At 43.3% G+C, this 144,179-nt stretch overlaps 1 long non-coding RNA gene and 1 other non-coding gene across 3 annotated transcripts; one reads left to right on the forward strand and one right to left on the reverse strand.

Moving 5' to 3' along the window:
* Positions 1-20,170: 20,170 nt before the first annotated feature.
* Positions 20,171-70,669, forward strand: LOC140484542 (uncharacterized). 2 transcript variants are annotated; one of them, XR_011962266.1, is made up of 6 exons: positions 20,171-20,253; positions 20,893-20,999; positions 33,352-33,460; positions 38,487-38,593; positions 64,117-64,186; positions 66,390-70,669. It is a non-coding gene; the product is annotated as an uncharacterized lncRNA (long non-coding RNA). The 2 variants fall into 2 exon arrangements; XR_011962267.1 differs by having other exon boundaries at positions 33,352-33,407.
* A 57,396-nt stretch (positions 70,670-128,065) lies between these two features.
* Positions 128,066-128,157, reverse strand: trnar-ucu (transfer RNA arginine (anticodon UCU)). Its single transcript is given in 2 exon segments — positions 128,066-128,101; positions 128,121-128,157. It is a non-coding gene; the product is annotated as a tRNA-Arg (tRNA).
* Positions 128,158-144,179: the final 16,022 nt, after the last annotated feature.

Here is a 144,179-nt window from a genome sequence, read left to right on the forward strand (position 1 = left end):
TAGCAATACAATTCCGTCATCCTCTTTCTGTATCAATACATCTCCGACCCCTATATCCCAAGCATCAAACACAATTTTCAAAGGGTTTCAGAATATTTGGTGTAGCTAAAACTGATGTGGTGATTAATCCTGCTTTAAAATTCTCAAATGCCTCCTGGAATTGTTCTATCCACCACAATTCAATGTTCTTCTTTAATAAGTCCATTAGAGGTGCCAATACGCTGCTGAAGTTTGGGACAAACTTCCGATAGAATCCATTCAGTTCCAAAAATCGAAGCACCTCTTTCTTCGAGGATGGTCATGGAATTTCCTCAAAGCCCTTCGTATTTGTGTTCCATGGGGTCAACCTTCCATGTCCAATGCAATATCCCAAGAATGTTACCACTGCTTTCGTGAATTCTGTTTTCTTTAAGTTTATTACTGAGTTTGCTTCTTGTAATCATTCAACATTATCGGTCAACTGTAACATGTGAGCTTTCAATCACTTGCTAAAGATCACTACATCATAAAGATAAGCTGCAAAATTTGTTCATATGGCCACAACTCTGTTTCTGAGTCTTAAATGTGGCTTGTGCATTATTCATCCATATGAAATATTCGATAAAGGTTATTTTGTCATCTCTGGTATCTTTACTGGGTAGTTAAACTGACTCCACATTTTTTTTTATTTGAAAGGGGCCACTAAACCTGGCTTTGAAGGGATTTCTTACCACTGGTGACAATACTAATACGTCATCCCCACGGGAAATCTTCAAAGTTTCAGAGTTTGTATCTGCCACCTCCTTCACTCTATGCTGTGCTCTTCAGATACTGTTTAGCAAACTCACCTACTCCATCTACTCTCTCCTTCACCTCACACACAGAATCCAGGTGTGAGATTTCCGACTTCGGTCCTGTCAATTTATATTTAATTAATTTCAGAGGAGCTCTCACTTCATGTACGAATATTAACTCAAAGGAAGTAAAGTGAGTATATTTATTTGGGACATCACTAATGGCAAACACTTCAATGGGACACCTTTATCACAATCATTTGGCCAACCCTGACAGTAGCTGTTAACATAGTCTTCAGAATCTGATGCTAACTTTACAAGGCTCCCTGGGATTCAGGATGGGACGCACTTGATTTGAAGTGTTGTATGCCTAAGCCATCCATGACTTCCTTAAACAGCTGAGCGGTAAAATGAGACCCTTGGTCTGACTGAATCTCTCTGGGCAGCCCACAGCGTGTAAAGAAAGCTACCAACTCCGCCACCTCGCTTTTTGCCTTGGCACTCCAATAATGGAATTGCCTCTGGAAATCTGGTAGACACATCCAAGAAAGTAAGCAAATATTGGTTTCCACTTTTACTTTAGAAAGGGGAGCAACACAATTTATCATAACACACGTGCAAGTTCTTCGAATGCAGGAATTGGCAAGAAAAGTGCTGGTTTTGTTACTGCCTGTTACTTACCTACCATTTGGGATGTATGTCACGTACAACAAAAATTAACAGCGTCTTTGTGCATTCCAGGACAGTGGAAATGCTTCTGTACCTTAGCCTGAGTCTTCTATACACCTAAGTGACCGCCTGCAGTTAGTTTATGAGCTACCCATAACACTGTACGTTAGTGCTAACACAATCTGGTGCACGTCGGACCATTTCCCTTCTGCAGGAACCTATCGGGGTCTCCATTTTAATTTTATGATTCTATCTTTAAGTTAATAACGTTCAACAATATATTCTGATTCCTTTTCTGTGTGTGTGCATGTGTATGTGTGTGTGAATGTGTGTGTATATATCTGTTGTAAATCCATTAGCCTTTCTGGACTAAACCCCCCTGCCTGACCCTCTGCCTGTTCAGGTTTTTCCTGCACCGTTACATCAAACAGGGGGTCAGTTCACTGAGCATCAACTCATTTGTCTTTTTCGTTCGGTTTTACTTCCTGCTGTAACTTATGACAGTGGGATCTTGTTACTACACAGTCTGGAAAAATTCCTGGGTAATTTTCTTTTAACTCACCAATTCCCTAGTCTTCCTTTGGCTTCTCCACCACAAGGGGTGCCTATCCCTCCTCACCTCCTGCTAAATCGTTCCCAAGAACAAACTGTATTCCTGGACCTGACACTCTGTTACTCACTGTCACTGTTACTTCCCTAATCTTGATTTGGCATTCCATCCTGATGTTACACAAGGGAATGCTTAATTTATGTCCCCATTCCACAAATTAACACACTCTTGATGAACATGCCAGAAAGAGTGAAAAAACCTTTCATCTCTTCCTATTAGAGGGTGAGAGAAAGTGAGGGCTGCAGATGCTGGAGATGAGAGTTGAAAAGTGTGGGGCTGGAAAAGCACAGCACGTCGGCAGCATCCGAGGGGCAGGGGCGTTGACGTTTCAGGCATAAATCCTTCATCAGGAAAATGGGAGGTAAGGGAGGGGGAAGGAGGTTGAGAAATAAATGGGAAGGTGGGGATGGAGCTGGGTGGAAGGGAGCTTGGAAGGCGATAGGTAGATGCAAGTGGGGTGTGATGGTGATAGGTCGGTGAGGAGGGTGATAGGACTCCTATCAGTGGTAGGACAGCTGGAACCCTCAAACTGTTCCGCATCAATGTTGACTTCACCAAATTTCAAATCTCCCCTCCACCAACCTCTCCCAGATCCAACCGTACAACCTAGCACTGCCCTCTTGGACTGCCCTAACTAGACCTCTTCCTTTCCACCTATCGACTTCACCCTATCCTCCGACATATCACTATCACTCCCACCTATATCATCTTATTGCCTTCCCAGTGACCCTCCCACCAGCTCAGCTACTACCCTCGTATTTATCTTTCAGCCCCATTGTCCCCCCACCATGTTCCTGACGATGGGTTTCTGCCTGATATTCGATTGTCCTGCTGTCTGGATGCTGCCTGATCTGTTGTGCTTTTCTGGCGCCTCACTTCTCAACTATTAGAGACTGAGCAGATCCCGTATCTCACAAAATTATAACTTCTTGTCCTTCTCCTCCTGTTCTTTCTGAGTAAACTTTATCCACAGAGGTGAATTCTTTTGAGAGATCAGGCACTGCCTCCATACCCAGCCCTTGCCTAGACTGTGCAATTTCCTGCAGCTCCTCGGCTCCACTTGGGGTCTCCTTTACCAGTTTCACTACTGCCACTGGGCTTAGCCTCTTTGACCGCATCTTTCCCTAAAGTGTCTTCCTTTAACGCCCAGCACGGTGTGTCCCAGTTTACTGCAGTGAAAACAACTTTTCCACTGTGCCCTTCCTAAACCACCAGCACTGTAATTTTATGTGTTCCACTCCCTTATAGTGAGAGCACCTGAGGCCTTTCACCACCTTTCAACCCCCTTGGGCTTCTTTCTTCACCTGTGGTAAAATATTGTGAACTACTGTTCGCTTTGTAATGTGTGATCGTCCCTTCTCCCAATTACTATCCCTCACGGGATGAAATTCCTGCCAGAAGCTAAATTTCATCACATTGCACAATGCATATTTACCTGCCATTTCTGCCGCGCTGCTCACTTCTTGAACTTTCTATTCATTCACATGAATTTTTACTATCTCTGGAAGTGAGTCTTTTAACTTCTCCAGCAGATTAATCTCCCTTCAGGCCTCACAGGTCTTATCCATTTTTAAGGCCAGCACCCACTTGTCAAAATGACTGTTGTTAATTCTTTCAAACTCAATATAAGTCTGACCTGGTTCCGTCTCTATTTTTCTGAACTTCTGTCTATATGCTTCTAGTACCAATTCATAGCCAATCAAAATAACCAATTTAACATCTTGATAATCTCTTGATCCCTCATCTGACAGCGCTGCACATACCTCACCAGCTGTGCCCACCAGCTTAGTCTGAACTAGCATTACCCACAAGTTCACTGGACACGTCATCTGCCTAGCCATTGTTTCAAATGAAATGAAAAAGGGTTTGACAATTTTCTCAACGAAATATGGCAAGTTACTAACCTAGTTGTATACATCCCTACGTTCTCCCTTCATCTCCATCCTGTTAATTTAAATTTCTTGTCTAATTCCCAACTTCTGAATTTCAAATCCCCTCTCTCTTTCTTTTTCCTCTCTTTCTCTTTCGTCTCTCTCTGTTTCCATCCCTTTATTTATCTTCTAACTCCAGTTGCCACATTTGCAATTTAAGTTTTTATAACTCTACTGCAGTTGCCTGTTTCTCTGATACATCAAAGTGCTTAACCAACTCCATTACAATTTCAGCTTCCCTTTTCTCCCTGGTTGAACCCAATTCCAACCTATTTGCTAATTCTAACAAATGTCCTCCTTCTGTCTTTCTAAACTTCCTTGGAAAATTTGGGAACCTCTTTAGTAATGTGAACAGCCATTTCCCTCACTTTTCATTTAACCAACCACAAGTAACAAAATTAAACGAATTTTCCCACTGGTTTTATTTGAAGATCAAAGTCACTAATTGCAATGAGTTGGAATTTGCTGCGACCTGTTGTATCTCAAATCTGTTCAGATCGGTCCAAGTGCCACACGGCAAGGCCCCAAACTGTTATGACATCAATGTCGAACCCCTCTGTTAATTAAAATCACACACCTAGAAATGCTCACCTCACATCATAATCTGTCAAAACGTGAGCGATAGAGAACTCCTAAATACCACTAATAAACAACAAACAACAATTTATATCTGTGCAAGTAAGCTCGCTGAGCTTGAAGGTATGTTTTCAGAAGTTTCGTCACCATGACGAGGTGACATCATGTAGGGGGTAGTGTAATTTTTAAACGGTTAGCTGCCTTTTAGTCTTTTCTACCTCATAGTAAACACAAGCAGACACTCGAAACTGTTGCCGGACCTCCCCCACGTTTATATGAATGAAACAGTTGTAACAGCTTTCCTCGATAGTTGAGAGGCCGCCCTTAACCACAGTTGTACAACATCATCCATATAAGGGAAGAACGGGAAGCTCAAACACTGATTGGCCAAGTGAATGATAAAAGAATCCCAGGCACCAGAACCCAAAAAAGGAAAACAGTGCGGAATCCGAGCACTCGTTGGTCAAGGCAGCAGTAGTAAACCCAGCCCACATATACATGTATATAATGTGTGGAGATTACTATGCTTGTGTGTGTGTACCTTTGGGAACAGCACCCGACTTTGCAAAGTTGAATGAAAAGTTTTGGACTGACTCCTCCGTGTCTTTGTTCCTGGGAAGGGAAATGAAAAGTGCCGTAGATGGGGCTGGATAGCTACCTATCTCGCACAATTGGGGGCTCCTCCGGGATGAAATAATTATTGCCGGGGGGCGCAGTCTCTTCGGCTCACGGATAAAGCCTGATTACAACAAAGACGCGTCTAGTATATATTTATACTTCTCACTGATCGGCTTGGTCCGTTGGCCGTCGGCCAAGGGACGATGTGACCCGGCTCATTTAAAAATAATTTTGAATCCTGGAAAAGGAACACACGGACGAGTGCTGGGACGACCGGTTAGTGACTATACACGGGGGTACACACATTTAAAAAGGCCAGACAACTCCGTGCACGGATCAAGGTAAGAGATTCTTTTGTTCTTCCTTGTTGGCCACGTGGTTTTGACGGTCATCTGTGAAAACGCTTTGGGCGTTTAAGACCAGGACTGAAGATAAACCACGGGAAATTGTGGTTTTGACGGTCATCTGTGAAAACGCTTTGGGCGTTTAAGACCAGGACTGAAGATAAACCACGGGAAATTGTGGTTTTGACGGTCATCTGTGAAAACGCTTTGGGCGTTTAAGACCAGGACCGAAGATAAACCATGGGAAATCAGACTTCTAGATTTACTAAGGAAAAGTCAGGGAAGACTGCAAATGGGAAAGAAATACCCCCCGATAGTCCATTAGGTCGGAAGTTAAGTCTATGGACGGACAGTAGTAGAACGAAGGACTTAAAGAAAGAGACCATGATAAAATATTGTTGTTTTATATGGACCAAAGAACCTATCCGCGCCCCCTCGGTAGTTTGGCCCGAGTATGGGTCTGATGAAGAGTGGGTGTGTCAAATCCTAAATGTATATGTTAACAGAAAACAACCGTTTGACCCAGAGGAGAGCAAATATGCCGCCGCCTGGTTGGCGGGAGACGGCGAGAGTCCCACGCGTCTCTATCCTCTGACTCCCCAAACAGACCCGAGGAAGCCCCAGAAGTCTTGGGACATCCTCACCGACGGTTTGCCACCGTCTTCCCCGCCCCCATATATACCACCCGCGCACGACCAGGCGTCCAGCGCGGACCTCCCTCCTGCGATGGATAATTCCGAGTCCCAGCAGGCTACGACCAGTGAGGAAGGGACTGCTGGGGGGTGTACAGGAGGGGGCACAGAACTCACCCCAGGCACTAGGAAATCAGTCCGACTCGAGATGCGGAGAGGTCGAGAAGAGGGATTGAGAGCTGGGAGGAGTGACAATATTGAACAGCTGAACCCCTTACGAGAGGTGCCGTTTGGGAACGAACGGACCGGGTTCGTAGTGCAACCTTTAAATTTTGGGGATATCCGGTAACTCCGTAATGAACTACCCCGTCTACTGGACGACCCCGTCAGTGTGGGAATACAACTGGACCAATTTCTGGGGCCCAGTATATACACATGGGCTGAACTGCAGGCCATGATGAGAATACTATTTAATTCCGATGAAATTGTTATGATCCGGAATAGTGCAATGGCCATTTGGGATAGGGAGCATCAGGACGGCCCTCAGCGTGGAGAGCAGAAGTACCCCTTAGAGGACCCCCGGTGGGATCATAACGACGCGGGGGGAAGGGCCAATATGACAGATCTCAGAAGCCTTATAATCAGGGGGATCCAAACCTGCGTGCCCAAACAGCGGAATTTAGCAAAAGCATTTGAAGTTGGACAGAAAAAGGATGAATCCCCGAGTGAGTTTTTAGACCGTTTGCGGGAGTCCATGCGAAAGTATTCAGGTTTAGACCCCGATGGGGAAATAGGCAAGAGCATGCTTAAGGTGCACTTTGTGACTAAGTCATGGCCTGACATTCAGAAGAAATTACAGAAAGTGGAGGATTGGGCTGAAAAGGATGTTGCAGAATTATTACGGGAAGCACAGAAGGTGTACGTTCAGAGGGATGTAATAAGGGAGTAACATAAGACAAAAATGATGGTGGCAGCCGTACGGGAAGCTTGTAAGTCCACCGGAATGGGGGAGGGAGATTATGGGGTGGAAAGAGGAACGTCGAAGAAAAGTTGGAGAGGGAGAGAAGCGAGACGGGGCAGAAGTGAGAGAGGAGGATCTTATGGAATTGAGCGGCCTCAGAAGGCCGGATGTTACCATTGCGGGAAACTGGGACACTTCAAAAGGGATTGTCCCGAGTTTAAAAGGGAAAGAGAAGGGATGTATGAAATGGAGTGTGAACAAATGGATTAGGGAAGTCAGGGGAGGATCGGAACACGGGCCTACCAAGAACCCCTGGTAAATTTACGGGTGGGCCCATTTAGACAAGATGTTACCTTCTTAGTTGACACAGGCGCTGGCAGGTCCTCAATTCCCCTCCATCCGAGGGGGGTTGGCTTCCAAGCTAAAACATTAAACATTTCAGGAGTTAAGGGTGGGGTTTTTAGTGCGAGAATATTCGAACCACAACCCTTGCGGCTGGAGGAGGAGGAACTCCAGGTTGAACTCCTTCACCTCCCCCATCTTCCCTATGGGTTGTTGGGACGGGATTTGATAGTCCGTTTCGGATTGCGAATAGAAGTGGGAGAAGAGGAAGAATTAGCCGTTACCATGTCATACCTTAGTGAGTCCCGATTGACAGAGATAGACCCTAGGGTTTGGGTCGCCAAAGGGAACCGGGGGGGACTCGCAATTCGACCTGTGGAGGTAAAATTAAAGCCCCAGAGCCCCGACGTCAGAGTGCGCCAATACCCCATCTCTTGGGAAGGGAGGCAGGGCCTGAAGACAGTTATGGAAGACCTAATAAAAGATGGATTGGTAGAGCCCTGTATGTCACGATACAATTCCCCAATCCTGCCGGTCCGGAAGTCGGATGGGAGCTACCGAATGGTCCAAGACCTAAGGGAGGTAAATAAAATTGTCCAAGTACGGCACCCTGTGGTACCGAACCCATACACTATTCTGGGGCGAATTCCCCCGGACCATGGCTGGTTTAGTGTTATCGACTTAAAGGATGCCTTCTGGGCGTGTCCCCTGGACAAGGACAGTAGGGATCTTTTTGCTTTTGAATGGGAGGATCCTGATACTGGCAGAAAACAACAGTACAGGTGGACCGTACTCCCCCAAGGATTCACTGAGTCCCCGACTCTGTTCGGGCAGATTCTGGAACAATTATTGGAGGGACTAACCTTGTCCCCGTCCCTTAAGCTTATACAATATGTGGACGATCTCCTTTTATCCGGACCGGCGGAGGAGGACGTCCTACTTGGGACTAATGCCCTGTTAAATTACCTAGCTGAGAAGGGGTTAAGAGTGAGTCAGAAGAAGCTCCAATATGTTGAGAAAGAGGTTAAGTACCTGGGACACTTGATAAGCCAGGGACAGAAACGAATAAGTCCGGAAAGAGTGCGGGCAATAATCGAACTCGGCCTCCCAACGACCAAGAGGGAGTTGCGGAAGTTCTTGGGACTCTTAGGCTATTGTCGGTTATAGATAGACGACTATGCCCCCCTTACTAAAGACTTGTACCTAAAACTCATTGAGGAGGCACCCAACAGAATAAAATGGGAGGAGGAGGAGAAAAAGTTAATTGAAATCCTAAAAGGAAAATTGATGGCCGCACCTGTTTTAAGCTTGCCGGATTTTAGTAAGACATTTCGCCTCTTTGTGAACTCCAGAAAGGGAACCGCTCTTGGAGTATTGACCCAGGACTGGGGGGGTAAAAGGAAGCCCGTGGTTTTCCTGTTAAAAATTCTGGATCCAGTCTCCCGAGGGTGGCCGGAGTGTGTCCAAGCGGTGGCAGCCACGGCAAAGCTGGTAGAGGAAAGCAGGAAGTTGACTTTTGGGGCCCCCTTGACAGTCACTACTCCCCACCAGGTTCGAACTATCCTGAATCAGAAGGCCGGGAGGTGGCTGACTGACTCGAGAATTCTGAAATATGAAGCCATATTGTTAGACCGAGAAGACCTCCGAATAGAAGTCGGGGGCTGCCAGAACCCGGCGGACTTCCTTTGGAAAGGGGAGGGCGAGGAGGAACTGGAACACTGCTGTTCAGACATAATAGAGTACCAGAGTAAAGTGAGGGAAGATCTGAGGGATACCCCCTTACATGCAGGAAGGCGGTGGTACATTGATGGGTCCTCTCGAGTGATAGATGGGAAGAGACACAACAGTTATGCAGTCATTAGTGAGACTGGTTGGGAATTAGTGGAAAGTGGACGGCTACCGAATGCCTGGTCCGCACAAACGTGCGAATTGTACGCCTTGCACCGAGCTCTGAGGAATTTAAAGGGAATAGCCGGGACAATCTACACTGACTCTAAGTATGCCTTTGGGGTAGTACACACCTTTGGGAAGATCTGGAAAGAAAGGGGAATGATAAATAGTAGAGGAAAGGAGTTGGTCCACGAGGAACTAGTAGCCATGATCTTGGAGGATTTGTTGCTGCCACAAGAGATTGCTGTAGTACATGTGAAAGGACACCAGAAAGACGATAAAATAGAGACCCTGGGGAATCAATTGGCAGATGAACAGGCAAAATTGGCTGGGATGGGGAAGGAAGTAATAAACTGCCTGGTAAGGATTCCACAGATATCCGAAATTACCGAAGTGCCCACGTTTACTGACAAAGAAGAAACTCTTCTCGCGTCTCTGGGGGGTACAAAGGATAGGGAAGGCAAGTGGACCTTACCCGATGGCCGCCAGCTACTAAATCGACCGTTGACGCGGGACATTATTGCCCGTTTACACCAAGGGAGTCACTGGGGCGCCCAGGCACTGTGTGATGCCTTCCTGCGCCGATATGCTCACCCTGGTCTGTACACGGTAGCCAAGCAGGTCACAGGAGATTGCATAACGTGTCGAAAGATTAACAAAAGGGGGCTGCGGCAGCATGCAAGACAAGGGGGTAGGAGTCCGGCCTATAGGCCGTTTGAGTATATCCAGGTAGATTACACTGAGCTCCCCCCTATAGGTCGCCTGAAGTATCTATTAGTAGTGGTAGATAACCTGACAGGATGGGTGGAAGCTTTCCCCACTACCACGGCAACGGCAACTCAGGTTAGCAAGATTCTACTCGAGCAAATCATCCCACGATTTGGGCTACCCCGCGCTATTGACTCTGACCAGGGGAGCCACTTCACCTCGACCGTCCTCCAGAATGTAGTGCAAGCAATGGGGATTGACTGGGATTTGCACACCCCCTGGCATCCCTCCTCCTCGGGCAAGGTCGAAAGAATGAACCAGACCATCAAAAAGCAGCTAACCAAGCTCACTAGTGAAATCGGCCTGCCTTGGACCAAATGCCTACCCCTTGCCCTGTTGCTAATTCGCACCCAGCCAAGGCGGGATTTGGGCGTCTCCCCTTTCGAAATGTTATTTGGCCTCCCGTTCCATGGGCCGAAGGGGGAACCTCCTGTATTTGAGTCTCGGGATATGTTTGTGCAAAAATATGTGGTGGCTCTGGGGTCTGCTCTATCTCGTTTACGCCAACAGGGACTTTTGGCACAGACACCGCCCCTCGAGTTTGCGGTGCACACCGTCAAGCCGGGTCAGTGGGTCCTGATTAAAAGCTGGAAGCAACGTACCCTCGAACCAACTTGGAACGGTCCCTTCCTGGTACTTTTGACGACCGAAACGGCTGTCCATACGGCTGAAAAGGGCTGGACACATTACACTCGAGTCAAGGGACCAGTGCCACAACCGACGGAGGACGAACGAACCTCTCTGACAAAGGCATCTAAGGAACAGAGACTCTGAGAACGAACTAATCGGACTTTGGCGAGTCTAAAGGAACTGTGCCCTCGGGCTACGGGTGTCGCGACAAAATGCGGTCAATCGTATTGTTAACTTGCTATGCCATTATCCTTGGGCTGGGTCATAGTGTGCGTGTTACCCAATTTGGCCTCTGGTTAAAACAAGCAGAGGACCGTCAGTGGTTCACTATCTCCGTGCTTGCCAACCAATCAACACAGACATTTAGCTTAGACCTATGTGAGTTGGTGCCCTGTAGGACTAAAAGTCAACTGAATCAAACTAAGCAGAATCTAGAGAGAGAAAGGGGATTCCAGGGTCAGACGTTAGTATTACAATTGTATGGTAGGGAAGGCCTAAGTAGGCCTCCAGCCCCCGGGGTCCAGGCGATGGTGTCAGTTGTCCGTGATCCCATCACCCCTGGACGGGATTGTGGACAGAATCAGTGCAATCCGCTTTATCTGACCATAAAGAACTTGGAAAAGAACGAGGCGTGACTTAATAGAACAATACTGGGTATTAGAGTTGGGGGCCAGGCAGGATGGGGGGGGATGCAGCTGTGCTGCACGTATATCACGGTCATTGAAGCTGAGTCTCGGGGCTCATCCACCACTGATAAGCAGGAAAAGATTAGATTAATTGAGACGACGGATTTGGAAAAGACCTTTGAAATAGAAACGGGATACGGGGAGGCGAATGCCTGGATGGAATGGGTCAAATATACTGTGAGGAGCATGAAAAAGAGTGATTGCTACGCATGCACGAGTGCCCGCCCTAACCCTCAGGTGGTCCCATTCCCGCTGGGATGGGAGAAACACCCACGAGCCATGGACTGCATGATAAGGCTGTACCAGGACCGAGAGGCCTGGAACGACCCCACTTGTCGACCCTTGAGTTTGAAGTTTCCCCCCGTCAGGTCTGAGGGGGCGCCCCGCCCGCCATCATTCTCAGGGGTAACGGGTACGCACCAGGCCTGCGTCTCTCGGACGGGACTACAGTGGGACGACGATGTGGGGACATTTGACAAGTGCAGCGGATCAATCCGGCTGGTCAATGAAACTACCGGGGGCGGGAATTACTCCCACATTCATGTACCTAGGGCAGACCTCTGGTGGTACTGTGGTGGGAGGGTTCTGCGACCGACCCTGCCCCAAAAATGGACGGGCACTTGTGCGATCGTTCAATTGGCCATCCCATTCACCCTGGCATTCGAAAAACAAGAGCAACCCCGTTCTAGTGGAAGAACTGAGAGAGCTTTGGAGACCTCTTTCGATGATAACATATATTTAGATGCCATAGGGGTCCCCAGGGGTGTTCCTGACGAATACAAGGCAAGAAACCAGATAGCGGCGGGTTTTGAGTCGTCACTGTTCTGGTGGGTGACCATCAATAAGAACGTGGATTGGATTAATTATATTTACTACAATCAGCAGAGGTTCATTAATTATACCCGGGATGCAGTGAAAGGAATAGCAGAACAACTGGACGCCACTAGTAGGATGGCGTGGGAAAATAGGTTGGCCTTAGACATGATGTTGGCAGAGAAGGGGGGTGTTTGTGTCATGATAGGCACTCAGTGCTGCACTTTCATCCCCATCAACACCGCCCCTGATGGGTCCATCACCCGCGCCCTGGATGGACTCACCACATTGGCGGACGAACTGGCCGAAAACTCGGGCATCGACTCTGGCCTCACGGACTGGTTGGAAGCTTGGTTTGGTAAATGGACGGGGGTGGTCGTTCCCTTTCTTGTCTCATGTATAGTGGTGGCAGGAGTACTCACTGCCCTTGGGTGTTGCGTTATTCCCTGTGTCCGGGGATTAACTCAACGACTGATCGAAACCGCCCTTACTAAGAAGGATGTTCCCTATGGGCAGGTTGAACGAATAAATCTCGAGATGGAACAACGTGAATCCCTCTTGGGCGGGGGTAGTATTAGAGAAGGGCAGTTTGATGAACAAGCTCGGGAGTTATTAAATGCCCTGGAGAAGAATCTTACGGTTGAAAAATTACAGGCCGTAAGAAAAGACACGGGGAATTTGTAGGGGGTAGTGTAATTTTTAAACGGTTAGCTGCCTTTTAGTCTTTTCTACCTCATAGTGAACACAAGCATGTAGGGGGTAGACGGTTAGCTGCCTTTTAGTCTTTTCTCCCTCATAGTAAACACAAGCAGACACTCGAAACTGTTGCCGGACCTCCCCCACGTTTATATGAATGAAACAGTTGTAACAGCTTTCCTCGATAGTTGAGAGGCCGCCCTTAACCACAGTTGTACAACATCATCCATATAAGAGAAGAACGGGAAGCTCAAACACTGATTGGCCAAGTGAATAATAAAATAGTCGCAGGCACCAGAACCCAAATAAGGAAAACAGTGGGGAATCCTAGCACTCGTTGGTCAAGGCAGCAGTAGTAGACCCAGCCCACATATACATGTATATAATGCGTGGAGATTACTATGCTTGTGTGTGTGTACCTTTGGGAACAGCACCCGACTTTGCAAAGTTGAATGAAAAAGTTTTGGACAGACTCCTCCGTGTCTTTGTTCCTGGGAAGGGAAATGAAAAGTGCCGTAGATGGGGCTGGACAGCCACTTATCTCGCACAGAATTCCAGACTGTGTTGCCTTGGAATCTGTAGAAACAGTCAAACAGCTGAACTCAAAAATAAACACATCATTGGGAGTCTAAACTAAAATGAGTTATTGAGATATGAAAGGGTGTGTGGTGCAGGAAGATAGGAATGATTACAGCCAGGAATTAAACCAAGGGTGTGAAAGTAAATTGCTGTTGCTTATAAATGGGAGCATTTTGATGGATCAGCAAGTTCTGGTACAAGTGAGCACTTGGGCGGTAGAGATTTTAATATTCTGGATATTATAGGGAGGGTGATTGTGGGATGCTGGCCAGTAGTGGGTTTAGAGAATGAAATCTAGAGTTAACAAAAGGAATGAATGAGTGTTTCAGTAAATGAGCTGAGACTGTGGTGAGGTCAGGTGATATCACTGAAGTCAAAATAGTGGTCATGGAGTGGGACTGCGCTGTCACCCTCAGCTGTGGGATTCAGCTGTTTGTCAGTTTGTGAATTAAGTCTGTTACAAGCTCAGGAGCTGATTGGCCCTGGCAGAACCCAAACTGGGCGTCACTGAGCAGGATATTATGAGCATGTGCTTGACAGCACAGTTGATGACAACTTCTATCACTTCACTGCAGAGCGAGTGGGGACTGATGGAGGGAAATTGGCTGGGTTGGATGTGTCCTGCGTTTTTGTATTGAACAACACTGGAAAACATTTCCCAATGTCGGTAGGTGCCCGTGCTGGAGCAGTACTTGTCTTGGTGGGCAGCAGGTTCTGGAGCACAGCCATTAGTACTATTGCCACAATGCTGGTAGGGCCCATAGCCTTTACACTACTTGTCCATTTCTTGATCTGATTTGAAATGAGTTTTCAACCAATTCGATTCCTATCTGTGATGTCATTGACAAATGTAAAGGCTCATCCACATGGCACTGGTGGCTGAAGATTGCTGTAAATGTTGTCGTCTTATCTGTTGCATGAATGTGTGAGGCCCCTCCATCAGTAAGGGTGGGGATATCTGTGATGCTGCCTCCAGTGAGTTGTTTAATTGCCCATCAACATTCGTGACTAGGTGTGGCAGAACTGCAGAGCTCAGATCTGATCCATTGGCTGTTGGATCACATAGTTCTATTGGTGTTGCTTGCACTGTATGCCTGGTATTGCTCCTGGCATGCCCTGCGGAATTCTTCATTGAACTAGGGTTGATTCCCCTGGCTTGATGTTAATGGTTGAGTGGGGGATACACCAGGCCATGAGATTTCAGATTGGGCTGGAGTACAGTTCTGTTGCTGCTGTTGGCCCACAGTGAGACAGAAGTTGCAGGGTCAAGAGGGCCGATTGTGTTGTTGTATTTTCCAGTGCATTGGTAGATGTAATGTGGGCCATCCAGTTTCATTCCTTTGTTGAGACTGTGCAGTGATTAATACAATGAGTGATTTGGTGGGCCACTGTCAGGAATGCAACTTCAAAAAAAAGGCTGTGTGATTTTCACATGAAAGAAGTGAAACGATCATGGTATTCGAACAAATGAAAGACTCAACAGACAATCAAGGTATTTTTCAATGGATAATTTCAGTTACATCACACTATAAATTTTTGCTATAAATTCTGTGTCTTAGATTTGTGCCCTCCACAATCACCTGATGAAGCAGCAGCGCAGCGCTCCGAAAGCTAGTGTGCTTCCAAATAAACCTGATGGACTATAACCTGGTATTGTGTGATTCTTAACTTAGAATATTACAGCACTACTAACAGGGCTGCATGTAAACCGGCTCAGTCCAGTTAATCAACATATTCGGAAGAAGTTTGATGACATAATATTAGTCAAAACCGTCAACTTCAACTCGCAATGTTGCTCTAAACAAAAACTTCAGGCTGACACAAATCTCCCCACCCCAGTGCAGTGTGCTAACCGGACCCAGCCCAGGAATTGGAACTGGGACATTGGTGGACTGTGATCTCAAAAGAAGGGAGCAAACACAATTCTGACAGATTACTCCTCAAAGCTGAGTAGCAAGTTTGAGACAAGGCAGGTGGTATGCAGCCTTGCACTTAGCTTAATTGCATTTCTTATTGACAGTCGTGTTTTGCAAAGAATAAAGAACCAGTTTGTTTTCCGTGGGTGGGGAGTTTTATCCTCGTTGATCACAGTTGCTGCCTCTCACTCCCCAAGTCAAATCATAGGATCGATAACAAAACAATAAACCGCAGGTGCTGGAGAAAAAAATGTTAAATTTCAAGTTCACTGACTCTTTGTCTGTACGGACAAAAGGTCATAAGACTTGGAACTTCCAATGTTTTATTCCCCTCAGAGATGCTGCTGGACCTGCGGTTCTCCAGCACTGTGCTTTCGAATGTGAGCTGTAGCATTTTTCCGATCTGTTTTGTAAATAATCTCCAAAAGTGAAAGGTTCATTGCAAACATGAGCATAGTTTCCACACTTGAGTTACACAAGCACGTCTCAGTTTTAAAACAAGATTTAACTCAAAGTAACATTCCATCTCAAAATTAGCCAAGTTACACCAGTAATAAAGCTCATCCACCCAATGAGGCACTTCAGCCCAACATCCTGCAGTGTTACACACAGCCACCTTTACCAAAGAATGATCACATGTCACAAAATTGAAGGCCGAGAGCATGTCTCTTTCAAGGAACTGAAGTCAAACTCAATTTTTGGGAGGATTTTTATTTAACCTGATTGAACGTTGAAATCTCAGAGCATAATCTTCGCTTTTTTAAACAAAGTGTGTGGGAAACATCCCACATCTTGCTAAAGGTTCAGTTCGGTCGGATACATAGAGCTAAAGGTCAAGCAAACATCACACTTTCCATTCACTTCTACAAAGGGCTGATATCACATTTCTTCAGGATTTAAAGAATTTTATAAATTGTTTGTAAAATCATTTGTCACGTTAAAGAACTGGACAATAAATGTCATTGTATGCAATAAGAGTGAAGTCCGTGACAGCAGATTTAGCATTGGAGGGCAGTGCGTGCACTTTCTAAATTCTGGGAGCACTTTGGGAGATTGCTCCCAGATGGTGATAGTGAGCATATCTGGAATGCACTGTTTAGATTTGGGAATCCATGGGAGACAATCTGTGGTTTCAATAGTGCTTGGCTTGTGTTGTTGGTGTACAGTAAGCAATTCATAAAGTTACTTATGTATTATTGTTGACTACCTGAATGGTATTCAAATCTGCCAGGTTGCCTTCAATAGTGTAAATGCATCTATTGTAAATATTTGGAATATTCCAGAACTGCCCAGTGCTTGGCAAATTCAGGGGGGACAAAAAATCACATTGAGTAATTTGAAATTAAGAATCCAAGAAGACGTAACCACTGAAGTATTCAATTCAAATAGTTAAATGGAGTGCTCACATTTAAAATACCTCTTATCCATAGGAATGGATGGACGGACAGAATTGGGACCAAATTCCTAGCTGGGGCATGTGAAATGTGCTTTGATCAAGTCACCTGCATTTACCAACAATAATTTGGTAAGCTCAGAAATTTAAGAAACAATACATACTTCATTGCTACTCCAGTTGGGTCCCAAGCTCTGTGAAAAAATAACAATGTGTTTCTTCTACAGATCTTGCAAGTTTCCCCAATGAGCATAGTCCATCCAAATGATGTTGCTAACTTTGGCCAACTCATTTCTTTCCGAGCCTCTATAGCCTGAAGAGAGATCAGAAGCAATTACTCCATTACCGACGAGGATTCTTTCCTTCAGAATTGACTTCCATATATTCAGTGTCCAGAAAAGATAAAAAGCTTGTTATCTTTTATAGAGCAATGATTCAGTGGGAGTAAACTGCTAACCTTTTCTTGCTTAACAATCAAGCTGTCTAAATTTTAAAAAATGAACACATCTTAATAGTTCACTAGATCCTAACGAAATATTTTGTGCGAAACAAATCACATGATACATAGTTATTCAGATAATAAAACAAGTTTGTTCATTGAAGAACCCAGAGGAAAAGGCCATGAAATAATGTGAGTTTGATAAACCTCAATCATCATTTCACGTGCATTCTCTGAATAAATTCTCCTTTTCTATCTCGAAGTATTCAACTTCTTGAATAATTGAGGGAATTAAGTCACAATTGTACAACACAAAATCAGACCCTTCAGTCCAACTTGCCCATGCTGACCAGATATCAAAAGTTAATCTAATCCCATTTGCCAGCATTTGTTCCATATCAATCTTAAACCTTTTCTACTGATTATCAGTTTATTTTACTTTCTCAGCACTTGAAATACTGACTTTTTTTTTCTCCCAACACTGGTTAAAGAAATCATAAGTTCATTCATCTAAGTTAATTTTGTAATCTTGCACAAAGAAACAAGTGAGAACAACATATAGCTGAGTGCAAAACAAAATACCGCAGCTGCGCGATATCTGGGAACACTCTAAAGGTGAGGCACTAATACTGCACAAGTTTGTCAGCATGGTTTCGATTACTGACAATAATTTAGTAATGTCTTAGCCTTCACATAGTTAAGGTAAATGTGAGATATCTGAATTTCATGAATTGGTTCCTATTGCACTTTGATCAACAACAATTATTCTTGGTTAAATCTAGTCAAAGGAGAAAGTGACGACCAAAGAAGCTGGACATCAGAGTCGAAAAGTGTCATGCTGGAAAAGCACAGCATGTCAGGCAGCATCCGAGAAGCAGGAGAGTTGATGGTTCGGGCATAAGCCCTTCATCAGCAATCACAGGCTTCAGAAAAATAACTGGCATAGACTTATGCCAGTACATGCGGAGAAGGGTCAAAGCACGTTACTATCAGATCAGAGACTAATTTCAGATTTGGTACCATTCAGTGCAACATTTCAGTATGATATTTACATATGTACCTAAAAGAGAAGTTGTCAAAAATTACAATCTCTAGAATGATTATAGAATTAAATCTGGAAATAAAGCTGGTGAACAAGAAGGGCAAAGTGAAGTCCCATCAGTATCGCCTTGGGCAGTGTCAAGTAAGAATTTGAGACCAGCGTTGCCACTTTGGTGTAACCTGCAGTCTGGCCAAATTGCAGCAATTTTATCTGCAAACTATTGAATAAAAAATCCTCCTTGCACAATAATGAGGCAGCATTTTGGGATGTTATTTTTAAAATATATTATTTTCAAAGTTACTCACAATTAAGAGTGAGCACTTGGTGCTGTCTGCATAACAGTATGAAAAGGAATTAACAGAAAGAAACATTATAACCCAAATGCAGAGTCACTAATTTTTTGATATTGCATGGGTCCATCATTGATAAGTAATCAATTTTTAAAAATAAATACAGATACATTTACTAACTATATTGGAGTACAGTCAAGTTTTTAACTGAACAGTGATAGGATTGGACAGAGTCCGCATGGATTTAAGAGAGGGGAATCATACTTAGCAAATCTACTGAAAGAATCTACAGAGTCGAATGTTAAAGTAAGAAATTGCAGGACATTTAGAAAAGCTTATCATTAAACATGGTAGACTGGGTTTTGTGAAAGAGAAACTATATTTGACAGATTTGCGACAGTTCATTGAGGAGATAACAAGCAGGGTGATAAAGGGCAATCCAATGATGTTCTGTATTTGGATTTTAAAAATGCAAATGATAAGGTGCTACATAAAAGTTAATTGCACAATTTAGGAGCTCATGGTATCGGGGTAATGTATTAGAATGGACTGAGGATTGGTTAACCACACTGGCTGTTGCTGAGTCCTCACTTGCAGTGCTGTATACAATGTTAGCTCCCATATTTAATAAAGGATAAACCAACATCGGAGACCATTCAAAAAAGATTTACTTAGGTGCTTTGAGGCCGAAAGGGTTGACCTGTCAAGAATAGATAAGCAGGGGTGATTTTATGGAAACAAGATTCTGAGGAACTTGACAGAGTAGATGTTGACTAGATCTTCTAGCACCAGTGAAGTCTCAAACCAGGGGACATGACATAAGGGAACATTCATTTTAGAAAAAGTAAAGATTTTTTTCTCTCAGTGAATGGCTAGAATTTTCTCACACAAACAATTGTGAAAGTTAAATGTGGGAGTGTAATGCCTGGGTTACTCTTCGGAGGGTTGTTCTGGCTTGTTGGGCTGAAGGGCCTGTTTCCACATAGTAGGGAATCTATAATTCTATCTCAAATTATTTTAAAAGAGGGCAGATAGATTTTTGAAATATTGAGCAGTTGAGGGCTATGCGGATGAAGCGTAAAAGAGTTGTTGAGGTCTGGGTTGGCCCAGCCATGCTCTGATAGAATGGGGGAACAAGCTGAAGGTGATGAATGGCCGACTCCTGCTCCGATTCCTTGAGGCTCCGTTTCATGTTTTTTTTGTTTCCAAAGAAGACCGTGATACAATGTGCTAAAGATCTCAGATGTTGTGAAAAGGAATGAAAATGGGGTGTTTATGTACTGATTCAGATGGCATTGATTCATCAATCACAGCGATACAGTCATGAGTAGGAAGGCAATTCCCTCCATGAATAAAGGAAATCTACTGCAGAGCTCACACAAAGGGAATTCTTCCCCTCAGCAAACTCTCCTATCACATTACCCAACATAGCAGCTCAAGCAGGACACACTGCGCATGCTTTAGTCATCAAAGGCGACCCTGGGTGATTGATGTCAGCACCGGACCAATGAAAGGTCGGTGGGCGGAACTGGAGGACCGAGCGGGAGGTTGATCCTCCAACCAATCAAAATCAAACTAAACCATGTGATCACCCTCGCGCGCGGTGCAGAGTCGCTGTAATGAATGCTCGGGAAGTTATGGAGAGAAAGGATACGGTAAGGAAAGAAATAAACTGGGAAACGGGAGAAAAACTGTGTTGCTATGAGCGGAGAGGTTTTACAAACAAATTGTGCACGTTGGAAAACACAAATTTGAACGTCCCAGTCCCGTGTTTGCAGTAAATGGGGAATAGCCTCAGTGCGGCTGCAGGTCTGAGTGAGCGCCGCCATCTTTATTCAGGACAACGACTCACTGGACACGTTCGGAGCCGCCATCTTTGTAGGGGGCAAGGTGCAGCCAGGCGCATGTGCAGCCTTTCTCTAGTATAGCGTCATTGGGATCATAGCAGCCAATCCTGCTCTGATTCACCTCTGGGCTCCCTCATAACCACTTTGTCAATATCAAGCTTCCTCAGTCTCGAACCATGGGTGTATTTTTGGTCTGTTTACTACTGTATTATTACTTTTATAGACCCTTTGTAAATGAGTTTTTCACTGCGGCCCAGCCCCTGACCATGTGCTGCTCTATTATCAGATTACTTTTTTCTTGAATATTTTTGACAGTCAAGAATTCTTTTTTTCCAACAAGCAAGTGTATTTTCCTTCCATTTCTGTTTATCAAATTCTGCACCATTTTCATTCCCTGTAATCCGTTTTGCACTCCCTGAAACATCAACTGTGTTTCTCCTTCCACAGATACCAGTGATTAATGCCAAAGCCCTGTTGCCTGTGGAGAGGGTGATGTTTGACTTTCATGTACAGCTGCAGTTTGTGTGGTGAAGGTGCGCCCACAATGTGGTTGGGTAAGAGACATTTCAGATTATTCATTACAGCAACAGTGATGATTTGAAAATAATGTCTAAATCAACAACACTTTGTATTTTTATTGTCATGCTTATAATTTCACAAAAATAATGTTGAGAACTTTAGACATAAGGCCAGAGATGGAGATATTAGGTCAGGTGACCAAAAGCATTGCCAAAAAGCAGGTTTTGAGGAATGTCTTAAAGGTGGAAAGCAGACCTGTGAGGTTTTGGCTGCAAAGTTCAGACCAAGCTGCTTCAGCAACTGTAGAAACAGCCACACAGGTGAAGTAATGAATTAACAAATGGTTGGGAGTCTCGATGAAAATGGGTTTTCGAGGTCTCAAAGTGTGTGTGGTGCAGGGAGCTAGGGATTATCACAGCCAGGAATTAAATCAAGTGTGAGAATTTTAAATTGAGGGATATTGGCCAGGTGCTGGCAGGTGAGACTAGATTGGGTTGGGGTATGTGGTCGGCATGGATGGGTTGGACCGAAGGGTCTATTTCCTTGCTGTACATCTCTATGGCTGTTATGCTGTTGATTATAATTAGGAGCCTTTTGATGAATCAACAAGCAGAGATTTAGACTTTCATGAGATTACAGGGAGGTTGAATGTGGGAAGCTGGCCCTGAGTGTGTTTAGAAAATGAAGTCTGGAGATAACATAAAGTGGATGAGATGACATGAGCTGAAACAAGGGTGGAATCAGCTAGAAATAGTGATCTTGTAGTGGGACTGGGCTGTCACCCTCACCTCACCTCTGGGATTCAGTTAGGTGTCAGGTTGTGAATCAGGGCGGTAACACAATCGGGAGCTGAGTGGCCCTGGTGGAGCCTAAAATTAGTGTCACTGAGCTGACTGTTGCTGAGCAGCTGCTGCTTGGTAGCCCTGTTGATGACATCTTCCATCACTTTACTGCGGATCGAATGTGGACTGATAGATGGAACTTGCCTGGGTTGGATTATCCTGTGTTTTTGTGTTGAACATCCCTGGGCAATGTTCCACATTGTCGGTAGATGCCAGTGCTGGAGCGGTACTTGGCTTGGTGGGTGGCAAGTTCTGGAGCACAAGCTATCAGTGTTATTGCCAGAATATTTGCCGGGCCCGTAGCCTTTGCACTACTTAACCATTTCTTGATGTTATTCAAACTGAATCGAACTGGCTAAAAACTCACATCTGTGATGTTGGAAACCACTGGAGAAGGCTGAGATGGATCATCCACTTGACACGTGTGGCTGCAGATTGCTGCAAATGCTGTCATCTTATCTGGTGCATGGATGTGTGAGACCCCTCCATCAGTAAGGGTGGGGATATCTGTGATGCTTCCTGCAGTGAGTTGTTTAACTGTCCATCACCGTTCACAACTTGGTGTGGCAGAACTGCAGAGCTCTGATCTGTTCCACTGGATATGGGATCACTTAACTCTGTTGCTTGCTGCTGATGCTGTTTGAAATGCAGATAGTCCTGTTTGGTAGCTTCACCAGGTTGGCACTTCATTTTTAGTTATGCCTGGTGCTGCTCTTGGCATGCCCTCCTTTACTGTACATTGTGATGGTTGAGAGTGGAATTTACAATCCCATGAGATTATAGATTGCGCTGGAGTACAGTTCTGCTGCTGTTGATGTCCCACAGTGCCTCAGAGATACCCAGTTTGAGATCCTACATCTCTTCAAAGTCTATCCCATTTAGAACGGTGATAGTGTCACTCAACACAATGGCGGTTTTTCTCAACTTTAAGGCAAGACTTTGTCTCCAAAAGGAATTTGTGATGGTCGCTCTTACCGATACTGTCATGGAGAGATATATCTGCAGCTAGTCAATTCATAACAATGAGATCAAGTATGTTTTTCCCTCTTGTTCGTTCCCTCACCACCCACTGCAGACTCAGTTGAGCAGCTATGTCCTTTAGGACCTGACCAGCTCAGTCAGTAATTCTGTTGCAGAGCTCGTCTCGATTGTGGATATCGAAATCCTGGACCCAGAGTATGTTTGATACCATTTTACTTCCTCAGTGCTTCCTCCATATATTGTTCAACATGAAGGAGAACTGATTCATCAGCCGAGGGAGGATGGTACGTGGTTACCAGCAGGAGCCGTGAGACTTCCTGGTGTCCGGAGTCAATGCTGAGTACTCCCAGGGCAAATCCTCCCTGTCTGTACACCACTGGGCCACCACCTCTGCCTGGTCTGTCCTGCCGGTGGGACAGGACATATCCAGAGATTTTAGGAGAAAGTGAAGACTGCAGATGCTGGAGATCAGAGTCGAGAGTGTGGTGCTGGAAAAGCACAGCAGGTCAGGGTGATGAAGGGCTTAGGCTCGAAACGTTGATTCTCCTGCTCCTCGGACGCTGCCTGACCTGTTGTGCTTTTCCTGCACCACACTCTCTATCTAGGGATGGTGATGATGGTGTCTGGTCATTGTCTGTAAGGGTTGATTTTGTGAGTATGACTATGTCAGGCTCTTCCTTGATTGGTCGGTGAGACAGCTCTGCACATTTTGGCCCCAAAATCCAGATGTTAGTCTGGAGGACGTTGCACCATCGAGAGGGCTGATTCTGTGGTTGTATTTTCTGGTGCCTTGATAGATACCAAGCGGTCTATCCAGTTTCATTCCTTTGTTGAGACTTTGCAGTGATTAATACAGAGAGTAGCTGGCTGGGTCACTGTCAGGTTGGCGGGATGTTTTCCGCCATTGACAATGATTCCATGGAGATCAGGAGATTCCTAATTCCAGTTTTTTTTTCTTGAATTCAGACTCCACCATCTGTCAAGATGGGATTCGAACCAGGACTTCAGTCGTTTGTTTTAATATTTTGGATAAACGTTAAATACATTAGGTTTGTTCACTCACTTTAAATATCACTAACCCTGGTTTTGTTTCTTTGTGAAACACTGTTCATCATCCTGTCTCCTCCAACATTCTCTCCAACAACAAGAGTTTGGAGCACATGGAGTTTCTCTGTCACTCAGACTGAGATAATCCGATCTGCTGTTTCCCTCCCTCCCACTAGCCCACGGAGCCAAACTGCGTCACGTAGTGTTCCTGGTTTTTGTCCTTAACTGACATCTTTCTCCAATCTCATGTCAAGCCTTATCAGAGCTCATCTTGACCCTTTACCCTAATCTCACTAAACTACAGACTTTCCAACTCTCTTTCCTCCTCCTCTTCATCAGTCCCCCTCACCGATTCACAGATATTGTACCTTGTTCTGTCTTTTCTGGTTATGGTCCTTCTCTCCCAAAATCCTGCTCCACCTCCACTCTCACTTTCCTTTCTGAATTTCTTGCATTTGGTGTCCTTGGTCCCTCCTGTATCTCACATACAATGCCAGGAGGTGACATCGTGCAAAAGCACCATGTTGGGTTTCACATGTGCACTGACGATGCCCAACTCTTCCTCCCCATCATCCCTCTCCATTACTCCAATGTTACTCAGTTATCAACTGCTAACCACATTCCCACTACTCGATTAGGTGCAGTTTCCTCTAATGAAACATTGTAATGGTTAAACCCATTGCCTTACAAATTCCTTTCCCTTACTGCTGAGTCCCTCCCTCCCACTGGGAACTGTCTGAGGCAGAACTACACTCTTCACAATATTGCTGTCATATCTGACCCCAAGCTGACCTTCTGATCAGACACCTACACAATCACAACACCAGGAATTCCAATCTCTTAAACGTTGTTTGTCTCCTCCTTACCCCAGCTCCATTGCTACTGAAACCCCTTACCCGCGTCTGTGTCGCCTTAAACTTGATGAATCTGAAATGGAACCCTTTATTGCGTGACTGACACAGAATCTGGTTTCGGACTCCCCCGTGATGGGAAACATCCTCTCACTATTTATCCTGTCAAACCCCTTAGGAATCTGGTGGTGGGGTATGATTGTAGGTGGTGGAAATGGCAGAGGATGATGTGTTGTATCTGGATGGATGGTAAGGACTTGGGGAGGGTTCTATCCTTGCAGTTGGAGGTGTGGATTTCAAAGACAGAGGTGCGGGAAGTGGAGGAGACACATTCGATGGTATTGACTATGTGGGAGGGGAAATTGCAGTCCTTGGAAAAACTGGCTTTACTGGAACACTGCAGTAAGCGTGAGACAGAGATGTTGGCCAGGGAACAGGCTCGTGTGTTAAAGTGGCAGGCAGCTGGAAGCTCGGGGTCTGTTTTTGCAGCAGAACGTAGATCATCAGTCGCCATTTCCGCCACTTCCACTGAGATGCTGCCAGACACAGCTTCCTGTCCCCTCCATTAACAGCTATGCACCCCCCCCAGCAAGATCATAATCCACTCCTTTGTCTTTCCAAATGTTCCAGTCTCTCTTTGGGTTCTGTCCCTGCCTATTATTTACTCTTTAACCCCTATCTCCTGCAATACAAAGATCTGCAAGTTAGTTGAATTGGCCAAGCTAAATTTCCCATAATGTTCTGGGATGTGTAGGTTAGGTGTATTAGTCAGGAGAAATGTAGAGTAATAGGGTTGGGGAATGGGTCTGGGTGGGATACTCTTCGGAGGAACGCTGTGGAACCTTTGGGCCGAATGGCCTGTTTCCACAGTGTCAGAATTCTAATTTTCCCAGCTCCCATCGGTTCTGAGGAAGGGCCACTGGACAGATTTCTGTTCCCAGATGCTGCCAGACCTGCTGAGCTTTCCCAGCACCTTCTGCTTGTTGTTCCTGATTGACACCATCCATACACCTTCTGGGTTTGATTCAGACAGGGGGAGGATCCCACCACTGACCTCACAATGGGGTCCAGCTGATTGATGGAAGCTTCGGACCAATAGGAAAGATTGGTGGGACCGGTGGACGAAGTGGAACCAGCTGGTCATCCAAACAATGGGAGTGAATGAGGGGCGTGGCCAGTGGGATGACACATCACCAGTAACTCTGCCTGTGCAGCGCCACGTGACACGGCCGTCGGTGAACGTGGGAGACGCAAACAGGGAAGGGGAGAGTGGCCTCGGAGACGGAGATGATGAATCACTTTTTTTTTCTAGTATGGCCATATGCAATCTCATGTTTATATCTTTTTTTCTTTTTTTTATTATCACCCAATCTCCTGTTATTTTTTTTTTAAACTGCGGTAGTACTTATTTTTTCCCCAGCACCCATGGTGTGTGTGTGCAGGTGTGAGACACAGTGAGAGACACAAAGTGCACGAATCTTTATTCAATTTCCACCACCAGGAAGATAGGAAAACGCCCCAGTGGCCAGTGACAAGCACTGCCCTTCACATCAAAGGGCAATGCTGTGTGATCAAAACAGTGAAGGGGAGGGTAGGGACTAAATCAAAATAGAGTTGGACGGGGAAATAATGCACTCCACTCCCTGTGGCGCCCACCTCTCCCTGAACAACTCCAGGGTGTTGGTGGACACCGCGTGCTGCTTCTTCAAGGACACCCGGGCTCTAACGTAACCCTGGAAGAGGGGCAGGCAGTCGGCCCTAACGACCCCCTCCACGGCCCGCTGCCTGGACCTGTTGATGGCCAGTTTGGCCAGGCCCAGGACCAGACCCACGAGGAGGTCTTCAGATCTGCCCTCCCTCCTCTGTACCGGGTGCCCAAAGATCAGGAGCGTGGGACTGAAGTGCAACCAAAAGCAGAGGAGGAGGTTTTTAAGAAAATCAAAAATGGAGGGCAAATGCCCACACCCAATATATACATGGTCCATGGACTCCACAGCGCCACAGAACAAGCAGTTGGGCTGGGAGTCCGTGAACCACCGCAATCTGCGGTTGCAGGAGACTGCTGCGTGCAACACCCTCCACCCCAGATCCCCGAGAGAAAGGGGGAGGACTCCCGCGTAGAGAGCCCTCCACTGGGGATCCCCACCGGCCGGTGGCAAGTGGGCATGCCAAGGCGTGTCCGGACGGTGGATGAGGGAGAAGAGGTGGACGGTGTGCAGCAGCAGTCTACACAGGGCCCTTCTTTTCACATCTTTGAAAGAAACAAAATTAAAATTCCGGAGGCGGCTCAGGTTGTGGGGCACAGGCTCCCGCGGGAAGTATGGGACCTTGGGGCCAAATGAATCACTTTAGACTGGGAAGTTTCAATTACACTCTGTGCGGGTCGTTAGTCTGAATTAGAAACTCTCGGTCCCGCGTTTGCAGCAGATGGGAAAATGGCTGCGGCCCTTAGGCGGTGATAGGTCATGGGATATGGTCGCCATCTTTATTAGGGGTAAGGTACAGGTGAGGCGCATGTGCATGTCCCCTTCCGAGGGTGGGGGGTGCGATTTGAAGAGAGGCATTTACACATCAAGCACATACCAAGCGAAAAGTATGTCTTTATATTCTTCCTGCACTGACTGAGAGTTTTGTTTTGTAAATTCATTTCATAGGATATTAAATCAGAATAATTGAGGCTAGGATCTCAAAAGCAAGTTTTTACAGTCAATGGAGTCATCAGGATCTGAATATCATTGGCTTTTAACTGTGGAAGGAGAAAGGTTTGTCTGATCTGTTTGTGGGAAAATATCCCCAATATTTTTGTTAAGCAGAAAGATGTACAAATTCATGGTTGGGTCACACTTTGGGTTTGTGCTCTGTTCTGGGCCCTGCAGCAGAGGAAAGAGATATTAGCCTGAAAGGGAGCACAGATTTATCCAGATTACACCTCGTCTCTTTGTAAGAACTGTCAGATTTAGACCCAATCACCCACTTCATGATGTTAACCTGTAAACTTCATATTTTCAATTACCTGTAAACTTCCCATTAAAAGTCCTTTTGGACACAAATTCCAGTACCTTTCATTTGGAATGTTCCAGCTTCTGACAACTGTCTGTTCATTCCGAAACTGCTGAGGTCCATGTTGACTCTGGGGTTACAAAGGGCTGAATTGAAAGATGAGGTGCTGTCCCTGAGCTCCCATTGAGATGCATTGGAACAGGACAGGAGGCTGAGGGCAGTGTAGGTGTGAGCAGACAATGAAAATGACAGGGCTGCACTGTGAGGGCTGCTTGGCTCAATGAGAGTGTTTTGGAGTTGGGTGTAAACAGAGTGGGGTGAGACAGGGAGAAGGTGAAGCTGAAACTCAGTTTTAGTTCAGGCCCTTCAGAAATTCACAGTCCCAATGGGAACAGCCAGTTTTTAAGTGATACCTGCAGAGGATTTGTTAACAGTTTTTAAAGTATTTTTCCGGAGGGCTGTTGAGAGTTAACCACATTGCTGTGGGTCTGGAGCCACATGTAGGCCAGACCAGGTGAGGATGACCGTTTCCTTCCCTACAGGACATTAGTGAACCAGATGGGTTTTCTAACAATCAACAATAGTTTCATGGTCGTCATTCGCCTTTCCATTCTAGATTGTCTTGAATTCCGATGCTGCCGTCAGCCATGTTGGGATTCTAAACCTAATCCTCGGAACACTGTACATGTCACTCATCTGGCAGGAATACCATTAAGCCATTGCCTCCCTTTTTAGCAATAGAACATAGAACATAGAACATAGAGCATAGAACAATACAGCACAGAACAGGCCCTTCGGCCCACGATGTTGTGCCGAACTTCTATCCTAGATTAAGCACCCATCCATGTACCTATCCAAATGCCACTTAAAGGTCGCCAATGAATCTGACTCTACCACTCCCTCGGGCAGCGCATTCCAAGCCCCCACCACTCTCTGGGTAAAGAACCCACCCCTGACATCTCCCCTATACCTTCCACCCTTCACCTTAAATTTATGTCCCCTTGTAACACTCTGTTGTACCCGGGGAAAAAGTTTCTGACTGTCTACTCTATCTATTCCTCTGATCATCTTATAAACCTCTATCAAGTCACCCCTCGTCCTTCGCCGTTCCAACGAGAAAAGGCCGAGAACTCTCAACCTATCCTCGTACGACCTACTCTCCATTCCAGGCAACATCCTGGTAAATCTTCTCTGCACCCTCTCCAAAGCTTCCACATCTTTCCTAAAGTGAGGTGACCAGAACTGCACACAGTACTCCAAATGTGGCCTAACCAAAGTCCTGTACAGCTGCAACATCACCTCACGACTCTTGAATTCAATCCCTCTGCTAATGAACGATAATACTCCATAGGCCTTCTTACAAACTCTATCCACCTGAGTGGCAACCTTCAAAGATCTATGTACATAGACCCCAAGATCCCTCTGTTCCTCCACCTGACCAAGAACCCTACCATTAACCCTGTATTCCGCATTCTTATTTGTTCTTCCAAAATGGACAACCTCACACTTGGCAGGGTTGAACTCCATCTGCCACTCCTCAGCCCAGCTCTGCATCATATCTAAGTCCTTCTGCAGCCGACAACAGCCCTCCTCACTGTCCACAACTCCACCTATCTTCGTATCATCTGCAAATTTACTGACCCACCCTTCGACTCCCTCATCTAAGTCATTAATAAAAATTACAAACAGCAGAGGACCCAGAACTGATCCCTGCGGAACTCCACTTGTAACTGGACTCCATGCTGAATATTTACCATCTACCACCACTCTCTGACTTCGACCGGTTAGCCAGTTTTCTATCCAATTGGCCAAATTTCCCTCTATCCCATGCCTCCTGACTTTCCGCATAAGCCTACCATGGGGAACCTTATCAAATGCCTTACTAAAATCCATGTACACTACATCCACTGCTCTACCCTCATCCACATGCTTGGTCACCTCCTCGAAGAATTCAATAAGACTTGTAAGGCAAGACCTACCCTTCACAAATCCGTGCTGGCTGTCCCTAATCAAGCAGTGTCTTTCCAGATACTCGTAAATCCTATCCCTCAGTATCCTTTCCATTACTTTGCCTACCACAGAAGTAAGACTAACTGGCCTGTAATTCCCGGGGTTATCCCTATTCCCTTTTTTGAACAGGGGCACAACATTCGCTACTCTCCAGTCCCCTGGTACCACCCCAGTTGCCAGTGAAGACGAGAAGATCATTGCCAGCGGTACTGCAATTTCCTCGCTTGCTTCCCACATAATCCTAGGATATATCCCGTCAGGCCCGGGGGACTTGTCTATCCTCAAGTTGTTCAAAATGTCCAACACATCTTCCTTCCTAACAGGTATCTCTTCTACCTTATCAGTCCGTTTCACACTCTCCTCTTCAACAATACGGTCCCTCTCGTTCGTAAATACTGAAGAGAAGTACTTGTTCAAGACCTCTCCTATCTCTTCCGACTCAATACACAGTCTCCCACCACTGTCCTTGATCGGACCTACCCTCGTTCTCGTCATTCTCGGGTTTCTCACATACGCATAGAATGCCTTGGGGTTATCCTTGATCCTATCCGCCAAGGATTTTTCATGCCCTCTCTTAGCTCTCCTAATCCCTTTCTTCAGGTCCCTTCTGGCTATCCTGTATCCCTCCACTGCTCTGTCTGAACCTTGTTTCCTCAACCTTATGTAAGCCTCCTTCTTCCTCTTTACTAGACATTCAACCTCCCTTGTCAACCAAGGCTCCCTCACACGACCATTTCTTTCCTGCCTGATCGGTACATACATATCAAGGACACGTCATATCTGCTCCTTGAAAAAGTCCCACATTTCCACCACATCCTTCCCTGACAGCCTATGCTCCCAACATATGCTCCTCAAATCCTGTCTTACAGCATCGTAATTTCCCTTCCCCCAATTGTAAAAACTTCCTTGTTGTGCGCACCTATCTCTCTCCATAACCAAGGTGAAAGTCACAGAATTGTGGTCGCCATCACCAAAATGTTCACCCACTAACAAGCCCACCACTTGTCCCGGTTCGTTACCAAGTACCAAATCCAATATGGCCTCCCCTCTGGTTGGACAATCTACATACTGCGTTAGAAAAGCTTCCTGGACACACTGCACAAACACCGCCCCATCCAATCTACTTGATCTAAAGAGCTTCCAGTCAATATTTGGGAAGTTGAAGTCGCCCATGACTACGACCCTGTGGCTTCTGCACCTTTCCGAAATCTGTTTCCCAATCTGTTTCTCCACATCTCTGCTGCTATTGGGGGGCCTATAATAAACACCCAACAAGGTGACTGCACCTTTTCTATTTCTGACTAAAAGAAAGTTCCATCATTCTACGTGTACAATTTGAGATAAAACACTGCAATGTCCATGTGTCAGGTCAGCCTCTCCAAAAGGTCAATCAACAGAAATTTGTTTGGCGGTGAAATATTTCACTTTTTTGGGCCAGTTTATGAAACACAAATGAATCTAAATAAAAATCTTATGCCACGGTCATGTAATTTCTGAAGCCGGAGGGGGATTACAGAGACAGGGAGGGTTGTGGGGCCAGAGGGGGATTGTTGTCCAAACATCACTGTGGTGTACATGGACGACAGCATTTCAGGGAGGTGGTTAACCACCACTTTCTCCGAGACAAGTAAAGGTGGCCAATAAATACTGGTCTGGGCAGCAAAGGCAACCCCCAGTGAATAAAACCAAGCAGTGACCTCTCTGAGCTGACTTGCTGTGAAGTTAAAAACCTCTCTGGAAATGGAGTGGACAGAGAAGAGAAACAGAGACATTTCACAGCTGTCCTCAGAGAGACCTCACCCTTGGAAGTACTCAGAGCCGGGGATCAGCTCAGTGAGTTTCAGTCTCTTCAAATAACAATCTTAGTCGGTTTTATTTTATTCAATCTACAATAGTGAGTAAGGTAAGGATTTCTTTTTAATGTCTTAGGGTCTCTTGATGAAATGTTTAAGATATGAAATGTAAGCATTAAGTTATTCTCGGGCAGTATTTTTTGAGCAGTAAGACTGTGCCTTTGTCTTGGTCTGTAGATTGTTAAGGTGGAGAGATGCCTGTTGTAGAGTGGCGTGCTGTTCCTGTCGGATGTGGGAGATTAGGGAGAGTTTCAATGATGGATTAGTGGTGCAGGAAGAGCACAGCAGTTCAGGCAGCATCCAAGGAGCAGCGAAATCGACGTTTCGGGCAAAAGCCCTTCATCCTGCTGAAAGGCTTTTGCCCGAAACGTCGATTTCGCTGCTCCTTGGATGCTGCCTGAACTGCTGTGCTCTTCCAGCACCACTAATCCAGTATTTGGTTTTCAGCATCTGCAGTTATTGTTTTTACCTCAGAGTTTCAATGATCCTGATGATTGTCTGCAGGAAGTGTGATTGTAAATCCTATTGGATCACATGGATTGGTGGAGGAGTCATTAAAGGCAGTGAGGAATTGAGAGGAGCTGGGGGTGTGATAGGTGGCAGTCTCAGGAATGCAGGATACTGCAGATACAGTCAGGTAGATGGTTTACCGCTAGGAAAGCGAGGAGGGGTAGGTCGGTACTGCAGGAGTCTCCTGTGGCTATCCCCATCTCAGACAAGTATACTGTTTTGGAAAATGTAGGTGGTAATAGACTTTCAGGGGAATGTAGCACTGACAGCCAAGTTACTGGTACTGAGACTGGCTTCGAACACAATGTAAGATATATCCAGTTCCACACGATCGATGGTGATAGGGGACTCTCTAGTCAGAGGCACAGTCTGCCATTTCTGCAGCTGACAGTGAGACATCAGAATGGGGTGGTGCCGCCCTGGTGCCAGTGTCAAGGATGTCTCACAGAGGGAGCAGAATATTCTCAAAAGGGAAAATAACCAGTGGGAGGATATTATACATTGGTACCAATGGCATAGGAAGGGGAAAGCCTGGGGTCCTGACGAGCAGCGAGATTTGCTCGTGCCACTCGGGAGGCATTAAACAAGTGAGGGAGTCGGGGTAATCCTAAAGAGATAGTGAGAAAAGAGGTGAGTCTGAGGCTGGTCCTGTTCACCAGTCAGACTGTCAAGGCAGGCAAGAGCAAGTCACAGAATGAGGTGCGACACACCAGTTGAACTGCATTTATATCAGTGCAAGAGACCTGACAGGTCAGGCAGATGGGCTCAGGGTATGGTTTTGAATATGGCAGCAATATTACAGCAATTACAGAGGCATCACTCAGGGATGGACAGGTCTAGCAGCTTAATGTTCCAGGGTATAGATGTTATAGCAAGGATAGAAAGGGGCCAACAGAGCAGGGAGAGAGGTGTTTTTGATTAGGGATAACATTATGGCTGGGCTTCGGGAGGATATTCCTGGGAGTACATCCAGGCAAGTTATTTGGTTGGTACTGAGAAATAAGAAAGGGATGACCATCTTACTGGGATTGTATTATAGACTCTCTCTCCCAATAGTCAGCGGGGAATTGAGACACAATTTTACCAGGAGACCTCAGTTATCTGAAAGAATAATATGGCTGCAATGACAAGTGGTTTTAATTTTACCAACATGGCCTCGGAGTGCTGTAGTGTTAAGGGCTTGGATGGAAAGGTATTTGTTCAGTGTGTACGAGAACATTTCAGATTCAGTTTGTAGGATGTACCTACTAGAGAAGGAACAAAACCTAACCTGTTTTCTTTATTCATTCACAGGATGAGGCTGTCACTGGCACGACCAGCATTTATTGCTGCGTTTACCCAGAGGGCAGGTAAGAGTCAACCACGTTGCTATAGGTCTGGAGTCCTATGCAGACCAGACCAGGTAAGGATGGCATTTTCCTTCCCTAAAGGTCGTGAGTGAACCACATTGGTTTTTCCAACAATTGGCAATGGATTCCTTGTCATCACTAGATTATTTTTTCTAGATATTTATTGAATTCACGTTCCAAAATCTGCCATGATGGGATTCAAACCCGGGTCCCCAGAACGTTATCTGGGTCTCTGGATTAACTGTCTAGCGATAATTTCACTCCGTCATCACTGCCACTTAGGAGATGAGGCAGGGTCAGTGACTGAGGTATCAGTGGGGCAGCGCATTAACACCAAAGATCCCACAGTATTGTGGCTCAGTGATGAGCGCTGCTTCCTCAGCACCAGGGGACCTGGGTTTGTTTCCAGTCTCAGGCGACTGTGTTGGAGTTGGCACATTCTCCCCAGTGTCTGTAAGGGTTTCCTTCAGGTGTTCCAGTTTGCTCCCACAGTCCAAAGATGTGTAGGTTAGTTGGATGAATCATGTTAAATTTCCCATAGTGTCTAGATGCAGTATATGAGGCTTTGGGATGTGCAGGCAAATCTCTGCCTGATGTGAAAATATCCTTTTGGGGTTTTGGACAGAGGTCAGAGGGAGGTGTGGCCACATGTTTTACATCTCCCATGGCGGCAAGGGAGGGTCGAGGGTGTGGACCGAACATGGGAGGTGCAGCGGGAATGGTCTCTGTGGAACGCAGGTAGGGTTGGGGAGGGAAATCTGTCTCTGGTGGTGGGGTCTGACTTTAGATAGCAGAAATAACCAAGGTTAATGGGCTGTATCTGGAGATGAGTGGGGTGGAAGGTGAAGAGCGCAGGGTTATATTCTTTATTGTGTCTGGAGGGGTGGGGTAAAGGCGGAGGTGCGGGAAGTGGAGGGTATGTGTTGGAGGGCATTGTTGATCAAGTCAGAGGAAAATTACGGTCCTTGAAGTCGGCCTTTCTGGGATGTCCTGGAATAGGATCCAAAGAGATTAAACAAATATATCACAGACAAAAGATTAACTGGACCAGAGAATAGAACCCCTTAAAGGTCAACAAGGCTGTCTATGGAACCACAGGGGGTGTGAAAGATATACAAATATTTCACTTCATTTTTACTGGAGAAGTATATGGAAGCTCGAGAGTTTGGAGAAATAAACAGTGATGACTTGAAAAGTGTCCATGTTACAGAGGAGGTGGTACTGGATGTCTTAAATCGCATCAAGGTGGATAAAGTCCTGGAACCTGATCAGGTGTATCCTGGAACTTTCTGGAAATCTAGGGATGTGATTGTTGGGCCTCTCCTGAGGTATTTGTATCGTTGATAACGACAGGTGAGGTCCCATTCTTTTTAAAAGGTGGTAAGGAGAGGCCATGGAACAAGAGAACAGTGAGCCTGAAGTCAGTGGCAGGCAAGTTGTTGGAAGGGATTCTGAGGGACAGGATATCCATCTGTTTGGAAAGGTAAGGAATGATCAGGGAGAGTCAATGTGGCTTTGTACGTGCACAATTGGGTCTCACTAACTTGAGTGAGTGTTTTGAAGTGACAGAGAAAATTGATTAAGCCAGGTAGTGAATGTTGTTTATATGGACATTCAACAAGGTTCCACAAAGCAGACTGGTTCGCAGGGTTAGATAACATGGAATGGAGGGAGAGCAAGCCATTACAAAACTGCCTTGAAGGTAGGAGACAGAGGATGATGGAGGGTTGCTTTGCGGACTGGAGGCCTGTGAGCAGCAATGTGCTGCAAGGATGGATATTAAGTCATTAAATAAATGACTTGGATGTGAATATATGAGGTATGGTCAGTAGGTTTACAGAAGACACAAAAATTGGAGATGTAGAATGAAGAAGGTTAGTTCAGAATACAACAGGATCTTGATCAGATGAGCCATTGGAGCAAGGAATGGCAGACGGAGTTCAATTTAGATAAATGTGAGCTGTTGTATTTTGGAAAGGCAAATCAGGGCAGGACTTATACACTTAATGGTAAAGTCCTGGGGAACCTTGCTGAACAAAGGGACCTTGGAGTGCAGGTTCCTAGTTCCTTGAAAGTAGAGTCACAGGTAGGTAGGGGAGTGAATGCAGCATTTGGTACGCTCCCCGTTATTGGTCAATGCACTGAATGCAGCTGTTGTAACGTCATATTGTAGCTGGACAGGGCGCTGATTACAGCTCTTCTGGAATTCTGTTTTCAGTTCCAATTTCGCTGTTCTTGGAATAATGTTGAGAAATTTGAAAGGGGTCAGAAAATATTTGCAAGAATTTTGCCAGGGTTGGATGGTTTGAGCTATTGGGAAAGGCTGAATAAGCTGGGACTATTTTCCCTGGAGAGTTGGAGGCTGAGAGGTGATCTCATAAAATCATGAAGGGCATGGATAAGGTGAGCAGTCAGGGACTTTTTCCCAAGTTTGGTGGGTCCAGAACTAGAGGGTACAGGCTTAAGGTGAGAGGGAAAAGATTTAAAAGGGATCTAAGGGGCATCGTGTTCATGTTGAGGGCATTGCAAGTATGGAGTGAACTGCCAGAGGAACGGGTGGAGGCTAGTACAATTGCAGCATTTAAAAGGCATCTGATTGGGTACTTGAAAAGGAAGGTTTTAGAGGGATAAGTGTGAACCGCTGGCAAATGGGACTCCATTAACGCTCTCTGTTATTGGTCAATGTGTTGAATACAGAAGCTGGGACGCCATATTGTGGCTGGACAGGACATTGATTAAGCCACTTCTGGAAAACTGTTTTCAGTTTGAATTACTCTGTTCTGGGAAGGATGTTGTGAAACTTGCAAAGGTTTGGACAAGATTTACAAAAACGTTGCCAGGATTGGAGGATTTGGGCTACAGGGGGAGGCTTAATAGGCTGGGCTATTTTCTCTGGAGAGTCAAAGACTGAGAGGTGACTTCATGGAGATTTATAAAATCACGAGGGGCGTGAATAAGGTGAGCAGCCGGGGTCCTATTTCCTCAGGTTAGGTGGGTCAAAAACTAGAGCACCTGGGTTTAAGTTGAGAGGGCAAAGATTTAAAAGGGATCTAAATGGCAACGTTTTCAAGCTGAGTGTGGTGTGTGTATGGGAGGGGCTACCAGATGAAGTAGTGGAGGCTGATAAAATCACAACATCTAAAAGGCTTCCAATTGGGTACATGAATAGGAAGGGTTTTGATGGATGCAGGCCAATAGATGGTAAATGGGAATCCATTAGTTTAGGATTCCTCGTTGACATGGACGAATTGGACCGAAGGTCTGTTTCTTTGATCTTAATAAATTAAGATGCATTCCTCTCTTTTGGGGAGAGCTCGCTGAAGCACAGATAATTATCCTTGGAGCTGAGAAGGTGAAGCAGTGATTTCGATCTGGTGCAGATTTGGTTCCAAGGTCTTGAATTTGCAGAGAGAGAGAGGATTGTTCACACTGTCACAATTTTTAGTAACTACTTTCAAGTAACTGGCAAATAATACAAGGTGAAAATGTGAACACTATTTTATTCAGTAAGTTCTGAGCATCTGGAACAGTCTGAACGACAGATTCGGCAGGTATTCTGAAACAGACTTGGAATCTTTTTAAGGAAAGATTTGGGGGGCCGTGGGCACATGGGAGGGGACTTGGGACAGATTTGCAGCATCTCCAAAGGGAGAGAGTACAGCCCCAATGGGCTGAATAGCCCCCAGGCCCTGTGCTCTGTGATACTGCCCCATTCAGTGTGAATGATGAAGCTCATCCCAGGGCAGAGAGAGGGATTAGCCCTCCACTCTCATCACAATGGGGTCCGGCTGATTGACGGCAGCTCCAGACCAATGGGAGGAGAATCTGTGTGGTCCTGCAGGCAATGGGATTGAATGAGGGATGTGGCCAGCAAGACAACACCTGTCCATGAGCTGTGCAGGTGCAGTGTCACTGTTTGGGGTTGGGAGAGACAGCAGAGACTGGGACAGAGGCTGTGGGACCTGAATTACAAACTCCCGGTAAATTAAAACCAAAAGAACTGCAGAAGATGTAAATCAGAAACAACAACCAGGAGGTTCTGGAAAAGCTCAGCAGGTCTGGCAGTATCTGTGAAGAGAAATCAGAGTTAAAGTTTCAGACCCAGTGTCCCTTCCACAGAAGAGATATTACTGAGTAAAAAAGGTCAGTTTATGTGCAGAAGTTAGTGTGGAAGGGGAAGATAAAAGGAGTAAAGGATAGGTGGGGATAGAGTGAGAAGAGTGGTTGGATAAAGGAGTGGATAACGATCTTGCTGGGGGAGGGTGATTAGCTGTTAATGGAGACTGTTAGTGGCTAACCATAGGGAGTGTGTAATGGCAGGCTGTGAGAACGAGGCCTGGTGTGTGGGGTAGGGGGGCTACGACATGAGGTTGTTAACTTATGGTTAGCCACTAACTGTCTCGATTGTAAGCTGTTGCCCACCTACATCACTCCACGATTGGAGCTGCCGAGGACACAAACCTTTGGAATATCTTCCCTAAACCCCCCTGTCCGCCTTAAAGATGTATCTAAAAATCGTTCTCTTTAATCAACGTTTCCATCATTCGTGAAGCATTTTAGGATATTTGTCAATGTGAAAGGCTCGATACAATGCAGGTAGTTGTTGTTATTGTCTGACATCAGGAGAAACAGGGATGAGCCCATCTCTCTGAGACCTGATGAATAGCAAAAGCAGGAAGCACTGAGCATGCTCCAGCCCACAATGTGCCTCGGATTATTGATGTCAGCGCAGGACCAATAAGAGTTGGGGAACGGGGCTAGAGGTGCTAGTTGGTCCTTCAACCAATCGGAGTGAATGAGGGGCGGGGCAATACTCAACCATGTCATAAACTTCATTGGCAGCACATTTTTGTTGTGACCAAGGCATTGGAAATGTGTGAAGGTGAAGGGCAGGGGAAAGGAAAGACATATTGACCAGGAAGAGAAGGAAATTTTCACGGTATGGAATGAGAGGTTTTACAGAACTTAGTGCACATTGTAAAACACAAATTTGAAAATCCCAAATTCTGTACCATTTTCCCTCCCGATAATGCATTTTGCACTCCCTGAAATATCAACTGTGTATTTCTCCCTCCACAGATACTAGTGATCAGTGCCAAAGCCCCATTGCCTGTGGAGAAGGTGATGTTTGACTTCCTTGTACAGCTGCAGTTCGTGTGGTGAAGGTGCTCCCACAATGTGTTTGGGTAAGAGCTGTTATAGATTATTCACTCAGCGACAGTGAAGAGTTGACAATGTATGTGCAAATCAACAACAGTTTGTTTTTTTTTTAACCATGTTTTTAATTCCACAGAAATACCATTGAGAACTTCTGACATAAGGCCACAGCTGTGGATACTAGGTCAGGTGATCAAAAGAATTGCCAAATAAGCAGGTTTTCAGGAATACCTTAAAGGAGGAAAGCAGGTTTGAGAGGGTCAGGGTGCGAATTCCAGACCGCGTTGCCTTGGCAACAGTAGAAACAGTCAGGCAGATGAAGCAATGAATAAACACATCGTTCGGAGTCTGAAAGAAAATAAGATGTTGGGATCTCACAGGTTGTGTGGTGCAGGGAGACAGGGATGTTCACAACCAGGAATTACATCAAGGGTGCGAATATTAAATTGTTGCTTGTTAATAGGAGCCTTTTGATGGATCAACAAGCTTTGGTACAAGTGAGTACGTGGGCAGTAGGGTTTTAGATACTCTTGAGATTACATGTAAGTTGAATGTGGGAGGCTGGCCAGGAGTGTGTTTGGATCATGAAGTCTGGAGATAACACAGGGATGGACGAGTATTTCAGTAAATGAGCTGAGACTAGGGTGGAGTTGGGTGATGTCACTGATGTAGGAATAGTGCTTTTGGAGTTGGGCTGCTCCTCCTCCTCATCACTCCCCCTCCCCAATTCACAGATATTGTTCCTTGTTCTACCTGTCTGTCTTTTCTGGTTATGTCTTCTGTCCCATTCTGCTACAAACTAATATTTGAACCCACCATTGTTTGAAAAACCTACTCCATCCCGACTCTCCCTTTCCTTTCTGAATTCCTTGTGTTTGGTGTCCCTTAAGGATCTCTCCTTGGTCCCTCCTGTTTCTCACCTACACACTGCCAGGAGTTGACATTGTCCAAAAGCACCGTGTTAGGTTTCACATGTACACTGACAATGCCCAGCTCCCCCTCCCCGTCATCCCTCTCCATCACTCAGTTATCAAACTGCTCATCACACTCCCACCAAGCGATTGGCTGCAATTTCCTGCAACGGAACGTTACAATGGTTAAACCCATTGCCTTCAGTTGCTGTTACAAATTACTTTCCCTGACTGCTGAGCCCCTCCCTCTCACTGGGAAGTGTCTGAGGCAGAACCACACTCTTCACAATATTGCTCTCATATCTGACCCCAAGGTGACCTTCTGATCAGACATCTACACAATCACAAACACCAGGAATTCCAATCTCTTAAATGTTGCTTGTCTCCACCTCACCCCAGCTCCATTGCTACTGAAACCCCTGACCCGTGTCGGTGTTGCCTCAAACTTGACGAATCCAAAACAGAACCCGTGATTCCGTGACTATCCCAGAATCTGGTTCCAGACTCCCTCTTGTTGGGAAACAACCTCCCATTGTTTACCCTGTCAAACTCCTTAAGAATCCTACATGTTACAATGAGATCCCCTCTCATTCTTCCCAAATCCGGTGAGTAGAGTCCCAACTTCTTCAGCCTTTTCTTTAAAGATAATCCCTGGAAACCAGGGTTCATCCCAGTCAATCTTCTGTGAAATGCCTCTGATGGAATGATGTATTTCCTTAAATAAAGGGACCAAAACTTCTGTCATTACTCCAGATGTGGTCTCACTCGCACTTTATAAAGTTCCTCTCAGGTATATACTCCAAACAACTCCCTTTAAACTTACACAGATGTTGTTGGAAATGCTCAGCAGGTCATGCAGCATCTGTGAAGAAAAATCAGTTCAAGTTTCGGGTCTGGTCACCCTTCCTCCAATACGTTAACTCTAATTTCTTTTCACAGATGCTGCTAGACCTGCTGAGCTTTTCCAGAAACTTCTATTTCTCTTCCTGGTTTACAGCATCTTCAGTTGGTTTGGTTTTCATATCCTTTAAACTTGCCATCTCTCCTCTAGAATTTGTCATTTCCACCTTGGAAAAAAGATTCACATTTGTTTGGACTCCCCTACTCTGGGGGGAAAAAAAAGAAACGATGGCTAGTCACACTATCATTGCTCCTCACAATTTTATAAAGTTCGATAAAGCCACCTAAAGTGTCCAGTGCTGCAGGGAAATAGCCTCAGCCTATTCAGCCTCTCCCTATGGTTCACATATTCCAATACTGGCAACACCCTGGAAAAACTTTTCTGAACTCTTCCAAGTTTCCCAACATCTTTCCTGGAACAGGGAGACTGGAATTGAAAGCAGTCTGGGGATTCCAAAAGTGGCTGAGCCAATAAGCTGTACAACCGGAACATGATCTCCCGACTCCTATACTCAATGCACTGCCCAATAACAGCTAGCATACCGCACACCACCTTCACCGACCTGTCTATCTTCAACCACACTTTCAATGACCTATCAATCCACACTGCACGGTCTGTTTGTCTGTCAACACTTCCCAGGAACTCTGTCATTAAGAGGTTGAGTCCTATTCTGGTAACATCTTTCTGAAATCAGGGAGACCACAATTGAACACAGTATTCTAAAACTGGCCTCCCCAATGCCCTACTCAGCCACAACGTGCCCTCCTAATCCCTATATTCAGTGACAGAATCCCTACAGTGTGGAAGCAGGCCTTTCGGCCCATGAGACCATCCCAACCATCGGAACAGCATTCCACCCTAACTCTGTAACCTACCATTACCCAAAGCTCATCCAGCTAACCTGCATAGCTTTGGATTTGTGGGAGGAAATTAAGAGCACCCAGAGGAAGCCCACGCAGACACACAGGGAGAATGTACAAACACCACACAGACAGTCGAATCGAATCGAAACAGCACATTCCATTCCATGTTAGTGTCCCAAATGCCACGTCCAGCACCTGATCTCCCTGAAACTCTACTTTCCAAGATCTATGCAGTTATTCTGAGCCCTTTAGAAGGAATTAAGGTGAGGAGGAGAAAACTGGAACAGAATTGAGTTTTAGATCTATAAAATAATTCTCCATCTTCCCTCTCTGTTCCCCCTGTCTCCCCCTGCTCTGTCTGCTCTCCCCACCCCCCCCCGTCTCCCCCTGCTCTGTCTACTCCCCCTGTCTCCCCCCCTCTGTTGGCCTGCTCCCCCCCCCCCCCATTGGCCTGTCCCCCTCCCTCTGTCGGCCTGTTGTCCCCCCTCCCTCTGTCGGCCTTTCCCCACCGGCCTGTCTCTTCACCCCCCCTCCCAATCGGCCTGTTCCCCCGCCCCCCCCCCAGTCTGTTACCCTCACCCTTTCTGTCAGTCGCAACCTCCCCCTCCTCCCCCCGTGTTCCCCTCCTCTCTAGTCCCACTTTCTGTCCCGACCCGTCTCTGTGCCACCCCTCTCTATACCCCGCTCTTTCCGCATCCATTTCGGTCCTACCCTCCCTCCCAGTCCCCTAGTTCTGTACTCTCCCACTGCAGGGCAAATATCTTGTCTATTTACCGTATCCATGCCCAACCTGATTTTAAAAATCTCTTTCAGGTCACCACTCAGCCCCTGACGCTCCAGGAAAAACAACCTCTCCAACCCTGGCACCATGCTATAATTCTTTTCTGATCTCTTTTAAAGTTTAAGAACATCCATCTGATAGGAAGGAGAACAGAATTCTATGGAATATTGATTCGGCAACTTTTGCAATGTCCTGTACAGCTGCAATATGACCTCCCAACCCCTATACTCAATGCTGTGACCAGCAAAGACAAGCAGACCAACTGTGGCCTTCACTATCCTATCTACTTGCTACTCTCCTGTCAAGCAACTATAAACCTGCACTCCCCAGGAACTTACTATTAACTGTCTAAGTTCTGCTAAAGTTTGCTTTTCCAAAATGCAACAGCTCGCATTTTTCTAAACTGAACTCCTCAGCCCATTCACCCATCTGATCCAGATCCTCTTGTACTCTGAGGTAATCTTTTTTCACTGTCTACTACACCTCCCATTTTGGTGTCATCTGCAAACTTACTTACAATACCTCTTATGTTCACATCTAAATCATGGATATAAATGACGAAAAGTAGTGGATCCAGCACCGATCCTTGTGAGACTCCACTGGTCACAGGCCTCCAGCCTGAAAAGCACCCTCTGCCTTCTACCTTTGGGCCAGTTTTGTACTCCATGCGATCTAACCTTGCTGACCAGTCTCCCATGAGGAACCTTGTCAAACACATTACTGAAGTCCATGTAGATCATGTCCATGCTCTGACCTCAGTAATCCTCTTTGTTACTTCTTCAAAAAAACTGAGTCAAATTCATGAGAGATGATTTCCCATGCACAAAGCTCCAGGATTTAACTCTGTACATTGGGGTCTGCGTTGCCCAGTTATAGGTGTGAATATTCTGGATGAAGTTCAAGTACACCAGCATTTTGTCAGTGAGTCTGTATTGAGTCTTGTTAATATTACCAACACAGGTGAGTTCCTTTTGAAAGGCAGTCCCTGTATCCCTTGCCCACCAGGAAATAGTGTAAGTGTCCTTACCTCTGGACCAGGAGGATCAGGCTCAGAGTTGAGTAATAGCATCTTTGAAGAGACTGATTAGTAAACCTGCCCAAGCCACCAGGCCATACTGTCTCCCAGCTGTCCCTGCCTGAGCCTCCAAACAGAACCTCCCTGTAGTTTCTCTCCTGTCAGACTCTCCCATTGCTCAGTTTGTCCAGGATCCCCTCCTGCTGCTGCACTGCTCCTGTCCCTCACTGACCTGTCCATCCCCCAGTGTCCTCCACATTTATTCATTGTTTACAACCCCGTTGTCCCAGTCCTCCAGTCCCGCCCCCTCCACTCTATAGAGATGGCTCAGTGGTTAGCACTGCTGCCTCACAGCACCAGGTACCCGGGTTCGATTCCGGCCACGGGCGACTGTCTGTGTGGGGTTTGCGCATTCTCCCCGTGTCTGAGCGGGTTTCCTACGTGTGGTCTGGTTTCCTCCCACAATCCAAAGATGTGCAGGGCAGGTGAATTGGCCATTCTAAATTGCCCATAGTATTAGTTACATTAGTTCGGGGGAACGGGTCTGTATAAGTTACTGTTTGGAGGGTCAGTAAGGACTTGTTTGGCCGAAGGGCCTGTTTCCATACTGTAGGGATTCTGATATATTGGGCAGCTGCTGCTGTCAATCACCCGGACTCCTGTATGATCGGGAGCACGTGCTGTAAGAGGGGAGACAAGTGCACGGGTGCAGTGCTGACCGACTGTGGGAGTATGCACAGTATAGGTCAGTGCCTGGGAAGGAGGCTGTGGGTGTGAGGGATTAATCTATCATTAGCAGCTTCATCCCTCTAGGAGCAGGACCCTGGGGAATGGCCCTTCTCTTGCTACCCTGACATGTGATCAGACTATCAGTGGGGCAGCGTTTTGCAGAAAGCTATCAGAACTCTTTTGTGAAGATTCAGGGTTGTTATGGAAAGGGACAAGGATGGGCCTGCAATTAGAATTCTAATTTGGCTCATTTTAGTCAGATGGGTCTTGGCCAGAGTGTGCAGGAAGCAGTGTATGCAGGATGGTTCTCATCAGGAGCTAGGAAACTGGATTCGAAGAGAGAGTGTGTGAGAACTGGGTGTGGAGGAAAGGAGTGGGGGGATTGGTTTGGATTTCAGTTCACAGAAGAGAGAAATTGTGAGACTGAGGTTTAAAGCTTTGGGGGAACAAGGAAACTACAGTTTAATACTACAATTGTCTTATGAATTTCCATCCTGTATTAACAGTGGTAACTTGTGTGCTCTGTTGTATGGTACTGAAAGGGTGGATTTGCGGATGAGAAATTCAAATTGAACTTCATGTTCAGATCTGATAGTTACTTGATCCGTGCCGATCTGAATATCATTGGTCTTTTCATCTGGAAGGAAAGGTGTGCATTCTCTCCATGGGCAAATATTCCAAATCTCAGTGTGACTGGGAAAGTCCTGAGACACAGCCAAGTCCATGTCAGCATGGTGAGTGTGGAGAGAGGTTTCATTTGTTTTTGTAATTCTGGAAAATCATGGCACATTTCCCAGGAACAATTAAGCCACAACTTTGCTTTGTAGAAGGACAAGTCTTTAATTAACCATGCAACCAGAAAGACACAAGGATATCTGCACCATGGGAAACACTATGAAAACGGGATTGTTGTAAAGGAGTTCATTCTCGATCATGGATTGTAATCCATTGGCATTGTCCCGTCGGTTCCAGCACCGCGGGGAAACACTGGAAATATGATGAATGTAATGTAGGTTTCAGTTATTAAACTGTAAAAAGTGCAGAACAATTTACAAGGATGTTGACAGGACTCAGGGGTCTGAGTTATAGGGAGAGGTTGGACAAGTTAGGATTTTATGTTTAGGGCAGAGGAAACTGAGGGGGTTCTTTTCTCGAAGTGTATAAGACCATGAGAGGCATGGATAAGGTGAATGCACACAGTCTTTTTCCCAGGAACTCAAGGATTGGACGGCTTGATTGGATCAGTTGAAGGTTAGAGGAGAAAGAATAAAAGGGAAGCTGAGGGGCAACTGTTTTACACAGAGGGTGGTACGTATATGGAATGAGCTGCCAGTGGAAGTGGTTAGAACATAGAACATAGAACAATACAGCACAGAACAGGCCCTTCGGCCCACGATGTTGTGCCGAACTTCTATCCTAGATTAAGCACCCATCCATGTACCTATCCAAATGCCGCTTAAAGGTCGCCAATGAATCTGACTCTACCACTCCCACGGGCAGCGCATTCCATGCCCCCACCACTCTCTGGGTGAAGAACCCACCCCTGACATCTCCCCTATACCTTCCACCCTTCACCTTAAATTTATGTCCCCTTGTAACACTCTGTTGTACCCGGGGAAAAAGTTTCTGACTGTCTACTCTATCTATTCCTCTGATCATCTTATAAACCTCTATCAAGTCACCCCTCATCCTTCGCCGTTCCAACGAGAAAAGGCCGAGAACTCTCAACCTATCCTCGTACGACCTACTCTCCATTCCAGGCAACATCCTGGTAAATCTTCTCTGCACCCTCTCCAAAGCTTCCACATCTTTCCTAAAGTGAGGCGACCAGAACTGCACACAGTACTCCAAATGTGGCCTAACCAAAGTCCTGTACAGCTGCAACATCACCTCACGACTCTTGGTTCAGGCAGGAACACTCACAACAGGTAAAAGACATTTGGACAAATACATGGGTCGAAAGGGTCAAAAGCAAATGGGCCAAATGCAGGGAAATGGGGTTAGTATGGATGGACATTCTGGTCGGCATGGGCCAGTTTGGGCCAAAGGGCCTGTCTCTGCTGTCAGACTCTATGACTCTAAGTGCATTTGCTATTTCTCCCACTAACTCTGTTGGTATCCTGGGATATATTCCATCAGGGCAATGAGACTTGTCTACCTTTAGCTCCATTAGCATATCCAGTTCTAACTCTTTCATGATCCTGGTTATTATCTAGGTCCTCACCTTCCTCAGTCTCCTTCTCAATTACTGCCATGTTCTTTGTATCCTCCACTGTGAAGACTGACTGCTGTGTACTCATATTCCTGAACCCTGCTGGACAGGAATAACTGGGCACAGAACTCTGAGAGGTCTTCTTTGAGTCTTTATTGATGAAACATGGCAGTTACCTGGATAGTGTACAAGCAAAACACCTCCAGGCAGCATCAAGTAACTCCCCACCTGTCCAATGTACAGCTCCCACTCTTATACCTTTGTGGTTTAGGACTTTGAATAGAGACTGTCTCTCAGTATTATCTCCATGGCAACGGCAATTAGAAAGTCTAGTTCAGTTCAGCACTTTGTGGTTAAACCACACACCCCTCCTCCCCCACACCCCCTGTGGCTCCCTCAAGTATCTGACAGGCACTTCAGTTTCCGTGGGGCTCTCTATCAGGATTCTGATGTGCAGGAGCCGGTGGTGGGGTGGACAAAGTTAAAAACCACACATCACCAGGTTATAGTCCAACAGGATTATTTGGAAGTACAAGCTTTTGGAGTGTGCTGTGATTTTTAACTTGCTCAGGATTATGGTAACAGTTAAGTGCTTCAACAATTAGAGGCCATATGTTCCCCAAACAACATGTTCCCCTCTAGCAGTATAAACTGTTATTCCAGCCCTGGGGATAGCTATTAATCACTTTTCTCCCCCAATCCCATCTCGCTTTCTGTTGATCTTTAAAGTTTTTCTAATCTCCATGGTCATTGCCAATTTGTATGCCTTCTATTTCAGTTTGATAGACTCTCTTATTCCCTGAGCCACCCACGGCAGATTATTCCTTTTCCTACAGTCCTTCCTTTTCCCTGATATATACTTTTGCTGAGCACTTCAAAAAATTTCTTTGATATTCCCGCACTGTCCGTCAACTTTCCCACCATAAAGTCTTTGTTTCCAGTCTACATTAGCCAACTCCTGCCTCATCCTATTGTCATCTCCTTTTGTTTAAGCACTGGATCTTGGGATTGGATTTAATCTTCCAACTTTTCATCTTTGTTCTAAGGTCAACCAGACTTATCAGAATTCTTTTATCAGATTACGAGGTGAGGCGATATTTCCTGGGTGTTTTGGTTTTCATTGTCAGTGACCTTGGCTTTGTAATAAAGTACAGGATGGATATTCACACTGCGAATGTACGATGCAATCTAAAACCATAAATCACTGTCTCCCCTCAGTTTAAAATTGCAAAATCATTATCTCCTACATGCTTCCTCACTATCTAAGATTGGAATGCTAATCCACCTGACTATCTGTCATTTTCCGAAAATCTCCTTTGGTGAAGGTGGTGATTTTTGGATTCAGCTTTCCAGTTATTACCGCCTCTCCAAGAACACCCTGCTTTATCCTCAATCATAGAATAGCCTTTATCCACAATCATAGAATAGAATCTCAACAGTGTGGCAGGAGAGCATTGGCCCATCAAACCCCACCAACCATCCAAAGAGCATCCCACCTGGAGCACTCCATCCTTTTAACACTGCATTTCCCATGGCTGATCCACTGAATCTGCACAATCATGGAGACTGTGGACAAGTCCACACGACCCGCCGAAGCGCAACCCACCCATACCCCTACATTTACCCCTTACCTAACACTACGGGCACACACAGAAATACAAAAGGTAGCATGTGTACCTGAGATGAATGAACCTGGACTTAGGAAAATGTGACAACAATCACAACTAGTTAGAATTACAGAATCCCTTAGGCGCACAAAGAGACTATTCGGTCCATCGAGTCTGCAATGACCTGCTGTCCCACCCTACCTCCATAGCCCCACATTTAGCATGGCTAACCCAACCCACCTTACCTACAGGCCATGTTAGCACAGCCAATCCATCAAACCTGCACATCAGTGGGAGGGTCACCTATTATGTCGAAGTGCTCAGGATTGTGGATGAAGGCTCACAAATACTTGAGTCTGACGCAAATCCTCTTTTATTTACAAAATAAAATCTGGGGGAAATTGCAGCCAGACAGATTTCCAATTATCTCATGAGGAAGAGAATTCACAACTTGTGCCCCTGACCCAGGGTGCGCAGTGAAGTCACAGAGGTCTGGGAACCATCAGAAATGTAACAAGTTATGTGCAAGGTGGGGGTGAGACAAGGACAAAAAGACAGTCTGTCACACGGGGGAAGGCAGGAGAAATTAAATTGCAGAAATGGTAGTCCCTCAAGGCCATGGGGAATGGATTTAGGGCTGGGAAAGAAACCAGGAAACAAGGTGAGCAGCTCTGAAAGAAATACATTGAAAAAACAGATTATAACAACATAGAGGGCAGAGTACACAGTCTGAAATTGCTGCTCTCGTTGGTGAGTACATAACGCTGTAAAGCCTGGGTCATTCTATTACAGCCAACACATGCAGGATAGGCCAAGTGGCCTCGATCTGTGCTGAACTTTCTGATAAATTTATTCTGACATTTGGAATTCAGGTCGGATGATGTTCATAAATTCTCAAATTGGACTTGACTTTAATATTCTGGAGAAATGTTAAATAAATCACAATGATCCCATTCTGCAGACTTTAGTCCACAGCCCTGCATGTTCCAGCATCTCCGTTACATCCATGTCCTTTTATTCTAATGTGATGCTGGTTCCTGCCTCTGCCACCCCATCAATGAGTTCCTGCTCCCCACCATCTCCGAGTGAAATGAATTCTCCCCTCCCATTCTTTCTGGGAATTAGTTTCAATCTAAATCCTCCAGTTTCTGACTTCTCAGTTAATGAATAGCTCCTTCCTATCCACTCGATCTGGATTCCTCAGCATTTTATCACTTCAATTAAATCTCAGCTCATCCTCCTCAGAAATCATCCCCAGCCTATCCAATCTTTCCTCAGAGCAGATATTTTCCAATTGTAGAAACATTCTGATCAATCTCCTCTGTACCCTCTCTGGTGTGATCACATCAGCCCTGGAATAAGGGGATCAGAAATGTGGGCAGTACTTTAACCGCAGTCAAACGAGTGTTCCGGACATTTCCCATGTCACCTCCGTGTTCTTGTGGTTGTCGCTCTCACAAGAGTGTCCTGGTTTTCCCACATGGAACTGGATGTGCACTCCATAGGGCTGGGATTCCCTCCCATGTGTTTATTTGTTAACTAATCCTAAATTAACTTCAGATTAAAACAACATTATCAGCTACCCACCAATCAACTTCCTCCATTATACTCAAGTCACCTTACTTTTTAAAATCTCTTTAAAATTGTTACTATCTAAACACAACAGGTTTTAATTTGCTGATCAAGTATTCAGATGTCTCCACTGTTACAATCACTTGAAGATTATCTTTACCTTCAGCGACGTTTGGTGAATTGAACACTGATTGTAAATATATGAATATCAAACGGACTTGAGTTTTATGATAATTAATCCAGTCTGACATTCTTGTTGGTTAATATCTTGAAGAGAACTGTCCTCAGAACTCCAGCTGTGCTCTGACTTCATTCACAACTGGATGTGGCTGGACTGCAGATTTAAGATCTGGTCCGAAGTTTCCCGGATTGCTTCACTCTGTCTATCACTTGCTGGTTATGCTGTTAGGCACACAAGTAGTCCTCCTTGGTAACTTCATCAGGTTAACACCTCATTTTTAGGTATTCATGCTGCTGTTACTGACATGCTCTCCTGAATTCTCTCAGTTGAATGAGGATTGAAACACTGGTTTGATGGTAAGAGGTAAATTGGGGAATATGCTGGGCCGTGATTCTGTAAGTTTTGTTGGAGTACAATTCTACTGCTGTTGTTGGAAGGAAAGAGCTAAACGCTTACACTCTTGGCCCCATATACTACATGCAGTATCATGAACACTGATAGGCCAAGACATGAAATACGAGCAACACTGTACAATGATGCAGGATCACAACTGCAGTAAGGGGAGTTTAAGATCCAACTTGACATAGGAGTAGGGAAAGAAGCAGCTGATCAGATTGTCTCATTCATAATCATAAAGAGACTCTGAGATTATTGTACTGTTGGAGGTGAGGCTGGAGGAGGTTGGGGGGAAGGAGAGTTCTTCTACAAAAACTAATCTGCCTGAGAGTTGTGAGATAGAATTGATTGCTATGCATTTAACAGAAAGCTTATTGAAACTGGTTTTATCCCCAAAAGATAACAAGACTGATGATGCTTCTAATCATCATCAGAAACAAACCCCAGAATACATGGTTCGGAGATGGATGTCAACAGCCAATCAACATCCAACTCCTGCAATCATTGAGCAAACGTATGTGTGATTACCCAGTTCTGATGAACCAGACAATCACTGTTCACTCTGTGCAGATGGACAGCGATGTGGGGAAGTATTGGCCGAGTGGTATTGTCGTGAGACAGTTAATCTAAAAACCCAGATAGTGTTCTGGAGACCTGGGTTTAAAGCCTGCTGCAGCAGAGGGGGGGGGATTTGAATTCAATAAAAAAAAACTTGTGAATTTAGAGTCTAATGATGACCATTAATCGATTGTCAGAAAAACCCATCTGGTTCAGTAATGCCCTTTCAGGAAGGAAGCTGCCATCCTTACCTGGTCTGGCCAACATTGTGACCTCAGACCCACAGCAATGTGGTCGACTCTCACCTGCCCTCTGGGCAATTAGGGATGGGCAGTAAATGCTGCCGGGCCAGCGATACACTCATCCTGTGAATGAATAAAGGAAAATAAAAATCTGTACCCAGTGTGAATCTGTACATGTTCAACAATGTTGTGAACATTTCCAAAGCTAAGATCTCTATGTGCACAACTTTGAGCTGCCAAAACCATTGTTCATTACTTGGCGTGAAAAGGAGAAAAAAATCCTTCAACTGTGACTATCAGTCAATTCACTGGTGTCTCAGCAAGATGGATGCCTGAGTGAATCCCATTCCCCCCCCCACACACGCGCACACACACACACACACACAGCAGGTGAACAGCTCCCCAATCTGACTGGTTTGGCCAATTTGCAGGTGGGATGGGTAAAGAATTCCCTTCTGGCATTCCCCACATTTCCAGAGTCAATCCCCAGTGTGGCTGCACTGGTGTTTTTGCCATTTCCGATAAATGCTAGCAGACTGTTACACACACCATTACCCTGCACCCCCCACCACCCCCCCCAAAGAACCCAGTATAAAGCAGTAAACATTACCTCCTGCTGTGGAGGGACAGCCTGTATTGGTCTGAGTAGGAACACAGATTTACCTAAATGACAACTTAATCGGTGACCAGAGCAAGTTAAGCAAGTCCAAATATAATGCATTATAGCGCAGAAAGAGGCCCATCAAATCCAAGCTGGCTCTCTGTAGCAGAATCCCATATTCTCATTCCCCATACGTACCCCAAACTCTGCAAGTTTATTTCCCTCAGAACTGATCTAATTGTTATTATCAATCATTGATCTTCTCTACTTGCATCACCATAATAGGCAGCATGTTCTGCATATTTCCAGCCAATACAGTCAGCAGAAACACTTGCTCATCTTCCGCTGTCTCAAAACCTTACATCTGACCTTAACTCTTGTGCCATCACCTATCGAATGCCGATATTTTTGTCTAGGTCTGTTATAATCTTATACAGCTCTATCAAAAATATATCCAACTTCTTCACTTCAAAGAAAATCACAATTTCTTCAAATCAATCCAGTGACTGCATTTTCTTCATCAGTGAACCACTCCAGTAAGTCTGTATGCCACAGTCTGAAGATCAGTCATATCCTTCATTGTTGATGCCTATTTTGTTCCACAAATCCAGACGATGCAAGTTTTCTGCACAACAACAGTAGCTTTATTATCAGACAGCCGGCAAGAGTTACAAAGTGTCTCTAAAGTAGCTGAGTGTCTACTTGTAGAGACTCTTCTTCACAAATCTCTGCCTTACCCACAGAGACAGTATATTTAATAGGAATTAGACATAGGCATATCAGTGCAGAACAGGCCCTTCGGCCCTCAATATTGCGCCGACCTGTGGAATTTTCTCAACTCGTCCCCCTGCACTATCCCAAAATCATCCATGAGCTTATCTAAGGATTGTTTAAAACTCCCTAATGTGGCTGAGTTGACTACCTTAGCTGGTAGGGCATTCCACACCCTTACCACTCTCTCTGTGTAAAGAATTTGCCTCTGACATCTGTCTTAAATCTATCACCCCTCAATTTGTAGTTGTGCCCTCTTGTGCAAGCTGTCATCATCATCCTAAGAAAAAGACTATCACTGTCTACCATATCTAATCCTCTGATCATCTTGTATGTCTCTATCAAATTCCACCCCCCCCCCACCCAGCCACCTTCTTTCCAATGAGAATAGATCCAAGTCTCTCAGCCGTTTCTCATAAGACCTTCCCTCCACACCAGACATGACCCTGATAAATCTCCTCTGCACCTTTTCCAATGTTTCCACATCCTTTTTGTAATGGGGCGACCAGAACTGTACACAATATTAAAACTGTGGCCACACCAGCATTTTGTATAGTTGCAGCATGATATAGAACTCAATCCCTCTACCAATGAAACCTAACACGCCGTATGCTGCCTTAACATCACTATCCACCTTGGTGGCAACCTTCAGGGATCTATGTACATGGACTCCAACATCCCTCTGCACACCCACACTACCAAGAATCTTTCCATTGACCCAGTACTCTGCCTTCCTGTTATTCTTCTCAAAGTGCATCACCTCACATTTAGCTGCATTCAACTGCACTTGCACCTCTCAGCCCAATTCTGCGGTTTATCTAAATCCCCCTGCAACCTGTAACATTCTTCCAAACTGTCTACTACTCCACCGACTTTCGTGTCGTCTGCAAATTTACTAATCCATCCACCTATGCCTGCGTCGAAGTCATTTATAAAAATGACAAACAGCAGTGGTCCCAAAACAGATCCGTGTGGAACACCACAAGTAACTGGGCTCCAGACTGAATATTTTCCATCAACCACCACTCGCTGCCTTCTTTCAGAAAGCCAGTTTCTAATCCAAACTGCTAAATCACCCTCAACTCCATGCCTCTGCATTTTCTCCATTGGCCTACCATGTGGAACCTTATCAAAGGCTTTACTGCATTCCATGTATACCACGTCAACTGCCCTAGTCTCATCTAAATGCTTGGTCACCTTCTCAAAAAACTCAATGAGGTTTGTGAGACACGACCTGCCCTTGACGAAACCATGTTGACTATAAGAAATCAAATTGTTGCTTGTTAGATGATTCTAACTTTTATCTCTTATAATCCTTTCCAAAATCTTTCCTACAATGGAAATAAGGCTCACTGTTCTATAATTACCTGGGTCATCTCTGCTGCCCTTCTTGAACAAGGGCACAACATTTGCAATCCTCCTGTCCTCGGGTACTAAACCCATAGACAATGATAACTCAAATATCAAAGCCAAAGGCTCTGCTATCTCCTCCCTAGCTTCCCAGAGAATCCACGGATAAACCCCATCCAGCCTGGGAACTTGTCTACTTTCACTCCTTCTAGAATTGATAAAACCTATGCGTAACTAACCTCAATCCTTTCTAGTCCAATATCTCGTAACTCATTTTTGTCCTCTACAATATTCTCCTTTTCCTGTGTAAACACCGATGAGAAATATTCATTTAGCACTTCTCCAATCTCTGCAGGGTCCACACTCAACTTCCCACTTCTGTCTTTGATTAGCCCTATTCCTACTCTAATCATCCTTTTATTCTTCACATACGTAGAGAAAATTTCAGGGTTACCCTTAATTCTGTTTGCTAAAAACTGCTCGTGTCCTCCCTTTGCTTTTCTTAACTCTCTCTTTAAATCCTTCCTAGCTGATCTGTAACTCTCTATTGCTTCATCTGTACCATTTTGCCTCATCAACACATAAGCCTCTTTCTTCTTTTTAACAAGAGATACAATTTCTGTAGTAAACCATGGTTTACAAACTCTGTGCCAGTTGGGTCACCCCACAGCCATTGACTTTCCAAAGACACAATCCAAGATTTTCTAACCTCTCCCAATCCAGGCAACATCCTGGTAAACCTGTTTCCACCTTCCCAAAAGCCTTCACCTTCTTCCTATAATGTGGTGATCAAAACGGCACACAATACCCCAAAGGTGGCCTGATTATAGTTTTATATTCACTCCCCTGACTGAAGAAGGCAGGCCTGCCATTCACCTCCTTCACCACTTTCAGGGATCTTTCAGCTTGCAACTGAAGATCTCTCTGTATATCAGGGCTGCTCATGGCCCTTCCGTTTATTGTATACATTCCTCTTGCTTTGTGTCTTCCAAAACACATCACCTCACACTTGTCTGAATTAAAACATATCTGCAATTTCTCCACAAAACTTTCTGACTCATCTCTTTCTTGCTGTATCCTTTGACATCATTCTTCACGATTCACAACTTCAACAGTTTGTGCCATCTACAAACTTGCTAATTAAAACGTTTACACTTTTAAACTTTTCATTTATATACATTACAAGCAACAGATGTCCCAGCTCTGACCCTTGTTGAACAGAGGCACTGGTCACAGACTTCCAGCCAGCAACATCCCCCTGCACAACTGTTACTGGGAGAAATATCAAAGAGGAGCCTTGAGTTCTGTGCTGAGCAGCACGACCAATGTTTATTCAGAGCTCCTTACTAATACATGATGGGAGAGGTCCCTCTCTGTCTCCCCCAGATAGGTCCAGCATTTTGATGTGTTTACTTCATACGTTCCAGTAATATTTTCCCCCTGACCTGAACTCCAGGGTTTGGAATGTCAGCTCGGATATTTCCATGTTTCCTTTCCCAGTCTCTGATTCTCTCAGCTCATGCAGCTGCTTTGCCAGTTCTTTAAGAAATGGTTTAACCCTATCCCTGTCATTGCACATCTCCAACCCTCCCACTACCACACATCTCCGGCCCTCCCACTGCCATACCCTGTGGTATCTGCATAGTCCATCCAGTCACTAATTCAAAGGGGAACGGTCCCGTCCCCTTTGCTGGGGTTGTCCTCAGTTTCATTAGGCTGCTAAATAGTACTCTAACCCATCGCTGTCCTGTCTCTGAGAGAGCCTTAGTCAGACTAGCTTTCAGTGTCTGCGTCATTCCTTCTACTGTCCCAGAGCTCTGGGGGTGGTATGGGGGATGGGATTTCTGTTCAGTACCAAACAGGGCACATAGCTAAAGAGCTATGTTCCCTGTAACATTTGTCCCTTGGTCAGAATCTGCAGGGGAATGCTTCCACCCATTGAGTAAACCTATTTACTAAAACCCAGCAGGACTTCCTTCCCTGGGATTGGGTGTGTGTGTAAAATCCATCTGTAATTGTTCCCATGGGCCCCTGGGTCCCTGCTGCTGCCTCCATTTTATTGCTTTCCCTGGCTCACACTGTGAACAGACTACACACCTTCGACAAAACCTTGCTGTATTTCTCCCTGTTCCAGGCAAGGATTGTAGTGGATCATCTGATATTGCATTTTATCCTCCCCAATATGGGCCAGCCCATGATATGTTTTTAATAATGTTTGTCTTATACAGTGGAGTGGCACTGCTGGATCATCCAGACTCTGACGTGTCCTATTACTGCCCCACCCTTTTCCCATTCCTGTTTCTGCTGTTGTGGGACTGTTTCTGGGAATATCTTTAAACCTTCCTCTCTCACTTCTGTAGCTACGGCCATTGCCATCTCCTCAAATGTCTGCCCTGTTTCAGTCAGTATTTCACATCTAAGATTATTAAAGGATTGGACACTCTGGAGGCAGGAAGCATGTTTCCGCTGATGGGTGAGTCCTGAACCAGAGGACACAGTTTAAAAATAAGGGGTAGGCCACTTAGAACAGAGTTGAGGAGAAACTTCTTCACCCAGAGATGGTGGGTGTATGGAATGCTCTGCCCCAGAAGGCTGTGGAGGTCAAGTCTCTGGGTACTTTCAAGAAAGAATTGGATAGAGTGATTAAGGATAGTGGAATCAAGGGTTATGGCGATAAGGCAGGAGCAGGATGCTAATTGAGGATGATCAGCCATCATCATAATGAATGGTGGTGCTGTCTCGAAGGGCAGAAGGGCCTACTCCTGCACCTATTGTCTATTGTCTATTCACCTGCCTTATCCACAAACTTACTGCCCCATTGGTGTGGGGTTTTGACTACCTTGTGAGCTCTAATCCTCATTATTGCTGCTTCACTGGGAAAGTTAGCTGCTTCCACTAACTCTCTGACCTGTCCTTCATGCTCTACGTGCCCACAGACAGGGTGATGTATCCTCACCGAGCACAGGCCATCAAAAGGTCATGAACTATACCAAAGGCATGCTGTCTGTCTGTATATGCTGACTGCCTGACACCTGGCTAATGTCCGCGCTTCTGTCAGGGCTCGTGATGGTTCTGCCATTTCTGGATAATTCTCCAAAAAAGTCTTCCAATAATTAAACAATCCTAAAGTTTGCCTTATCCCCTTCACAGTGTGCGGGTGGATAGTTTTGAAATCATGGTCTTTCGTTTCACTGGGATTGTCCCCCTCCCTTCCTGATTTGATCTTCCTGATGTGATATCCCAGGTACATCTCTCCCTACCTTCCCACGCTCTGTGGGTTAATTTTAAGCCCGGCCTGCCTGACCTGACCCAATACTCTGTGTAATATCCGGATATGTTCTTTCTCTCCAACTGAGGTAATGAGATGTTGGTAAGATTAAATTGACGCACTCCATTAGTCATGTATCGGTGGGATATACTGGAATATTATGAGGTCCCTGAGGTAACTGGATACAGGTCTACTGCTTTCCTCAGACAGTAAATACTAGCTTATTCTGACCGTTCTAGGTCCACAGTAACCCATTCACAATATCAAGGGCTGAGACTGTATCCTGTTGCAATTTTAATCCATTAAATAAAGTGGTGTGGTTCACTACTGTAGGATACTCTTTAGTGGCAGATTTACTGAGGGAGGTATAATCAATAGTGAGGTGGGATGAGCTGTCCGGCTTCTGTGAGTTAGTCTGGGATACTGTTGGTCTGACTATTCCCTGCTTCTCTCAATCTGTTACTGTCACAATTATTGCCTTCTCAGCCCCAGCTTTAATGGGATCCAGTTTGGGTGGGGAGTGAGAGGGCCCTCGATCTTTACAGGATCTACAGATAATAACCCACATTCCTGTTTGAGTTACCCGCTCTGCTGTTTGGGTCCTAGCTATAACTCCCCAGATTCTGTGACTGTTCCAGTCTCCCTGCAAGGTAACTACTCTGGAGATGTCGCCTCTCCTTTGCTTCCTGTCCCGGGCCTGGCCAGATTGTTCCCATATTAGAGTTTGTGCCTCTACATCAATAGTTGCTCTGAACTGTTCTAAAATGGCAACTTCCAGAATGGTCCCTTCCTCAGTTTCACACTCCCATATCTGAATATATTTTGCCATATCGATGATCTGCATTGGGACAGATTTATTTCATCCAGCTTCCTTGATTCCCTCTCCAACTGCTCTCATTTTAGTAATTGAGGGGTGAGGGGCAAATCCGTTTCGGTAACTGATATAGATGCTCCTTTTATTAATATTTGTTCTGCTGGTTCCCAAACACAGCGTCAATGAATATTCATGTGCCTACGTGAACACAGGCACACACACAATGTGAACATCTATCTCCCTCTCTCTGCCTACGTTCCTTGTCTATGTGCCCTTTCCTGCTTCCCTTGTAACATTGTGGGTCTGGTTACCCTCCCTGTACTGCAGTACCCTCCCTGTACTGTACTACCCTCCCTGTGTTTCTGAGTTTGTCTCAGCTCTCATGGCCCAATTCAGAATGTGATTAGAATGATCTCCCACTGGCAGTCCCACGTTTATAATTACAGTTAAATAGGGTCCCATGTCATCTGTTAAATACATCAAACCTATTTCATCATCACAGGTTGGGGTTTGGTAATCCCCCGTGGTTCTTACACACCTCAGGCTTCCTCTCTGTATGAGCCTCGATAATACCCTTGGTTCCCTGAGACACCAAGGTTATTTTAGCCCATTCAGTCTGTCCCCTCCCCAGTGTATCCCTGTAATATCTGTGAATGCCTGGAGGCAGTCATCGGCTGTGCACTGGGGGGGGCTCAAACCCTCACCCACTCATTGCAGAGACAGGTTCTGCTGTACACGTCCGGGCATCTTGGCATAAAGGATTTTGGCCTAACACCATCATCGGTGAGACTGTACCTCAACTAATTCATCCATATTGTCCCAATAAGGCCCGTTATTACCATTTCTCTATCAGGCTGGGTGTTAACACACCAACATCTGTTATTCAGCAGGTGAACGGTTCATGTTTGGTGTCTGTCAGTTCCCTTTGTTGCTCCCTACTGTCTGTCCAAGTTGACCTTTGATGCCCAGTGGTGCCACAGACACGGCCTTCTGGACCTTATAGGGCGGTGGGTCATCCCACCCATTGTCGTCCCTCTGTCCATACGTGGATGCTTTGTCATCTAACCCGTTCCAGTCAGTGTCACCATCCTCACTGCCTTCTGAGGAGAGCGGGGCACTCGGTACCTCCCCCACTGTAACTACCACCTGGCCCTTTGGCTTTAAGGCCTCACGTCAGAGAGCCACCACCTTCACTTGTTCCTGTTTCCCATAATAATTCAACACATCCTGTCATTCCTGGAATAACACAGAGCAAAATGTGAATTTGGTTTTACTTGAAATATTAATAATTTGACATTCACTTTACATATCTTTAAAGGTGAAAATTCTACTCTGATTATTTAAGTGAATTTAACATGATCATACAGTGAAAATAACCCTCATAATCAACGATAATGAATGAACTGAATAATATGTGATTATTTGTACAAGTTCTTGCATTGAAAATTCAATTTTATTTAATGTTTGTCACCCATTACACCATGGGCATTGTTATTAGGGAATAAAGTAATGGAAGGATATCAGAGAAAATAAATAGACTTGAATTTTAGCTTCACTGGAATAATGAACCAAAACAATATTTGGAAATATGGGTAAACTACATAACAAAGTTTCCAGTGTCATTATTGACGTGAAAACTATTTTAGTTTGCTAGTTGTTTTGCACTAAGAATAATTGGAACTGAATTGTGATTATGAATTGACCATTTAAAATATATTTTAAAGAGAATAGTCATATATATTTTTTGGAGGAAATTAGGAAAGTAAATAAATATGTATACATTGGTATTAATAGTTTTAAAATGTTTAGAAGTTGACTGGGATTATTTGATTGAGAGAGGCTGCATGATTATTAAGACTAATTCACCTTTTTCATTGCATTGTTGGTTTCACTAGAATCTGTTGTGGTCTAAGCTCTTGTTGTGTGCAATGGACTGTCACTCATAGCTTAATTAACCTGCGAGTCCCTGATCAGGTTTCCTTTGTCTGTAAGACAGTCTGTAAGTTTGGGGCACACCTGCTTTTCTGAGGGGAAACAGAGATTCTTTTCAAAGGAAATAAGTGGCAGTTCTCACTGAGAATGTTTCCTACCACACACCATAAACAGGGAAGGGTTTTTCTGAAGAATTTCATTGTCTATCTATAAACTGATGGTACCTGTGTTTGTCAGTTTGTGGAGGATTCAGCACATTTGTTCTGAGCTGTTTTTATACAAGCAGTTGGCTCATTCTGTCTTTGCCAAAAATGTTGTTTACTTTCCCCTTTTACTGTGATTCTGCAGGTTAGAATATTCTGAGAGTCAATAATGTCCAATAACTGAACATTGAATGATTTTGACTCTAACAGAGCAGTGGCCTTGTTTTCAGCTCATTATTCGCTTTCCATTTCCTGGTTGTGTTGAATGTTACAGAAACAGGCTCTGAGCAATGTTTCCATTCACTTGTGTTGGAGTCACTGTCAGCCACGTGGTCAGTCAGTTTCAGGCTGATGGATCAGTTTCTCTGTCCTATTAGATGGTGGTCACTTGCTCAGTTTCCGATGGCTCACCTGAGCGTCAGTCCATCAGCTGCTGAAACCCTGCATCCAGCATTTGTTCCCTCTCACAGTGACGACTCCAATACAGTCCCAGCTTGTCTCCCACATTCACCTTCACATCCTCAGGATCACCTCAGATTCTACTGTCTGTGTCCTTTCAGCAAGTTGTGTAAGACACCTACTTCAGTTTTAACCTGATCTATATTATGTTCAGAAAGATCATTTCAAAATGTGGTTCACTGCTTCTTCAGGACCTTCCTGAAGAAGGGCTTATGCCCGAAACGTCAATTCACCTGGTCCTTTGATACTGCCTCACCTGTGCTTTTCCAGCAACACATTTTCAGTTGTAATTGTAGTAACCAGTTAATTACAAGTTACTGACAAAATATTTTAAGAGAAGCTGCTATTGGTGGTGGAAATGCTGCTGGTTGGTATAAAAGAGGGCTTGGGTGAATACTGTACTCGGTTTTGATGAGAAAGTTGAGCAATGTAAGATTCTTTTATCTTTGTTAATAAGAAGAGGCAGAGATTGTAGCTAGGACATCCACAAACATCTACCCTCACCACCACTGATGTTCAGTAGCAGCAGTGCCAATCAAGCGGGCTGCTTTATTCCGATGGTATCAAGTTTCTTGAGTGTGTTAGGGCTGCACTCATCCAGGCAAGTGGGAGTATTCCATCACACTCCTGACTTGTGCCTAGTAGCGTTTGGACAGGATTTCAGGAGCCAGGAGTTGAATTACTCTTGTAGCCACTGTGTTTATGTGGTGAGACCAATTCCGTTCCTGATCAATGATTATTCACAGGATAATGTTGATAGTGGGTGTTCAGTCATGGTAACACCATCGAATGTCAAGGGATGGTGGTTAGGTTATGTCTTATATGTGATAGCCTGCATTTGTGTGGCATGTATGTTACTTGCCTCCTGTAAGCCCAAGCCTGGATATTGTCCAGATCTTGTTGTACTTGGACTTGGACTGCTTCAGTACCTGAGAAGTAAATTATTTATTAACACTAAATAGTCACGAGATTATGCAAATTCCTTTTTCTATCAAATGTCACGGACTGTATCTTATGGTCACTCTCCTATTCACTTTCATTATCTTTTTATTTTCTTCTTAATTCAGACACAAATGTTTGAACATCGATCAGTATAAAATTACATAAATTAAAATCACATAGCATGTTTCGACAAGTAAACTAATTGAATGAAATACATTACTTCTGTATTGTCTGCATTTTGACAAAAAATAATTCTCTTCAATAACTATTGAATGGCTCATTTATTGTCCTCAATCCAGCAATCTAAGTATTATATTTCAGTCTTCAGTTTACCGATCTTAATGTACGTCTAATCAACATCAGAGCAAAGTGATTTTAAAATATTGAGTCAATTTATTTGTTCAGAATACAACATTTATTAGGAATTCACTATCCTTATAATAATTGCAGAATAATTTGTTTGTCTTTCTAATGTGTTTCGTCAGATCCATATATTATTTTAATCCATATTTTAATTTAATCCATTGAAACAATGCGATTGTTTTCAGGTTAACTATCCCACAATGGAACCAATCATTTTGCATGCAAAACGCTTTGTAAACTGACTTTTGCTGTTTTGAATAATCACAGTAATCTCAGCCTTATGAATTCAGAAAACTGGAACGACTTTTCACTGCAATAATTCCTGTTCATGTCTGCACATTGCACAGTCATGTAGCAAAATTAAATTTCTCCTTCTTACAAGTGTACTGATAGATTTTCGAAAATCTAAGTGTTGCTCTATCTAATTATTGTTCAGTTCAGTAGGGGGTATAAATGTGTAATAATGGCTCAGTACATGAAGTAATGTGAAGATATTGCAATGTACAAACTCACAATGATTGTGAATATCAATTTTTATTTTAACCATGGAAACACAGTTGAATTGATTAAATTATATTTCACTTCAATGCTCACATTCATTGTATTTCTAATCACAATAAGAGCAAACTATTTCATGTGACAAAATTATTTAAAATTCATCTCACTTTTATATGGATACAAAATAGAATTAACACCCGTTTGTTCTTTCCTTGACCAATCACAGTGAAGTTTGAATTGTAGAATGCTAGACTGATACAGCACGGAAACAGGCCATTCAGCCTAACTTGGCATTCCGGCCAAGTTTCCTAAACTAAACTAGTCCCATTTCCCTGTGTTTCTCCCATACCCCTTTGGACGTTTTCTATCCAATAAACTGTCCAAAAGTCTTTTAGATGTTGTAATTGTACCAGCCACTGCCCTTCCTCTCACAGCTCATCCCAATATGTGAAAAACAGTGTGGAAAAGTTGCCCCTCAGACCCCTTTTAAATCTTTCCTCCTCACCTTAAAAATTATTTACACCGTAGAATCTTTAAGACTGCAAAGTTATTAAAAGTTGAGAGGTATTTAGAAGCAGCATAATACTTTATTCATACTTTATCGGTGTTCAAACATTTGTGTCTGAATTAAGAAGAAAATAAAAAGATAAAGAAAGTGAATATGAGAGTGACCACAAGATACAGTCCATGACATTTGATAGAAAAAGGAATTTGCATAATCTCGTGACTATTTAGTGTTAATAAATAATTTACTTCTCAGGTACTAAAGCAGTCCAAGCCCAATTCATACTTTAATCAGTGATGTGAAGCAAATAAATTCAAGATGTTGTGATCATTATAATGAACAACAGTTACAAGTTGAGACAATGTTGGTTGAAAAGCAATTCAGTCGACACTTAGATATTTTCTAATCAACTCTGAGGTGTTTTGACACATCTCTGTTGAAGGTGGGAATTGAACCCATGGCTCCTGGTCTACTAGTACACACATTACCATAATATTCCCATGCAGGAAGGGCAGGACTATAATCACATACTTACTGTGTTTATTCACAGGGAAAACTGCTCAGATATTTATTGTTATAATTGGACTAGGATTGTATTAGACAGTTCCATTGTGTAATGGATAAAAAGAATTAGTAATTTCTAATAATGATGGAACGAAGCAACAATGGTCTTAAATAAACATAAATCTCATGATAATCAAGTAAGTCAATTTGTTTGAAGCAGTTATTCATGTGCATAAGTTAAAATTAACCTGCTTTTTAATGCACATGAATTGGAAATAAAGCATTAGTCATTCAATGTGACTACTCAGCGATGGACAACTTCCCTCAATTTCAAAAAAATGTGATTTCTAAGAATTCAAGATTTATTGTAAAAGCATAGAACAAACATTTGTTAATTCTGGTTTATTTACACAAGGAACACGTGTAATTTAAATAATGCTTAACATGAAAAATACTTAGCTCTTATTGTAATAATCAGAACTGTAACAATGTTAGAATTGAAGTGAAATACAATCAATACAAGATTGTAAACAAAACTGTGGATGCTGGAAATCACAAACAAACTCAGTAATTGCTGGAAAATAACTCAGCAGGTCTGGCAGCATCTGTGGAGAGAGTTGGGCCCAGTGACCTTTCTTCAGACTGCACTTTTTCTTACAACCAATTCAATCCAGCTAAGATTCCACACTTAAAATTATTTTTGCTAAGATTAAGAGATTGTAGAGTGCAATATTGTTTGTATCAGTTGATGTACTGAGACATAGTTCCACATATACAGCTGGAGATATTGGATTTCAACAATGATTACCGGTTAGATTTTGGTAATAATTAGTTTTAAAATGGCTGATAACAAATTTAAGAATGATGAGAAAACCCCTATTGCAATGTAATTGTGCAATATGTTGGAAAAAAATTAAATATTTATGTGAAAAATAGTTAGCAATTTCTTAATTGATAAGACTGATTAATGATCCTTCCATTAATACGAGAATTCAAATAAAAGAGAATGAGAGAGTTAAAATGAGTGTTGGGTGAGAGAACTTTGGTTGATTGCAGGTGTGTTGACCTGAAAAGAATGTCAATGTTTCATTATGATACTGGCCTTAATAAATAATGGATTGAACGAAAATGTAAATCTCATGATGGTGTGATAATTGAAATGACAATTAAATAATATTTAATGTGAGAATGCAACACTTAAGATGATACAATATTTTCAAAGCAGTTTGTACTGGATAATGAATTAAAATATTGGGTTAATTTTTTAAAAAATCTCACTTTAGAAGATTATTCATCAGAATTATTCTGTCATTGAAAAAACCTCATTTCTTCAAGAATTCTGCATTTACCTCATTTTCTGTCTTTTATCCACAGGGATCTGTACTGGAACCCTTCTGTTTGCGATGCAATTATATAGAAGTGACATGGATTAAAATCTAATTGGGTGAGTTAATAAGTTTGCAGATGATATCACGTTCAGTGCAGTTGGGGACAGTGTAGAGTGTTGTCAAATAATGCAGCAGGAAAAAGAGAAATTGCAGATATGGGCAGAGTAATTAAAGGTGAAGTTTAATCCATACAAGTGTGAGGTGTTTCACTTTGGAAGCTCAAATGTTAAAAAAAAGTAGATAGTTAATGGCAGGACCCTAACAGCTTTATTATTCAAAGGGATCTTGACGTTCAAGACCATGGCTCCCTGAAAGTGACCATGCAAGTAATTAGGTGGTTAGGAAGGCAAATGGCATGCTTGCCTTTATTGGTCAGGGAACTGGTTACAAGAGTCAGGAAGTCATGTTGTAACATTTTAACACTTTGGTTAAGGCATACTTAAAGTATTGTATTCACTTTTGTTCGCCATGTTCCAGGAAGGGTATGGATGCTTTGGAGAGGGTACAGAGGGCATTTACCAGGATGCTGCCTGGATTTGGAGAGGCGAGAAAAATTCAGATTGCTTTTTTGTGAAGTGGCGGAGACTGGGGGAAGACTTGATGGAAGTCTGTACAATCATTAGATACGTAGATAGGGTTGACGGTCAGAAAGTTTTTCCCAGAGTTGAAGCGTCAAAAACTACGTGACATGTGTTTAAGGTTAGGAGGGAAAGTTCAAGGGGCATGTAAGGGGCAATTTGTTTTGTACACAGGGAGTGATTGCTGTCTGGAATGGACTTCCAGGGTTGGTGGTGGAAGCAGATACATTAAGGCTCTTTAATGTTCATTTCGATAATTTGGAAGGATATGAACCAAGGGTAGGCAGAAGGGATGAGTTTCTTTTGCATTATGTTCAGCACAACATTATGGGCCAAATGGCCCATTCCTGTGCTGTACAGATCTTTGAGAGAAAGCTAATGTCTATCTCATATGACATTTAATCTAATCAATATTTAGCCACTGGTGTCAGAAATAGGAAGGAAATAAGTAGATAACGAACTTGACTATAATCTAAAAATATAGTCAATTAAATTTACAGAGGTAATTTTTTTATATTTGTTCTGAATTATCAGATTAGCAACTTTGATGGAGATGTGTTTAAATTGTTTGCAGTTATTGATGTTCTGACCCAAAATTACCCTTGTTAAACTGAAGATTGGACCAGAAACCTGTTAGAAAACTTGAAAATATTCAGTAAGGTGCGATGCACATCATAATTTCTTACTGCCTATACTACAATAACAAAATCTTTCAGGTCTACACCAAAAAGCATTGATTTGCAGCCAATGCTCATTATAAATATCTGAATGCTACTCGTTTCAACAATCAAAGTCATCTCAGCCTCATTTATAAAGAGATATCTTAGACATTTCACTAATAATTACTGTTTATGTTGACACATTGCTCGTTCAAACATTAATGAGATTTCTCATTAATATTCAGTTCAATGATAGCATATTAATAATTTAGTTATTAATATCTAATAATTGATCAATCCAGTAAGGGATATAACAGTGGAATTATGGCTCAGTACATTAACTGATGGAAAGATATTGTTGTGTTCACTCTCCCAATTATTGTGAATATCGATGTGTATTTTGATTTGATTTGATTTTTCTTCAACATGAAGTTTTATTGTATTTCTGATCACAGTAATAGTTAAATTTTTTAAAGCTAAAAAAATTCAAATTTGTGACTTTTTTGTCAACAAGAAAAAAGAATTTACATGCGTATGTTCTTTTCTTTATCAGAGTAAATTTTGAATTGTTGGAAGTTATACATATGTGTAAGGAAGGGGAGCTGCCTGCAGCTGAATAGTCACATTGAATGATTTTTTATTGCGATTACATCCTGCTGCTAATCATTCTAGTTATCTTTTCATTTCAGGAAAAACTGCTTTAAACATATTCCACAGTTGTATTTTGCATGAATTTACAATAAGCGCATGGTATGTGTATTTATCTTTCTTTCATTTCCATGATTTTAATTTTTAAGTAAGAGCATATGTGCTTAGTACCATATCACAGCAAACCCGTTTGGAAATATTGAATCACTTAATGTGTCAGTGTTCTAAAATAGATTACCAATTCATTGTTAGTCCAACAATCACACAGTAATTTAATTTAGGTTTTGTAACAAATATCGTGAGATTCACATTTCAATTTAAATCATTATTTCATAGTGCCAATTTTACTAAGAAAAAATTATCTTTTATTCCAGGTCAACACAACCACAAACCAAGCAATGATCCCTCATCCAACACTGACAGGAAATATCTGATATCTTCTCATTTGAATGTTCACAGAAATCATTGGATTCATATTCAGCCTTACAAATGAAGATACATCTGATTGTTTTCGACTCCAATTCTACATGTTGCGGATTGTAATATGACATTTCTAATCATTTTAAGTTTACAGTGACTAGTTTTAACACTAATTGTTACTTATATCTAATATGTAATCATTGATCAAATCAGTATAGTCGGCTTTAAGTGTGGAATTAAGTCTCAGTGACGTAAGCATATTGCATGGTACTGTTTCCTAATGGTAGCGAATGTTGATTTTTATTTTAATGCTGAAATCCTTATTGATTTGCTGCTGTAGGGAAGCCCTGAGCAGCCTGCCTTGGAATTAAAACACAAAATGGTGGAGGGGAGATAAATAAGACCAACAGTGTGTTTCAGTCTTAAGTTAAAAAAAGAACATTTTGTACAATCCTACTCCAAGTCCATAAGCATGCAATTCCAGACAGTCATATTCCAGATAGTGATAAGAGAATGCAGGCACACAGAAAAATGACCAACCCTGACTTTCATTAATGAAAGAATAATTGTCCCAGTGAATGAATAAACACCAACTGCAGGATAGAGCCCAGCTAACTTCCACAGCGGCTGTCAGGGAAACAGGCAGGGTTTGATTGTCAGAAATAGTTACTATTTTAAAATTGCTCAGAACATTTAAAACTTTTCTAATTACATATTCTTGAGAATTGTAAATAAGGCAAAGTGAGAGGCCCAAAGGACTGCAGAAATTAATTTTGTAATGTGAGGAAATAAAATGCACAGAGATCCCAAGGCCTGGAGATTATAGCACCTGTAAAACACCATGAACCAATAGGAAATTCGGGCTATCCATATTGATGTTCATCCAAGATTAGGTGTTCTACAGGATTGGGTGTCTGTATCATGATGGAACGACTGTAACCACATTGCATGTGGACATTGTAATACAGAAGGTGTGTAAAAATACTGCTTTTTACTGTACACATTAGTGTGTCATGGACCTCCCTTCCTAGATTGGCCTCGGGGGGATGATCCCTGCATTAACTGATTGCAGCATGAGTAAACATCTTCCACTTGCCTGAGTTCGGCCTATCTCCTCAGTCTTCATTCCCTGTCAGGGGAAATCACTCCTACAGCTATGGTGACATTTAAATTCAATACAAACACTTATTATCTGTGAAATTATTCCTTGCAGAGCGATATCATTTTCATGTTAATTTTTTAAATTTTTGTTTTCAAGAAAACAATGGAGGAACATCCATTTGTTATTTAGTTCAACTTATACTAAATTTTAAATTATTGACAGGACTACACATGGGGGTGGCGGGGGGAAGAACGATTCTTCAGCTCAAATGTCACATTAAGTGACAATTTCCATTTTTCAAATCATGTGACCTCCAAAATGATATTTATTTTAATTTCATTTTGAGGTAGTTTTATTTTCTTCCAACATTAGTTGTCAATGAACAATAATCACACAATTATTAGTTTTTTTTGCTACAAAATGACTCCCTGTACCAAATGTCATTAACTCGATGTTTAGTGCATAATAATGCTCACTTTCCCATCCTCCTTATTTTCTTCCTAGTGCTGACATTTATCTAAACATTTATCATGATAAAAGTTACATTAATAAAATAGACATGAACCAACCAAAAAAAAGTTGAACGATGTTCAATTGTTGCTGAGATTTTTTAATTATTAAAGCCACGTTTTATATTTTAATTTTCAGTTTATTTATCTTAATGAATAGACAATCGACATCAGAGCAAAGTGCATTCAAAATATTAAGTCAATTTATCTATCAGGATTTTAGAAACAATTATCAATTACAATAATTACGCAATACTTTAACTTAGGCTTTATAACAAGTACAATGTGCTTTTAATACCTTCCATATTTCTTAGTGTGAGTGCTACAACATTAAAACTTGTTTGATAAGGCCAATACGCCCACAAAAGACCAATAATTGCCATTGCAACATCATTTGTAAATATCTGACTTTTGCTCATTTGAAAGATCACAGTCTTCTCAGCCATTGAAATTCAGAGAACACCAGTTAATTTACACTGCAATATTTCTCTTCATTTCTGAACATTACTCAGTGGAATAGTAAGAGGAGATACCTCATTATTCTTAAATTCATTAATAAAATATTTCAAATCGATTTGTTGCCAAAACCTAACAATTGTTCAATTCGGTAAGGGGTGTACATGTGGAACTATGTTTTCATATAATAATTAATGCAAGGACATTGCAATGCACAATCATTCAATCATTCTGAATATTGCTTTTCATTTGAAACTTGGAAACACTTTTGAATTGATTTGATTAGAAATCACTTCAATGTTAACATTTATTGTGTTTTTAATCACAATAACAATTGAATATTTTTCACGTGCAAAATCATTGAAATCCCCATGAATTTTTTGAAGCACACAAAAAAGGGTTGGCATCTCTCTTCTTTCATTAAACAACCACAGGAAATGGTGACTTAGAAATCGTGTATTTTAGAAAGAATGAAAGTTGTCTTCAGCTGAATAGGCACATTGATTGACCAATTCATCATTTTGTTCCAATTTATATGTAGATCAAAAGCATTGTAAGTTGCATTTCTGAAAATGTGGAACTTATGAACATATAGAATAATTATATTCATTTTTATTTATAATGCACAGTAATCACACAATTCTGTCAAGTTGTCGTTCCACAAGTGATCATAAAAATCATGTTAAATTAAGACATTTGTTAACTCCCATCATTATTGTAAATTACTACTGAATTTTCAGAAGATTGTACACAGTATCCAACCATTTAATTCCAATCCAATTATCGCAATAAACATCTGATTAGTTTTCAGCCCTGCCCAACCTGGTTGGGAATGTTATGAAGGAATCTTGTGCAACTCTGGTCGTGTATCTGTTACCAGACCAGAGTTGTCTGGTCGTGTCTCTGTTACCAGACCAATTTCAATTCCCACATTGCACAGAGCTGTGCCAGAGCAGCTCTGAATGTTGAGAAGAAAATATCTAAGAATCGAATGAATTGCCTTTCAATTCAACATGAGATATGTTTTCATTTGTTGTTCATTCCAATAATCACAGTATCTGCTATATATATTCTTCAGTCCGCTAATAACAGAATGTATCTAATTACACTCAATCAATATTCTTTGCAAAATATTTGATAATGTTGCATTCACAAAGATGAAATATGCAAAGTAAAGATAGAACTTGATGCTTCAAAGGTATAAATATGAGAAAAAAATTAAGTTATTCCTCAGTTAAATAAACAAATGCCACTTCCTACTATATATCAATTTTTAGTTATTGATCTGTTTATGAGTTGTCTGAAATTTGTTTTTAGTTTTCCATTCATCTATTTATATTGAATGTACGATTGAAATGTTCTGAAAATATCCGAGTGCATTCATTTGAAAATTGAATTTGCACGTTTCTCTCTAATCCAGTTTATTGCATGATGACTTCACAGTGTTTTGTTCAGCAAACCTCCTGAATTCCTAAAAATTGTCTAATCTTAAATAAGATCTTTCACACCCAGTTATCAGTCTGTTCCTAATTCATGTAAATATCTAAATTTATTGAAATCAATGTTCACACAAAACAGTGCACATAAAGCGACACAAAGATATTCATCATCAGCTGATTACTATTCAGTGGAATAACCTGAGTAAGTATCTTATTGTTCCTAGGACAAATGACAACAATAAACATTTATTTACTATTCTATGCAGTTAATGCAATTGAGGTGCTATATTTCAGCTCAGTCGTTAATGTTGATTTATATTGTTTAAACCAATAATTCTACTTTATCACAGATATTGACTATACTACAATAATGTTGTAAAGCAAATCTTTGTCAATCTAACAATCTTTAAGCTCCTTTTTTGTTGTGTGTGTACAAGAGACAATTCAAATTATAACAATTTTTATTACAAATTGAACAAATACTGCATTTTAAATTTGTGAACTTCCCACATTTTTGCAAAAGGGTTAGCCTTCACTGTATATGTCACATTTAAAAACCTGCTATTTCAAATCATGCGTGCTACAAAATGATTATTGTTTTCATTTCATTGTAAGAAAAGATCTGCTTTGACCGTGTTGATTTTTTTGTCATTTCTATTCCAACATTATTCATCATTGTCCAAAAATGACAATATTATTAAAATCGCATATATGCCACATATCATTGACGACATTGTTCAGTTTCAAGCTCACTTTCATGACTTACTAATTCTCTTCCTAATTCTGACACAAGTTTTTAAACATTGATCATAATATTGATCATATAAATTGATGTAACATATCTCTACAAGGAATCCAGTGTATGGAAATTCACAATTCTTGTATTACGTACATTTTTTACTTAAAAAAAGATTCTTGCTCAATAATCACTGAATGGCTCATTTTTCTTCAATCCATAAAGCTAGGTACAATGTTTTATACCTCAGTTTACTGATCTTAATAAATATCTAATCAACATCACAGCAAAGTGCTTTTGAAATATTGATTCATTTTAATTCTTCAAAAGACAGCAATCATTATCAAGGCATTGCCATTACAATAATGGCACAATTATTTATAAAAAATGTCTTTTGAACAAGTATAGTGAGATTCACATTTAGATTTAATTCATTATGTCTTAGTGCTAATAGTACAGTATGAAAATACCTTTATTTTTCAGGTCACCTACCCCTCAAAGGAACCAATGACTTCCCATCCAACTTCATTGCAAATATCTGATGTTTGCTCATTTGAAAGATCACGGTAATCTCGGTCTTAAAATTCAGGAAAATGTAATTACTTTTCACTGAATTAATTCCAGTTCATTTCCAGACATTGCTCAATCACTTGCAAAAAGAGATTTTTCATTATTCATTAATGCATTGACAGACTTTGATAATTCAATTGTTGCTGATTTATAATAAAAATAATACTTATTCAATTTAGTAGGTTGCGCAAATGTGGATTTACGGCACAGTACATGAACCACTGTAAAGATATTGCAGTGCACAATCTCTCAATCATTGTAAGTATCAAATTTTATTTTACCTGTTGAAACATAGTTGAATTCAATTAATTACATTTGCCTTCAATGCTCACATTTATCGTGTTTGTAATCATAATACGACTGACGGATGTTTCATGCAACAAAATCAAATGAAAAAGAATTAGCATCTCTTTATTCTTTCATTCAACAATGGCAATGAATTTTGTTTTTTTAAATTTTGAACATTTTTGGAAAGAAGGGATATTGTCTTCAGTTGAATTCTTGCATTGACTCACTAATTCACTGTGTCCGCTACTTATTCTCTTTGGGTTGCTATGAAAAGGAATTAACTAGTTCTTCTGATTGTAAATTCTTGGAAAATATTTGAGAATGTTGTGGTTTTAAAGGTGACAAGGCGAAGTGATCGTAAGTCATCAGTTATTTTGCTAGAAAGAGCTTGATTCAAACATTTCGAACACACACACATTGTTATTCTGCTGTGTAACAAGGGGGAAAACAAGTCGCTTTCTTCAGCGTTAAGTTAATATATGCCACTTCCAAGTGTTCATTAGTCAGCTAATTACCTACATTTGTTATTAAAAATTGCAATTCGTCTAAATATTGTTATGACCTTTGATCAAATTAAATGTTTAATTACTGTTTATACATGAATTGCCGAGATTTTGTTCTTTTATTGTTTTCCATACACCTATTCGTATTGAATGTAAGATTGACATGCTTTGACAATATCGGAGAGTGTTCATTTGAAACTTATTTTTTAGTATCTTTCACTGATTTTACTTATTGCATCAGATTACATGGTACCTCAGTGGTTAGCAATGCTGCCTCACAGCGCCAGGGACATTGGTTTGATTTCCTCCTCAGATGACTGTGGGGACTTTGCACGTTCTCCCCAAGTCCATGTGACTTTGCTGTGGTGTCCTCAAACATTCCAAACATATGCAGGTTAGGTGCCCTGGCCATGCTAAACCGCACGTTGTGTTCACGGATATGTGAATTAGACAGAAATAAATGTGAAGAAATGTGATCGGGAAAAGTGTTTAGGTGGGTTACTCTTTAGAGGGTCATTTTTTTTCAAACAAATGGCCTGTTAATACACTGAGGTAACAGGGGTGCTTTCATAGCGTCGCTACTATTAAGGTGCGCCCCGAGATCTAAGCCATGTTGGAACTGAAACAGAGGAATCGACAGAGAGGCTACAGAATGATATCGCATCCATTTGGGATTCTTTAAATCACGGACGAGCAGGGAAATATAAACGGGGAGAGCGAGTGGGGAAGTGAGGCGGTTGCAGCTCTGGTGAAAGTCCAAAGGTTCCTCTGAGAGTGTAAATTATTTCATTGCTGTTGCTGATTGAATGAGCCACTAACGTGCGAACTGCCCCAAAATATGATTCAGGAATCTGGTACCAACTCTCGCGCGTTGAATAACGACAGACAGCTTCCAAATGAGGCCTTTCAGAGACGACTTTGGGGTACATTTGACAGACAGACAAGTTCAGGAATCCGTGGTGCGCTGTGACACCAGCGCAGCAGCTTCTTCCCTGCCTTTGAACCGGGCCGCCTGCGCAAGGAATGCAAATGCGGTACTGCTTTTCGTGGAAGGATCAGAACGCGGCAAGGACACTCTCAAACAGAATGGCATATGCATCAGAACCAGGTTGGAGAAAAACTTTATAACGCTTTACACAGTAATTAAATGGAGTTGCCTTACATTTCACTACGAGAGCAGATTCTTTCAAGCAAATTCGAAGGCAGGTTTGCAGATGGGAAAGCAAGCAAGAAAGTTCCGTTCTTGTCCATGTAAAAGGCTGCAGTTGACGAACGAAGCAGTTTCTGCCCAGTTTCGAACTGGGGACTTTTCGCGTGTTAGGCGAACGTGATGACCACTACACTACAGAAACCAGCCGCGGTCGCCGCCCTGCGGCGCAGTGGCATCCAGCACTGAAAGTTGAAGCCATTCCCCGTTTCACCTTTCTGTTTCCAATCGCTCGTTGTTGTCCAGCGTAATTGACATCTTGAAAACGTTAAAAAAGACACGTGAAGTTGATGACAATATATAGACAATGATTTCGTCAATGTTTGGACCGTAGCGCGAGGTGGAATAAGCTGGGACGACTTTCCCTGCAGCGTAACGGCTGCGATATGATCTTATGGAAGGGTTGTAAACTGAGTATTTCTGTGTTTTACCCAAATTGGGGTGAGTTGAAAACTCGAGAGCATAGGTTTAAGGTGAGTGGGCTGAAATTGACAAACGACCTGAGGCACATTTCCCACACAGAAGGTTGTGCGTGTATGGAATGAGCTCCCAGAGGAAGTGGAGGAGGCTATTACACTCAGAAAATTGCAAAGGTAATCGGATGAGTTTCTGGACAGGATGGGTTTAGAGGGATTGGGGCCAAATGCTGGGGAACGGGACTTGTTTAATTTTGGTTATGTGGTGAGCATGGATGAGATACACCTAAATATCTGTTTCCACGCCGTGTACCCCCATAACGTCGTGTTGCTAACACCGGCTTTAAAGGATTACTTTTTAGCGGAGTTTTCCATCGCAGTCTGTGGCACAATCGTTTAGTCTGTTCGACTGCTCACGGGAAAGGTAGTATTGTGAAACACTGCAGATACGAACAACTTCCACAATTTTGCCCCTACTGACCATACTCCGTGAAATTTTCCCAGACCTCAACTGAGGAGTTTTGCTGCTCGAAGTTACCTCAGAAACCCTGTTGCTGAGCGAATCGCAAAACAGAAAGCATTTTTCACGGAACACAAACAAAACTGGCATGACGAATGCATTTTCAGACAGAGAGATGCATGAATGCTAAATGTGTCACAGTCCGAGGGCATGAGTCATAAAGTAATCTCACAACTAACAACAGGGCAATTCCAAACTACTCTTTCAAACATACTGCAGCGTTAGTGCACCACCACTTTCCAGACAATGCTGAAAAGAGAGATAGAAAGAACATCATAAGAACGGGCCATAAAAAGTGAATTTCACCAATCACAGTCTCGATTAGATTACCTTTTCCTTCTGATGACTCCAGGACGGAAATGAAGGAAATGGGAGAAATTCAATAACATATGACACCGAAATTCATTGGAACGATTTTCCCATTGGACAGAAAACCAAATAATGACGAGTCGAGTCACCGCAGGACTTTGTTTCACAACAGCGATGAAATAATAGTCTCCATTCGGTTCCAGTAAAAGCACAAATTGCCTGGAACAGCAGAGCTGTTTGCGATTTTCCGCGCGGGAGGCGAACGCGATCATGACAGCAGAGACACTTGGACACTTCGGTCAAATAACCATGAGCTGCTAGACATTACTACAATTTCGATTCTTGCTTTGCTAAATGATTTCACACATTGCTCGAAACAGGACGACTTTCACGTTTACACGGAACACGAAACACACCTGACTACAGGGAAAATGCGCAAAGCTGAGCAGGCCGTGTTCCACATCAAACCGTGCAGCATTTATTTAGTCACTGTGTCTGTTTTGCAGAAGAAGGGTCCCAAAGAATGTTCTCCACCCTAAAACCGGAGGTCGCATTACAATCCGAGAACGACAGATCACATTGTGAGCATGCTCTGACCTCGGGGCCGGTTCGAGATGCCACTTTCCGTGCCTTTTACTTTAACCGTGCAATTTGCTGCAGAGATGTTCACTCCTGGACATGAGCCACGTGGATACCAACTGAGTCGGAAACCTGTGCGGGAATCGACGAGAAGCGTTTCAATAAATTTTGCTAACTTCCATGGTGCTTATTGGAAATGCAGTTTCTGTTCAAGTCAATCGAAAAGGCAGTTTCTGAACATAGTAACAGAAGTCAAAAGGTAATTACCTCACCCCACCCCCACTCCGGAAGAGGTGCTAACTGCCCTTGAGTGCTTTTCGATCTCGATGTGAAGAGCTCACACGCCTCTGAGTCACCTTCAAGTCTCTGTTTGCGGAGTGAATCACAAAGAAGGACTTTTACCAGAGCTGCAACCGCCTCACTTCCCCACTCGCTCTCCCCGTTTACATTTTCCTGCTCGTCAGTGATTTAAAGAAAACCAAATGGATGCGATGTCATTCTGTAGCCTCTCTGTCGATTCCTCCGTTTCAGTTCCAACATGGCTTAGATCTCGGGGCGCACCTTAATATTAGCGGCGCTATGAAAGCACAAGTTCAAAGGTTCCTCTGAGAGTGTAAATTATTTCATTGCTGTTGCTGATTGAATGAGCCACTAACGTGCGAACTGCCCCAAAATATGATTCAGGAATCTGGTACCAACTCTCGCGCGTTGAATAACAACAGACAGCTTCCAAATGAGGCCTTTCAGAGACGACTTTGGGGTACATTTGACAGACAGACAAGTTCAGGAATCCGTGGTGCGCTGTGACACCAGCGCAGCAGCTTCTTCCCTGCCTTTGAACCGGGCCGCCTGCGCAAGGAATGCTTTTCGTGGAAGGATCAGAACGCGGCAAGGACACTCTCAAACAGAATGGCATATGCATCAGAACCAGGTTGGAGAAAAACTTTATAATGCTTTACACAGTAATTAAATGGAGTTGCCTTACATTTCACTACGAGAGCAGATTCTTTCAAGCAAATTCGAAGGCAGGTTTGCAGATGGGAAAGCAAGCAAGAAAGCTCCGTTCTTGTCCATGTAAAAGGCTGCAGTTGACGAACGAAGCAGTTTCTGCCCAGTGTCGAACTGGGGACCTTTCGCGTGTTAGGCGAACGTGATGACCACTACACTACAGAAACCAGCCGCGGTCGCCGCCCTGCGGCGCAGTGGCATCCAGCACTGAAAGTTGAAGCCATTCCCCGTTTCACCTTTCTGTTTCCAATCGCTCGTTGTTGTCCAGCGTAATTGACATCTTGAAAACGTTAAAAAAGACACGTGAAATTGATGACAATATATAGACAATGATTTCGTCAATGTTTGGACCGTAGGGCGAGGTGGAATAAGCTGGGACGACTTTCCCTGCAGCGTAACGGCTGCGATATGATCTTATGGAAGGGTTGTAAACTGAGTATTTCTGTGTTTTACCCAAATTGGGGTGAGTTGAAAACTCGAGAGCATAGGTTTAAGGTGAGTGGGCTGAAATTGACAAACGACCTGAGGCACATTTCCCACACAGAAGGTTGTGCGTGTATGGAATGAGCTCCCAGAGGAAGTGGAGGAGGCTATTACACTCAGAAAATTGCAAAGGTAATCGGATGAGTTTCTGGACAGGATGGGTTTAGAGGGATTGGGGCCAAATGCTGGGGAACGGGACTTGTTTAATTTTGGTTATGTGGTGAGCATGGATGAGATGCACCTAAATATCTGTTTCCACGCCGTGTACCCCCATAACGTCTTGTTGCTAACACTGGCTTTAAAGGATTACTTTATAGCGGAGTTTTCCATCGCAGTCTGTGGCACAATCGTTTAGTCTGTTCGACTGCTCACGGGAAAGGTAGTATTGTGAAACACTGCAGATACGAACGACTTCCTTAATTTTGCCCCGTCTGACCATACTCCGTGAAATTTTCCCAGACCTCAACTGAGGAGTTTTGCTGCTCGAAGTTACCTCAGAAACCCTGTTAACTCGTAATGTGCTGAGCGAATCGCAAAACAGACAGCATTTTTCACGGAACACAAACAAAACTAGCATGCCAAATGCATTTTCAGACAGAGAGATGCATGAATGCTAAATGTGTCACAGTCCGAGGGCATGAGTCATAAAGTAATCTCACAACTAACAACAGGGCAATTCCAAACTACTCTTTCAAACATACTGCAGCGTTAGTGCACCACCACTTTCCAGACAATGCTGAAAAGAGAGATAGAAAGAACATCATAAGAACGGGCCATAAAAAGTGAATTTCACCAATCACAGTCTCGATTAGATTACCTTTTCCTTCTGATGTCTCCAGGACGGAAATGAAGGAAATGGGAGAAATTCAATAACATATGACACCGAAATTCATTGGAACGATTTTCCCATTGGACAGAAAACCAAATAATGACGAGTCGAGTCACCGCAGGACTTTGTTTCACAACAGCGATGAAATAATAGTCTCCATTCGGTTCCAGTAAAAGCACAAATTGCCTGGAACAGCAGAGCTGTTTGCGATTTTCCGCGCGGGAGGCGAACGCGATCATGACAGCAGAGACACTTGGACACTTCGGTCAAATAACCATGAGCTGCTAGACATTACTACAATTTCGATTCTTGCTTTGCTAAATAATTTCACACATTGCTCGAAACAGGACGACTTTCACGTTTACACGGAACACGAAACACACCTGACTACAGGGAAAATGCGCAAAGCTGAGCAGGCCGTGTTCCACATCAAACCGTGCAGCATTTATTCAGTCACTGTGTCTGTTTTGCAGAAGAAGGGTCCCAAAGAATGTTCTCCACCCTAAAACCGGAGGTCGCATTACAATCCGAGAACGACAGATCACATTGTGAGCATGCTCTGACCTCGGGGCCGGTTCGAGATGCCACTTTCCGTGCCTTTTACTTTAACCGTGCAATTTGCTGCAGAGATGTTCACTCCTGGACATGAGCCACGTGGATGCCAACTGAGTCGGAAACCTGTGCGGGAATCGACGAGAAGCGATTCAATAAATTTTGCTAACTTCCATGGTGCTTATTGGAAATGCAGTTTCTGTTCAAGTCAATCGAAAAGGCAGTTTCTGAACATCGTAACAGAAGTCAAAAGGTAATTACCTCACCCCACCCCCACTCCGGAAGAGGTGCTAACTGCCCTTGAGTGCTTTTCGATCTCGATGTGAAGAGCTCACACGCCTCTGAGTCACCTTCAAGTCTCTGTTTGCGGAGTGAATCACAAAGAAGGACTTTTACCAGAGCTGCAACCGCCTCACTTCCCCACTCGCTCTCCCCGTTTACATTTTCCTGCTCGTCAGTGATTTAAAGAAAACCAAATGGATGCGATGTCATTCTGTAGCCTCTCTTTCGATTCCTCCGTTTCAGTTCCAACATGGCTTAGATCTCGGGGCGCACCTTAATATTAGCGGCGCTATGAAAGCACAAGTTCAAAGGTTCCTCTGAGAGTGTAAATTATTTCATTGCTGTTGCTGATTGAATGAGCCACTAACGTGCGAACTGCCCCAAAATATGATTCAGGAATCTGGTACCAACTCTCGCGCGTTGAATAACGACAGACAGCTTCCAAATGAGGCCTTTCAGAGACGACTTTGGGGTACATTTGACAGACAGACAAGTTCAGGAATCCGTGGTGCGCTGTGACACCAGCGCAGCAGCTTCTTCCCTGCCTTTGAACCGGGCCGCCTGGGCAAGGAATGCAAATGCGGTACTGCTTTTCGTGGAAGGATCAGAACGCGGCAAGGACACTCTCAAACAGAATGGCATATGCATCAGAACCAGGTTGGAGAAAAACTTTATAATGCTTTACACAGTAATTAAATGGAGGTGCCTTACATTTCACTACGAGAGCAGATTCTTTCAAGCAAATTCGAAGGCAGGTTTGCAGATGGGAAAGCAAGCAAGAAAGTTCCGTTCTTGTCCATGTAAAAGGCTGCAGTTGACGAACAAAGCAGTTTCTGCCCAGTTTCGAACTGGGGACTTTTCGCGTGTTAGGCGAACGTGATGACCACTACACTACAGAAACCAGCCGCGGTCGCCGCCCTGCGTCGCAGTGGCATCCAGCACTGAAAGTTGAAGCCATTCTCCGTTTCACCTTTCTGTTTCCAATCGCTCGTTGTTGTCCAGCGTAAATGACATCTTGAAAACGTTAAAAAAGACACGTGAAGTTGATGACAATATATAGACAATGATTTCGTCAATGTTTGGACCGTAGCGCGAGGTGGAATAAGCTGGGACGACTTTCCCTGCAGCGTAACGGCTGCGATATGATCTTATGGAAGGGTTGTAAACTGAGTATTTCTGTGTTTTACCCAAATTGGGGTGAGTTGAAAACTCGAGAGCATAGGTTTAAGGTGAGTGGGCTGAAATTGACAAACGACCTGAGGCACATTTCCCACACAGAAGGTTGTGCGTGTATGGAATGAGCTCCCAGAGGAAGTGGAGGAGGCTATTACACTCAGAAAATTGCAAAGGTAATCGGATGAGTTTCTGGACAGGATGGGTTTAGAGGGATTGGGGCCAAATGCTGGGGAACGGGACTTGTTTAATTTTGGTTATGTGGTGAGCATGGATGAGATGCACCTAAATATCTGTTTCCACGCCGTGTACCCCCATAACGTCTTGTTGCTAACACTGGCTTTAAAGGATTACTTTTTAGCGGAGTTTTCCATCGCAGTCTGTGGCACAATCGTTTAGTCTGTTCGACTGCTCACGGGAAAGGTAGTATTGTGAAACACTGGCATGACGAATGCATTTTCAGACAGAGAGATGCATGAATGCTAAATGTGTCACAGTCCGAGGGCATGAGTCATAAAGTAATCTCACAACTAACAACAGGGCAATTCCAAACTACTCTTTCAAACATACTGCAGCGTTAGTGCACCACCACTTTCCAGACAATGCTGAAAAGAGAGATAGAAAGAACATCATAAGAACGGGCCATAAAAAGTGAATTTCACCAATCACAGTCTCGATTAGATTACCTTTTCCTTCTGATGTCTCCAGGACGGAAATGAAGGAAATGGGAGAAATTCAATAACATATGACACCGAAATTCATTGGAACGATTTTCCCATTGGACAGAAAACCAAATAACGACGAGTCGAGTCACCGCAGGACTTTGTTTCACAACAGCGATGAAATAATAGTCTCCATTCGGTTCCAGTAAAAGCACAAATTGCCTGGAACAGCAGAGCTGTTTGCGATTTTCCGCGCGGGAGGCGAACGCGATCATGACAGCAGAGACACTTGGACACTTCGGTCAAATAACCATGAGCTGTTACACATTACTACAATTTCGATTCTTGCTTTGCTAAATGATTTCACACATTGCTCGAAACAGGACGACTTTCACGTTTACACGGAACACGAAACACACCTGACTACAGGGAAAATGCACAAAGCTGAGCAGGCCGTGTTCCACATCAAACCGTGCAGCATTTATTCAGTCACTGTGTCTGTTTTGCAGAAGAAGGGTCCCAAAGAATGTTCTCTACCCTAAAACCGGTGGTCGCATTACAATCCGAGAACGACAGATCACATTGTGAGCATGCTCTGACCTCGGGGCCGGTTCGAGATGCCACTTTCCGTGCCTTTTACTTTAACCGTGCAATTTGCTGCAGAGATGTTCACTCCTGGACATGAGCCACGTGGATACCAACTGAGTCGGAAACCTGTGCGGGAATCGACGAGAAGCGATTCAATAAATTTTGCTAACTTCCATGGTGCTTATTGGAAATGCCGCAGCGCCAGCAGTGAGGAGAAAATTGACCATTCTTGACAGGCAGTTGTGGAAGGAACATGAGGTTAAGATGACAGGGCTTATGTTACAGCGTATTACCTAACAGAATGGTTCGTGGTTCTTTATAGACACAATATCAGATAAACAGCAGTGAGTTAAAGACTGGAATCTAATCAAGATGTTCGAAGTGTATTTTGAAGTACACAAACAAATACCCAGAAGTGAGTTAGAGAGTCGTATATATCATGTTTTTGTTTTCAGCGGAAAGACCACAGGAGATTCATGCACTGACTGTTTCCCGCCCTTCGAACAGTTACCCAGCTTTCTTCGTGGCTGTGGGAACGTTGGCTGTAGGAAGCAGTGCAAAGTAAACTATGGGTGTTGGTTTCAGTTGCATCGAACATTATGTGACAAACCTCAAGAAGTGGAGGGTTTTGTATGGGTTAAGGTTTCCACAACCAGTAATAGGACAGAAACTATTGAAAGTGGAAGGAATCTATTTCCAGAACAGCAATTCCGTGTACAATTCTAAGATGAGGAGCAGTCACGGCATGCGTGAGAGTGTTGTACCTAAACAGACACAGTATACGAAAAAAGATAAACGAGTTTGAAGCATAGTTTGAAATTGGCAGGTATGTTATTTTTATGTGGTTGCAAGGGGATCATCTCGGAGAAAATGAGGACTGCAGATGCTGGAGATGCTGCAAGGGGTTCAACCTGGGAGACCACGACCAGTGCAATGGATAAAATAGATAACATTTGTTGCTCACGATGTGGCCTCCCCTACATCTGCAAACAGAACACGAAATTGTGTATCATTACAGGGAAAACTTTGGGACACCTGCACCAACCACACCACCCCGTTACTGAACAATTCAAATCCCCTTTCCACTCCACCAAGGACATGCATATTCTGGGCATACTCTATCGCCAAACACTGACTACATGGGACGCCTACACCAACCACACCGGCCTGTTACTGAACAATTCAAATCCCCTTTCCACTCCACCAAGGGCATGCAGACTTTGCCTTGTATGCCTTAGCATCACAAATACAGACTGAATACCTCAGAACGTTGTGTTGATTTCATCACAATGAGTTGCAGATTTATCCACCACCACTGGTGAATAAAGTATTTAATGCTCATCTACTGAAAACTTTCTGCATCTTACATTTAGTCTACATCCCTTGGTGTTTGACCGAGAGGAAACATTTCTTTCAACCGAAAATGCCTTTATCTCTCATTTCTTAGCACATTTCAATCATGTATCCTTACAACCTCCTCTCCTCCATTGAAATTAGATCAGAGAAAGTGATCTTTTCTAAAAGAAAATCCTTTGCTGAATAATGCATTGTGTTCTTTTCCTGAGCCTGATGTTTCAGTGATACCAGGTACATGCCAGTAAAAACTGCTTCGTGAGCAATGATCTCAAAACAGCAGAATGTAAATGGATCGACCGGTTTTAAAGTCCTAATTGTGGGATTGCGTGTCGTTCGCCCAACAACATTGACTGCAACTGCACATACTGAACAATGTCAATGCGAGTTCTTGATTGCCAAATGCCTCAGTGAAATTGGAAGAGTGACCTAAAGCAGGGTTCCTGATCGTTGGATGGGGTGAAATCTCGGAGAATAGGTGTGTTTGAATCCTGATACATAGACAGCAAAGATGTGATAGGGCGAGGGTTTGAAGGAGCAAAAGCATCACCTCAACGAATATTTTCATGTAAGAAAAGATTGATTCCCACCTGCATTTGTTAAGCATGTCTTACTGTGCATAAAACGGTAACAATTGACAATACTGGAAGTCAAATTGGAGATTATCTTTCTGCTGCCACCAGTTCTTTACCCAGAGAGTGGTGGGGGCATGGAATGCCCTGCCTGTGGGCGTGGCAGAGTCAGAATCATTGGTGACCATTAAGCGGCAGTTGGATAGGTACATGGATGGGTGCTTAAGCTAGGATAAATGTTCAGCACAACATCGTGCACCGAACGGCCTGTTCTGTGCTGTATTGTTCTATGACCTATGTTCTAGTCCACAAGCTGGACGGACATTACTTGAAGTAGATGGGTATGAATGTCCTGGGTAGGACATTTTCTGGTGGTATTCGGATAAACTAGCTGAGGAGGGGAATGGTCTCCTGAGGTTTCTTTCGAGTGCACACGAGGATGAGAGTAGGCAGGGCATGGAGAAGAATTCACGGAGACAATAATGTGCTGACTGACAGCAACCTGATTAAAAGTGTGCCTACTTCAAAGCAAGAACAATCCGAAATCAGGTGTGCAAACTTGCAGCATGGAAAGCTAACTGGACTTCGATATTGTGGCTATTTGGGGACATGGATAGACAAGGTCAGGAATGGGAGTTCCAGCTTTCAGGATTTGAAATCTTCATTGAGAACAGAGGAGGTGTTTAAATATAGGGAGGTGTGGCTTTTTTAGTCAAGGACAACATATCGGTAGCTGAAAGTAATTATGACAAGGATAAGTTTACTGAGGCGGTATGGGATTAGGTAAGGAACAGGACAGACGAGGCCATACCGCTGGAAGTTTTCTTTGGAACTCCACAGAACTCTAGGGATGCGGAGGAGAGGTTGGGACAAACGATTCTGGATAGGAGTGAAAGGAACAGTTTGGTCATTCTGGGGACTCAAACGTCCTCAGATTGAATGGAAACGCTATACCTCTGGTACGTCGGATGGATCGGTTTTCGTCTCATGTGTGAGGAGGGTTTCCGGACACAGTATGTCGAAGAAATTTCAAGAGGGGCGGCTACACTGGATCTGGTGATTAATTATGTACCAGACCCGATGTTTGAGTTAGAGTTCGACGAGCACTTTGGAGAAAATGACCATAATTCAATTGTGGTTAGTGTATCAACAGAAAGCGTTAGGTACATACCACAGGGCAAGAGTAATAGATGAGGGAAGGGCAACTATAATGCGATTAGGTAAGACTTCGAATGCATAGAAGGGAGTTGCAAAAGTAAGTGGATGGGACAATCGAAATGTGGCGCTGGTTCAAGAAACGTGTATTGTGTGTCCTTGATAATTATGCCCCTATAAGTCAGGGAGAAATTGATAAAGTATGGGAACCGTTGATTACTAAATAAATTACATCTCTTGTTCAGTGGAAGAAGGAGGCTTATGTGACGTTGATACGAGATGGTTCAGATGAGGCGATGGAGAGTTACAGATTTGCTTATAAGTATTTAAAGACAGATAAGAGGAACAATGAGATCAGGTGAGCAGTCTTTGTCAGGTACAATGAAGTAGATCCCGAAAGCTTTCTATAGGTATGTAGTAATAAAAGGATTACTGGGGTAGGGATAGGGCCATTCAAAGACAGAATTGAGAAGTTTTGTTTGTATACTTTGGAGACTGGAGACGTGCTAAACGAATATTCCCCAACTGTTTTCACTCTGGAAAAAGGAGAATATTGTCATGGAGAAAAGACTGATGTGGGATATTAGACTAGAAAGGATCGAGTTGAGTAAGGAGGAGGTATTATCAATTCAAGAAGTAGTGGAAGTAGACAAATGACCTGAGCAAGATGGGATGATCCGAAGATTCTAAGAGAAGCTGGGGAGACGTTGCAGCATTTAGCGTTGCTCTTTGAGCAGTCATTGATTATATTCTTAGTACAAGATTAGTGGAGAATTGCCAAAATTGTGCTCTCGTTCAAAAAGGCAGTAGAGATTACCCAGGTAATTATAGACCAGTGAGCCTTACAACTATTGCAGGAAAAAAAAACTTAGAAAGGATTGTAAGAGGTATGATTTATAATCATCTTGCACGCAATAAGTTGATTGCAGATAGTCAACATGGTATTGTCAAGGGCAAGTCATTTCTCACAAAACTCATTGAGTATTTGGAGAATGTGATGAAGCACGTGGATAAGGATATAGGAGTTGAAGTAGTGTACATGGACTTCAGTCAAGCTTTTGATAACGTTCCACATTGTAGGCTGTTGAAGTAAATTACAGGGTGGCTTTTGGGACCACTGCTGTTTGTCATTTTTATAATGACTTTGACGCAGTTATAAGTGGATGGGTTAGTAAGATTGCAAATGACGGTAAAGTCAGTGGAGTCGTGGACAGTGTGGAAGATGGTTGTAAGTTGCAGGGGGACTTGGATAAACTGTAGAATTAGTCTGAGAGGTGCAATTCGAGTTCAATGCAGCTAAATTTGAAGTGATTTATTTTGGGTAAACTAACAAGAAGGCTGAAAACTGGATCAATGGAAATATTCTTGGCAGTGTGAATGGGCACAGTGATCTTGGAGTCCATGTACATAGATTCCTGAAAGTTGCCACCCAGGTTGACAGTACTGTCAAGATGGCATATATTGTGTTCGGTTTTATTACCAGAGGGATTGATTTCCAGAGCCATAATGTCGTGCTAGAACTATACAAAACGCTAGTGCAGCTGCACTTGGAACATTATTTTCTATAGGTGAACAAGGCTTTCTATCGGTATGTTAGGAATAAAAGAATGACTAGGGAAGGAATAGGTCCAATCAAGGATAGTAATGGGAAGTTGCGTGTGGAGGCTGAAGAGATTGGGGAGGCGCTGAATGAATACTTTTCGTCAGTATTCACTCAGGAACAGGACATTGTTGTCGATATGAATACTGAGGCACGCATAAGTAGAATGGATGGCTTTGAGATATGTAGAGAAGAGGTGTTGGAAATTCTGGCAAGGGTGAAACTAGATAAGTCCCCTGGGCCTGATGGCATTTATCCTAGGATTCTCTGGGAAGCAAGGGAGGAGATTGCAGAGCCATTGGCCTTGATTTTTGTGTCCTCTTTGTCGACAGGAGTAGTGCCAGAGGACTGGAGGCTAGCAAACGTGGTTCCCTTGTTCAAGAAGGGGAGTAGGGATAATCCTAGTAACTATAGGCCAGTGAGTCTCACTTCTGTTGTGGGCAAAGTCTTAGAGAGAATTGTAAGGGATAGGATTTATGCACATCTGGATAAGAATGATGTGATCAAGGATAGTCAGCATGGTTTTGTGAAAGGCAGGTCGTGCCTCACAAACCTTATTGAATTCTTTGAGAAGGTGACTAAGGAGGTAGATGAGGGGAAAGCGGTAGATGTGGTATATATGGATTTTAGTAAGGCGTTTGATAAGGTCCCCCATGGTAGGCTACTGCAGAAAATACAGAGATATGGCATTGAGGGTGAGTTGGAGGTTTGGATTAGGAATTGGCTCTCTGGAAGAAGACAGAGGGTAGTAGTTGATGGCAAAGGTTCATCTTGGAGTGCCGTCACTAGCGGTGTTCCGCAAGGATCTGTTTTGGGACCATTGCTGTTTGTCATTTTTATAAATGACCTGGAGGAAGGGTTAGAAGGTTGGGTGAGCAAGTTTGCGGATGATACGAAAGTCGGAGGAGTTGTAGACAGTGAGGAAGGATATGGCAGGTTACAGCGGGATATAGAGAATCTGCAGAGCTGGGCAGAAAGGTGGCAAATGGAGTTCAATGTAGCTAAGTGTGAAGTGATTCACTTTGGTAAGAGTAATAAAAAGATGGATTACTGGGCTAATGGTCGGATACTTGGTAGTGTGGAAGAGCAGAGGGATCTTGGTGTCCATGTACACAGATCTCTGAAAGTTGCCACCCAGGTAAATAGTGCAGTGAAGAAGGTATATGGCGTACTGGCTTTTATTAGTAGAGGAATTGAGTTCCGGAGTCCTGAGGTCATGCTGCAGTTGTATAAGACTCTGGTGCGGCCGCATCTGGAATATTGTGTGCAGTTTTGGTCGCCATACTATAGGAAGGATGTGGAGGCACTGGAACGGGTGCAGAGGAAGTTTACCAGGATGTTGCCTGGTATGGTAGGAAAATCCTATGAGGAAAGGCTGAGGCACTTGGGGTTGTTTTCATTGGAGAAAAGAAGGTTTAGGGGTGATTTGATAGAGGTGTACAAGATGATTAGGGGGTTAGATAGGGTTGACAGTGAGAACCTTTTTCCACGTATGGAGTCAGCTATTACAAGGGGGCATAGCTTTAAATTAAGGGGGGGTAGATATAGGACTGATGTTAGGGGTAGGTTCTTCACTCAGCGAGTCGTAAGTTCATGGATTGCCCTGCCAGTAGCAGTCGCGGACTCTCCCTCTTTATGGGTATTTAAGCGGGCATTGGATAGGTATATGGAGGATAGTGGGTTAGTGTAGGTTAGGTGGGCTTTGATCGGCGCAACATCGAGGGCTGAAAGGCCTGTACTGCGCTGTATTCTTCTATGTTCTATGTTCTATGTTCTAATTCTGTTCGCCCCATTACCAGAAGGATATGGAAGCATGAGAAAATGTGCAGAGTAAGTTTACCAGGGTGTTGCGTGGTTTGAAGGGAAGGTCTCATGAGGAAAGGCTGAGAGATTGCGTTCTGTTCTCATGGGAAAGACGAAGGCTAAAATGTATTTGATAGAGACATACAAGATTATCGGGGACGATATAGGGTAGACAGTGAAAGTAGTCTTCCTAGGATGATGACATCAGACTGTATGAGGGTGAATAACTGCAAATTGAGGCTGATAGATTTAAGACAGATGTCAGACGCAGGCACTTAACTCAGAGAGTCAAGGACTTGGAATGCCCTGCCTGCCACAGTAGTTAATTCAGCCACATTACAGAAATATAAATAATCCTTGGGTAAGCACATGGATGATGATGAGACTGTGTAGAGGGATGAGGATAGATTAGTTCACAGGTCGGCGCAACATTGAGGGCCGAAACGCGTGTTCTGCGCTGCATTGTGTTCTATTGTTGATGAAACGAAAGTCGGTGGAGTCATGGACAGTGTGGAAGAATGTTGCAGGTTGCAGTGGGACTTGGATAAACATCTGGTTTGGAGTGAAGGGTGGCAAATGGAGTTCAGTGCGGATAAACCTGAGTGACGCACTTTGGGAAGAATAACAGGAAGGCAGAATATTGGGTCAATGAAAATATTCTTGGTAGTGTTGGTGGACAGAGTAATCGTGGAGTCCATGTACATAGATCCCTGAAACTTGGCATACCGGCCGACAGTGCTGATAAGAAGACATGCAATGTGTCAGGTATTATTGGTAGAAGGATTGAGTTACAGTGCCATAATGTCATTCTGCAACTCTACAAAACGCTAATGCGGCCACACATGGAATATTGTGTATACCTCTGACCCCCCACTACAGGAAGGATGTGGAAGCATTGGCAAATGTACAGAGGAGATTTCCTAGGATATTGCCTGATCTGGAGGGAAGGTCTTATGGGAAAAGGCTGAGAGACTTGATTGTGTTCTCACTGGAGCGAAAAAGGCTCAGATGGAATTTGTTAGAGGCATACAAGATGACCAGAGGATTAAGTAGGAAAGAAAGTTTTTTTACGAGGACAATGACGCCAGCTAGTACGAGAGGGCACAGTTGCAAATTGACTGGTGAGAGACTTCAGGCACTTGTCAGCCACAAGTTCATTACTCAGAGAGTGGTAAGTGCGTGGAATGCCCTGCCTGCTAATGTCGTCAACTCAGCCACATTTGGGCATTTAGGCAATCCTTGGATCGTGTAGGCGGATGAGCATGGATCAGTTCACAAGTCAGTGCAACATTGAGGGCCGAAGGGCTTGTTCTGCACTGGACTGTTCTATTTGCTATGTTAATCACACAGGGAGCAAGTACCTCAAACCTGTTCAGCTGAAGGGCTGAGACCCCTTCAGTACTACACTCTGGTTCCCTCTATCAGCCTCACTCACAGACACACCCTTCTGTCCCTGACCACTGACTGATTTGAAACAGTTAATCTTCGGAGTGTGACTGTCTCCTCTGCAATAAAAACTGTCTATCTCAGATTTAAAGATAACAAATCATTCACTTTACTTCTGAATGTCCAAAAGAGCTCCAAACATCTGAAAAACTCAGTGTGTCGAAGTCATTCTGAACATGCACCTTGAGTGGCCTAATCCTCATTCTTAGATGAGGAATCATAGTAAGTCACGAATATTTTGCTGTACAGCTTAATGTGCTGACCAAATGCACCATAGAGTCTGAGGTGTAAAAATGTTCTGCAAGATTCTGAAACCTGGGTGTCAGCAATTTTCAGCTTCAGACTGCAGTTATTGAAGTAGCAATTCTCCTATATCAGCTTTACTGTTCCAAAATACAGGCTGAGACTTCCATTGTGCAGAGATGGCGACAGCTTGATCCCAGTCCCAGAAAACTCACCCATGTCAACAGGAAACGACATTTTCTGTTTTGACATTCAAAGAAATTCTGCAATTTGTCTGTCATTTCCTTAGTTTCAATTGTCATCGCACTTCTGTCTTTATGATAAACACGGACAAACCTCGCCTTATGAAGTCTTTCTCTACTGTAATCAGGCTAGATTTAAAACACTGTTTTAACTATTGGTCTTGCATTTCAGAGTGTGGGCTAAACTTACAATGGGTATCCATCTTGCCAGCATTGTTTCTCACTATGTTAAACTTTATGTAAGTGTCAACGGAAATCATGAGCCAAGATCTGGAATAAGTGCTCCCAAACCTACCTGAGGGATTTCGGGTCATGGGTTTTCCATTTTAAGTAGAAGGAAGGCAAGTTTGCCTCCAGTCTGTTTAATGTAGAGATACGTCCCCATGTGAGCTTATGCTGGGATGAACAATCAATGCTTCCCGTTGCAGGCCTGCCTGAACCTCAGGGAAGTTTATTTCATAAACTGTCCTCGGGGCTTTCAGCTGCAACGTGACCTCAAATTTCATGAGCTGACCTCTGGGGCATGAATAGGGTTGGTCACGGCTCACGTGGTGCTGGACCATTCAATAGAATATTTTTCCAACGACAGGAATTTACAGTTGTACATATCACTCACACGTGCTTCCGGGACTGGCTTAAGGTTCATCAACTATTCTGATTGGATATTTTTATTTCTGATATACATGATGGATTTCCTTGGTCGATTTCAAGAACTATTGTGCATAAATGGCCGAATGTACTGGTCATTATCGGGAAAATGCTAATGTAACCTAGTCCGCGTCTGTTTTACCTCTAACACATTCGTTGTCTCTCGTTTTATCAGTTGTTGTCTCTGTCCTGAATCCACCCTGTGACGAACAGTCTCGTATCAGTCTCCCCAGAAACAAGTTTAGAGCTGAATGAATGAGGCAGGAGGGGCAGGAGGAGAGAAAAGTTGAAACAATCAATTGCAGAATGGGGGAAATATGGGAGTGTGAAAATGGAAAAAAAAAACACAGACAGACAGAAGGAGGCGTTGTTTCGAGAGGCAGAGGAGTAGAGATCGAACGAGACAGTACAGGCATTAATCGTTTGCCTCTGTTGCTAATCATAATGTAAAATTGTCGCAGTAAAATAGCGACACTTTATGGAGCACAGTAATGAGTGTGTGGCTGTAGACTTGTGCCGCATCTGACTGCAGAACGGAAAGCTGCGTGTTCAAATCACGCCAGGCTCGTGGGGTGTTGTGGATGTTTCCCTCCCTGAGTTTTCCATGTCAACAAACGTGCTGCGTGCGGATATTCATTGGTTAAAATGTTCTTTCCAGCTCCTTTGTTTCACAAGAGAAGTTTTGCTGTCAATTTTATTTGTGAACCCTATTTCACGGAGTTGGAGTGCCCATCATTTTGGTAAATGATCACTTCACCCAGTGTGAGAATTAAAAAAACAAACCGTTCAGCATGGGGTATAAACACAACCGCCTCCCTCTGGATAGCCGCTGCGTTCAGTTGGTGACAGGGTAGTATTTTGTTATGTAACTTATGGACACGCAATTTTATGTTTGAGAAAGTAATGTTTCCCAGCAACAGCAACTCTTTCCACTCACTGGACACAGTAAAAGTGATCTTTATTCAACAGAAGGTACAATAGTCTGAGGGCTTTCTCCCAAAGAAACTAAAGCATATAAATAGAAAGCACGAATTTTTTGTGTTGCTTCGCCTGAGGTCCATTGAAGTTGTTACCTTGTAAAGGTAACAAAATGTCTGGAAACGAACCTTTGAGCTCGGAGAGCAAACCTACAGCCAAAAAGGAATTCTCCATATTAACGGTGAGACTGAATGTCATACTGTGTTGGTAAAATCCTATTGTAGACATTGACCTGGATCAGTCCTATATTTCTTAAATTTAATCGGCTGTGAGGACGTTGCTGTGTGAAAGAGAGTTGGAAATTATAGCAGGGATTAAAACACATCACAACTGAGTTTTTCTTTATAATTTCACGACTTTATTCCCATCTCAGAGAAGGGAGGTTGCATAATATAGTTTATAGCAGACCAATACAGAACAAAAGAATGGTATTAAGGCATTCACAGGCATATCACCTCCCCTGTGCACATCTCATATACTTACTGGAAGCACAGCAAATTGTATTGCTCGCGGAACTGCCACACAAGAGGAGACGGCTTTGATACATTGACCGCTGGGTTGCACACTTTTAAGCTCAAAATGCACCTCTCCGCTCACCTGAGTTAATAACTGAAAGAAAGCTCTCAGTCATTCAGAGAAATACTTAGTTTTCCATCTTTATGTAGCATGTAACAGTGATAATGAAGTCATAATTCCTTCATTACTTTTGGGCAGAATATACGCGTTGTCAAATATCTCACATTCTGTTGGACCAAATGCGATTTCGTTCAGAATCACAAAGTGTGTCACAGCGCACAAGGAGGCTGGGCAGCCAACCTTCTATCTGCTGTCATTTTATTGCTCTCTCCATGTAAATCTGAACATTGTTTCTTTTCAGGCTGACATCACATTCCCTTTTGCATACATGGAATCTTACTCTTTGTCACTCTCAGACAGTGATTTATGGACATGCACCACTCCCTGTGCGAACACATTTTTCCGCGTGTCATGTCGAATTATTTTCCTCGTGACTTTCAATTTCTGCCCAGGTGGTCTGGATCGTTTCTGGCGTTGGATAATTTTCATATCTTTGGTTTCTCTGCCTAGAACATTCATGACATGGAAAAGGTCAAGCAGATTAAAATAGTGGAGAGCTGGAAAATCACAGCTGGACAGGCAACGTCGGGAGCAGGAAAATCGACGTTTCAGACATTAGCCCTTCGTCACGAATGGGGCGGTGGATGGGGAATGAGAGACAAATAGGAAGGTGCGTGGAGCTAGAGTGAGAGTGGATTTGGGATCAAGGAACTGGGAAGTCAATCAGTAGATGCAGATTGAGGGGAGACAGTGATAGGTCGGAGAAGAGTGTAAAGATGATAGGTGGGATTGAAGATGGACAGCAAGGACAGTTCAAGAGGGCGGTACCGAGTTGGAGGTTTTGATCAGCGATGGGGGGAGGGGAGGGGAGATGAGGAAACTGGAGAAATTAATGTTGATGCCGACTTGTTGGATGGTCCCATAGAAGAAGATGAGGTGGTCTTCCTCAGCTCACTGTGCAACTTGTATTTGATGGTGGAGGAGGCCCACGACATGCATGTCCTTGATGGATTGGGAGCAGGAGATGAAGCAGTCGTTTACAGTACAGTGGACTGTTTGGTGCGTGTTTTCCAGAGATATCCTCTGCAACGCTCTGCGTAATAGCATCCTGTCTCCCCAATGTCAAGGAGACCACAACGAGAACAACGCACACAGTAGAAGAGGTGTTGGCATATGCAGTAAATTGTGCCGGACGTGGAAGGTATCGATGGGGCAATAGACAGAGGTGAGGGAGCTGGTGAGGGTGCAGGTTTTTCCCCTCTTGCGTTGGTATGGGACGATGAGCTTTCAGCTTTCTTTTCTCCAGGACCTGACCCAATTTTCCAATCTATCTTCACAGCTGACAATGCACTACATCATTCACAAGAACCTGTTCAGGGCTGTCGCCAATCACTTCACTTCCCCACATACTGAAGTTTCACGTGCCGAACTGAACAATAATGCAGCTGAAAGATTCATTTGGAGTCGGATTGACACAGCGAACATTCTGAAACACACATTTTAACTTTCAATGTGCTTCCCTTTGTCGCATTTACTGCAATGCTCGCTCTTCCCCATCCTGACTTCAGGCAGTTCGACGTCATTTAGAGAATCTACTCTTTGAGGTAATCGAGCGAACATTTTTGCAGAATTGCAGACAGGATATTTGGGTCCCTCCGGAATTTGAACGGTATATCTAAACCACTGAAAACTCAAAAGAAAAATACATCCCTTGAACAATGAGCCACAGCCTGTTTGCACTGCCCACTCTGCCAGCAGATGACTTTATCTCACTTTAAATTCCATTCCACATTGCTCCAGAATTCCAAGCATCAAAGTATTTCTACAGTATCTGCTTCCCATTCAGTCTCTCTGCTCCCTGACGCTGCTGTTTGTCCTGTGAAAAGGAACCGGGCTGTGTCCATTCGTGGACAACTTTGTTTCTACGTGTAAGGTGTGCTGGGTTAGAGCAGAGTCCATTCGCTCTTCTGCTCAGTGTCAATCACTTGCGATGGAAGGAGTTAATTACATGGCAGGAAGTTCGCAACTTTATTTATGGATTTTCTCCGAAGGTCTCTTACCCGAGAAAAAGAAAGATGCTGAGCAGGCAGGAAAAGGTTAAATTGACACTGGAGATTTTTCCTTCTTGTAAATAATATGAGTTCTCTTGATGCCGCCTGTTTGGTGTTCAGAATTCTTCTCGCAGCAATCCTGCAGAATGTCCAATGCAAAACGGGCGTCCATTTCTTTGCTGCGATATCTGTCGCAGAGGAGGAGGATCCAAGAGAAATGCTCACTCACTGACAGTCATCAAAACGGCCCGGAGCTGCGTTGCTGCTGACAGCCCGAAGCAGAATGTAGAATTAAACATGAGCCATTGTTTCACCCGCTGTCCCAGTGATAGGGCGAGGGTCGGATTAAACACGTGGCGTCATTCCCAGGCAGACAGAAGCCGGGCAGTCCATCCAGTCCATGGCGAATCTATGCCACTTGAATCTCTCTGAGACGATTCATAATCGGTTACATATGTCCTAACATTGAGGAAATGTGTCTGTTTGGTGATGCTGTCTCCCACATGCTGATCGTCTTGCCATTCATGTCTCAAACAGCAATGGATAACGCGCCTGAGTACGTGTCAGGAGAGTGTAGGTTTGACTCGTACCTGGCTCGAGAGAAATGGAGATTTTATTTAACTGTCAAACAAATCGTGCCCTTTGATTGAAGCCAAGTCGACGTTTGAATTCCTGATCTGCTGGAATCTTCAGTCAATGCCCCAACATCATCAGAGGAGTGGAAGCTGAAATAGTTAAACACGCTGTTCATGGCCAATTTTCCATTTCCGTAACACACTGACCCAATCACTGCGCCTCCTTGAAATACCAAGGAAATAAAATGTGTAGCCAAGTTGCAGCTTAAAGAATCTTTAGAAACTCCTTGTGAAGCAGTTTGAAAGGAAAATGAAGAATGAACTGTCGGATTGATCAGGGATTTCCAAGACACCTTCTCCTTCTTAAACAGGATGGAAGATTGTCTCTGATGTTCTCGAGGACATTAATTGATCCGAGGCATTGAACGGACTAACATGTTTGTGTTGTTGGTGCTGTTGGGAGTAAAATGAATTCTGGTCTCCCTGGCGAGGAATTGAAGCCCCACCAAAGTGGTGAAAGTATGAATCCTGCCCATTACAACAGCAAGTATGACTTCAAGAATCAAGCGCATGGCTGGCGTGATAACTGTCAAGACCCTTGTAAGCGCTCTTGTCATAAACAACAACTTGATTATCCTCATCTCACTTTCCATTACCCTCGGACTTGTCTGGCTCAGCATCACAAAATCACATCGAAATACCAATGAAAGTTATGCGGGTTTCTGCTTTTCTGACCCTTCCACAGAGTGAGATCCAGATTGAAACACTCGTTGGCTGATTAGGGTTTACTGCATATCTCCACAACACTTTCCGCCTTTTATCTTAAATCTATCTCCCGCGGTGATAGATCAAAATGAAACATTTCTTTCAGTCGACCCCACCCATGTCCCTCTTTATTTTGTATCTCAATTATACTTTTACAAAATCTACACTTCTGTTGAAAAATAACCCCAGACTGTCCATTCTCTCTTCATAACTCAAAATCTTCAATCAGCCAATATCTGGTTGAATCTCTTCTGCACCGTTCCCAGTGCTACCTTGTCCCTGATCTAACGTGAATTGCAGAACTGCACACAATACTCAGATGACAGCGGAATGAACAAATGGAATAAATGACGCAGAAAGCTGCACAAAATGTTCTTTTGCAATAAATTTTCTTTTGCACAATACTGCGCTGCATCATCTTCCTGAGCCTGAAGCTCCAATAATTTCTGGTCTATGTCCGTAAATGCTGCTATATGATGTATCGACTGGTTGGAAGGCCCCGAAGCTGGTTTTGTGCACGTCACCTCGCTACAGCACCCCAGCAGCACAGACAGCACGGTGTAATGTGAGTGTTAGATTGTGGAATGCTTCTGTGAAATCGCAGGACCAGCGTAAAGGTTGGTTAGTGATCGTAGAGGGAGAGAAATCTCCGAGGAAGGGTGGGTTTGAATCTTGATATCTGAAACTCTGAGATGGGAGAAAGCGGGTATTTGAAGGCGCGAAATCATCGCCTCTAAGAGTGCTTTCATGGCGTATGTTACTGATTCCTCCCCGCATTTGCTAAGCATGGAGCAGCAGGAAATATTGCAATATCAGACTGGGAGCTCCAACCTCACCTTCAGCAGTTTTATTCACATTGAGAAGAGAACATTGGGACATCAGGCATTAAGTGGCATACAAATTGAAAGATGTATTTTGCCATAATTCAGACTGGAGCTGAACTTGCGGTGGCCACAAGACAAAGCACGTTTCTGTTGCCACATGTAAAAATACTATTCAAACGCAGTAAGGATAGTGACAGAGGATATATCAGGAACAGCACAACAGTCACAACAGAAATAGTTGCCAAACAGTGTCTGAGATGTGGGTACTCAGAATGGGGTGAAGTTTTAACTTGGAGATGTTGAATGCTGAGATTGATGGATTTCTACAAAGCTTCAAAGGCTTAGGGGATACTGCACGTATTGTTGAAATGCATTTCCCAATAGGAATGTAGTTTAACATCGTTTTTTTTCACAAATTTGCTCAAAAAATCAAGTAAACACTGCTGCGTAATACCATGCAATCCCAGTTCACAGTTTCAGAATCAGAGAAACTGAGTGATACAGTCCCGAAGATCCAAGAAGAAATTGTGATGGGGAAGAGCAGGCGCCTGTGGCACCAGTGATATAATCGATGAGGGCGAGGTCCATCTCTGACGGTACAGAGGTGCGTGAAATGCCGAGGATGGAAACTCTAACGTCACCTGGAGAACCTTCTACTGTTGTGGAGCAGGGAGCATTGTGACATCTGACTGGGAGATTGAGCCTCGCGTGGAGCAATTTGTTTTGACATAGGGCAGCAGGGATTATTGTAATATCAGGCTGGGAGCTCCAACCTCACCTGCAGCAATGTCTACTGACGTTAAGAAGAGAAAATTGGGACATCAGGCTGTGAGGTCCAACTGCACCATGTGCAGCTCTTGTTGACATGGAGCAGGGAGCATTTTGACATTCTGGCTGAGGGAAAGGATTCTCAGCTATTTTAATCTGAAGTGAAATAAATTAATTGACTCGAGGCTTTGCAAGGAATCCTTTCACAGATGCAGGGCGTTCGCTGTTGCCGTTGTTAGGAACAATAAAGTTCTCATTCACTGGCAGGGCATCGAAGCCGGGACGCGGTGGAAACGTGCAAAAGTAGAAACAATAGACCACCAAGGATGCCTGTAGAATGGGGATGTAATGATTGGTCCTCAGCCATCAATCTCCTTTACGTGCTCTTTTCAGAAACAACGGCTTGCCGACCCTCATCCCATTTTCTAGCACTTTTTTTACCTTTACATCAAACTTTCACATCTACATACTGTTGTAGGATATGTGGCTTCCTGCCCCTGCGAACCCTGACAGTGTGTTCCCGATTCAACCACCAGATTGTTCATTAATGTTTTCGTTATACCTACTGCATGTCAGGATCAAAGTTCGCTCAGGACTTTGAGCGGGAATTGAGCCCGGACTGCGGCACTGAAAGTGTTGAATCACAACCAATGCATCACCAGGGATGGCAACAGACATCGTTGCATCTTTTCTCAATGACACCGTTTTTGGCATTATTTCACTGGAGATAAGTTTCTCCTCCAAAGTGATTGAGTCATCGAGGGTAATCAGCAAGTAAACAAGCACATCATCCCATTTTTTTCAACCATGGACTGTAGCCTTATGTGCACTGACGCTCCAAAGTTTCATGTTAATGATGTTTTCTCCCTACCATATTCAACTAATCGACACAAATAATGGGGTGAATTTTGAGATGGGTAAATTTTGTTAATGTTACCTTGAGGAATTGAACCTCATTTTGACCCACAGAGCGAAACATCAAAACCCATTCACCCGAGAGTGACAGATGTAAGATGGGAGACGAACCCCAAGAAAATAGGATTTCACCAACTTGGCTTGTATTGTCCCATGTGAAAGGAAGCAAGTGGTGACTCCCTGTCCGTGCACATCCCACATTAATTCCCTGTAACTCTGCAGTTTATGCGGCCTCGACTGGCTCTTCCTGCCACACTGGAATATTGCTTACGTCAGCATCTTACTATCATTCTGAATGGTCTTTCTCACATTCTTGAAAAGACAAAGAAGAATGGGGTATTTCATGTGCATTTTTACTTTACAAGGCCAACGGTCTACCCACTGAGCTACACGTCCAATGCATTGCCGTGTGAGAGAAGGTCCCATGTATTAGAAATGGCAAACTAATAGATTCACTGATAGCCTGTGTAACATATAGCAAGTCAGTGTAAAACAATCCAGACAGACCCGAAGGGAGCATGTACGAAAAGATAGCAGGATGTAATGCTAAAACGCACAGTGTTGAGGGTGATATAAACAGAGGTCTTCCATGGCAATCGGTCATTAGTATTCAGGAATTCCAATGTCATGGTCTGTTAATTGTTACTAATTATAGCAATTACTAGGAAATGCTGACTGAACTCCAGAAGCAGAATTATGCGTGAATCAGTCAGAATCACTTCCCTCCATGCCACAAATCCACATCCGTAATGTCAGCTACTATTGCCAGACGTGCATTCGGCTCAAAACAAGAACGAGGAGGCCATCGGAAAAAAGGAAGGCCGATGGTGGTTTCTTAGAGCTGACTATAGGCAAACTGTGGCCAGGAGCAATGTGTGCCCTGAAGGTTAGTTTTCCTGTTTACCCTGGTGTAGTGACCACTTCGGATCAATCATCCAATTGACTCATCTTTGTGTGTTGACATTTGCAGGTCTCACATCGGTTCAGTGACCCAAGTGGATCCACACATTTTTAACTTGGCGATCTTTACTCAGATCATCGTTGCAGATTCGTATTAACAGAGCTATTTTTAGAAGCAGAAAGAGAGCATTCAACCGAAGTCTGCTCCACCATGAAATGAGCTCATGTCTGATTTGATAATGCCGAACTGCATAACTAGCCTTTCTTCATAACTCTTCATAACTTTATTGAATGCAACTTTCTCTCTCTTAGACTTGAATATACTTAATCAGCCAGACCCGACAGCCTATGCTGTACAGAATTCCACGAAATACAGAACAATAGTGAGTAAACTTGCCAAATAGGAAATAACAGTAAGTCCAACTGGAGTGGGAGAATGGCGAAGTTATGGTGAGAGAGTATGTAAGTTAAAACTAAAGGAAAGGGAAGGATTGGGTGTGGTTTCACCATTACGACATTTTTCTGCCATTCTCAGATTCCAATCGCTTAACCCGAACGATTAACATCGTTTCACACACAGCAGGCCCTTTCCCCACTATTGCATAATCACTGTCACCTGCACACTTCACATCAGCTCTGATGACGATGATTCCAAACTGGAAACACTGACGTCCATTCTTTGCATGGATGCTTCCTGATCTGCTGTAATTTCCAGCCTTTTTTTAATTATTAGGACAGAGGCCAGCATGTGCAGCCATTTGCTCTGAAATTCATTCCCATGTCTCTGTTAAACCTGCAAACCCCATTCTGATATGAGGCACTCTGATCCTCGGCTGTCCAAGTAGGAAACCAAACCTTCTGCATGCAAGAAGTCAAATCTTTCACGAACGTGTATGCTGAAGTAAGGAGTACTTTTTTGTTGCCATACTGAGTCTGAGTAGGCCCAGTCAATGGATATCACCGCTTCCTCCCATTTAATTTTATCTCTGAAGTTAAACTCTCATTGAGTCTTTTAGAGCTTCACCATTTTCTGTTTTTAATGTCAGGAATTCATGTTCATTTTTCAGACTTTTTACAAGAATGCGAAATCCGCATTCCTCTCTGAGAATTAAACTCTGGAAATAACAGTGCAAGTGCTGATTCTCAACAACTAGAACACCAGAGAAGGCGCACTCTATGCTTGCAAGTTTACTTCTTAACACTGCTTGTGATTTTTCGTTCAGTTGCAAAATGAGAGACAATTACTGAATTTTAAAAGCAATGGCACAGATCCTTCGCCCCATTATATCAATGACAGTCGGCACACATGGTACTTCTGAACCAAGATACCAAAACTTGACCTTGTGTATTTAAACGCGTTTTAAATATTCATCCAAAATAGTAATTCCATGTCTTGAAGGCTGCAGAGGAACAAAAAACAGCTCCCTTAACCAAAAACAGTGAGAGTTGTTATTTGGTGGAAACTGCACTCTCAGTATTCCTTCTTGAAGAAGTTTGTGAAAACCAAACACTTTCTCCGAGCCAATTGCCTGTTTTCCTTGTACCGCCAAAAGTGTGGGTTTAAATCCGTCAGCTTACGAGGAAAGACTTTCCTTTACAAAACCTCTGTTCATCTGTTGTGTGATTTCCCTCAGTGTCGAACTCCATCATTTCTCCCTCTGTCTAATAACAATCCAGAATGACTATTTCACATCAGTTCCAATTTAACCAATTAGTTTAAATTATGTCCCAATTAATAAATCCCAATCGAAGGAGACTTAGAGTTTTCAATATTTATTGTTTAATGTTCAGTTTTAGAGTTACAGAATCAAATTGATATACTTTTGTTAAATAGTGGAATTTGAGTCGCTCTTTGTCACTTTTACATGAACAGGTTATGAGACGAGGTGAGATTTTCTGTGTGTTTGGTTTCGTTAGCAGAAAGCTTTACCACACTGTCGTTGCACAGAGAAAGATTGCATTCTGTTTGGTCTGTCCATGTTTCTAAAGAGAGACACAAGTGACACCGTAATTGATAGGAAGAAAATGGCAAACAAACTACGGAATTACTGTGCATGTATCCGCACACAGGGATGTTTCCTCGTGACATAGATGGGTATGCAATGGCTGCGACAAGACGGCCCCAATCTTTCGGCAATGAAAGTCCCAGCCTATACTTTGGAAGTGGAACACTGGTAGAGGACAACTGCTATTTCAGGAAATGCAGTCTAAAGCTGGAACTCGATGACACATATTTTTCGGAATTCCACTTTTTTTAAAACCTCAGATTCTGTTTTGCATTTATTCAGCATGTTCGGCTGTTCACAAAAATACGTCTGCGTTGATAGTGCTCATAATCTAAAATTAGGGCCAGACCATTAAAGATACATGCTCAGAGGCACTTTCAACCACAAAAGGCAAAAGTTAGGAAAATGGATTTTGGCCTCCGATCAGCCATGGTGTCATTAAATGTTGGAACGGCATCGAAGGGCTCAATGATCTACTCCTGTTACAAATTTCCTCTAATCTTTACTGTTTCCTTATCATATACCGCAAAGATTCCACTGACGTTTTAATGAGGAAGCATTAATGTCGTTAGTCTGTGATGGTTAATTTAATTTAGTGAATTGCTTTTAAACAGTTACCTGGCTTTGGTAAGAGATGTGATTGTAGCTTGTTAATGTTGTCCACTTGCCAATGTTAAGGAGAATAAGCGACTTTAAACATCAGGTCATAACTTTGGCACCCTCATTGTATAATGTTTCATTGTATACCTGTATTTTTTAGCTGAACGTTGCTTTTCATTCCACTGGCACATTCGAAGCGAGTTTATCTGCTGTTCTGAATAGTTAGTTACTGGTACAAAATGACAATAACGAGTGAATGAGAGACACGTTTGGAGATGTGGCTTAAAATTGACTGAGCAGGGGCACTTTAAATTTGGTCGCTTCTGCTCATGTCCTGACACCAATAAGTGACTCAATCATAGAATTAGAGTGACCAAATGTTCCAAGAATCAAAAGAAACTGATCCATATCAACGAACACTCAAATGAGAAGGATTGGATTCGTATCTAATCTGCCTCCCGGATGTGGTAATGTAGTGCACATGTGTGCGATCACATGTGATCAGGGCAGAGAACAGACAAAATTATGAATTTCAAGGAATGGTGGTGATCTATCCACCATTGTCAGAGAGGAGCTCACTACTTCTCCAATGTCTCTGTCCAGCTAACCTTGAATCTCTGGAGGAAGAGAACATTAATGAGAATTAGGACTATGTGAAAAATCAAAGTGTTCCCATGAAAAACGGAAATGTATTAACAGACAGCAGTCATAGATTTTACTGTGAAACCTAAGAGGAGGAAAGTGAGAATGATAGTGATGGAGCTCAGCTGAAAATAATATGAGATTATTCCGACCTCTCCATCAGTAACATCAACGATCCTTACCCTAACTAAAAGAAGAAGGCCCTGAATAACGGTGAGAATTTTTCTTATATCTGAATCAATTCGCGGCTAAGGCTGGTTGGTCTTTGCAGACATCAAATAATCACAAAATTGGTTTCAGGGAAAACATACCAATTTTGGAAATAAGTGAATTTATGGGTGCGTAACTGACTCTCAATCTTTCCACAGTCTGTTCACTAGCACACCAACTCAATTTCTATGTACCATTGCAATTTTATACCAATAGGCTGTCACAGTGGTTTGCACTGCTGCCTCACACCGCCAAGGATCTGGGTTCAACCTCGGCCTTGGGTAACAGTCTGTGTGGACTTTTCACAATCCCGACTTGCGTGTGGGTATTTCCTCCTACAGTTCAAATGTGTGCTGGTGAAGTCGATGCCCACTGTGTTCAGGTTTATATTTGCTGGTCATGGGAAGTGCACTTTTGGTGGAGACGGGTGACTCTGGTTTGAATGCTGTGTAGTAAGTTGGTGTGGACATGTTAAGCTGAATGGCCTATTTCCCCACATTGGGAATCATTAATGCGCATGTTTGTAAACTTGTCAGATGAACACATTGAGAGGTAGCGTTCAGTTGCTGATGAATCGTGTGGCTCTTTCAGATCTCAGTATAATGTCTTGTTTAATTTTCCCATCAGCAAATGCTCCCTTTCTCATCAATTAGAAAAAAATGCACAAAATTCAGCTCTGCCAAATATCGAACAGGAATTTTGCCAGGGAAACCAGTTCGTGTCATTTTCTTTCCTTTTTGTTAACCTCAAAGTTATTAATCTGTTTCCCAGATTCTTCCTCGTGCTCCGACAAAATCGAAATTATGGTATGGATAATTTATTTATGAAACATTTTTCAAAAAATAATTGCACCTGGAAACAGTGATGCGATTGATATTTCAATTTAGTCAATGATTCTTTTAAATAATTAATCACAGCATATTTTAGCAACCAGATTGAATATGAGATATTAGTCCCATGTTCTTGACTGACTGTGTGGAGATTCAGTGAGTAATTTTGAATCACAGATTTGTTAAGGTACAGAGGAGGTCATTCAAACCATTGGGTCAACACTATTCCCCGAATATGCGTTCTGATTTTGTGTCATTTCCCTGACTTCTCCCGCTGTAATCCTGTAATTTTCCCTATAACATAATATTTTCATGCCCTTGACTGAAAAAGCCCAAACCACAGATCCATAAAAAAATACCACATCTAACTACATCGTTGTGTCAAGTTTATTTCTTGCAAGACATTTTCTTCTTTTGTATTTTTTTAAATTCTCCACTCTTACTCTCAAAGCTTTTCCGAGTGGGAACACTTTCTCACCATCAATTCTGCATTGTACTCACATGATTTTGAAAAATTGATTTGAATTTCCTGTCCGCCTACTCCAATTTAACGTCTTGGCTGAAATGTTCCACTGCAGGAGACTGTCGTTTCAATGTAGTTTCTCTAAACCTGCCAGTTTTCCCTTCGTTCCTGTTCTCCCGCTTATACTCAATGGCATCTTGAATCCATCTCGTGAGCCATCTTGCTTTCTGCTTCACTTCATGCTGATTAATTAACTCGAATAAATACTGGGATGATCTAAAGTAGTGTTTCTAATCTTCAATACTGTCCACAGTCCCTTTCCATTGTAACTCTATGAGATTCAGCTCGGAATGTTCATGCTGTGCTTGTTAACGTAAGAAACTATGCAGCTGACGCTAACTCAAATCAATAAGCAGTCTCTATTTGGACTTTTAGGCGAACATTGGGTATTTCTGACACTATCAGTGTTAGCAAGCCTCAGATTCCAGCCAGTATGGCTCCAGCCCGTGGTTTGCGTTTGCACCAACACTTCACACAATACTGCACATCTACGCTAAACATGTGATTGAAAGCGGCGCCTGTCCAACATGAATAGGGGACGGAAAGATTAATCCACCAAACGCAGAGCGAAAGAGGATGTGACTCGTGCTGGCGCAGACAGGTTCGGGACAAATTCACTCGGTCCTCACTATTAACAAGCCAGACTGGAAATGAGCTACTTCTCTCAAATGTTGTCTCTTTCAGGGGCGTCCAGCACAATCCGGGCACAAGGGAAGACTGAAACATTGTTAATAATCTCGAGGCAGAAGTGTGGAATCATGGAGACCCTGGACGATTCTGTATCAGTTCCCCCACCCCAAATGTCCCCAGCATTGATATATCCGAATAGCAGGCGGACATTTGGGCCTTCAAGTCTACGTTTCCCTTGGATATAATGATTGATGGTCATCATACTCAATGCCCTGCGCCAGCTTTCACAACAGCGTATTGTAACCATGACATTCATATTGATACAGGTTTATAAAAAATGCCCAGTTGTGACGAATCCACAAAAGCAGGACAAGTCCAATCCTTACTCCGGATCAATCAATGCTCAACCATCAGCAAAGTGATGGCAGTGAATAACAACTGTGCTTTCAGGTTGTCCTCAGTCAACAATAAGCAACTCGCTGAAACTGCGTGTTCCATCAGAGGCACTTAGCTTTTGTCCTCATTACATCATTAGTGCAAAATGGATAAAATACTGCACTCACAAGACAAGGTGAGACTGACTGCCCTTGAAATTAAGGGTGCGTCTGAATGACAAAGACATTGAAGAGCTTTTGCAAAACTGGTGTCAATTGTAATTAAAGGAAACCATGTTCCAATGAGGACGTGGAATCCCTCGTTCATTAATAGTATACAGTCGGAAAACCTCTCCTCACCTCGTAATCTATTCAAATGTGAGTGAATGACACAGAAATTCTAATGTCCGATACTTAAAGAAAAACAACTTTTTTATTTCAATCTATTGCAAATACTAAACAAAACAAACAACAATCTAAACATTCTTTCCTTTAACTGAAGTCAATCTATTAACATGCTGTTTCAATAACACAGTTGTTAAACATGACACCAAGTTCATCTCAAGTCGACACAGTTTAAATGTGCTCCGCTGTTTCCAACTTCTATCTAGTCATCTCAATTGTTTCAACTTCTTTCATTTTTACAGAGTATGTTTTGCAGAAAAAGGTAACTTTTGATAGAGAATGCTTTCTAATTTCTTAGGGAGGGAAGTGTTGGATGAGCAGGTAACTCTCCAGCAATAACTCTAATTCTAGTTATCAAAATATTGGTTTTATATGCACTCCAATGACACATTAAACTGTATAAATTGATGAGATTCCAAATGCCAAAGCAAAACAAAAATTGAAAATTTATTAGCCTCTGGGACGCTCGGCATAATTTAATGTAATTGGTTAAATGTGAGTTGTTGTCGAAACAGCAAGACACAATCAGGTTTTCACCGAGAAGTGTTACCTGTATCTATTTTGGAACAGCCCGTCCCCAGCCTTTTCATTCAGGGAGCAAAGCATGCACTCTTAATTTCCTTCAACATTCGAAGATACTCTATTTTAAAGGGAACAAAGTAACACTCTCCAGTTGGTGTAACCATCCAGCCCAAATGTTTGCAATTTCTGAATTTAAATCATCCCAAGCCCAGCACAACACTGCAGGGGTCTTGCAGGTTATTGTCTCAGTCCCAATCGTTCTCAGCTATTTCAATCACTATTGTTCAACCATAAAATAAGAGTTGGTTGTTTTACTCACAAAAATATGGAATCCCTGAAACCGGTCAATTTACCCAACAAGTTTACACCTCCCTTGCAAACACCATCGCACCCAAAATAATCCCCCACCCTCCTTCAGTCACCCTGCATTTCCCATCGCTAAGTATCTAACCCAGACTTCCTTGGATAATTTAGCAATTGTAAATCTACCGAACCTGCACGTCTTTGGGCCGTGGAATGGAAAAATACGAACATGGGGAGATTGTGCAAACTCCACACAGGATATCATCCAAGGCTGCAATTGAAGCAAGGCCCCTGGCCCTGTGATAAAACAATGGTGACAATTGCGCCAACATACCACACCTGCCTGCTTTATTATTTAGCACCATTTGTGGCTCGTCAGTCACACAAGCAATTCCTGTCCGGACAATGTAGATAAAATTAGGCACTTTTCTGACGTTTGAAGAATTTATTTTGAATGAATTAGCTGCTGTAGAACAGGATGAACATGGAACACATTTCATTTCTTCCGGAATATTAACTTCATCGGAAGGAAGACACAATGGGCATCATTCAATTATCAATTAAGAAACAATTGGTACAACTCCACAGGAGGCTGGAATTAAAACCAAACTTCTAGTTGAGACTTTGGCACACGATGAAGTACTATAAAAAACAGGCACTTCCTTCACTTATGAACTGGCTGTTGTTTCAGTAGTTTGGATTTCACATCAAATCTCTTCCCATACCAGTGCAGATGAACAGCCTCTCCCCACAGTGAGATTGCGGATGCACAGTGAGTCTAATTAACCACTTGAATCTAGACCCATTTTTAGAGCAAATGACGGTTTCTCATTCATAGAACATAGAACATAGAACAATACAGCACAGAACAGGCCCTTCGGCCCACGATGTTGTGCCGAACTTCTATCCTAGATTAAGCACCCATCCATGTACCTATCCAAATGCCGCTTAAAGGTCGCCAATGAATCTGACTCTACCACTCCCACGGGCAGCGCATTCCATGCCCCCACCACTCTCTGGGTGAAGAACCCACCCCTGACATCTCCCCTATACCTTCCACCCTTCACCTTAAATTTATGTCCCCTTGTAACACTCTGTTGTACCCGGGGAAAAAGTTTCTGACTGTCTACTCTATCTATTCCTCTGATCATCTTATAAACCTCTATCAAGTCACCCCTCATCCTTCGCCGTTCCAACGAGAAAAGGCCGAGAACTCTCAACCTATCCTCGTACGACCTACTCTCCATTCCAGGCAACATCCTGGTAAATCTTCTCTGCACCCTCTCCAAAGCTTCCACATCTTTCCTAAAGTGAGGCGACCAGAACTGCACACAGTACTCCAAATGTGGCCTAACCAAAGTCCTGTACAGCTGCAACATCACCTCACGACTCTTGAATTCAATCCCTCTGCTAATGAACGATAATACTCCATAGGCCTTCTTACAAACTCTATCCACCTGAGTGGCAACCTTCAAAGATCTATGTACATAGACCCCAAGATCCCTCTGTTCCTCCACCTGACCAAGAACCCTACCATTAACCCTGTATTCCGCATTCTTATTTGTTCTTCCAAAATGGACAACTTCACACTTGGCAGGGTTGAACTCCATCTGCCACTCCTCAGCCCAGCTCTGCATCATATCTAAGTCCCTCTGCAGCCGACAACAGCCCTCCTCACTGTCCACAACTCCACCTATCTTTGTATCATCTGCAAATTTACTGACCCACCCTTCGACTCCCTCATCTAAGTCATTAATAAAAATTACAAACAGCAGAGGACCCAGAACTGATCCCTGCGGAACTCCACTTGTAACTGGACTCCATGCTGAATATTTACCATCTACTACCACTCTCTGACTTCGACCGGTTAGCCAGTTTTCTATCCAATTGGCCAAATTTCCCTCTATCCCATGCCTCCTGACTTTCCGCATAAGCCTACCATGGGGAACCTTATCAAATGCCTTACTAAAATCCATGTACACTACATCCACTGCTCTACCCTCATCCACATGCTTGGTCACCTCCTCGAAGAATTCAATAAGACTTGTAAGGCAAGACCTACCCTTCACAAATCCGTGCTGGCTGTCCCTAATCAAGCAGTGCCGTTCCAGATACTCGTAAATCCTATCCCTCAGTACCCTTTCCATTACTTTGCCTACCACAGAAGTAAGACTAACTGGCCTGTAATTCCCGGGGTTATCCCTATTCCCTTTTTTGAACAGGGGCACAACATTCGCTACTCTCCAGTCCCCTGGTACCACCCCCGTTGCCAGTGAAGACGAGAAGATCATTGCCAACGGTACTGCAATTTCCTCTCTTGCTTCCCACATAATCCTAGGATATATCCCGTCAGGCCCGGCGGACTTGTCTATCCTCAAGTTGTTCAAAATGTCCAACACATCTTCCTTCCTAACAGATATCTCTTCTAGCTTATCAGTCCGTTTCACACTCTCCTCTTCAACAATACAGTCCCTCTCGTTCGTAAATACTGAAGAGAAGTACTTGTTCAAGACCTCTCCTATCTCTTCCGACTCAATACACAGTCTCCCACCACTGTCCTTGATCAACGTGTTGATCAACACGTTGATGGGTCAACAGATCCTCAGAGATTTTAAAGCTCCTCCCACTTAGAGGGCATTTAAAAAAATCTTTTCCTATGTGTGGCCTTCCTGTTGTTCAAACAGTGTGGTGGATCAAGTGAATTCTATCCCTCACTCGAAACAGACGAATGGCCTCTACCTGGTCTGACTGTGTTTATTTTCTGACAAGGCAGATTATCTGTTGAATCCTTGTCCACACGTACAAGACACGTTCCTCCACACTGTGAATGATGCTTTTCCCTTCCATGTTCAAAAGCGAATCTTCTTCAAGCAACAATCAATTGGACAACATCATCAGATGCTGAGATAGTTTGTGGTTTTAAGCCTTTGCACTGTAAATCTTCTTCTTCTAATGCCCGGGAAATTTACTGATAAAGGAAAAACAGAAGCATTTTGAAGTACAGAAAAAAAGACAATAAGATGCAAGAGCAGAAGTCAGCAATTCAACCTATACAGTCTGCTCTCACTATTCAGTGAGATGACGGATGATCTGATAATCCACAGATACAGTTTCCTGCAATATCAGCTATGCTTCGAATGCCTTGCTAATTAAAATCTGTTTGTAACAGGGTTCAAATCAATTTCTTGTTGGGACTTTAATAAGATGCAGACCAGGAAGGGAAAGTGGGGATATGAAATGATCGAATCGGCTTGGGCTGAAGATAATCCGAAGAGGGTCTACAAGTACATATCTGGCAAGAGATCAACTCGAGAAATAGTACCATAAAGATTAAAGATGTGGACATTGCGTCTGAGCTCAGCAGATGGAAGAGCCATTAAACGTATTTTTCACATCAGGTTTTACTGTGGAGAAAGCAAAACCGAATGTTCACTCTCCATGTATGAGGAGGACGATTCCTTTTCTTAAACTATTTGACCATGCATCAAAGAAATTGACATTAGGTGATCTTTCTAGCGGCTGGCTTGCATTCGTCTCTGTATTACTTCATGCAACAAAGCGTTTAATATTTCCCAGGACTCGATTGAAATATAACGAGGAGAGATTGTGTAGGCTTTGACTTGTCGGACTGCAGCATCGGAGGTCGAAGATTCATAAAATCATGAGTGCTCTCAATAAAGTGAACAGCAAAGGTCTCTTTCCCTTGGATACGGGAATCCAAAATTCATAAGATTTACACGGAATGACAAGATAACCTTTTCACGCAGAGGATGGTTCCTTTCTGGAATCAACTGCTGGAGCAATTGGTACGTCGAGATACTGTTACATTATAAGAAAGACATTTGGACATTTAGGTGAAGAAGAAATGAATAGAGGGATACAGATCAAATGCAAGCAAGATGGAATAGTTCAGTTTGAGATATGTTGCACTTAAGGAGACTGCAGAAATCATGGAACAACATACTGATAAATTCTTCACATTACAGGAAAATAATTGCTGAAGGTCTCAGAAAATGTAAAAAGCGGATAAATCTCCAGACCATGGACTAGTGTATTGTTAAGAAGATGTTTTGAAGTAAAGAGTTGAAAACTTGCAAAGACACAGCACAACCTGTTCTGAACAAGGGAACAATGTGACATTTGTTCGAAATAGCCAGCAGAGCTGGATTGCTATCAGGTTAAATTATTAATCAAGATCCCAAACCAAAATCAGGTTGAAACTTAGCATTTTGATAATATTAAAGCCAATGAAATAATCTGAAGTTTTGGTTTATATAACAGGAGATATTGAATCGCAAGTGAGAGGACTGTGTCAGAAATTTCAAGCTGAAGAGATCACACAAATGTACTAACCTGGGGAATGTGTTTGCATGGCAGAACATCGATGACAACCTGGAGAGAATCTACACAGAAAATTCCACAAATGGAGACACGGCAATGCTGAGTGGATTTGAACCGTGATTTCTTTTTAAGTCATCATTTGGAAATTTTACAATTGGAATACTATTGCGGACTGGAAGGTAAAAGATGGGTTTCAGAGAAAGTATTTTTGAACAGTTTTTAGTTTTCATATTCTATGTTTGATGTAGAGAATAAAGTTGTTAATTTTCCCTTTAAATCGTCACTTTTGAGACATGCCTTGCCTCTCGGATTTACACAGAGTACAGCACGGTGTAAATATTTTTTCTGTGTTGCTTATTTCAATTAGCATAGAGGTTTACCAAATTTTGGGAGAAGATTTGTAGCTCGGGTGCTCGTTGTTGTGGTTCTGTTCGCCGAGCTGGGAATTTGTCTTGCAAACGTTTCGTCCCCTGTCTATGTGACATCCTCAGTGCTTGGGAGCCTCCTGTGAAACGCTTCTGTGCTGTTTCCTCCGGCATTTATTGTGGCCTGTCTCTGCCGCTTCCGGTTGTCAGTTCGACCTGTCTTCTGTAGTGGCTGGTATATTGGGTCCAGGTCGATGTGTTTGTTGATAGAGTCTGTGGATGAGTGCCATGCCTCTAGGAATTCCCTGGCTGTTCACTGTTTGGCTTGCCCTATAATGGTAGTGTTGTCCCAGTCGAATTCATGTTGCTTGTCGTCTGTGTGTGTGGCTACTAAGGATAGCTGGTCGTGTCGTTTCGTGGCTCGTTGGTGTTCGTGTATACGGATCGTTAACTGTCTTCCTGTTTGTCCGATGTCGTGTTTTGTGCAGTCCTTGCATGGGATTTTGTACACTACATTAGTTTTGCTCATGTTGGGTATCGGGTCCTTTTGTTCTGGTGAGGTGTTGTCTTGCGTGGCTTTTGGTTTGTGTGCTGTTATGAGCCCTAGCGGTCGCAGTAGTATGGCTGTCAGTTCTGAAATGCTCCTGATGTATGGTAGTGTGGCTAGTCCTTTGGGTTGCGGCATGTCCTCGTTCTGTTGTCTCTCCCTTAGGCATCTGTTGATGAACAGCTATCCTTAGTAGCCACACACACAGACGACAAGCAACATGAATTCGACTGGGGCAACACTACCATTATAGGGCAAGCCAAACAGAGAACAGCCAGGGAATTCCTAGAGGCATGGCACTCATCCACAGACTCGATCAACAAACACATCGACCTGGACCCAATATACCGGCAACTGCAGAGGACAATTCGAACTGACAACCGGAAGCGGCAGAGACAGGCCACTATTAATGCCGGAGGAAACAGCACAGAAGCGCTTCACAGGAGGCTCCCAAGCACTGAGGATGTCACCTAGACAAGGGACGAAACGTTTGCAAGACAAATTCCCAGCTCAGCGAACAGAACCACAACAACGAGCACCTGAGCTACAAATCTTCTCCCAAACTTTGAACACCTACGGGCGAGAGACGCTAAGACAAGCTAGGAAATGGGAATCCAGTGCCAACCGCCTAAGCGCCACATACAAACAACTCCGGTTCCTGCATGAATGCCGAAAGAATCGAATCCTTCCACCATGTGTCAGATACAGACCACCAGTCAACAATCCACAAACCATGGTCACAGCCAGACAGAACGGATTCAGGATGATCCAGGTAATGATTACAGACGCTCACAACAGACTACACAAATACAACAAGAAATTGCGCGCCAAAAATCGTTAATTTCAAAAACCACCAATCAGGAATGGACCCGGACCATAGAACAGGCCGTCACCATAGGACAGAACAGGACCACAGACCGCAAAAAAAACGGCACTAAAAGAAAAAAATGGCCAAACTAACACACAAAGAAGAGGACACCACAACACACACCTGGGTTAAAAACCTCTCCCATAGACAGCTCACAGACACGGAACGGACAATACTGGCCAAGGGGCTCAACTACAACCACAGGGAGGCCAAGACAGCAGACTTCCTAGCAGCACTAGAATGCACACTCAGGAACAATGGACTGACAGAAGAGACACAACAAACTGTGAGACAAAGTATCGTACCGCTGATAACAAGAAAAAAACAAACACATAACCTCAACACCAAGGAGAGGGAAGCACTAAAATCACTAAGAAACGATAAGAACATAATTATACTACTAGCAGACAAAGGCAGAATGACGGTCATCCTGGACAAAGCAGAGTACAAGCAAAAAGCACAACAACTACTTGCAGATACCAACACCTACCAAAAGAGGGAGTTTGACCCCACCCCACAGCTCACCAACAGGATAAACAACACACTGAGGAATCTACAAAAAAACGGACAGATAACCAGGTCTGACCTACAAAGAATGAAACCTGAAAGCAACAACACCCCCAGATCCTATGGACTACCCAAAGTGCACAAACCAGACATCCCACTCAAACCCATAGTATCACTTCCAGGGACACCATCACACAAACTGGCCAAAGAACTACAGCAGAAACTGAAACACCTGATCAGCGGATCCAGACAATCTATACAATCGACACAGGAATTCTTGGACATCATCAGAAATATACACATAGACAAGTAAGAAACTATGGTCTCATTTGATGTAACGGCACTGTTCACCTCCATCGACAAAACACTAGCCAAAGAAACAACAGCCAACCTGCTGGACAGACATAACAGACAACAGGACGTTGAACCTATCAACAAAGACGGTATACTTAAACTACTGGACTTGTGCCTCACAACACACTTCACATTCAATAACCAAATCTACGAACAAATCAACGGAACACCCATGGGCTCATCGATCTCTGGACTCATCGCAGAAGCAGTAATGCAAAGGTTAGAATAAACAGTCTTACCACAACTTCAACCCAAACTCTGGGTCAGATACGTGAATGACACCTTTGTAATAATTAAAAACACAGAAATAGAGAACACACACCAGATCATCAACGCCACACTCACAGGAATTCGATTCACTCGAGAGGAAGAAAAAGACAACCAACTCCCATTCCTAGACGTGATGGTACAGAGAACACCGAACGGAGAATTCACCACAAAGGTTTACAGGAAAGCCACACACACAGAACAAGTCCTCAACTATGAAAGCAACTACCCCAACACACACAAACGAAGTTGCATCAGAACACTATTCAAAAGGGCCACAACACACTGCAGCACACCAGAACTACAAAAAGAGGAATAGGAACACCTATACAAAGTATTCGGCAAAAAACGGACACCCTCGCAATTTCATCAACAGATGCCTAAGGGAGAGACAATGGAACAAGGACATGCTGCAACCCAAAGGACTAGCCACACTACCATACAACAGGAGCATTTCTGAACTGACAGCCAGACTACTGCGACCACTAGGATTCATAACAGCACACAAACCAACAGCGACGCTCAGACAACAACTCACCAGAACAAAGGACCTGATACCCAACATGAGCAAAACTAATGTAGTGTACAAAATCCCATGCGAGGACTGCACAAAACACTACATCGGACAAACAGGAAGACAGTTAAAGATCCGTATACGTGAACACCAACTAGCCACGAAACGACATGACCAGCTATCCTTAGTAGCCACACACACAGACGACAAGCAACATGAATTCGACTGGGACAACACTACCATTATAGGGCAAGCCAAACAGTAAACAGCCAGGGAATTCCTAGAGGCGTGGCACTCATCCACAGACTCTATCAACAAACACATCGACCTGGACCCAATATACCGGCCACTACAGAGGACAGCTCGAACTGACAACCGCAAGCGGCAGAGACAGGCCACAATAAATGCCGGAGGAAACAGCACAGAAGCGCTTCAAAGGAGGGCCTCAAGCACTGAGGATGTCACCTAGACAGGGGACGAAACGTTTGCAAGACAAATTCCCAGCTCGGCGAACAGAACCACAACATAGAGGGTTACCCTGTGTCGGAACTAAATCCAAAAGCATTTTGTGAGGTAACCGCGGAAATTGCAGGACTCCTTGCTCAAATAATTGTCATATCTAAAAATAGGTGAGATTCCAAATGATTGGACTTTGACGAACGTTGTTGAAGAACGGATATCGGGAAAATACTTGGATCCACAGACTTGTGAACTTGAAATTGGTGTTTCGCACGCTTGTAGAGTGGTTTTGGAAGAAAGCATTTGCAGAGTCCAGGAAATATAGGGGATCTTGAGCATGGATTCGTGAGGCGGAAGCTATGTCGCACCAATTGGTTTGAGCTTTTGATCATTAAACAAGAAGATTGATGAGGCAAGAACAATAGATATTGCTTATCTTACGCTTTAAGAAAGCGTTTGACAAGATTCCGCATGGATGACTAAAGTTAGCTCACATGGGGTTCACAGTTCGCATGCCAATTGGCTAGAAAATTCAGTTAGCGACATGGAAAAGGGTGAGATTTTGGAGGGTTGATTGTCACACTGTAGGCTTGTGACCAGGAGTGTTCCACAGCTGGCTCCTTTGTTTATGACTTAAGTCAATGTTTTAGATGACAATATGAAAGGCAGGGATCGTCAGTTGTGGTTGACACCAAAATTAGCGGTATGCATATAATGAGATGAGAGCAGAAGTTTTGTGTGTACATTGAGAACATTAAAAAGGCTTTTGGGCAAACACATGGGCAGCAACTGATTAGAATAATATGGGCCAAGTGCGGATACATGCGGTTAATGGGGACCAGCATTATGATCAGTATGAACCAGTTTGTGCCAAACGTCTATACCTCTCTATGGTGGTACAGTAGACAGAGAAGAAAGTTATCTCAAGTTATCTAAGATTAAAAGAGACACTGATCATTCATGTATAGATCAAAGGAATGACAGAGAGAATGCAACTTGGATAAATTAGATTAGATTACTTACAATGTGGAAACAGGCCCTTCGGCCCAACAAGTCCACACTGCCCCACCGAAGCGTAACCCACCCATACCCCTACATCTACCCCTTACCTAACACTTTGGGCAATTTATTTGACCTGCACATTTTTGGACTGTGGGAGGAAACCGGAGCACCCGGAGGAAATCCACGCAGACACAGGGAGAATGTGCAAACTCCACACAGTCAGTCGCCTGAGGCGGGAATTGAACCCGGGTCTCTGGTGCTGTGAGGAAGCAGTGCTAACCACTGTGCCACCGTGCCGCCCACTGCCACCGTGCCGCCCACTACCACTAAATGTAAGGTGCTGATGTAGCACTTGTACAATTACAAGTACTGCCTTGAATAGTGCTGAGAAATAGACACGTGAATAGGTCATGAAATGGAATTTGAAAGTCGTGTCATATATCGACAGTTCCGTTAAAAATGCTGTGAGAATGCTTTCATTCAGTACTCATTGTTTTTGTGTTGGAGTTGGGACGTTATGCTGAGGTTGTACAGGATGGAGGTGAGGCCTCTTCTGAAGTACTGCGTCAAGTTCTGGTTGCTCTGTTAGACAAAGTGGAATAGTAAGCTGGAGAGAGTTCAGAAGAGATTCACCAGGAATTTGCTAGGAATGAAGGGATTGAGGTGTAAGGGAAGGCCGGAGAGGCTGGGGCTTCGTTGAAAGGAGCTTAGGCGGTTGACGTTTATCCTATAAAACTTTGAAAATCCTGAGGGATACAGATTAGCTCCACTGCAACTGTGCTTTCCTTCTTTGGTGGATATCAGGACTAGAGGACATATTTTTAAGGTGAGAGGAGAAAGTGTATAATAGGATATGAGGTGCACTTTGTTTTACATTACATGGTATGTTACCTGTGCAAAGGTCAAGAGGAAGTAGTGAATGTGGATAAAATTGCAACGTTAAAGGCATTTGGATAGGTGCATGAATAGGAAATGTTCAGAGAGATATGGGCCAAGTACACGCAGTTGGTACTACGTTAGTTTCTGTAAATGGTAGCATGGACTGGTTGGAACAGCGGTCTGTTTCAGAGATTTTTGAGTCAATGACTTGATGCGATTGAAATTTTCAGAATGCTGGGCGGCCTGCATAGAGCCAATGTGGTGAAGATGTTTCAACTAATATGACACACCAGAACCCGAGGGCACAGAGTCAAATTGAAGCGATAAGAAATTGGAAATGAGACGAGGAGGAAAATCTTCAGCCAGAGAGTGATGATCCTGTGAAGATAGTTGCCATAGAGGGTTGTGGGCGCTTAGTCAGTGAGCAAACGTGTGGCCTGGTGGCTCGTTGGTTAGCACGGCTGCCTAATAGCTTCAGCGTCCCAGTTTCGACACTGTGGAGTTTGCACGTTCGCCCCGTGTCTCTGTGGGTTTTTTACGGATGCTGCGGTTTTCTCGCACAGTCCAGAATGGGAAAATTGCTAACTGGATGGCTGATTTGTGATGCAGAGTGACAGCAACAGCACGTGCTCAATCCCTGCAGTGGTTAAGGCTGCCATGATAGTTTCAGTTTCTGAACATTCCCCTGGCCAAAGGCATGTTGACTCTCAGTTTATAGCATCAGCAGTCATCTCTCTCTCTCTCTCTCTCTTGCTCGTGAGTTTGCGGTCCTATGATCTTCTGGGACAACGACAAGTTTCATTTTAAAATTTCTGTTTTGTTATGAGAAGGGAATTGCTGTGAATCGAACTATGTGAAACACCTTGTGTGAGAGTGATGCACTCTGAATGGTCTACAATGACAAAGATGATTCTGAGACTGTGGGTTAAAATCTAAATGGATAAAATTATGATGGCATGAGACACAATAATTTGGGAAGTTCGCATAAAACGATGAAAAAAATTGGAAAAGCCCTAGGAGGTACTGTGACCGTTGTTCCTTTCTGTCTGGCACAACATCAAACGGGAAAGGTGGCCCTGCCATGGCTCACAAAGATTATGAGGGACAGAAGTGAATCATAGTAAGAGGCGTACCAAATGGCTAAAAAGAGCAGCATACAAGAATACTGGAAGCAGTTCAGACTGCAACAAAAGAAGACTAAAGGATTACTGAAGATGGAAATATAAACCTTGAAGGTAAGCTGGAGCTTAACATGAAAACCAATTTTCAAAGCTTCCAAAAGTATATGAAGAGACAAAATGTCATGAAAACGAATTCCCTGCTGTCGGACAGGCGAAGTTTTAAGGTGGAATTAGGAGATGGCACAAGAATTATTTTTCTATCTGGTTATGTCAGCACAAACAAGGACAAAATGATATCACTGACATGTTCGGTAATAGATAAGAGGGTGGAACTGAGGGAAATCTGTAATGGCAGTAAAGTGATCTCTGGGAAATTGGTGACATTTACGGTGAGAAAATCATGTTACCTGTTAATTCGTAACCGAATACACCAACTATTTAAGGAGGATAAAGTGAGAACTGCTGATGCTGGATATCGAAGTCAAGGTTGTGGCATCACATGGCAAAATCAAGATTGGCACAAGCTTCCCCACTCAAAAACTCAATCACTGCCCACCTCCAACCTACCCACCCATAACAGCACCTTCCCTGCCACCGCAATAATTGGTAATCCTGCGCCCATACCTCCCGATCACCTATGTCCAAGGCCCAAAAAAGCCTTCTACATTCGTCCGAGATTTACCTGCATTTCCACATGTGATTTACTGTATTTGTTGCTCCCAATACGGTCACCTCCACATTGAGAAGACAGGCCACCTGCATACAGAATGCTTCAGAGAACATCTGTGTGACTCCCGTATAAATCAAAAGCACCACCGTGTGGCCGAACACTCAAACAACCCGCTCCCACTCGGCCAAGGACATGAAGGTTCTGGGCCATCTAACCTCACGGGACAAATGTGAATTGCAACAATTTCCTAATTACCCCTCCACCCCCCACCTTATCCCAAATCCAATCTTCGAACTTGACTACTTTCTCACCACCTGTCCTACTATGTCGATCTTCCTTCTCACCTATCCACTCCACTATCCTCTCTGACCTGTCCCATCATCCCCACCTTCATCTCCCTATTGCACTTTCAGCTCCTATGGCCCCGAAGCAACACCTTTTAAATATCTTACCACTGTCTTGGCTCACCAGACTCATCCCTGGTGAAACATCAATTCTCCTGCTCCTCGGATTCTGCCTGAACAGATGTACATTTGCAGCACCGCACTTGACAGCAATGATTTAACTCAATAACCTTTGATTTCAGCCCCATGCACACCAGAGATAAATTAACAAATAGTGAAGCCATAATTTAAAAAAAACAAGACAAACTGACCCGAGGAAAGCGGCCGTTGAATGGAGCATGTTGGTGCAAAGAAGACTGGGGCTCTCTGCGGCTTCAATCACGGCCCGTAGAACCATTTCTTTGGGGCTCGAGTCCTGCTCAGACCAGTCATGAAACCTATATAGCTCCATATGATGCCCTCCCTTCAAACTTCACATGCCACCTGTGACGGGAGAGACCAACATTTCTGTCCGGAGATAACTTGTGGTGCACATGCTCATAATCGACATTGTTTTCCTGCTCCTGCAAGTTTCCCACAGATATGGTGATGTGGCACTGTCAATAGTAAGCAAACGGCGGGGCCAGTGGTACAGGGGTGGAGAAGAGTCGCTGACTAAACAGGAAAAAAGGGCAGGATCGAGCCTCACTCTCCATGAGTGTGAGTGAGGGCGCGAGGGAGATGTTAGGCTCGCTGGGTCATTGATAATTACTGCTTTGTCACAGCGCTGAGGACCCAGATTCAATTTCAGCTTCTGGCAACTGTATGTGTGGGGTTTGCACATTCGCACTGTGCTGCATGGATTTTTTCAGGGTGCTCCAGGGTCCTCGGAGAGTCCAAAGATATGCAGGGTAGGTGAATTGGCTAAGCTAAATTTTCCTTAGTGTTCAGGTTTATTTCGGGTTAGATGCATTAGACTGAGGTAAATAGAGAATATTGGGATATGAGGATTGCTCTGGCTGTTTTACGTTGGGGAGCAAAGGGCCTGTTTGCATAATGCTGGGATTCTTTAAGATGGAATTGTCACTAATTCTTCGGTAAAGGCTATGAGAGAGAAGTGGACAATGTGCCTAACACAGCGGCATATTTGGAACAATGTGTCCATTCCCAAATAGTTGCTGCAGAAGTTGGAGAAGAAACAAATGATTTCTCCAAAGAGGAAGTTGAAGGAAGTAATAGATTTGAAGAAAAAAGCAGACTATTTTAAATCATTGGCGTACAAATTCTACAAGTTGGGCTTTTGGCAAAATTCTTCAATCTTTCCCGCCGTGATCATGCTTTCCCACATTGGGCAAACACGCACCTGTTTTCTATCAACTAACCTCACTGCTGACTGCTGCTGCCGAACCTCAATGGTTACACTGTACCTCAGAACTTCAATCATCTTTTGCTGTCAATAGCACCATTCGGGCACATGCTCGGCCGATTCTGCTGCCATGCTCTGTTACCATGTATCGCTGCAGAATCCAGCTGTAGACATTAATGAAGCCGTGAATTTGTCGACCGTGAGCACCCGTCTCATGGCCGACTGCGAAAGTTCCACAGTCACGGCATTGCCACCTCCACAACCAAGTTCCAAAGGCAAACTAGTATTCTCACCACATCCGACGCACCCAAAAACCCTAGATAAATTTTTAAACTGATGTAAATATATACAAATCTCTTGGTAACCTCCTCTCTGCCTCGGTCTTTAAAGTCCTCCAGCCTTCTCTGGGGGAATTAGGGGTGGTCAATAGCCAACGATGCCGATATAAAAAGAAAGATTATTTTTAAACACCCTTCATGATATCTGTATTACCTCTAAACCATACATGTAAGCATTGTCGCTGTTAACTTTTCCACATGTGCACAAAGGCGGCCCACAACCTGTTGCTACCAAAGGCGCAAACTGTGTAGCCTCTTCACTAAACTCCCAGTCTTGATCGCAGATTTTCACTTTAAAATACCTCTTAAAGACGACGTATTTGAACATTATACTTTGTGTTAACTACATTATATATCGTTCTATGACTGAGATCAAAAAGTTGGTTTAAAACACTATATTTATATAATTAAATTGTCATTGGTTTGGTATTTTTAACATTATTTATTTTTATGTGAAAATGTTCTCTGAAGTGATGATTCTGTTCCTTCTAACTGCCGCTGTCTGACATCTCTCCGAGTCCTTTTGTGAATGTGTTCCCTCATCCCATTTCAAAAATGCACTGCTTACTCCAACACTTACTTCTGCATGGACACACTTCAGTCTGTGTTGCTATCACTGTTGCTGCGTGGACTTGCCCCAGTCTCACCGAATCACCTGAACCTTCAAACAATTTGGAACATTCAGACACCGTGGTTGTGAGATCAATCCTCATGTAGCACTTTTAAATGACATTGACCAGACAGTGTTTCAGTATCAGTCTCGGGACAGGAATTCAGAGCAGTAGCGAGGAAAAGGGACCTTTTGATTTTGGAAAAGAGCAATTTCCTTGGCTTTCTGTGACATTTATGTAATTTGTTCCTTCAGCTGCAGATTTCTATTTAGAGTTCCGCAATGCACGATATAGTAGCAATATGACAGCACAGAAGTGATTTATGGGGATAGTTCCTGTGCTGAAGAGCTCCAGTTATGAGGAGGGATGAGACACCTTGTTTTTTTTTCTCAGAGAGAGGGGGATTATGAGGAGACATGGTTAAGAAGTACAAAATAATGAGGGGCATGGATACGGTAGACGGAAAGAAATGCTTTCCATTGTTGGAGGATTTCAATCAACAGGGAGCCATAGACTTAAGATAAGAGGCAAAAAGTTTTGAGGTAATGTGCAGATAAATTTAAACAGCCAGCGAATGGTTGCTTCTGGAACACAATGTCTGCATGGGCATTGTGGTTTTGGGAAATTGGTTTGCAGCCGTTTCCTTCACTTTCTCGGTAATATCCTCAAGGCAGATGAAACTCGTATGAAGTACTGCTATCCTGCAGCGTTTCGAATTGGTTTGATTTCCTTCCTACTGCTTTCAGTTGCTGGTTCTTGTCGTTCTTTGCATGTCCCAGCATGTTGGGTCCAGATGTACATGTTTTTGGATGGAGTCATTGGATGAGTCTCGTCATTCTAAAAATTCTCTGGCTGCCCTCTGGTTAGCTTGTGCTATTATTTTTGTGTTGTCCCAATCGAATTTGCTTTCCTCGTCATCACTGTGCCTTGCTAATCGGAACAGTTGGTTGTGTGGTTTACTGGATCCTCCAGAAGTACTTTGCAAAAATAGATATACCCGCAGATTCCTTGCCAAGAACAACGCGAGGAGGACATACCATGACCCAACACTCAAATCACTCGACATTAAAGGTAGAAAAAATGCTCGGCACGTGCAGCCAGACTCCTCTGACCACTCGGATTTATGAGACAACATAAACCGAAAGCCACGTTTGACAACTACTCACCAAAACATGGACCCAACAGCCATCATCTGCAGGACAAATTTGGACAAACAATGTTGCACGGAGTGACTGCAGGAAACATTATAAAGGACAGCCAACTCATGATACGCATTCATGACAATCAACGTGACATGAAACACCACTGCCAGGTGTCCTCAATAGGTTGACTCTTGACACTGAGTGTCGCTGATTCCGTGGCTGGGAGCTGGGAAAGTGTGCCAGTCTGCAGCAATGGACAGTGTGTTGCTGGAAAAGGTCAGTAGGTTAAACAGTATCCAAGAAGCAGGAGAATGGACGTTTCTGACATGAGTACTTCATCAGGCATTCAGCCAAATCGTCGATTATCCTGCTCCTCGGATGCTGCCTGACCTGCTGAGTTTTCCAACAACCACACTCTCGACTCTGATCTCCAGGATCTACAGTCCTCCATTTTCTTCTCCGTCTGCAGCATTAGTTAGTTCCTTGAGTGCGGGAACTGTTGATACCACAAACGTAAAATCCGATTGCTGATTAAGAAACACAACCAGGTCTGTGGCCCAAAAGTGTGTTTCTGTTCTTTTGAGTTTCCTGGCAGTTCAAAGTGTGCTTCTGTGATCGCACAGTTGGCAGTACTCTGGGGAGCGTCTGCAGTTATCTGCGTTTACATTCTAGATGCTTTTGATCCTGTTTGATTTGTTCTTGACTTGTGAAACAGTAACACAGTGACAGAACAATTAATATTGCAAGAAGTCAAACAGACGTGGAAAATATCGAGGTTCTGGTGACATTTGATTCGAGATTACCGAAATCAAGGAGAAAAGAATTTTGAATTCTTTCGGGTCGTGATGAAGAACAACCAGGGAAATAAGTCACCAGCGGGTATAGTTTACAAGGGCACTCACATGAACCAAAATGCGAATTAAAACGTACAAAATGACGTAGAGAGATGAAAGATGACAGTAATCATGGGTAACCTGACTTCCACTCCCCAGCTCCCCTAACTCCCACTCCCAGCCCCATTGTAAACAAATGTTTGAGAGCCATACACATCAATGTCGTCCATTGGAACGATCCAAGTCTTTTCTAAATTTTAGATTAGGCTATTAGTTTCAGTTGTTTTTCTTTCCTGTGAAACAATCTCTTTCATTGTTAGCAATCGGAAAGAAAACCATCCTTTTCTCAGGGTAAGAATATGATAGTAAACTTTGTTTGTGCCATGTACAAGATGACTCTGTGTCACACGTTTCTTCTACTTTCTCTCGATTTTAATAGTACTCTGTCTTTTGACTTTTCTGACCAAAGTGCATGACCTCATAATCCGGACAAGAGACTGCATCTGAAAAGTTTGTCCCCACTCACCCAACCTACCTATATGCCTATTCATATTGCCATGATGTTATCATAACATGCGCTCCCACGAGTGTGTATTGTCAGCAAATTCGGACACATTTCACACGCCACTTGCTCCATGCTATTAACAGAGAGATAATTGAAGCCCTGAACTTACCCAGTCTTGACAGGCCTCGGCTGTAAATAATTCGACATGTTTGCTACCCACTGAATGTGAGAACATCCTCCTCATTTGATTCTTACGTGGGTAACGCCTTCCCCTGAGATTGGGATCACTGGTCCTGCAGTATTCTGGATATAAACAAGAGCAGGACAAACTTTTAAAGGAAAACACAATCTCACTGCTGTCTCCAGTGCCAGTTCTGAGTTTTCGTTTCTGACCTCTGTTTGAACAAACTGCCCAGATTAACACATTATTATTGACAATGACACATCTGCTTCACAGGTGCTTCCGTGCCTGTGATTAAAGTGGAGCTGAAAGGCACGATATAAGTGCATGTTTATTACTCGACCATTGCCGTGTTATGAATCTCTCTGCTCATGAAAAGGGATCCTTCATATCCAATCTATCTCTCATCAATACCGAGCATGTTTCCCTCACAGTTGATTTTAAATGCTTTCTTGTTGGATGAGTTATCTCTGCAACTCCAGAAAACTCGTCTCAACAATTTGATGTGTTCTCAGGTCTGCTCATTTCTTGACATGCAGGAAACTTGCGTTCTGAACCAGAAAAGGACCTGACTCAAAACGTTAGCTCTGTTTCTCTATTTACAGATGATAAAAAAACACATGGGATATATGTACGTTTCACTGAGTTTATTTGAAACAAGTTGTCTTTTCCATTAAACGTCTTCACTCCTCGTCATCTTGTAACTTACCCTGGTCAGAAGCAGCAGTTCCTTCTGACCATTAATCCGCCTATCCCCAGTTCTTTCTCCCAATCATTACAAACGTCTCCAAGAAATTTCCCATTAATCTTCTTTGCTCAAAGGAAACATTCCCAGGGTCGTTAATCTCTCCACAAAAGGAGATTTATTTAGCTCTGTACATGGTGCAAAGCAGAGGATTGTGAAAAGATTCTAGGAAAATGGTGCCGATTGTCAAGTGGGAAAACTGTCATCAAGCAAAACAGAAAATCCAGACTCGAGCGTTGTGAATCTTTAAATTTCTTTGGGCCGCGGATTCAGACGAAAATGAAGGGTGAACTGGCCGACTGGGCAGAGACAGTTTAGAAATCTTTCCGTTCTTTCGGAGGCCAGTACTTTGACTCTGATGTTCTCTGGACATGAACTGATCTGTGATATTGAAGGATTCTCGTTCCTGCACGTCAGGATGTCAAATCTCATCTCAGCTCCAGGGCAATTAGAAAACGTGGGAACAGATAGGGCACTGAAAGGCTGGAAGTGAGACGATCCCGGTTGGAGGATAACTGATTCTGCTGTCATGGGTGCGTCTATAGAGGGTGGGACCAGACTATTCCCATGTCTTCACTGCGAATTTCCCTGGATTTATTTAGGAAAAAATGCTAATGAAGGATGATTGTCAATATGGGAGGAGCAGGCTGCAACTTGCATTCGGGGGTCATTGAAGCCGTTGGCTCATCAGTCTCTGTGGCGATGTTAGTCAGTGCGTTCGGCTCTTCACTGAGAGGTTGCTGTTCTCGCACTACCCAGGAACAGAGCGACAGCTGTTCTCACACCATCTGTTTTTTTTCTGTCCGCACAGTTCTGGGTTTTTACCAAGGTCAGGAAAATGTTCCTCAGAAGGCTCAAAGGGAGAAGTTCCCCGTTTTAGGAAAGCTGTTTCCCGGTGACATGCAATTTGTCCTCTCTTTTGGCTGTTAACCGAGAAATTGTACCCACGCATGGAGCGTGGTATCCGACTGTTCTTATCCATCCGACTCCTTTGCTGTGCACTTTCGGGTTTTTAATGGAGTCAGGGATATGCAGCCAAACGGAAACCAAATCCAGTGAGGAGCCACAAATGCGTTACTGTATTGTTGAATGGCAAGTGAAGTGTTGTGGACACTTGGAATCTCAAAGAAAAACGGAAACTGCTCAAGGAATTCGGCAGGTTTGCCAGTACCTGTCGGGGAAAATAGAGTTCGGAGAAACTCCTGAAGAAGCTCTGAATCGTTGTCTCTATTTGTCTCTCCCCAGATGCTGCCAGATCTGTTTAGTTTCTCCTGAAATCTCTCCCTTTCTTTTTAACTGAATGACCATTTCAACCATCGAGATTGATGACACAGACCTAACAAGTCCTGACATTTGACCCTATTGAAACTGCAGTGATTGAATTCAAACAAACCGAACAATGATTGTCTGTCCCTCAGCTCCACAGGGAGGGAGTACTTGAAACCAGTTTAGTAGCACGCTTCTGCAGATGTGGCCATGTGGTTTAGGCGATGGGCGTTAATTGCAATGTGGATACCTCATTCAGTTAAACATTTTGCTGACTGTGATTGAGAGCCGAGAGTGAACTTGAAGAGTGCTTGTTCTCTGCTTTCTTGTTTGAAATTCAAATCGCAGGATTAGGTGAAAGCGTAAAAGTCAGATCAGGAACGTTAGGAATCTGCAACCAACTGCCTGTCAGGATGGAAAAGGCAGAAAATCCAGAGCAGGTTAGACCGATTTAGTTGTACACTTCCATGACTGAATACATTTGCCCCTGATTTAAGAACAGTTCAGGGGATTGTATTGGACTGGTGCAGACCTAGTGGGCCAAAGGATATTATTGTGCTAGACACTTCCATGGCCAGCTGCGAGGAGGTCAGTTTGTCAAGTAACAGGACGTTGTTTGCAAAATGTCCCTCGGCGAGGAAGGAGTCGAAGCTACTCTCTCAGGACAACGAGACCGTGATGTTTCATTACCCAGCAGAGAGCAAACCCTTGCAGCTTACACTCCCTGGCCCTGCTTTTGAAATAAAGATTACTTTCTCGATGTGCCTGTGTTTATATCAAACAGCTCATTGACATCGGGACTAGACGTTCAGAGGAAGCTGGAGGTGTGACAGGGGCAGAAACAGAACAAGACGAGACATGAAAGTATTTAGATTTTGCCGTGTGTCCGTTGTTTTTTGTGAGGAATGTCTGTTGGGCGCTAACCTGTCAGGTCCCAGGACCCAGAGGGCTTGTTTTGGTTGGATTTGTGTTATTGAAAGTTTCACGTGAGAAGCGTTTGGGAATATTTCAGCTCAGTATCCATTTCATATCACGGCTCACCACAACCGTGCACATTTTCTGTGAAGTGCCTTGTATTCCACTTAAAGCAGCCTTTCTCTGCAGATACTTGTAGACATAAAACACATGGAGTGGGTATAATCCTGAGGACTCTGTCACTATCGGGGAATGTGCCTGCGTGACTGCCTCTCTATTTGGTGCTAGTGCTAGTGACCACAATTCGGTATGGTTATTTAGTGATGGATAGGAATATATATATATACACACATATATATGTGTATATATATCGCAGAGCATGAGGTACCGCTGGGAGAAAGGCCAGTATGATGCGAGCAGGCAAGAGTTAGAATGCACCAGATGGGAAAGTAACCGAAGGTGTTTTGCACACTTGAAATATGGAGCTTGTTCAGGGAAGCGCTCATGCATGTCCTTGCTAAGTATGTGTGCGTCATGTAGGGAATATGAGGTTGAGACAGGAAGCAATTTTTACTCAAAAAGTTGAATTTGTTGTCAAGAGGGAGAAGGCGGTGCATGTAAACATGAACTATGACGGCTGAGTTAGGGCACTTGAAAATTAAAAGCTAGCAAGGAAGGGGCAAAAGAGAGAGCGACTCAGAGTGAAGAGGGGACATGAAAAGCTGTCAGGGTCATTTAAAACCCTGAAGCTTGTCATTTCAAGAATAAAAGAATATCTAGGATATGATTCGGGCCTGTCAAGAACAGCAGTAGGAATTACAGGGCTAATTGTATTATTCTTGGAAGTTTAGATGACCAGAGCGATCTCGGCGTCCATGTATATAAAACTCTGAAAGTTAACACACACCTTGATGGATTTGCTTGCAATGAGCACAGTGTGTTAGGTTATATTGGGATAGGGATTGTGTTTCAGGGCCAAACGATATCTTTGCAGGACCAGAAATTTGTCTGGTATGGCCAAACTTGTCGATTTGCGTGAATTTCTGGTCGCCACATTATAGTACGGATGTGAAAGCATTGGAAAGTTTGCAGACGAAATTTCCTCGGATGTTGCCTTCTGTTAAGGGAAGGTCTTACGAGGAAAGGCTGAGGGACTTGAGGCTGTTTTTGATAGAGATACGAAATTTGAGAGGTGAATTAAGAGAGACATAAAAGATGATCAGTGGTTGCCGTAAGGTGGACAGTGAAGGCCTTTTTCTACAAATGGTGAAGGTCGGCACAAGGGCAGATCGATGTAATTTGACGGTGATAGATGACGTGGTAGATGCCTTTCTCAGAGAATAGTGAGGGTGCAGAACGCCTTGCCTTCAACAGTCGTAGACTCACCAATCTTCAGGGCAATTAAATGATCATTGGATAAACTTACGGCTTATAATGTCAAAATGATGGTCAGATTTATTCAGATTGGTATCACAGAACGGTGCAACATTGATGCCAAAAGCACTTCATTGCAGTCTAATATTCCGGGTTTGAACTGTTCTTCAGCTTGAAGTTGCAATCATCTCTGGTCACTATCAGTAAAACAAACACCTGGCGAGAATCCAATGCGCAACTTTGGCAGCTCATGTACTGCCATTCTGTCATGCAAGTACAGCAGGCTAACTAATTGCACCACTGGATCTGCCGTCTCATGATGACGAACGGCTCCTGATCCTACCACTGGGCCCCTCAACCCAATTACTCAATTGTTTCTGTGTATCTGAAATGAAACGCAGAGCAGAGGTGGTTATACTGATAATGGCTCATCGATTATGAAACATCAGTTTCAGGAAAATGCCATACATAAATGAGGTGAAAATCGGTTTTATTGAATCCTGCCGACGTTTTCCGTGGCTTCCTGCGTTGATCACATGCAATATTGTGTGGCCATTGTACTGGGATTCTCCTTCTATCGGCCTCAATTCGTCAGACAATTCGATTCACTGATATTTCACCAACTTCCTTTGGCTTGTTCATATGACACATCAACCCACACTGCACACAACATCAACAATGTTCAGCATACTACGTGCACGAGCACGTGGCATGGTTTTTATGCACAGTGAAGATTGGATAATTTTCTGCAAGGGCAAAGTAAATTCAGTTTAATTAGTAAAGTCGCAAGAATCCAGAGTAAGATTCAAAATGTCAGACATTCACGTTCATTACCGTGGCCAGTATTCCAGCCCAGCAAAGGGGAAATCTGTCCCTGAATCCCCAGCATCCATGCAATTGCTTGCTCCATATGTCCACTTGGAAACCTATGTGAAGGAACATTCAGCCTAAAGGAGAACTTGTGAGAATCCTCCACTGTCTGATCTAAAGCTGAAACAAGAGCTGTCTATTCCAGCTGGGAGGGAAGCGATGTGGAGGTGAAAACAAAATATTACTTGGCGTTTAATTCATATCGTCCTCATTGTGATTATTTAAAAAAACTGGGCCAGAAATGACACAGACACAAAGGAGCAGAAGGAGGCCATTCTTAACACCGATCCTGCCCTGCCACATAATTTGATATCATGGCTGACACAACAATTTCATGTCTTTTTCCAGCCCATTCACACCATCGTGTTGCCTACTGGCTCGACAACTGGCTACGTTCAGACAATGATTTCCAGATAATCAATACTCTATAGGTGAAAGTATTTATCGATCTCTACCATAAGTAGACATCGATAATGTAAATATGTGAGAAGAAAATATTCCTTTTCGAGAGAGTTGGGTTTTTATACGAATACTATTGGTTTTGCAGATGAGCAGCCGAGTCTGGTCTGACCACTTTGCAAAACATAAATTAAAACTCGACTCTGATGGGATTCGAACCCACAGCCTTTGAATAACCACCTGAAGAGAGATGTAGAAGACCAACGCGCTTTCCATTGCGCCACAGAGCCGCGACAGCATCCACTCTTAAGCACACAAGTTTGCCTTTGACTCATTGCGTTCAGGACACCCATCTCGCGCCTGTCTGTCCTTGTCACACTTTCCGGTACCTGGTCCTTTTCCACTTGTGCTCTGGCTCATCAAGTGTTCGGCTACAGACTGCTAAAACGTTCTCATGACACTTACCTTTACCACACGTTCAGACAATGATTTCCAGATAATCAATACTCTATAGGTGAAAGTATTCTTCCTAAATCTCATCCTTGTCTCCTGTTTTTCAGTTATGTCACTCTGTTCCTTCCCAATACAGGCATATCTATCCTCACACATATCTATCCTCTTCATAAAATGAGCAGGTTAATCGGTTTCTCATTCAGCCTTCTCTGCGCTTAGATAAACATCCCCAGCCTAGCTCGTGTACCTTCACAATGGGAGTGGTCAAGCTCTTGCCATTCTTTTCATCTCCTGGGAAATTCTCCTCCAGCAATCAGACGCTTCCAGTATCTGGCGATTAAAATAGAAAAACAAAGTTCTCAGGAGAAAAGCCAAAAGGTCTGAAAAAAATCAGCAGCTCTTGGCCATCTGTGATGAAAAAGGAAAGTTAACACTTCGAGTCCAATGATCCGTCTTCGCAACTGATGGGAAGGGCGGGTGGGTGAAGAATGTGTAAGAGGGCGGACGGTTTCTAAAATGATTGAACTCGATGTTGAGTCCTAATGTTTGCATGGTCTGTCGGTAGAAAATGAGTTGCGTGTCTTCCAGCTTGTGTTGTGCCTTGAAGGAGCACTGCAGCAGACCAGAGACTGAAATTATGGCCTGGGAACACAGTGTCTCGATTAGAGTGGTGCTGGCAAAGCACAGCAGTTCAGGCAGCATCTGAGGAGCAGTAAAATCGACGTTTCGGGCAACAACCCTTCATCAGGGATACAGGCAGAGAGCCAGAAGGGTGGGAACACATTGTAATGTTGAAGTACAGGAGACTGGAAGATCGGGATAGTTTCTGTTGATTCTGGACAGAACGTAAGTGATCTCAGCTTTGTCACTCCATTGGACAGAGGTCACATTCTGAGCAGGAAATACAGTTGCCTCGATTAAATTAAGGTCATACAAATCTGTGGAAGATGTGACGAGAAGCTTCACAGTAAGGAGAGATATCGGAAACACGCAGGAAATGTAACTTACAACATAGAACGTTACGATGCAGTACAGGCACTTCGGCCTGGGCTATTGCCGCGACCTGTAAAATAATGTGATGTCAATTTTAATGGAAAATTAACATTTATTTTGAAACCAATAAAAGCACAGGGAAACAAATAAGTAAGTAAATTACTTTGCAGATGCAAGTGTTGCAGAAAGACTGAAAAAAAAGTAAAGTTAAGCCGAAATAATAGCAAACATACAAGGCCAGTGAACTACCATATCAACAGTCAAGGAATGAGAAAAAAAACCTCCGTATCTGGAAAGTAACTCGAATGTTTCAGGCCCCTGAACTTGAGGTGTTGATAAGAAGAAGCGAATTCTCGTATCAAGGGAAAATGTATTATTTGTGGAAGGTAAGCTAGTTACCTTTTTGGGAGATACAGGAGCAACATATTCAGTCCTTAAATCAAGGCAGTTGAGAGAGAAGACTTCGTGGGTGCATCAGGAGTCGTGATACGAAAGAGCTTAACCGCACCCCTATTGTGCAGAAGCAGCAATGATGAAACATTCCAATTCTCATTACTATTGTCGGAAATCTGTCCTTTAAATCAGATGGCTCGCGATCATAGGCTTGCAGGTAATATGAAAAGAAGGTTTACCAGCACAAGCAGTAAATTACGACTCACGACCCCGATGCATGTCTATGAGTGGTGATTAAGCCAGAGAGCCATAAGTTCAGTAATCGATTCGCTCGCCCAGCAATCAAGTAACCATGTTAATTCCATTAACACAGATTTTCTTGCTGGGGATATGCTGCACTGCACAGCACACATACACCGTGATGGCCCGTACAAATTATGTGAGAAGGATTGTTTGAGGAGATCGGTTAAACCAGTTCAGTTAGTATTGTGCGAAGTTTATTGGAATGATCACAGATGTGCAGTCAGTGTCAACCTATCGAATGTATCTTTTGATGTGGAAGGCACATTTCCTCACGTACCATTGGCGAAGGCATCCAGCGAGAGGTGGCTGGATTTGAGACGATGGGTACTGCAGGCAGAAAAAAATGAAAGATTGTGTCTTCAACGACGAAATGCGTATCTGATTCAATGCAGATATAAGGACAGATATGAAGAAACTAAAGTGGCTAACTCAGGCAGATAGAGCAGTCCTGGTAACCCCTGCCAAGAGGGTAGCCTGTCGATTAGCTCTGGTAGATGTCTCGGACCCAAGCTTATTAAAGGTCCCGACTGAGTGCAGGGCAAAAGGCAAACGTGATGTGGGGTTCATTCAAAGCTGTGAACCCATAAGAATAGCCCCGAAGTCTGAGTATCGTCCATGCAGGACACATGACCCGTTAAAACCGAGGCTGTCAAAGGATACTACTTTGCATCCCTCGTTAAGGCTTGAGTGATAATTTCCTGTGATTAATCACCGGTGAGAACCCCCATTTTTCCGGTCAAAATGGCAAACATTCCAGGTGAATCGCGGAAACGGAGCTTTGTTCAAGACCTGCAGGTAGCCAATTATGCTGTTGTTCCGTCCACCCCAAATGTTCCTAATCCTTGTACTATATTAGCTCAAATTCCACCTGACAGTAAATGGTTCTCTGCTATGGATTTAGCAAATGTCTTCTTTAGTGTACCGGTACACCCAGAAAGTCACTTCTGGTTCACTTTTCCACTCAAAGGCAAATCATGTACATTCAAGCAACTTTGTCAAGATTACTGTGAGTCCCCCACCATAATTAATGCGGCTCGATGCTGGAGTCTGGAGATTCTTGTTTTAACCCCGGGGTCAGCGATTCTGCAGTATGTAGAAGACTGCTTAACAGCAGGACCAACAGAGGAACAATGTGAGAAAGATACGCTTGCGATGCTCTGCCATCTAGCCAGGAATGGGCACAAAGTTAGTTTTGCAAAATTATAATTTGTGCAACAGGGGAAGTTCTTAGGTCACTTCTTTCTCAACAAGGGAAGGCCATTGGTCAAACAAAGTTCAAGCAATCCAGCAAATTCCAAAGCCTCACACGAAGAAACCATTGCTATTCTTTTTGGTCATGCGCTCCTACTGTAGAATGTTTATCCCATATTACACAACCCTTGAGGCCCCCCGAAATGAAATTTTCAATGGCTAAGAGTTGCAGAACCAGAGACCGTAACAGTTGAATTGAAAATGGAGCTCCAAACCACACCTAAACTGGGGATTCCGAATCCAAACAAGCCTTTTATACAAACGGTAGATGCATGACATCTGTGCTGATGCAGGATAATGTGGGAAAATTGAGGCAGGTAGCTTACATTTTGGCTAAACTTAGACCCCGTAGCGGCAGGATTGCCGATATGCCGGCGACCCGTGGCTGCAGCTGAAAAAGTTTGTTGCAGCGTCCAGGGACACAGTCGGCTTTGGAGAATTAACCCTACTGTACCCACATGCATCCTTACTGTTTTCCGAGCAAAACACAGCACACATGTCGGCAGCACGTTGGCTCAGAAACAATACTGTGCTATTGGAGATGCCTAACATTACAATAACGAGATGTAACGTCCGTAATGCTGCTAGCCTTATCGCCGCAACAGGAGACGGAGACCCACATGACTGTGTCGCTGTAACTAATAAAATTTGCAACCCAGACCAGATGTGCAGGATTCACAAACTCAGAATCAGGATATGGCTTTTTTTGTGAATGGGTCAGCATTCAGGAGCAAACGGACAGGCCAGACTTGTGTTTGTATGCTGTAGTAACTACCCATGAGGTAGTCAAAGCGGAATCACTCCATTGTCATCTGTCAGCTCAAGCAGCAGAGCTGATTGCCTTGACTGAGGCATGAAAATTGGCTGAGTGAAGGATAGTGAATATTTACACCGACAGCAAATATGCATACGGGGTTGTACATAATTGTGGAACTCTGTGGAAACACAGGGGCTTCTTAACCTACTGTGGAAAGCCCAAAATACACCGTGGCCTGACTTCTGACCTTCTGGAAGCGGTCCTACCACCTAAATCATTCGCTGTCTGTAAATGTGAAGCCCACACAACAAAGTACGATTCCCGTTCTCAAGGCAATGTGAATGCAAACTCAGCGGGAAGGACGGCAGCCCAGCAGACGCCAAGTGATCAGTTGACATGTGTATGTCAAATATTTGTAATCCAAAGCAGACTTATGGGAGGTCGAGTCGCAGGCCACTCCGAAGGACAAGCGTGAATGGACAATGGCAGGGTGCAGAATGAGGGAATGGGTGTGGTGTGGCCCCATTGGTAAACCCTGTCTACCGCGATCATTATTCCCATTCCATGCCAATTAACACACAGTGAGGACCATGTGTCAAAAAGGGAGGATATAGCGAATAAAGTGGAATGATTTTATCTTGATATGTAATTTGGTTTCCGTGGTCGAATCTGTTACTCCTCTTCTGTCATGGTGCAAAATAATTTTCCAAAGGTCATCTTAGTCAGTCCGGGACTGAGGTTTAGAAAAGAACAAGTATTTCTGTTTTTTTTTGGAGCTTGCTGTGTTTACATTCTCCCCACCTCACTCTATATAGAAGGATTTATAAACTCCATTCCTGTCAGTCCAGGTGAGACACTTTGTGACGCGGGTAGTTTCATTTGCAAAGAAAATACTTTTATCCCCATGAAGCTTCCTTTCACCCTCTGTCTGCCCATTCATTCAATTTGATTACTGCTGTTCTGAAAAATTTCACCTCTGCTCTCCTGTTGTTCTTCTGTAATTCGAGAGAACCTCGAACCGAATCCCAACATCATATTAATTTTCGGTTGTTTATGTTAAATCAATGATCAGACCAGAACAAGCTAGCAGGAAATTGAATAAAACAAAAACGATTTTTAAAATTCCTTCCAGAAAATTAACCGACTGCAGAGTCAGAATATGAGAAATGTCAGAGTGCACTGATATTTAGCCCATTTCACAATGCACAGATACTCCTAGACGAGTTCAGTCTTTGCAAAATGTTTATTGATAATTGTGACAATTTCCTGGGGCAGATCCTCCCTCAATGCACAAAAATGCATGCTGCCAAAAACGATTTTAGTTCAGATTAAAATCGCTCAGGATACTTTCCATCAATCCAAAGTTTCCTGCGCCATGTCAACTGAAGTGTATCCAGACGAGGTTAGAACTCCCAGCCTCTTCTCCCACAGCTCCCTATTCCATGTCAGCAGAAGTAGCTCCGGCCTAGTTTGGAGCTCCCAGCCTGGCCGTTTCACGCGCCTCTCTGCCTTCATAGAAGGACTGCATGCTCACGGACTTGATCACTGGCAGAAAGAGTAGAGATTCACGCGTTCATTCCACTCTCAATTTCCGATCGGATCTTCGCCACTGCGTCACTAAATTTCTCTGATTCAAGACCTGGAAACCGGTGTGATTCAAGTGTGTAAGCGTAGTTACTACCTTGTCTCGAGGCACTGGTAAAGTAACGATGTGAAACATCGTTGTTATTGAAACTTACATTTCAACAATTTGTGTGCTTCGCCTGCACATTTCATCTTTTCTTGAAATCTATCGAACTCAGTCTTCAACATTCTCAATGATGGAGTCTCCAAAGCCACTGAGGACATCGAAGATGACGATACAACCCAATCTCAGTAAGTTATCCTCTTGTGCATTTGGTGTTGTTCCTCGCCAATCTCAGCCATTGCATTTATTGCTTTTGCATTTGGTTATTTTTTCATGTGATCGTTTAGTGGCTCGTCGTCTGCATTGTGGCCGCAGCAACGTCCATTCAAATCCGAGTATCAGTCATGCGCAGTTGTTCCATGTTACTCCACATAACCCTTCCAAAACAAACGCAGAAGGGAAACAATCAATTTTTAAAGTTAAAATGCTCTTGAAGGTGATGAAATTTTTCTTCAAACTTTATCTGCACCCAATCTCGGCGAAGTTTCTCCCTTTCACAAGCACTATTCTTCCTTTCCCTCCCTCCTCCCATGTCACTGGGACATTGCACAAACTAACATTCACTTTCACATTGACACCGTTAAGTTAGTGCTGCAGCTGTCACTCTTGTTAGGTGAACGTGCCCCAATACCACCATGAGCAGCTTTAAACCCACTTAAGGCAATCAGATGATGTGGTTGGGTTATCAATCCTCACGTAAAGTGTTGATTTGCATGGACCAGAGTTCATTGGGGCACTGGGTTCATGAAGAGGACACAGAAAGGTATCGAGGAAAAGAGACTTTATTGGAAAAGACCAATGTTTGTGAATTCCCCACATTTATTTCAAGTGTTTATTCGTCTCTCGCTCGCGTGTTATGTATAATTCTGCAATTCACATAAAAGAAGCGATATGACAGCTGTGGAAACGGTGCACAAGTGATTTGCCAATATATTGTCTGGATTGAAGAACTTCAGCTATGAAAGAGTTGCTTTTGTGAGAGCAGGAGAGATTGAGAGGAGACAGTATTGAGATGTAGGAAATAATGAGGGGCATGGATTGGGTAGACTTAACGAAAAATTTGTCGATGATGAATGGATCAATCAATCATAGATTTAAGATAAGATTCATAAATGTTCGAGTAGCTCTACATAAAAAAAAACTTTATCAGCTAGCGAGTGGTTGGAATCTGGACATCACTGTCTGTATATGTCAGAGCGGCAGAAATTCTAATAACCTTCAGAGATAATTAACTGTGAATTTGTAATGCTTGAGGCATACAATGATAAATGATGGAAAATGAGATGAGGATAATCAAGCAGGTGTCATTGACAAGAGCATGCACAAGTAGCTTGCAGGCTCAGTTAGCTCTGACATCCACCGTGTGGCGTTTGGTAACCTCAGTTGTCATGTGAGAGGCCAGGGTTCATTTTCCGGCTGGGGCATCTCTGACTGTTTCAGGGTTTCAAGGTTTGTGTAAAGATCTGTAGTTCCGGTGAAGGGTGCAGATGGTGTGGGGATGTTCGGTGGTTTTGGAAAGTTGGTTTGCGGCCGTTTCCTCCCCTCTCTCGGTGATATCCTCAAGGCAGATGAAACTCGTCTGAAGCGCTGCTGTCCTGCAGCGTTTCGAAGTGGATTGATTTATTCCCCACTGCTTTAATTTGCTGGTTCTTGTCGTTCTTTGCATGTCCCAGTATGTTGGGTCCAAATCAACATGTTTTTTGATGGAGTCATTGGATGAGTCTCGTCATTCTAGAAATTCTCTGGCTGCCCTCTGTTTATCTGGCCCTAATATTTATGTGTTGTCCCAATCGAATTTGTTATCCTCGTCATCGCTGTGCATTGCTACTCGGAACAGTCAGTGGTGTTGTTTAGTGGATCCTCCAGAAATATTTTGCAAAAGCAGATATTCGCGCAGATTCATTGTCAAAACCAACGCCAGAAGGACATGCCATTAACCAACAAGCGAAGCACTCTACATTATAGGTAAAAGTATGTCTCGGCACATACATCCAGACTCCTCTGGCCACTCGGATGTATGAGACAGCATAAACCGAAAGACATATTGACAACAACTCACCAAAATTAGACCAAATAGCCATCAAAGGCAGGATAAATTTGGGAAAACAATGTTGCATGTAGTGACTGCAGGAAGCATTATAAAGGATAGACAACTCACGATACACATTCTTGAAGATCAACTTGACACAAAACACCACTGCCAGGTGTCCGCAGTAGGTTGACTCATGACACTGAGTGTCGCTGATTCCGTGGCTAGAAGCTTGGAATGTTTGACAGTCTGCAGCAATGGAGAATGTGTTGCTGGAAAGGTACAGCAGATTAGGCAGCAACCAAGAAGCAGGAGATTGGATGTTTCTGCCATGAATACTTCATCAGGCATTTAGCCAAAGCATCGATTTTTCTACTGCTCGGATGCTGCCTGACCTGCTGTGTTTTCCAGCACCACACTCTTGACTCTGATCTCCAGTATCTACAGTTCTCACATTCTCCTTCGTCTGCAGCACTAGTTAGCTCCTTGGGTGAGGGAACTGTTGATATCACCAATGTAAAATTCGATTGCTGATTGAGAAATACAACCAGCTCCGCAGCCCAAAAGAGTGTTCCTGTTGTTTTGAGTTTCCTGGCTGTACAATGTATGCTTCTGTGATCGCATAGTTGGCAGTACTCTGGGGAGCATCTGCAGTTATCTGCGTTTACATCTTAGATGCTATTGATGCTGTTTGATTTGTTCTTGATCTGTGCAACAGTAACACAGTGACAGATCAATTAATATTGCAAGAAGGCAGACAGACGTGGAAAATATCGAGGTTCTGGTGACATTTGATCAGAGATTACCGAGATTCAGGAGAAATGAATGTTAAATTCTTTCGGGTCGTGATGAAGAACAACCAGGGAAATAAGTCACCAGCGGGTATAGTTTACAAGGGCACTCACAGGAACCAAAATGCGAAATAAAACGTACAAAATGACGAAGACAGATGGAGGATGAGAGTTATCGTGGGTAATCTGACTTCCACTCCCCAGCCCCCCTATTTCCCACACCCAACCCCATTGTAAACAAATGTTAGAGAGCCATAAACATCAATGTCGTCCATTGGAAAGATCAAGTCTTTTCTAAATTTTCGTTTCGGCTATTAGTTTCAGTTACTTTTGTTCTTTCCTGGGAAACCATCTCTTTCATTGTTAGCAATCGGAAAAGAAGCCATCCTTTTTTTCAGTGAAATAATATGATACTAAACTTTGTTTGTGCCATAAGATTCCTCTGTGTCACACGTTTCTTCAACTTTCTCTCGATTTTAATAGTACTCTGTCTTTTGACGCTTCCGACCAACGTGCATGTCCTCATAATCCGGACAGGTAACTGCATCTGTTAAGTTTTCCCCATTCACCCAAACTATCTATATGCCTATGCATATGGCCACGATCTCATCATAACATGCTCTCCTATGCGTGTGTATTGTCAGCAAATTTGGACACATTTCACACTGCCACTTGCTCAATGTTATTAACAGAGAGATAATTGAAGCCTTGAATATAACCAGTCTTGAAAGGCCTCTGCTGTAAATGCTTCTACATACTTGCTACTCTCTGAATGTGAGAACATCCTCTTCATTTATTTCATAACTGTGTAACCCCTTCCCCTGAGATTGGGATCTCCGGTCCTTCACTATTCTGGATATAAAGTAGAGCAGAACAAACTTTTAAAGTAAAACACAATCTCACTGCTGTCTCCAGTGCCAGTTCTGAGTTTTCTTTTTTGACCTCTGTTTGAACAAACTGCCCTGATACGCACATTATTATTGACAATGACACATCTGCTTCAAAGGTACTTCAGTGCCTGTGATTGGAGTGGAGCTGAAAGGCGCGATAAAAGTGCATCTTTTTTCACTCGACCATTGCCATATTATTAATCTCTCTGCTCATGAAAATTGATCCTTCATATCCATTCTATCTCTCATCAATTCCGAGCATGTTTCCATCACAGTTAATTTTAAATGATTTCTTGTTGGATGAGTTATCTCTGCAACTCCAGAAAAACAGTCTCAACAACTCGATATGTTCAGAGGCTGCTCATTTGTTGACATACAGGAAACTTGCGTTATGAACCAGAAACGGATCTAACTCAAAACTTTATCTCTGTCTCTCTATCAACAGATGATTAAAAAAAAAAACTGCATAGGATATATGTAGGTTTCACTGAGTTTATTTGAAACAAGTTATGTTTTTCCAATAAACGTCTTCACTCCTCGTCCTCCGGTCTACTGCCCTGATCAGACGCAGCAGTTCCTACTGACCATTAACCCGCCCATCCACAGCTCTTTCTCCCACATCATTATAAACGTCCCCAATGAATCTCCCATTAATCTTCTTTGCTCCAAACAAAACATTCCCAGAGTCGTGAATCTCTCCCCAAATGGAGGTTTATTTATCTCTGTACATGGTGCAAAGCAGAGGATTGTGAAAAGATTCTGGGAAAATGGTGCCAATTGTCAAGTGGGAAAACTGTCAACAAGCAAAACAGAATTCCCAGCCTTGAGCTTTGTGAATCTTTCGATACTCCTTTCGACGCGGATTCAGAGGAAAATGAAGGACGAACTGGCCGACAGGGCAGAGACAGTTTAGAAATCTTTCAGTTCTTTCGGAGGCCGGTACTTTGACTCTGATGTACTCCGGACATGAACTGATCTGTGACATTGAAGGATTCTCGTTCCTGCACGTCAGGATGTCAAACCTCATCTCAGCTCCGGGGCAATTAGAAAACTAGGGAACAGATAGGACACTGAAAGGCTGGAATTGAGACGATCCCTGTAGGACGATAACTGATTTCCGGTGTCGTGTGTGTGTCTATAAAGGGTGGGATCAGACTATTACCATGTCTTCACCGTGAATTGCCCAGGATTTATTTCGGAAAAGTCATACTAATTAAGGACGATTTTCAATATGGGAGGAGCAGGCTGCAGCTTGCATTGCGGATCATTGACACAATTGGCTCATCAGTCTCTGCGGCGATGTTAGTCAATGCGTCCGGCTCTTCACTGACAGGTTGCTGTTCTCCCACTACCCAGGAACAGAGCGACAGCTGTTCTCACACAATCTGTGTTTTTTGTACGCACAGTTCAGGGTTTTTACGAGGTCAGAAAAATATCCTTATAAGGCTCGAAGGGGGGAGAATGTTTCAATTTTAGGACAGCTGATTCCCTGTGTCATGCATGTGTCTGCAAAGTGTGAGATCAAACTGTTCCCATTGTCCACAATGAATGTTCCAGGATTTATTTTGGAAACGTTAAACAAATTGAAGACAATTTTCATTATGCGAAGGGCAAGCGAAAGCTTGAATTCACTGACAGTGTGCTTTAGGAGATCCTGCAAGGGGCCTACTACAAGGGACTCCCCAGCCTCTGTGGAGCAATTAGTTCTCTCGTTTGGCTGTTAACTGAGAGGGTGTACCCCCGCATGCAGTGGTCGCTGTTCTTATCCATCCGACTCCTTTGCTGTGCACTTTCGGGTTTTTAATAGGATCAGTAATATGTACCCATACGGAAACCAAATCCAGTGAGCAACCACAAATACGTTTCTGTATTGTTGAATGGCTCGTGAAGGGTTGTGAACACTTGGAATCTCAAACAAAAACACAAACTGCTCAAGGAACTCGGCAGGTATGACATTACCTGTGAGAGAAAATGGTGTTCTGAGAAAATCTTGGAGAAGCTCCGATTCGTTGTGTCTGTTTGTCTCTCCCGAGATGCTGCCAGATCTGTTTAGTTTATCCTGCAATCTCTCCCTTTCTTTTTAACTAAATGACCATTTCAACCATCGAGATTGATTACACAGTCCAAACATGTCCTGACATTTCACACTATCGAAACAAACCGAACAGTGATTGCCTGTCCCTCAGCTCCATAGGGAGGAATAACATGAAACAAGTTTAGTCGCGTGCTTCTGCAGTTGTGGCCAAGTGGTTGACACAATGTGCATTAACTCCACTGTGGATTCCTCATGCAGTTAAGCATTTTGCTGACTGTAATTGAGAGCCGAGAGTGAACTTGAAGAGTGCTTGTTCTCTGCTTTCTTTTTGAAATTCAAATCGCAGGATAAGGTGAAATGCAGATAACTCAGGCAAGGAACGTTCGTAATCTGCAACCAACCATCTGTCAGGATGGAAAAGGCTGAAGACTCCAAAGCAGGTAATACCCATTTAGTTGTACACTTCAATTACTGAATACGTTTGCCCCTCTGTTCAAAGTGACGCCAAATGAGATCAGAACAGTTCAGGTGACTGGTGCGGACTTAGTGGGCCAAAGGTCATTTTTGTGCTAGACACTGCCAGGGCCAACTGCGAGGTGGACAGTTTGTGAAGTAACAGGACATTCTTTGCAAAATTTCCCCCGCGAGTAAGGAGTCGAAGCTACTCTCCCCTGATCTTTCTGACAGTCACGGTATACATTGGCACATTTCAATTGGTAATAACTGTTACGGTGCATATTTGTGGAATCAGTCTATATGATAATCAGGACGATGAGACCGTGATGTCTCATTACCCAGCCGAGAGCAAGCCCTTGCAGCTTACATTCCCTGGCTTTGCTTTTGAAATAAAGATTACTTTCTCAATGTGCCTGTGTTTATAGCAAACAGCTCATTGACATCAGGGCTGAACGTTCAGGGGAAACTGGAGGTGTGACAGGGACAGAAAGAGAACAAGACGAGACGTGAAAGTGTTTAGATTTTGCTGTGTGTCCGTTGATTTTTGTGAGGAATGTCTGTTGGGCGCTATCCTGTCAGGTCCCAGGAGCCAGACGGCTTGTTTTGGTGGGAATTGTGTTATTGAAAGTTACACATGAGAAGCGTGTTGGACTATTTCAGCTCAGTATCCACTTCATATCACGGCTCACCGCAATGATGCACATTTTCTGCGAAGTGCCTTGTATTCCACTTAAAGCCGCCTTTCTCCGGAGAAACTTGCAGACATAAAGCACATGGAGTGGGGAGAATCCTGAGGACTCTGTCACTATCGGGGAATGTGCCTGTGTGACTGCCTCTGTATGTGAACATGTAAATACGTTCCCCAAATGGATTTCATCGGTGTGACCAGGTCAACCATCAGTACCATTGTTATGTCATTTAAGATCACAGAGAGAATCTCATTGCTGCAAACCGGGACGAGAATAGATGGATGTCTGATATCGTGCGCTTCACGATGGACGAATGGCCCTCCACCACTTTTCTCCCAAACGCTTTTTAAACTCGAGGCCAGAGAGAAACTGACCTGACGAGAAAATCGCTTCACAACCTTCTACTACCAATTTTGCAAACTTACTTCTATCTTGCCACCTAAATCATGTATTCAAATGAAAAAAAAATGAATGTGCGTTTAGCCAATGGGACACATTTGGTAACAGTCCTCCAGTCTGAAAACTACCCTACACCACCATTCCCAGCATCCTGCTATTGAACTAATTTTATATCTAATTGGAATCCTTACATTTAACTCTATGTGATCTAACTTTATGAAATAGTCAACCATGTGGAACCGTGTAAAAGATTTTATAAAAGCCCAAGTGAGCAAACTCTACCACTTTGTCCTCATTGATCTTCTTGGTTACGCCTTCAAAAAACTCAATCAATTTTGTGCAAACCCATGCTGATTATCCGGATTCATTCCTTGTATCTAAACATTCATATAAATGCTATCGTTTAGAATTGCACCAAACAACTTACCCACGACCATAAGCAGACACAAACGTCTATTGCTCCCAGTCTTCTCCATGAATTCCTTTCTAAACGAAGGTACATTAGCCATCCCACAGTTATTCGGCGCCCCATTCGTCGTGATAGATGATAAAAATATTTCTATGAAGGCCCAAAGGTTTCTTTCCCTAACTTCCCACAAGTTTCCGGTATACAGGAGATCAGATCCCAGAGAAATATCCAACTTTATATTTTCCAGGTCGTTCACCCCTTCCCCTTTTCAACGTGAACTACTTTCAAAACATCAATATTTAGTTGTACAAGTTATTTCATTCTCCGTGGTGTAAACTGACGCGAACTGAACATTATATCTCTCCATCTGCTGAGGTTCAAGCCAAAAGAGAGCACTTTCATTTTAAAGTTGTCCTATTTTGTCTCAAATTCTTAATTACTTGTATAAAATTTTTAGACTATACTTAACATTATGTTCTGATGACATCACATATCCTCGATTGACCTTTATGATGTCCTCCTTAAGAATGCCCCTCCACTCCTTATATCGTTCAAGAGATTCACTTGAAACCATGTGTTTACATGGAAGCTGTCACCTTTTTTAAGAAGAGTTCTTATGACAAGGCGTAAATCTCAGCAATCAACGTTGTTCTAACGGAATACCTACAATGTGGAAACAGGCCATTCGGTCCAAGAAGCCCCCACTAATCCTGCGAAGGGAAACACACACAAACACACATCTCTACACAATTCCTGTAACTCTGCATTTCCCATGACCAAAGAACGTCAGCCACACATCTTTAGTCTGGGGTGGAATGTGCAAACTCCAAATACACAGTCGTCCAAAGTAGATATTGAACCAGCATCGCTGAGGCCGCAAGACATTAGTACTCACCACTGAGTCAGACATTATAAACCTCCTATCCACCACTCAAAACATATCATCACTTAGATATGGGTCCTAGACCTGTTCCTAATGTTCCAAATGCATCTGTCCAGTGCATCCTATTAACTGAGGTGTAAATCTCTGCCCTTGCTTTCCTATTCGCTTGAACTGAACGCCTGCATTGTATTTGCCTTCCCAAACTCCAACTGAAACTGCATGCTAAACATAAGAGAAAATTGAACTTTGAATTCTTTCTGCTTTCAGAAAATTGTCTATGTCTCTACTCTTACCACCAAACATATGACCTCACCCTTTTCCACAAAGTATCGCAACTGCAAATATTTTTTCAAAGCACTCAGTCCGTTCAAGTCATTCTGCAGCATGTTCGCTTCATCAATAAGATTTGGCCTTCCACCTGTCATTGTGTCTTCTTCAAATGGAGCAACAACACCCTGAGTTCCTTTGAATGGATCCATCATACATAATGTGAATAGCTGTGTTGCCAACACTGACTCCTGCTGAACTCCACTCGTCACGGGCTGCCATCCTAGAGAAGACCCCCCTTTACCCAACTGTCTGCCTTCTGCCAGTCAGCCAAGCCTCAATCTATGGTCTCTTCTATAGCAGTTTGCCATACTGCACCTTGACATATATCTGTGGAAATTCAAGCCGGTCACCTCCACAGGCTTGACTTCGTTGAACTTGCTCATTACCTCCTCAAAGCATTCTAATACATTTGTCAGACGTGATTTCTTCCTGAGAACCTGTGCTGATGCTTCACATACTCTGTAATCCCATCCTTCCAATGACCTTGGATACCGTATTTAACACAAAGCTGATTTATTTGATTGTTATCTAGAATATTCAAACTTTGATTTCAGAACTGAATGTGAAGAACAATTGCTGTTGAGATATGTAAACACGACGCTGTCTCAGTAGGGTCGATGAGTGAGTGAATTCCTTCCCTCAGTGGGATCCTCTATTCTCTCAGCAGGGTCAAAGTGTGGCCTAACTGTTTTGCTCACATGGAGCAGGTAAATGCTTGCTACCAACTGCAAACCAGATGGTGTACTGAGAGTTGAGATGATCGCTTGAACCTATCCCTGGAATAAATACACTTGAAACGTCTCTCACAATACGAAAATAACAATGGGAAATCAGTTCTACAGAGACTAGAGGGCACATCCCACAGGCTACATATTTGATAGGTCTCTCCACAATGTGATGACGAACTGTTCCCAGGAACGTTTATAATGATTAATGTCTTTATTCAGTGTGAACACGTTGATCACACGTAAGTATTCAGGAACAGGTGAAGCACTTCCCGCAGTCATGCCATTTAGAAAGACCTGTGAATATTGCGAGAAAGTTGATGAGCCATCCTGTCGCTCGGACTTTACAGCACGGTCCCATAGATTTGGAATTGGAGAGGTCTCTATTCGGGGTGAGCACGTGGGTCAGACGTCAACTCTCTATTTATCTTAATGGACTCTTATTTATGTGAGCATATTTCTCAGAGATGAAGCACATAGAGCTTTGATAACATTTTCCAAAGTCCGGAGAGATATAAGGTTTCTCATTAGTATGAGGGTGGTGTTCGGTTCTCCAATCGCTAGAAGTTTTAAAGCATTTTCCGCAGTTCAGACATTGAAAATGGTTTCTCATCATTTTGAACGAGCAGGAGTCGCAGCAGGTCAGAGACAGAGTGAATCCCTTCCCACACTCTGAGCAGGTGAATCGCTTGTTCCTGGTATCATTGCGTCCATGGGAATTCAGCTCAGTCAGGGAAGTGAATCCCTCCATTTCCACAGTCATTCCTCACCATGACTGCAATTGAGGTGTGCAAGGACTGATGACAGGTAAAAACCTGGTCCACACACACAATAAGTGA

The sequence above is a fragment of the Chiloscyllium punctatum genome, chromosome 13, assembly GCF_047496795.1.
Source record: "Chiloscyllium punctatum isolate Juve2018m chromosome 13, sChiPun1.3, whole genome shotgun sequence".
NCBI lineage: Eukaryota > Metazoa > Chordata > Chondrichthyes > Orectolobiformes > Hemiscylliidae > Chiloscyllium > Chiloscyllium punctatum.